The sequence below is a fragment of the Cryptomeria japonica genome, chromosome 5 (assembly GCF_030272615.1).
Source record: "Cryptomeria japonica chromosome 5, Sugi_1.0, whole genome shotgun sequence".
Classification (NCBI taxonomy): Eukaryota; Viridiplantae; Streptophyta; class Pinopsida; order Cupressales; family Cupressaceae; genus Cryptomeria; species Cryptomeria japonica.
In genome coordinates this window covers 115,296,610-115,428,719 of record NC_081409.1, presented here as the reverse complement: position 1 = coordinate 115,428,719, position 132,110 = coordinate 115,296,610, and the positions used below count along the sequence as shown (strand labels likewise).

Here is a 132,110-nt window from a genome sequence, read left to right as displayed (position 1 = left end):
GAATAATCACTTGGCCAAACTCCTCGCCCTTCACTTTTGTATTTTTCAAAAATATCAATCTACAGTAAAACAATAATAACTTTTGCTACAATAATCTTTTTTTTTTTAATTTTTTTTTACAAGCATTGAAAATATGGTTGTAAAATAGATGTTGTGGATTAGATAATTTATTTAGATCACACAACAATTTTTTTTTGTAAATTCTCTCTAAGTGTTTCCTTTTAAATCTTTAAACTAGCATATAACTTTCACATACTAATTTCATTTTTTGTATAAAAAAAAATTATTAGAATTTTGCTAGGAGTCTAATGGTCTAGTTATTTTTTTAGTCATTTTTTATGGATCATTGAATGTAGCTTCTTCTCATTGTCAAAGAGTAAAATTTACAAACAATCATTTTCACAAGCCCAAGAACAAAAACATAAAACTTCTTATGAATTAATTTTGTCAGACGACATTAAGAAGACGAGGTTATAAAAATTTTATTTTTCTTTATTCCTTGTTAGTGTTGTGTGATTCTAAAACCATTATTATGAGGGATTAAAATGAAAAAATACACATTTCCATTCGGTTAATCAAAGAATAATTTTCTTTTAATTCTAAAGAAATGCGTGTGTATGCTCTTCTCTCACATCTTTGTGTGACCTTGAGAATAAGAACTACCACTTTTTTATTGTTTTTTCTAAGAGGTTGATGTAAGAGCATCTTGAAGAACCGGATGGCATCATACTATATCAAGTGAATTTATCTTGTAGAATGGAATGAAAGTACAAGGAGAAATATACTACAACATATCATAAGGTTAGTAGTTGGAAACATACTGATCGAGAGATATCTTCACCAGAAAATCATCCTATCAGACAATAGGTCGAACCTAAAGGTGGTAGCGTGTGGAATCTTTGCAAAACTTGTAGAGTCTATGCAATATGTCACACAATAGATATGGAGCAAGAAAACCTCCAAATGGGTCTGCACCCATCTACATCAAGTTTTGATCCCTCTTCAACCATTTGGGGCTGACACACGTTACACTAGAAATGGGACCTGGAATCCAAGGAAGGTCAATGTGGATTGATCCTAGTGCTTGGATTTGATATATAAACACCTTCAAGGATCATTATAAAGCAACATTTTTGTAGTTAGGGAGTAGGAATTAGGGAAGAAAATCTGAAAGACTTCTTTTATTATATTTTTATGTAATAAACCTATGGCGACCTGTGCGCCAACATGTGGGGCCAATGGGTCGATTTTATTTGGCATGTGAGGGCCTGCATGTATGTAAGCATTTTATTATAATCAATAAAGTTCATGTTTCTGTTCACCTTCACTTTATGTTGCGTTTTGTGGAGTTTTGTTGTAAGGATGGATAGTCCATTCTAGACCCTCCATCCTTAACTATATTAGAGGCCTATCAAGGGATTTCATTGCCCTAAAGAATAACCTCAAATGCAATGTTCTATTAAATTATAAATAGAAAAGGGTGAATCAAAAGACATGCCTCTTAAAATTTGTACCTTTTTTATTTGAGCTAAGCTCCCAAGAACTTTATATATTGGGGAAGTGAAGGTGAAAGGTGGGTTACCCTCTTCTCCTAGCTATTTAATATTTTTTGTATTCTCAATTTATTCATAGATTAGGCCTCATGTACCCTTATTTTATATTGAGCATTTCCTTAGAGTACATGTATAGCCTTGTGTAAGACCATTTTGCCACCTTTCAGAGTGGTGCAAGCGAAGAGCATCACCTCCTATAGTTACTCATAATGTACTTTCATATGATAAGATAGAGCTAACCAAGTTAAAGTCTTTGGCCACCTTTGCTATGGGTTTCACATGTAAGCGACTATCCCTAACTATCCATTCACATGTAGACAACATTAACTATGGGTGCACACGGTGAGTAACTCTTATAAGGAAGTAAAGGTAGCAGAACAACTTCCTACACTAATCTTGAGAGGAGGGTGATGAAAAACTTTTACAAATCCTTACAACAGTTACAAAAACTTAATAAAAATAAACATAAATAACATGCATACCACTCCGCAATGATTTATGTGGGGAAAACCTTGTAAGGAGAAAATCCCTACACATCAAAAGTCGCCCAACATATTATTCATAAATCAACAACAAGTTATAATTAATATACTTGCTAAGGTAGTGACGTTGAGGAACACTTCATCACCCGGGAACCCTTAGAGGTGACTTGAGTTATCTCAAATGGAGAACTCCATGAGTTTAGTCTTTCACATGTCCATAGTTGGTAAACAATTGGTTGACCTTATCTTGAGGTTGAACGTTATACTTGTATATGCAATGCATGATGACGATGTGTGTGTGTGTGTAGACACCTAAAAGTTGCACAATAAATTAAGTGAATTTTATTCATTTAATTATCCCTAATTCTTCCAATTAATTATCCCTATTCTTCTAATTGACCTTTTAATAAAATTAAAGATTTGATTAAATCTCCTTCTTCTAGCCTAACCTATTAATTAAACTAAGGTTTGATTAAGTACCCTTGGCCATTTAATTAAATAAATCTGATTTATTTAATTAAAATCCCTTTTTCCCCTTTTGATTAAATTCACATTTAATTGAAAATCCCCTTTGCAAATAAATAAATAAATCATTATTTATTTGTGAATATTCCCCCCACTTGCAAATTCCTACATATGCAAGTTGCATCCCTTTTGATTAAATTAAATCATTTTGTTTTGCTAAAATACCTATTTTCCCTCACCCACTTGCAAAATCCTACATCTCCCACTTACATCCTAATTTCTTCTAGAAACCCTCTAATCCACCTTAATCGTGTCTAATCCCCTAATCATGTCCTTTCCCTAAATTTGGGGGAGTCACTTCTTCTAATTTGGAAGAAAGTCTTCCAAATGCATTTAAGACTTTATCTATTTCAACAAGTTAAACTTGTTGAGTCTTCCAAACATGTAAGGCTCTTACATAAACCACTAGTGGTTTTACTCTTGGAGCCAGTTAGCCTCCAAAGTCTTCAAAAGGCATTTAATGCCTCTTACAAGCCCACACACCTTAGCCATGATGGTTGTCCCTTTAGCATTTTCCCATGTTGCACAAGAGTTTACCTCTTTGGTAATAGCATGCCTCCCTAGTTAATGACATTATCCAATGATGTCACTCCTTGAGGTTATCCCTAATTGCTTGCTTAGCATCTAATGCTTGTTTAGCATCCTCTCAAGCCCTCTCAAGGTCACATTTGTCAACTTGGGATTGGATTGAGTCTCTCCCATAGATTGATAACTTTCAATCCTAGCCCTTTTTGAGATTACTTAATCTCAACCATCCATTTATCTATTTTGCCTATAAATAGATCTCATTCCTTCTTCAAATAATACAACAATCTTGTGCAGCCAAATTATAGTCATTTCGAAGGTTAAGGAGCTCATTTTGCCATCTTCAAGCATCCAAGTATCTTCAAGAATCCAATCATCCATCTCATAGCATTTAGATTAATTTTAGTTCATCTTTTAGCTTAATTTTGTATCTTTTCTAGCATTGCATACTCACATAATTTAATTCACTCATGTAGCATCATCTTAACTTTTAATTTGGAACTCATTTAGCGTCTTAATCATCTAATTTTGCATTTCATCTTCATCATATCATCTTAGCATTTCACTAGGATCTTAGTTGCACCCATTTTGATCCTAGAATCATTCTCATACATGAATCTCGTTCTCTAGGTTGTCATCTAAGAGATCAAGTGCTCTTCCAAGTGAGGGCTGATAAGTTGAGACTTTGTCATGTTTTTATCATCATAACTCTTAAGTTTTTGACATCTTTTGGTTTGCATAGTAGTAGTGATGTATTGTAAATTGACTATATGTATTCCATGTGTTAAACCTGAACTTATGAAATCATGTTTGAACTTTGCCATTTTACTCCTACAGCCATGCCATTTATTCCTGCAGCCTTGTGATTTGTTCTTGTTGCCATGTAGATTATTTAGGGTAATATCATATGTGAATTAATAGATGTGTTAATTAAATAAAATACGTGTGTATGTCCTTGTATGTTTTGATTAAGTAAAAGCAGTTATTTGAAAGGTACCTGAACCTTGTACAATCCAGGAGAACAAAGCAACGAGAAAGAAAAGTGCCTAGTCACTTCAAAAAGACAAAAAAGATCCCACCGGAACGGATCATCTTACAAAACATAACCTAAAAAACCAAAAACAGACAGCGAAAGGAAAGCATAGAGACGGCAAAAAGACAGGACCAAGGAACCCTGCAAAAACAAAGACATAGATCTAAATGCTCTTCATGATTTCCTTAGCATGAACAACCATTTGTTTCATGTTGTTCGGCGAGGTCTTTAATTCCTCTAGCTCATGACCTTTGATGTCACCCTTGTTCTTTGTGTTAGCTCTAGTCCTCATTTCATGACCCTTCTTGTCTAGCTGCTCTTTATCACCATCCTTCTCAGCATTGTTCTCAAACCTGTTGATTAGGATGTTCATGTTATCCACCGAAGCTTTGAGGATTTGAAAATTTTGGTCTGCAATCTTCTTAACATTGAGTTCCAGCCTGTCGATTCTGCTACCCATGTTGTTCATTTTATTTTCCATTTCCTTGGTATCTCCCATCTTATTGACCTTGTTTTCCATTGCTATGATTTTACCCACCATACATTCAATAGCTTCCGCATTGTGCAGAACAACAACCAGTTCTTTAACATGTCCTGCCAGGGGCTTATCACCAACCGTAACTCTTGCTATAGCCTTCGTATCAATCTTCAAACTGTTGATATCCTTCACCATGGTAGCGATGGTCTCACAAAAAGCTTTTACAGTATCATTGTCACCAATATCACTTTTATCCCCTTTATCCTCCTTCTGTAGACTTGTGGTATTCAAAACCTCAATGTTTCCCATCACTGGGTTAACCTCCCCTTCTTTATCCTTACCCTCATCCTTCTTATTTTCTTCAGCATCCTCTTCAGAATCAACCAAAATATGGCTGATGTCTTTGTTGTTACCCTTTTTAGTGTTCTTCTTCTGAGTCTTGTTTCCAGTAGCTTTCCCTTTCTTTGTTTTAACAATTTTTTTCTCAAAGGATTCAGTTTCAGACTCTGACATGTCTGAATCCACCACAATCCTTTTCCTCTTAGCCTTATTCCTCCCTTTTTTGCTAGTCTCTTCCGATTCTCCCTCAGTCTTCGATTTAAAGTTGAATCCGCTAGCTTCACTCTCCGTAGTCTCATATCTTGCATTTTTACCTTTGATAAGCTTTTCAATGCACTTTCCCTAAAGCATTTTATAAACCAGGACCATAAGCCCCTGATGGAGGGCATGGTTGCCTTTAGGATCCTTCTGAACATCCTTGATAGTGTGGTCCATAGAGCATGCAAGAAAATAAGGCAAGCTCACCTTTTCCCCATGGCAGAAATGGTTGAGCAAAACAAAGTGATGCCCATAGGCTCTGGTAAACCTACCGTCTAAAGTAATGTAGGCAATAGAAGCAAATAAAACAAACCTCCATGACCTGCAAATCCTCTTTGGAGCATGGTAGGAGTTGTCAATTTTAATCATCTTTCTCCTCTCTTCGTCTGTGACTGGAAACTTATCCGTTGCTTTATCTGATATGTTGTGATCCTTGTAAAATTTCATTCCCTCAGTAGTCATCCCCGTGGCTTCAACAATGACCTCTTCATCAACATTCATCATCTGGGACCCGACCAGGATTTTACCATTTTTCTAGTTCTTGATGAAATAGCTGGTAATTGTGGGATCTTTCCCATTTAGCTGCTCCAAGGAAACATTCAAACCCCCCTGTTGAAGGATATCCCAGACTTCGTTGTTCTTTTTCCAGTCAGAGCAAGAGGTGGGTTCGAATATTTTCTTGTTACCTCCCATTTTTTCAGCACTATCCTTGAAATTTCTTCTCTTAGCTTGATATCCTCTCCTCTGGTTTCTGTGGATGCCTTGTAAGAACACCTAGAATCCGTGCTAGATAATTATGATAAGACACCTATATAAATGCTCATTATCTTTGAAATAACCTTGCATCAAAAAAGGCGGAAGAGGCATTAGAAATAATGATTAAAAGTACCACGTTGCCTAGCCTGGCTTCAATCCAGATTAAGCAGGGATTTCATTTCACTTGCAATCTCACTTTCACCATGATTAGTAATGATGTCTTCCGATTGGCAAGCCAAGTTGGCAGCCCAATCAGCGCAGGAATTGACCTCCCTATACACGTGTAAAAACACACATTTCAAATTCTTCGCTGATTTTCTTAGTTGCTTTAATAGCATTACTAATTGACCATGAAGGTGGGAATTTCATATTTAAACAATTGATTATGTTCATTGAGTCTCCTTCACACCAAAATTTAGTGCATTTAGCTTCCTTAGCAAGGATCATCCCATGGTAAGCCGACATCGCTTCAGCAACACGATTTGTCTGATTTCCTATGGGAATACTTTTTATGATTTTGCAAATTCCCCATTCGTCCCTGAGTACCACTCCACATCCTGCAACACCTGGATTACCCTTTGAGGCACCATCAAAATTAATTTTCATCCATCCTTTCGGCGGACTGATCCATATCACACCCTCTCTAGGGTTGATCTGAGAGTGTTCTCGACCCTTTAATCTCCACTTTTTGTAAATAACTTGATCATCCTTATCTTGGGGATTATCAATGCCTCCTATGATATTCATATTTTCCACTATATTTCTTTTTATCTTCTCAAACACAATTTTTGCTTTAGAAACCTTTTCTTTGAAAATTCTGTCATTTCTCTCTTTCCATATACCCCAACACATATGAGGTAGGGCGATTTTCCATAATAAAGTCGTGGTTTTATTCCTTGAAGGATGATGTCAAGAGTTGAAAACCTCTTGAATCGACTTGGGGAAACCCCAATTGATTTTGAAGTGGTCCAGACAGCTTCCCCAGACATCAGTAGAGAAAGGGCAATGAAAGAGCATATGATTAATGGTCTCCTCCTTCTGATTACATAGAATACAAACACTAGGCATACTAATACCTCTTTTTCTGATATTCTCAATTGTTAGAATTTTATCTTATAGGGCAGTCCAGAAGAAAATGTTAATCTTAGGGGTGAGGCCTTTCACCCATGCCTTAGCCCAGCATGGGCTTTCCATGTTGGAGAACTGTTGATGATACAAAGAGGCCACAATGAAAGTACCACTAGCTGTGAGTTTCCAAATTAATAGCTATTCCTCTTCAACCCTTACCATAGAGTTCATAAGTCTATTCAATCTGCTCAAGGACTGATCCACCTAAGATAAATCCTTCCACTGTCCATGTTCCTAGTAATCATCCACCTTAGATCCAAATCTTTCCTTGCATTGGTTCTGAAATCTGCTCCACTCAGGGTCTTCATTCAAAGGGGAATCCAGAAGCCAAGAATCATCCTAGAAAATTGTATAAGATTCCCTTTCCCCAATTTCCATTTTGCACCTTTGACAATTAAGTTTCTAGTTCTAGAAACATTTTTCTAGATATTGGACCCAATTGAGATATTTTCTGCTTTAAGGAAGCTTTGAAGGGCCAGACATTGACTTTTATATATTTTATCCCATATCAGTTTCCACTCTCCTTCATTTTTATACACTCTCAAAATCTGCTTGGCCATAAGGAACTCATTTATGTCTCTTATTCTTCTAAGACCTAGTCCTCCCTTTCTTATAGGCTTGCAAACCTTCTCCCATGCAATCAAATTCATTCTCTTCTTCTCCTCAACCCTAGTCCATAAAAAAGTTCTCTGAATATTTTTAATGGCCTCTGCATACTTGGCAGGGATTCTAAAGAGACTAATGGCATAGAGAGGGATACTTTGTAGAGTAGATTTCAACAGTTGAACCTTACCTGCTTGGCTAAGAAGAGAACCCTTCTAGGTAACTGGCTTCTTGTGGAATTTGTCCACCAAGGCTCCCCAAAAAGTATCAGGTGGATCATGGCATAAGGGTAGCCCCAAGTAAGAAGCGAGAAGACTTCCAACTTGACAACCTAGGATATTACTAATTTTAATCCTCCTTCTCTCCGAGGTATTGATAAAATAAACAAAGCTTTTAGACCAATTAATAAGTTGTCCAGTAGCAACTCCATAGCTATCGAGATCCTTCTTTAAACTTCTAGAATCCTTCACTATAGCTTTCCCCATTATTATAGAATCATCAACAAACTACTAATGAGAACATATTTGATCCGCAAAAGAAGGATTCAAACCACAGATCTCCCTTTTCTCAACCAGCTTCCCAATACATCTCCCCAAAAATTCTGCCATAATAATAAAGATAACTGGGGATAGAGGATCCCCCTGCCTGAGGCCTCTAGAAGCTTTAAAGAAAGGAGAAGGAGATCCATTCATTAAAACTGAGAAAGAGGCTGAAGAGACTAATTGGCTGATAAGACTAATACTTCTAGAGCTGAAGCCAAAAGCAGAGAGAACATCCATCATAAAATCCCAATCTACTCTGTCGTAGGCTTTAGAGAGGTCTAGCTTCAGAAAAAAAAAAAACCTTCTTTTTAAGAGAAAGATAAAGAGTGGATATTTTCATGGATAGAGATGATCGAATCCAAGATTTGTCTACCCGAGACAAAACCACTTTGCTGAGGCGATATGATAGAGGGAAGCAACTTTAGGATTCTAGAAGTTAGAACCTTGGAAATTATCTGGTAAAAAGAGTTGCATAGACTTATAGGTCTAAAGATATTCATGGTATCAACCCCCATCTTTTTGGGGATAAGAGCAATAAAGGTACCATTAACTTCTTTCAAAAAAATTCTAGCACCAAAAACCTCTTTCACAACTCTGGACACATCATCTCCAATAATATGCCAATACTTTTGAAAGAAAAACATGGGAAAACCATTTGGGCCTGGGGCCTTGTTGCCTTCAAAGGAGTTGACAGCTATCAGAATTTCATCATGGGAAGGGATAGTTGTTAGGTGAGCTTTCTGCTCATCCCCTAAAATGGTAGGTATACTGTCTAGGAGATTCCTTTGGGCTTGCATATCCAAATTTTGGTCCTTAGCAAGTAAGTTGGAAAAAAGTCCATAGCAGCCCTGCTCATGGGTTCATCTTCTTCAACACATCTGCCATTCACTTTAATCTAAGCTATCCTATTAATGGCCTTATGTCTTAGGGTGGACATATGGAAGTATTTAGTATTCCTGTCCCCTTCCTTCAACTAGATATTTCTTGATCTTTGTTTCCAATAGGTTTCCTATTTAGCTATAATATCATGGTATCTCATAAGAATAGCATCCTCAACATCTCTAGATGTATTAATATGACCATTATTTTGTATCTCATCCTGGATATTCTTAAGCTCTAAGAGAATTGTGGCTTTCAAGGCAAAGATATTCCCAAAGCATTCCTTATTCCACTTCTTAACATTATCTTTAATAATCTTCAGCTTTTTAACCACTTTGTACATGGCATTTCCATCAATACTGACCTACCACCAATCCTTAATCTTACTCTCTAGATCCGGGTGCCTAGTCCACATTCTTTCAAATCTGAAAGGGAAATGCCTCCTTCTATTCTTTGCTTCAGCCATAAAGGTTATTGGATAATGGTCAGATCTTGCCATTATATGAGAAGATAAAAAGCAATCATGAAGGTTATACCAATCTAAGGATAGAAGAGCTCTATCAAGTCTAACCTGAATCAAGTCCTCGCCACTTCTTCTATTAGTCCAAGTGAATTTAACTCCTTGCAACTCCAGGTCATGGATGGCATTATTGTTAATAAAGTCCATCAAGTCCAATCTACTGTCCAGATTAGCTTGACTCCCTCCCTTTTTCTCATTTTCCTTCAAGGGGGTGTTGAAGTCTCCCATAATAATCTAGTTGTCCTCAACAAACCTGCTTCTTAACCCAGTAAGATATCTCCACATCTCACTTCTACCAGTCTTAGTGTTAGGAGCATATAAATTAGTTAAGACCCAAGTTGTGCAATTTTTAAGATGCTTAAATCTAGTACAAACCAAATTATTATCCTGAATCAACACCTCACCTACATTATTTTTGTTCTAGAAGGTAACAATTCCTCCCGAAGCACCTTCAGAACTCCCTCCATTGGCTCCTCCATTTTTGAACATCTTAAAGCTTTCTACTTTATCTTTTGTCATCTTAGTTTCTTGAATCAAAAAAATATCAGGGTTTTTATCTCTAATCATATTTTTAACTAAATCATGTTTGTGAGGGCTATTCAGTCCTCGAATATTCCAAGAGATGATCTTCATGGATTTTTAGAAATACTTGCCTCAAAGATGGTTCTTTGAGTTCCATCTGCAATATTCCTGCTTGTTTCCATTGATCTTTTTTTTTGCATTTGAATGTCTTCCTAGAGAAGTATGTTGCGCCCCCACATCCCCAAGCCTGCTTCTGGTATTTCTAGTCAGCGTACTATTGATAAAGTTATTGTTATTCTTTTTTTGGTTCTTGTTCTTTCTTTTGTCCTCTGCTACTTCTTCTTCCTCCTGCTTTGTTTCACTCTTCCCCAATGCCTTTTTGATGTCTTCCTCATCTCCCCATTTTGGTCTTTTTCCTCCGGAAAGGTCAACTTTACTTTTGCTGGGGAAGCTAATGAGATTTCCAATAGCCCTTGATCCAGAATGTTATCAGGTTGTGCCTCCTGGAACCAATTTGTTTCTTTGTCCAGATTCTGAGAATTTGATACAAGGTTGAAATTATCTCCTTCCTCTTTGTTATCTGTTGGTGTTTTATCCCCTTTACTTTCAAACTTATCTGAGACTAACTCTGTCTTATCCTCTTCTGATTCCTCATTCTATTTGTGACTTTTTCTCTGTGCTCTGGATCCTTACCGTTCTGCTCCATCTCCTGAGGATCTATTTTTTTGCTATCTACTTTCTTTAGATCATTTCCCATTTCACTGGTGAGTTCTTCCTCTGTCCTTCCAACCTGAGATGGTTTCTTCTGATCTGGGTCATTGGACTCCAAGGCTTTTAGAGAACTATCAACTTTTTTCCAAACCTTATCTTGGGGATAAGATTTACCCTCATTATTTCGGTATTTTTTAGCCCAGTGTCCTACTTTTTTAACAATCAGAGCAAGAAAAAGGGATTGATTCATAAACAATATTCTGCCTCCACTTCCCCAGTTTAGATTCTATCTCTATTTCCTCTGGCATGCTCGTATCAGGTCCAACTCCAACACAAATCCTAGCGTAAATAAGCCTTCTTCTGGATGTCGTGACCTAGTCAATAGCGATAAGCTCCCCGAAGGTATTGGCTATTCCTAGTAGCACATCTTCCTTCCAGAATTCCATTGGGATCCCAGGGAGTTTAATCTAGACCAGAACTTGAACCAATTTTTTTTTTCCTTTTCCCGCATTAGGGTACCACTTTTGGATGTACATGATGTATTTACCTATTGCCCATCAGCCACTATAGAGAATATTTCTTCTATCCTCATCACAGGAAAAAGAGAAGGATAGACAACCTTTGTTCATTGCAACCACATCAACCTGGCCTTTCAAGTTCCACTTTCTTTTGACAAATCCACGAACGATCTCTATATTCCATCTAGTCCCCAAAAAGTTACCAATCAAAGTATTTTCCATTCTAGCAATGTTTTGGTCTATGATTTGGTCTGGAACAGAGATAGCAAACTTGCCCTGAGACACATTCGAGGTATTTTTAACCGGGGGCAGTGAGGACTTACCTTTGGGTTTGACTCCGAATAGAGAGGACCACATACAAGTATGTCCATTCAAACTAGGACCCCCCTTAAGATCCTTTAGGGTCGACGGAAGATCCTTTTCAGGAGATACTTTACCTTCCACTGTGTTCTCTGAACCGCTAGCTGCTTGCTGTCCTAGAGATCCTTTCGAGTTATCGTCTTCTGATTTTGATGTTTGAGCCTGACCTTTCCCACTATCACCTGCTATTCGCTCTTCTCGTGATCTTGGTCCTCCCCCTGGGTCCCCCGAATCCAAGGGAGCATCGGGATCCTTACTACCTGAGCTCCCTTCATCTATAGGAATCTCTGAATCATCTGCACCAATCTGTCTCGACACTGATCCAGAACTCCCGCTCAAATTTGAATTCTGAACCTGGACCTGAGCTCCCTCCATCAAGTTCAGTTAGATGTTATCCTAGTGGGCTTCTTGCATTGTTCAAATTGTCTTCTAATCAATTTAGACATCTAAGCTCTCTAGGAGTGCTCACTTGTCGCTCAAGCATGGTTGAGATTCACCAGGGTAAATCCAACCTTACACTCTAAAACTCCTAACTATGTCCTTGTATGTAGTTTTTGTTGTAGTGCAGGTAATAAATGATGTCACGGTGGATATTCTCCTATCATGTCTGATGAAGGAAAGATTACATAAGAGATAATTAAAGATCAAACTGAAGAGGAGCTGAGCAAGTGCAAGGTACGGCATAGGCGGAGCAGTCAAGCGCCACTACCAATGTCTAACTTTAGTGGGCATTGAATTTGCAAACACCGCCATGACATGCAAAGACTGTGGTTTGGTTTAGATCCACGTTTCCTGCAGCCAAGCTCTAGTTATCTTCTTTATCGGTCAATCATCTGCCTCTTCTTTTGGGCATGATTTGTGTTGTCTATTGTAGTTGATCTTCTCTTTAATAATAAGCTCTTCTTTTTCTCAGAGGTTAGACAGAATAGAAAGGAATAGAGCAGAAGATCTTTGATAATCATTATTGAGTTTCTTTTCAAAATATGTAATCACTTTTAGGAAGCAATGAATAAAATTATGTTGTTCTGATCTATTAAAAGTAGTTTTATGGAAGCTTGGTATCACTCATCCAAGGGTGCCCACTTGGTGATTGATCCTATGTGTGTTCGTTAAAATTAGTTTTCTTTCTTTAGTCACAGTAGAAGTTCTTGCTTAGACAGTTCCTACAGCCACTAGAAATAGATCCACTGACTCTTCCTGCAGCCAAGCCAGAATAGAGTAATCTCTATTATCCATATTAGATCTTTCCAGCATTGCTTTTATGAATATTATGTAGAAGTTTTTCCTGTAGCCTTTCCATAATTTCCATTTTTGCCTTCCTTCTTCGCATAATGTTAGTTGTTGCAGTAATGCAGAATAGCTATTGAAGGAACTTAGTGCATATATAGTGCAGACCCATTTCAAGTATTACGTCCCTGGGTTGACAATCAAATGAGCACAAGCCATGAAAATAGTAACTTTACTAGATGAATGTCCAAACTTCGGGTTGAGTATTCAATTAGAATTATTATTCTTATTATTGGGGTAGACATTTTTGGCACCGTTGTCGGGGATGGTGTCAAACTAAGAACCTCCTACGGTTATTATTCTTTTCAGGTTTTAGTTAATTATTTTTTGGTATACCTGATTGTTTGAAAATTTTCATCAATCTACATGCATAGAAGAAGAAGAGACCCCAGAGGTAGATTTCTGCCCACTCATTCTAATCATGCAGAAGATAATTTCCCATATATAAATCCTTTTGCTGAGCTTTACCAAACCCCACAAAATTTGAACCACCATGAATCTGAATTTCCAGAAGGTAGTCTTCAGCTCCTCTTTGATCTTCAAGAAGAAGAATTTCCTATAGTAACAACCCCCACAAGTCCAATGCAAGGGAACCCACCTCCTGGTGGAAATAACCCACCACCACCACCAGGTCCAATGTTTTAGTTTCCCATATCTGATCAACATGATAATGCTAATCTCAAGAACATTCCAGCATCTTCACTCCCTAAATTCTATGGATTGGTGACAGAGGATCCAGACACATTTTTGTTTGAGTTTGATGTTCTCTGTAGGAGTTTTGACTATACTACAGATGCCCATAGACTCAAAAAAATTCCTGCCACCTTAAAGGAGTCATCCTTGAGATGGTTTATGAGCTTGGGTAGTAGCACAATCAATACATGGGATGAGATGAAATGGTTGTTTCTTGCAAAATACAAAGATTATTGTAGAGGTATTGATCGTCATGGGGGTGATATCTTTAGAATGACACAAACTGAAGATGAGAGTCTTGAAGATTATCTGGAAAGGTTCCTGTTTAGTGTCAAAAAGTCCAAGCATAGTACTCTCAATGAAGATTCCCTCAAGTTGATATTTTTGAGGGGAATCAGTGATGAATGCACTGATTCTTTGGATCTTATGGGAGGAGGTGACATTACATAGTCCACTTGGGCTGAAATAGGACAAATTTGCAAGAAGTATTCCAGATCTGCTTCTAAGAAGAATAGGCGTTTTAAACCAGGAGCACCATCATCAGCATCTGGAACTGGAGTTTCTAGATTGGAACTTAGTCATTTGTTAAATGACTTTAAGGAGGATATTATAAATAATATGGCTACCCAGTTGGATACACTTGCAGCTAAGAAGAAGCATGAAGAAGTTGATGCATTTCTTGCAGAATTCTGCCCTCATTGTAAACAACAAAAGAAGGATTGCAGATGTAAAATGGTTGCAAATGTGGAGGTACCTGAATTCAAGCCAATTCAAGGTGAGGGCAAGTAAGTCTTCTATGTTGCACAAAGAAGACCAAATTTCCAAAGACAAGGTATGCCTTCAGATCCACTTTCTTTTTCTTGTTATAGTGGAAATTCTTATGCACCAAATAACCAATGGCAATCACCATATTCTCAAAATTTTGGTAATTATCAAAATTGGTATGGTTCTCAAGGCCAAGGGCAGCATTTTGGTAATCAAATGCCATAGTGGCAGCAGCCACAAGGGAACTGGTACCCACCTCAGGGCCAAGGAAACTAGTTTCAAGGGAATTGGCAACCTACTTCTCAATGGAGAGGGAGTCAACCATGGAATGCCCAATCTTCTGGTTATCAGCTGCCTATCCAGCAACCACAACCTCCTTCACTAATGCTTCCTCCTGCAGCCATTGTTGTACCACCTAAACCAATGCAGTTGCCTACTCAACCGCTACCAAATCCTAATATTAAGTCTCAGCAACAACCACAGCTTATTCAGCTGATCTTAATCAATACCCACCCTATTCTTTATCTCTAAATGATATTCACCTCCGATCTGGGATGACTCTGCCTAATCCCTCTCATCCAGTTATTACTGAGGTACAAGAGGAGCAAGAAATCTCTAATCCAACAGATACAATACCTCAGAACCAAATATTGCCACCATTTCCCCACAGATTGCAAGAAAAGGAAGTTCCCACAGAACAATAGCAAGGCTTTGATATTATAGATCAATTGAAGCATATTTGTGTTAAAATTCCATTGTTGTAAGCAATAAAAGATGTTCCCATATATGGTAAGGCACTGAGAGAAGCATGTCTAAAAAAACCTGGTAGGAAGAAAAAGGATCCACAAACAGTGCATGTTATGGGTCAACTAGCAGATATTATGTTAGGCAAGATTGCCATTCCAAAATATTTTGATCTAGGTAGTCCTGTTGTGAATATAGTCATTAATGGCAGTCAAATAAAAAATATTTTGATTGATTTAGGGGCATCCATTAATGTGATGACAAGGGAAGTAATGAAACAACTTGAAATCACTAGTTTAAGGCCTACACCCAAAGTTCTACAGCTTGTTGATAGCTCTACAGTGAGACCTGATGGTATCATTGAGGATGTAGTAGTTATTTTGGATTCCTAGAAATACCCTACAGACTTAATGATTTTTTCTCCAAAAGCAACATTGGGAGGATATCCGATGATTTTGGGTAGACCTTGGCTTACCACAACTGATGCATATATTGGATGTAGTTTAGGGGATATGACTATTTCATATGGGAATTCTACAAAAACATTAGCCTTATATTCTCCAGCACAACCCCAGCTTGAACAACAACTCGTTTGACCTATTTTGGGAGAAGAATCCTAAGGGAGTTGACTCTATTAATCACCTTATGATGATTAATCGAGGGCCTTTCATGCAATTACATGATGAGGAATAAATTCTTTATAAAATCCTGATAAATGAATTAATAGAAGAGCAAGAATCACAGGAATTGGTTCCGAATATTGTAGGTTTGGACTTTCCTGCAGCCATTGATATATTGCATACTCTATTGCCGCAGGAAGTATCTTCTTCTCATTTTTCTGATATGAACCAGATTGATCTTACTATTAAGATAGAAGTGGAGTTGAATAAATGTTTGAATATCAATAGTGATCTATCAGATACTCAAAAAGAGGCCCTTGTGGACTTGCTGAAATTTCATAAAAATGCTTTTGCATGGGATTACAAGGATATGCATGGGATAGATCCAACAGTTTGCACCCACCGTATTTATATAAAGGAAGAGTGTTGCCCACTCAGATAGCCTCAAAGAAGAATCAATCCTGCCTTAAAAGAGATAGTTAAAGAAGAGTTGCAGAAGTTGTTAAAACCTGGGTTTATATATCCTATCTCTGACAGCCAATGGGTATCACCTCTGGTCATAGTCCCTAAGAAAGGAGGAAAATGGAGGGTATGTGTTGATTATAGAGCCCTGGACTTAGCAATAAGAAAATATCATTTTCCATTACCATTTGTGGATCAGGTATTGGATTCCTTGGCTGGTAAAAGATACTTTTCATTCCTTAATGGATTCAATGGTTACAATCAAATCCAGATAGCTCCGGAGGATCAAGAGAAGACAACATTTACTTGTCCATGGGGCACGTATGCATATTATGTTCTTCCTTTTGGGTTGTCTAATGCTCCAACCAATTTTCAAAGAGTAGTGATCAGTATCTTTTCTGATATTTCTCAAGACATTATGGAAATCTATATGGATGACTTTACAACTTATGGTTCTGAATTTGAGCAAGCATTGGGTAATCTGAAAAAAGTTTTGCAGCAATGTGAAGACTACAATTTGTCAGTAAATAGTGAGAAATGTTTCATTATGATGCAAGAAGGAATGGTCCTTGGTCATCATATCTCTGTAAAAGGCATTCAAGTGGATCCAACAAAAATTAAGGTCATTCAGCCTATTAATGACCCTATGAAGCAAAAAAATGTAAGAAGTTTTCTTGGTCATGTTGGATACTACAGATAGTTTATCAAAGATTTCAATAAAATTGCAAGTCCCTTATATTCACTGCTTACCAAAGATATGGAATTTAAATGGACCCCAGCATGCAATGAAGCTTTCTTAAAGCTTAAGCATGCTTTGACTCAAGCACTAGTTCTTAAAGGCCCAAATTGGTCTCTACCATTCCAAATCCATACAGATGCATCTGATTATGCAATAGGAGCAGTGTTAGGACAAAAAATTGACAAATTGGAAAATGCAATATATTATATTAGCAAGAACTTACAGGGACCTGAGTTGAATTACACAGTCATTGAAAAGGAAATGCTAGCTGTTATATATGCACTCAACAAATTTAGGCATTATATCACGAGATATCCCATATTTGTGCATACAGATCATACTGCAATAAGATATCTCATGAATAAGCCATCAATTACTGGTAGATTAGCTCGCTGGTTATTGTTGATGCAGGAATTTGATATCACAGTTGTTGATAAACCAGGGAAGTCTAATGTGGTTGCAGACTATCTTTCAAGACTTCAATTACAAGAAAATTCTACAGTGATAGATGATGCTTTTCCAGATGAACATTTATTTCTCATCCAAGCTCACACTCCTTGGTATGCTGATATTGCCAACTATTTAGCTGCTGCTAAGATGTGAATTTATTTCTCTCCTAAGGAAAGAAGGTTGCTAGTTGAAAAAAGTTTTAACTTCTCATGGATTGTTGATTGTCTGTTTTACACTGGACCTAACCAAGTCATGAGAAGATGTGTCAGAGAAGATGAAACGTATGCCATCCTGCATGCATGTCATGATGAGCCATGTGGAGGCCATTTTGCTGCCAAAAGAACAACACTGAAAATACTCAATACAAGATACTATTGGCCCACATTACATAAGGATGCAACATAGTACACACGGAATTGTGACAGATGCCAGCAAATGGGAAGACCTGCAAAATCTGGTGACATGCCACTATATCCACAAATATCAGTTGCACCATTTGATAAGTGGGGATTAGATTTTGTTGGCCCAATTGATCCACCTTCTAATGGCAGATCCTATATTTTGGTATGTACAGACTATGTAACAAAATGGGTGGAAGCTCATGCCATGACACATGCAAGAGATAATAAGGTGGTTGAGTTTCTTTATGAAGATATATTTACAAGATATGAAGTACCAAGGGAAATTGTCTCAGACCAAGGACCTCAATTTACTTCAACATTGATAACAACTTTGGTCAATGAATACAATAAAAGGCATAGAAATCTACTCCATATCATCCACAAGCAAATGGACAAGTAGAAGTTACAAATAGGGAGCTTGAGGCTATTCTTACAAAAATAGTATCTATTCATAAAAAAGACTGGTCTCATAGGCTTTCAGAAGCAATTTGGGCATACAGAACAACTTGGAAAACACCAATTGGTTTTACACCTTTCAAGATGGTTTATGGCAAAACAACAATGATGCCTATTGAATTTAAGCATAAAACTCTGAGGACAACTTTGCAATTAAATATGACATTATCTGAAGCACAAAAAGAACGTATTCAACAATTGAATGCTCTAGATGAATGGAGGAAAATAGTTGTTCAACAGACAGAGTTGATTCAAAATCAAAGAGCAAAGTGGCATGATAAATATATCAAAGAAAAGAAGTTCAAAGCTGGTGACTGGGCACTACTGTATGATTCCAGATATAAAGATGCTATGGGGAAACTGCAAACCAGGTGGTTAGGTCCATATGAGATAGAAGAAGTTTTCAATAATGGAGTTGCTCGTTTGTCCACAATTGATCCTGTTTGATTTAAACTCTTGGTGAATGGTCACCGACTACGTCTATATCATAAGCCCACCACTAAAGAGGAGTTCCTGCAACAATTTTCCCAATAGGATGAGACAAATGATCCTACAGCAACTCATTAGCTTCATGTTGCAGCTGAGCAAGGTAATAAAGGTTAAGTTCCTACAGCCTCTGCAGTGAACATGCTTGCCGCTTCACAATAAAATATTTCCATATCTTATGGGAATATTCTTCTCCGTAAATAAAATTCCATCCACGTCATTCCATCTCATGTTCTTACTTGTCATTTCACTTTATTTCGCCGTCATTTTTCGTACGACTATAGGTATGTATATATTGTGTTTTGTTTTAATTATGCATTTATTATTTCATTATGATTATACCCCTTTTTAAATCCACTCCACTCCCCGAAATCTCGTCAGCTTGTGTGGACATGTGCTAGGTTAAGTTGGGGGGGTGCTTTATGGTTCGATTTCCAAAAGTTATTGATTATCCATCCTTTTTGGTACTTCTAATTGATTTGTTGCCATCATTGTTTATCATGCTATTATTTCACGCAAGGGAATAATAAATTTTGTCACCAGAATTGAGTTATGTATGGAAATTTCAATTTAGCAAGTCTATCAGATATTTTGGTCTTCTGTTTCTCAGCTACAAAGTAAGAGATGGGTGGTGATCCAATTCGCCATGAGCCAACAGTTCATGAAGTGTTGCTGTAGGATGCTCTTTGTGAGCATTATTTTAGACACCACGGCTGGCTGTATTACTTCTTGAAAATCAGAGATTATAACAAAGAAATTGCTGCAAAATTTATGCATTCCTTCAATGAAGGAGAAGCTACAGTTAAAGGGTTAAGGGTTATTTCTATGGAGCAGCGAATAGCAGAAGTAATGGGGTTGCCACAGGAAGGGGAACTATTTATAGAATCAAAAGATGCAAGGAGTGCCAGGGTAGAGTTCACAATTTCCACCTAATGGTGGATAAACAAGGAACTAGAAGGGTTTCCTTGCCAGGAGAGTGGTCTCAGGTAGCTTTGTATGTTATGAAATACATTACATGTGAGGGGCGATATTCAAATATGCATTCACCTCATTTTAAATTACTTAGTCATTTACGACATGGTCAGAGAGTGAATGTCCCTAATTTTCTATACCACCTCATTTCTACAAGCGCTAAGGAGACACGAAAAAATGGAGATCACTCTGTTATCCATCATGGATTGGTTAAACTGCTTGTACAACGGTCCCTGAGAGACATTTCACAAATGGAATAGGGAGTATTTGAGGATATACTACAGTTGAGGGTTGAAGATGCCCCTATTACAGAGAATTCGTCGATTGAAGAAGAAAATGTTGCAGAACCCTCTTCCTCGTAGTTGTTGCAGACAATGATTTGCTTGTTGCTGAAGGAGCCGCAGTTATTGTGGAGGAAGAGACAGCTGAAGAAAATGTTGAACAACTCTCTACTTCTCTTCAAAGAGAGTCACCAATTCCTATAAGAAAATGGAAGGAGTTGGAAAGGGATGAAACAGATGAAGAACCCATGTCCCAGCTGCAGGCAACTCAAATTCCTCCTGCAGCCAAGAGGCGTAGGACAAAAAGAAAAACTCCTGCAACAACTGAAGCAACTCCTGCAGCCATTCCAAAGGTTTTTGTTAGAAGAACACGTAGAAGGACACAAAAGGCTCATCCTGCAGGTGATCTGACAGAGGTTATTACGATGGAAACTTCTGAAGAAGGAGGCCCTGCTTATATTGAAATGCAAGAAAAAGGAAGCCCTGCAGATATTGAAATGCAAGAAAAAGGAAGCCCTATAGATATTGAAATGCAAGAAAAAGGAAGCCCTGTAGATGATGAAATCCAAGTAGAAGTTGATGAGGATAGACTAGCAAATCTTGCTTTTGTGGCACGACAACTTGAAGAAACTATTGGAAATATTTCACAGCAGTCTGAAGAAATTGTTGGGGAGATTCCTAAGCAGTTTGAAGAGACTATTGGAGATATTTCACAGTAGCCTGAAGAGACTATTGGAGACACTTTACAACAGCTTGAGGAAAATGTTGGAGAGATGCCAGCACAAATTGAGGAGTTTATTGAGGAAATCCCATGGCCTAAGGTAACACCTATTAGACCTCCTTAATCCCTAAGCAGTTTATCTATTGCTTTAATATTTTATAAAAAATGGGAAATAGAGAGGGCTAGGTTGCAAGGGATTATTGATAAACAACAGAAAGAAATTGAAATGAGGGAAAACAAAATTCAGGAATTAGAGGCTAAGGTGGAAATAATTGTTGGTATGGTTCTCGAGTTGATGCAATGTAGGTCACCTCCAAGGGTTTATGCAGTGCACTTGAAGGAGCGGTATTTGAACTTCAAATTGAACCGCATTATTAGGGACCTTAGCCCCTCCTTAGAAACACCTGAAGAATTCTTTTATGCTTACCAAACCTCTCCACCAGCTGTGAAGAATTTGCTATGTGAATTGTATTTATATAGCTATGTTGTACCCTCAGACAGTGAGTGGAACCCTTTATTGTATATTGGGGATATCCATATCAAAGTTTTAATGTCATGGATCCAAAATGAGATCAGCATGGGGGCACAAGCCAAGGCATATGAAAAATTAGAGTTTGACTATCCATTGCCATTAAGGAAAGAATCAAAAGCACCAAGAGTTCTTTATTATGAGTAGCAGAAATTACTGGTAAGAGATGATGTTATTGTGTGCGGGAAAAGCGGGTCGATGAAACTTAAAATGTGAAAATGTGGTCTCAAAGAGCTTGTTCACACACCCACAGGACTTTTTGGTGCAAGTTATGGAGTCATGAAGAATGACTCCACTTCCCAAGGTTGGTTCCATGGTTCTCTATCTCACAAGGTCCCTCAAGCCAATGCCTTTGCTCTTAGATCACTAAGCAAAGTGGCTTAGGGATGACGAATGCAAGAATGAGGGATGCTTTATATTAATTTTAGCATGAAATGCATCCTATCTATGCATGATTTTACAAACGAAGTAAACTAGATTATAAGATGATAAGGTTAGTAGCAATACTATCCTAACATGATATACTAGTTAATGATTTAAGCTAATGATAAAGGAAATAGTCTAAAATGCTTATTAGATTAATTCCTATTATAAAGAGAAGCTAGATGTATTGATAAATTTGAGCATAAATGAGATACTAAAAGCTTGCATGGATATTTTTAAAATGGAGGAATGAGAGCTCTATTTATAGTGAAAATAGGGCAATGGAAGGTCAAGATTGAAGGAGTTAATCAAGGGTCAGGATTGAAAGTTATCAATCCATGTTTACAATTTCACCAATGAAATGGTGACAATTGTCAACATAAGACTACTTGAGAGGAGATGAAAGAAACATTAAATACTTGAGAAAACCTCATGGTTACCTTAGGAGGTAAGGGTTAAGGTTAGGTTAGGGTTATCCAATGGATAAAGCTTTTACCCAAAGGATAAACTCTTGTACAAAGGTTAAAGGAATAACCATGGTCAAAGCAATGAATGCTTGATGAGACCCCTGGTTTAGATGAGGGTTAAGTTAGGCAAAAAGTCTCTAACCATGCCACAAAGGGTTAGTTAACCATTAATGGTTTAGAAGACTTTGGGGACAAATTTGTAAGAGTCCTTCCAAATTTGGGGGTATTCAACAAGTTAGCTTGTTGAAGGCATAAAGGCTTTAATGCCTTTGGAAGACTTTAGTCCAAATTTGAGAAGTGACATCCTCAAATTTAGGGGAAAGGGATAATTGAAAGGTTTAGACTAATTGATTAGGATTAGATGGGTTCTAGAAGAAATTAGGAAGGGGGTTTAGGAGGCAAGTGGGAGATGTAGGATTTTGCAAGTGGATGAGGGATAATAGGATTAATTAAAATAAATTGCTTTATTTCAATTTGATTGCAAGTTGGGAAATTAAATAAATTAGATTTATTCAATTTGGGGTAAACTATCAATTAAATATAAATTTAATTAAAAGTGAGAATAAGGGATTTAATTGAATAAAATGATTTATTCAATTAAATGACATAAAGGGCTTAAGTGAATTTAGCTAAATAAATTGAATAATTTATTTAATTAAATAGAAGAATGTGGGTGATTTAATTAAATTAAATTTAACTAAATAGAGGAAAGAGAATAAAATGAACATTGAATATTCATTTAGGAATATGGTCATTTTTATACGTCTACATTTTGCCCCTCTTTGAAGTGACGTGTGTGCACATGTTGATTCAAAGAAAATGATGTGTCGTCATGATTTAGTTATGATCAATTTTTATGTCATTTTGAGATTTTCATGCCATGCCCCAGATTTGATAACCGATGCTCCAGATTTGATAAATGATGTTGATAATGCCCCCTCGGGAGATGAATCAAAAAATTTGAACATTTGATTTGATTTAGATAAATTTGATAAATTTCATTGCATTGTAAAGTTTTTGGCTATGTTGAATGCGGTTATTTGATTCATCTCTTGATATTGATATTTGGTAGGGTTGCATGAGACACCATGAGCAATTTATGTGTTCCTCCATGTAACCCTAATTTTGATTTACCCTATAAAAGGGAAAAAGTGATTTCTTTTTGTCTCATTTGTGCTTGTTGACCTTGGAGAAAGTGATATTTGGAGAAAAGTCAACGTATGCTTCTCATCGATTTGAGCACGTTTGGAGGTATCGGAGGCCTGTCACGTATGGACCACCGATAAGTCAGCCTTTTTGACCCCTTTTGGATTTTTTATTTTGTCATTTTTTATCATGTTTTCAATTTTGTCATGCGGATTTGGCGTTTTAGCACGTCGAGGTCAAAGCGTAGCGCATACGATAGGTTTCATAGCGTGTAGGGTTCAATAAAATAGGGTAGCATCTGAAAAGTTTAGGATTGTGCAACGGTAGGTTAGGGTAGCGCTTAGGATTAGGTTAGCGCATCGGGGGTATAGGGTAGCGCATAGGGAAAAATGGGTAGCGTGTAGGAGATACCTAGCGCATAGGGTTCCTAGGGGGTCACATGGGTAGGCCTAGGTAGCACGTAGGTATACCCTAGTGTATAGGGTTAGGTTTGCAGCGCAGGGCCAGGATAAGATAGTGCATGGGGTAGTTTAGCACTTCGGGTAGGTTAGGTGATGCAGAAATAGGATAGGGTAGCACGTAGATGCTGGATAGCGCATAGGGTGAATGGTGTAGCACGCTGAGAGGATAGGGTAGCACATAGGTAGCAGGCTAGTGCATAGACAAGATTGTTTAGCGCATGAGGGAAAAATTTGGGTAAAGTAGGATTTTGGATGAAGAAAGATAGGTAAGTGTTTGCCAGTTTTTCTGGGATAGGTGCAAATTGTCAGCCTGCGGGTCTGGTGTCACTATTTTGATAAGTTGTCCTATAGGAGTTCTGATATAACTTGATTTGATTTGCAATGTTTCAATTTGATATTGATTTGATGTTGATTTGATATGATGTGGTTTTTGATAGGGATGTTTTTGATATGAACTTGATTTGATTTGAATTGTTTCAAGTTGATATTGATGTGGAGCTTGAGTTGTTTTACAAGTTGATATGGTTGTGGAACTTGAGTTGTTTTACAAGCTGATATGAATGTGAAACTTGAGTTGTGTTACAAGCTGATTTGATTGTGGAACTTGAGTTGTTTTACAAGCTGATATGATTTGATATGATGTGGAACTTGATTAGATTTTCAAAGTTTCAAGTTGATATGAATTTGATTTTGATATGACTGTTTTGATGAGGAAACTGATATTGGATTTGTTTTGCTTTTTGATAGGAGCGCCTTGGAGTTGTTCAGTCGCGAGAGCGATTTCTAACACTGTGGTCATTGATACCATGATTGACACAGGTTGACAGGGATATCATTGAGAGGTGTGGCCTATCCTCTTTGTTAGAGATGCCTCGGTTTATTGTTAACCGGGGTTTGTTGACAACATTAGCTGAGAGGTGGCATAGTGATACAAACACCTTTCATTTGGTGATAGGAAAGATCACAGTGACGCCTGAGGATTGTTACCAGATTCTATGGATTCTCGTGGTAGGTGCATTGTTACTCGGGATAGAGGCACTTCACCAGATTCTGCAGGATGATACAGTTTGCGGATACGAGATCCCCTGGCAGGATTTCTTAGATTTGGATTACACTCCCCTACCATCAGTGCTGGCAGGTTTCATAGGTGGTTTCTTATGTCCTGACTGGAGGTCGAAGGGACTGGCTGTAGGATGGGGGTTGGTCCTGGAGGACATGGTGACACAGGGTCGCCGCTTTGCATGGGGGTCGGCTATGCTGGCCCACTTATACAAGGATCTACATCAGGTGGTGTACTTGGGTTATAGTAGTCTATCCACTGGAATTACACTGCTACAGGTATGGGCATGGGAGTATATTCCCGTAGCCAGGCCACTGGCGGATAGAGATAGGCCTGTTGGGTGTGCTTACGCATACGGATATCGAGGGATAGTTGTCCAGTGCAAGCTGGGCAAACTAGAGCACTGGAGGAGAGTTTTGGATGATATTGATACGGTCGTCTGGCGACCATACACAAGTTGTGAGGTATGGGCAGAGGATGGGATGGAGATGCCCTATGTATACATGTCCAAATATCTGATAGGGCAGACATCTTTTGTTATTGAGATATTTCTGCATAGCCGGGTGTTGCAGCAGTATGGCCGACAACAAGGGATACCACAGGGAGCATGTTTATATGCATGACAAAGACAGGATGTACCAGATTGGGGGCCTACTATTGATAGCGTGGCAATAGTTGAGGAGTTCTTTCATTTAGCCGACCAGATATGGGACTATACCCCTGAGATAGTGGATGCAGGAATGACTGATGACTTTGCAGCACTCTTCGCAGCGTAGGCAGTGGCTAGGATATTAGATCCAGCAGAGATGATTCCCGCTTTTGATGATGATGAGGATGATCAACTTGAGAGGCTAGGGAGACGGGGAGAGGCTGGTGAGGAGGTAGATGAGGGAGGTGGTGATGGTGGAGGAGGTGATGGCAGAGATGGTGGAGGAGGTGGCCGAGGTCAGTGAGGGGATAGGGGGAGATTGGATCGGAGGAGTAGAGGATATGGTGGTGACAGAGGGATACAGGTGGAGAGAGTAGTGCGGCGGGCTATGGTGGATAGAGGGAGAGGAGGTTTGGCTATCGGAGCTGGGGGTGAGGAGAGCATTGGAGAGGTGATAGCGACAGTGGGAGGGTATGATGATTTCATATGACTGACCTGGAGGAGGAGGTCAGATGTTTTACCTCCACCAACACCGAGGATAGGTAGAGGGATAGGGGTACCCCTTCACAGGTACCCCTGCAGATGCAGATTCTGACGTGATGCACATATTAGATCTCTGCAGTTGTCAGTGTAGCAGTTGCAAACATAGTTGTTGGCGCATCAACGTCAGATTATTCAGCTGACCACCGAGTGGGATACAGAGATAGAGCATCGGGGTCGAGCAGAGGAGCTCTCAGCGAGATTGCAGAGAGCGACAACAGGTGGCCCGTTGAGAGATACCTTGAAAGAGCTATCTTTGAGAGCTAAGGAGGTGGAGTACTACCAGAGACATTATGAGGATGCGGTGCCCAAGGAGCACCGAGTGCCAAGTTTCACAGCATCGAGATCCAGTCGATCTCGAGAGACTGGGTCGAGGACAGAGAGCAGAGGTGTGACAGGGCCTCCTAGACAAAATCCACCTGGAGATCTAGGTGCTGGGACATCTGCAGCAAGACTGTCTCCTTCAGGAGATAGTCATACCTGAGAGACGTTGTCTCCATTGTATTTTGATCATTTTGTTGTATTGGTACAGACATGACATATTTTGTACATTGATCATTTTTTTAGATATATACGACACCATTTTCCTTGAGCCTCATGTGATGTGTCATGGATGATGCTTTCTATATGATTTTGATTTTTCTATGATGATGATGCAATGCTTAGATGTATGTGATTTGATATGCGATGAATATGATGTGATAATGCATAATCTTTATGAGATGTATCTTGAAAATGAGATGTATGATAATGATATGCTGTGAGATGTATCTTGAAAATGAGATTTATGATATGATATGCTGTGAGATGTATCTTGAAAATGAGATGTATGATATGATATGTTGTGAGATGTATCTTGAAAATGAGATGTATGATATGATATGTTGTGAGATGTATCTTGAAAATGAGATGTGTCACCATTTTCCTTGAGCCTCATGTGATGTGTCATGGATGATGCTTTCTATATGATTTTGATTTTTCTATGATGATGATGCAATGCTTAGATGTATGTGATTTGATATGCGATGAATATGATGTGATAATGCATAATCTTTATGAGATGTATCTTGAAAATGAGATGTATGATAATGATATGCTGTGAGATGTATCTTGAAAATGAGATTTATGATATGATATGCTGTGAGATGTATCTTGAAAATGAGATGTATGATATGATATGTTGTGAGATGTATCTTGAAAATGAGATGTATGATATGATATGTTGTGAGATGTATCTTGAAAATGAGATGTATGATAATGATATGTTGTGACATGTATCTTGAAAATGAGATGTATGATAATGATATGCTGTGAGCTGTATCTTGAAAATGAGATGTATGATAATGATATGATGTGAGATGTATGATATGATATGTTGTGAGAGGTATCTTGAAAATGAGATGTATGATATGATATGCTGTGAGATGTATCTTGAAAATGAGATGTATGATAATGATATGCAACTAATTGTAAAATGATATGCAACTAATTGTAAAATGATATGCAACTAATTGATTTGAGCATCCTCATTCTGCATTGGTCATCCCTGTATAGCCACATTTTGTTTGATTTCTTTGTAGGTATCATCATCAAGCATTGATTTGTTTGGGATATGTTGAGAATTTATACAAGCATAATGGTATAATTGAACCATAATGACCGGAGAAAAATTTACATGATTTTTGATTTTGCAAGATAGCACAAGCGTCAAGGTATAATTGAACCAGGATGACCTGAGTGTGGATTGCGTATAAACAAATAAGATTAAACCATTTGTATGTGCAATGTGGGATCATGTCTTCAGTGATATGCTTGGAATCATGTCTCGAGACAAGTATCAACACAGTACAAATGATCGCCTCACAAACAGAAAACTAAAAAGTATTGGAGTCCCCACGACTTTCTCTAGCATGAAGCATTTGTTGAGAAAATGTAGATGGATCCAATAATTAAGAAAGTTCAAGTGCAAAAATAGTCAAAACTTTATGCAAGATGCAACATTTGATACCTCAGAAAATCATCCATCATATTTTGTGAATCTCGTTAAGTGATCAATGTGTGGTTTTTGAGTTTTGTTTGCTGGATATGATGTTCTGAGTTTACTACAAGTTTTGACATCTTGAACTTGCCGCAAGTTCTGATTAATACTACCCCTAGCTGAGTGTTCCTCTGAATGTGGATATGTACAGTGATCACCAAGCCATGGTGAGATGCGGTGAAATAATATGATGATAAACCAAGATAGTGACTACTCTAAGTATGTCCTGGATGGATATTGTGATAAAAATGTCAGGCGATGGCCAATAGTGTTTAACTGTGGATATAATGGTATGGTAGTAAAATATAGATAGAGGAGTTATTCTCTCACAATAGCGCTTGTTGCCAGGTTTTCACCAGTTGCTTTTATTGTACCTTTTTATTTGTTTTTCATTGATTTTTGATATTTTTATTTTTATTTTTATTTTTTGACTTTTTTGTGCATTAGACTGCTCAAGTGTAATATTTCTTCAGGTGGATGTTGTTAGTTGGTTCGTCGAGCACATCTCCTTCTGAAGTTGTTAGTTGATAAGCACCTGATCCATAGGCTGATATGATGACATAGGGACCTAACCAGTTAGGTTCAAATTTCCCTTTCTTTTGCCGATCTTGCTGATTTCTAGGATTTTCCTTGAGTACTAGGTCACCAATTTTAAAAATTTTGGGAATGACCTTGTGGTTGTAGCTTCGGCACATGAGTTGCTGATATGCTTTGAGATGAGTGTAGGCACATTGGTGTCTTTCATTTAGAAGTTCTAGCTCTTGCAGTTGGTTGACTTGATACTCTTCATCTGGAATTAGGCCTTTCAAAGAGACTCTGAGAGATGGAATTTCTACCTCCAATGGTAAAATTGCTTCTGATCCATATACCAATGAATAAGGTGTAGCTCTTGTAGGTGTGCAGATGCTAGTTCTGTATGCCCAAAGTGTTGGATTGAGTTGTACATGCCAATCTTTGCCTACATCATTCACTGTTTTCTTTAGGATTTTCAATATTGTCTTGTTGGATGCTTCTGCCTGACCATTTCCTTGTGGGTAGTAAGGTGTAGAAAAATGATGTTGGATTTTGAATTTTTCACATAGTTCTCGCACATCTTGGTTCTTAAAAGGTCGTCCATTATCTGTGATGATAGAACTTGGGATGCCATATCTGCAGATCAGATAATTAAGGATAAAAGAGGCTATCTGTTTTCCAGTCATGGGCACCGCTTCAATCCACTTGGTAAAGTATTCTGTTGCAGTTATAATGAACTTGTGTCCATTTGAAGATGAAGGATGAATTTTTCTGACTAAGTCCAGTCCCCACTGGAAAAAGGGCCAGGATGTTGTGAATGGCTGCAGTTCCTATGCTGGTGCATGTATAAGATTGCCATGGATTTGGCATTTAGGACACTTCTTTGCAAAGTGATAAGAGTCTTTTTCCATTGTCAGCCAGTAATATTCCATTCTTAGAAGATTTTTAGCAAGAGTAGGACCACTTGAATGTGTGCCACAGATACCTTCATGAAGCTCTTGTTAAGTGGAATCAGATTCATTACGATCAAGGCAACGAAGAAGAGTACCATCTAGACCTCGACAGTACAAAGTATCAGTAGTGAGAGTATAACGGGTGGCTTGCCAGATAAAGTTGCATTTTTGGTTTCGGGATAGGTCAATGGGTAGGATATTGTTCTTAAGATAGTCATATATCAGTCTATATAATGGAGAGTCCGAACTGGTCAAGGCATAGATAACATGGGAATCAGAATGGTCATAGGTTGGGGAGAACAGTTGCTCTACCAAAAACTCGTAACGATTCTGTTGCTCTGGAATTTGCAGTAGTGAAGTGATAGTAGCCATTGCATCGGCTGCTCTGTTGTCCAACCTTGGTATTTGCTCGAAGGTGATGTGTACAAAATATTGTCTAAAATCATCCACCATTCTCTTGTATGGTAGCAGTTTGTCGTCCTTCATTTAGTAGTCATTGTTGATTTGATTGATGACTAGTTGTGAATCTTCGTAGACTTTTAATTTTGTGATTCTCCATTCCACAACCATTTTGATACCTATAACCAGTGCCTCATATTCAACAATGTTATTTGTGCATGGAAACATAAGCCGATATGATCTTGGTATGGTGTGTCCTTCAGGAGTGATGAACAGAATGCCCACACCTGAGCCATGTTGAGTATAGGATCCATCAAAGTATAAAGTCCATTGTTTGGTGGAAATAGCAAGAATGTCTCTGTTTGGAAATTCGATCTCCATAGGTTGTTTTCCAGGTAGTGGTGCTTCAGCCAGTTGATCTGCAATTGCTTGTCCTTTGATAACTTGTCGCTCTGTGTAGTGGCTATCAAATTCACTACGAATCATGACCCATTTAGCCAATCTGCCTATAAGAGTTGCTTTGTTGAACAAATATTTGAGAGGATTAATTTTTGCAACTAGCTTAATTGTGTGAGCTAGCATGTAGTGTCAGAACTTTTGAGAAGCAAATACTACTATTAGACAAGCTTTCTCAATGAATGTATAGTTGAGTTCATATCTGTTCAATGTCCTATTGATGTAATATATAGCTCGTTCCTTGCCTTGTTGATCCTCTTGTGCTAATAATGCCCCCAGTGATATATATGTTGTTGAAATGTAGAGAATGAGTGGCTTCCCTGCTATTGGTGGTACTAGAACTGGTGGGTTCATTAGATATTGCTTGATTTGATAGAATGATTCTGCACATTTGGCTTCCCATCTGAATGGTACATTTTTATGTAGAAAATGATTGAATGGTAGACTTTTATTTGCTAGTTGAGTGATGAATCGTCTGATTGACTGGAGCCGTCCTTGTAGAGATCTGAGTTGGCTGATGTTCTTTAGTGGTGGCATCTCCATAATGGCTTACACCTTTGCTGGATCCACTTCAATACCCTTAGCTTAAACTATGTAGCCTAGTAACTTGCCTGATGTAACCCCGAAGACACACTTCTTAGGGTTGAGCCTAACTTGGAACTTTTCCAATCTGTCAAAAATCTTTTCTAAGATGCTTAAATGTTTTGCCCTGGTGAATGATTTAGCTAGTAAATCATCCACATAGTCCTCCATGAAGGTATGCATCATGTCATGAAAGATTGTTGTCATTGCTCGTTGATAAGTTGCTCCTACATTCTTTAAACCAAATGGCATGACATTCCAATAGTATGTTCCCCAGGGACAGGTAAACATTGTTCTATCTTGATCCTCTGGGGCTATCTTGATTTTATTATAGCCTAAAAAACTGTCCATTAGTGATAACATTGCATGGCCTGCTGCGAGGTCTACAATTATGTCGATACTGGGCAAAGGAAAGTCATCCTTTGGACAAGCTTTGTTGACATATCTAAAATCAGTGCATATTCTGATATTGCCATTTGGTTTTGATACAGGCACGATGTTGGAAATCCATTCAAAATAGTCGATAGGTCGAATGAATCCGACATCTAATAGTTTCTTCAGCTCCACTTTAACCATGAGTGCCACATGTGGATTCATCTTTCGCAGTTTTTGCTTGACTGGCTTAGCTCCTAGAGTAATGGATAAGTGATGCATGATTAATTGTGGATCAATCCTAGGCATATCTGCATATGATCAAGCAAAGCTGATTTGCTTTTCTTTAAAAAAATTGATAAACTCTGATCTTTTGTCCTCTGTCAAAGATTTTGCAAGGTGTATATTTTTGGTTGCTTCTATAGTACTAATGTTGATTGATTGAGTGGGCTCAATCAATATGGGTGATCGCTCATGATAATGCTCAGGAAGAGTGTCAAGTCTCCCATCTTTCGGTGCCTTAAAAAGGTTTTCACCTTCAGATGCGTCCTTTATTTTTACTTTTTTTTGTGATCTATTGCTGCCATTGACTGGTTTTCAGCAATAGATATTTCATGTTGTTTATTTTTGCGACTGAGAGACTTGGCACTCCCCTGATTGCAGATGTCGTTACTTTGTTTACTGGTAGAGTTTGTTTCTGGGTTAATGGTACACAAGTAATGGATAATGGATTCATCATTTGGGAAGATTGGTATATCATGAGTTTTAGGTTCGTCCCAGTCTATGAGGTCAGGAAAGACAAGTGGTAAGGAGTCGTTAGGTGGATCAAGTTCTGCTGCTGTAAGTGTCAGGATGGAGGTATCATCATGATTGGCCTGGGTGTTAAAGAAGTTAAGGATCTTTTCGAGGTATTCAATGGTATCATCTTCTATATAGACTTGCTTGTAATGTCGTTGCTCATTTTCCTTGGCATCATAAATATTTTTTGGACCAAATTCAAGTGGTCTAGATTCTATGTTATGTTCTTCTTGAGAGATGGGTGTATGACTGTCATTTGCACCAATATCTTCAGTAACATTAGAACAACTGCCCCATTCATATTCATTGGAATCAGTCTCAGAGGTATTATCCCAGATTTTGGTAGTGTTGTGGACTGGTATGTTGTAGGGTGAGAACAAGTCTTTGATAATTGGTACCAGTTTGATAGTTTTCTTTGATTATGTGTCAGATCCTGCTTCCACTCTTTGCATTTGTTCATATACTATCTCTCCTTGGGGAGGAATGATGTTATCAGGAGGTGATTCCTCTTTTTCAAATATTGGTTCTTGAATATGATATGCTTCTGCAGTAGATGTTTCCTTCTTTTGTTTGATGGGCTTCTCTTGATGTTGCTTTTGTTCTTGATTTTCACGTTCTTTGCGTATTGTCTCCGCTGAATCAAATAGTGCTTCCTACCAGGAGTCCTCCTTGTATTTCTTCTTTGCTTTCCACTGAGGTTTTTGGTATTTTCATGGTGTCTTCTTTGGCAATAGAGTGAGTTCATAGCCCAATCCTTTTTTGTCTTTACTGAATTGTGAAGGAGGATCTAATGGTTTTGTGATGCCTTCCTGACGCTTGTCGATAGGTCCTTTGCCATGGTATCCCATTTGTTGCATGATTAGGTAACCTTTGCCATACAGGTGTGTTGGTATAGCCACCTCCACAATAGCTACACTATCTTCTTCCTCATCCTTGTATAGCCAACTAAGGAGGTCTTTCTCCTCTGATTCATGTGTTAGAGTGCCTAGTTGGATAAATGTGCCATCAAACTTGGTGATGGGCTGGGTTGCTTGATGTGTTGATGCTGAAGGTAGTCCATGAGATTTAGGTGATACTGGTAAGTTGGCTAAACATAACAGCTCCAAAGAGTATTCTCCCATGCCCTGCTCTTTGATTTTCATCTTCTGTTTGAAATCCATAGATAGTGATGTAGACTTTTCTTGCTGAAGATCTGGTGCTGAGTTACTTTGTTCTTCTCTATTATGTGGAACCAAGCTGTCTTGGGTTGCCCCCATAGCATTACAATGTTGAAAAGGATTGTGATCTGCTGATATAGAAATGTCCTGCCCATTGTAGGGGAACTTAACACATTGATGATAAGTAGAAGGTACTGCTTGCATTTCATGTATCCAATGTCGACCCAATAAGATATTGAGGGCTATGTCTAAGACTTGGCACATAGTGTCCTTTTGTATTGGTCCCACTTGAATTGGCAACATTACTATTCCTTTAGATGATCTTTCTTCATCATCATATGCTTTGATAGTGATCTTTTTGCATGGATCAATAGATTGCTCAGAGAAGCCTAATGCACAGATAAGTTTTAAGGTACAAATATTGAGTCCAGCTCCTCCATCTATTAATACTCTTTTGACTCGATGCTTGTAGACCAAGACTTCAATGTGGAGTAGAGTATTATGCGGATGGCTCAATGAGATATTATCATGCTCAGAAAAAGTGAGGTTACGAGGCCCTATCATATGAGCTACCATGACTTGGAATTTATCAGCATTCAGATCTTGAGGTAAATTTGTTTCCAATAACACTTGTTCCAAGATGTCTTTGTGTTTTGGTGAAAGTTTCAACAACTCTAGTATGGATATTTGAGTAGGAGTTTTGCGTAGTTGACTGACTAGATCATATTGATTTTTGGGTATGGTATTTGTCATTGACATATGCCCTTTTAAGACATATTTTTGAGCTCTGGTTGTTACGTTGACAGATACATGTTCACGCTTGTCTCTGATTGTGATGACGTTAACTTGATTAACCTCCACCGATATATGATTGATGGTGTTATTATATATGTGATTGATACGAGCTCCCCGTGTATTGTTCGAGCTTGAGGCTCCATCCTTGTTGTAGTTTGGAAGAGGATTCTTAAAGGCTCCATGGTCACCATTTATTTTGAGACCATCAACTATCAAATCGCCTCTATCAATCATGTCTTGAACAATGTTTTTCAGTCTCATACAATCATTTGTTTGATGACCTTTGTTGCGATGAAAATCATAAAAGTGTGAGTCATTCCACCAGGGTGGTTTGATTTGTGGTTCAAAGTTGTTGATCGCTAGTAAGGAGATAATTTTGTTTGCCAGGAGTTCTCTGAATGCTGATTCCAGTAATTGTCCTAGTGGTGTGTAAATGCGTTTTGGAAAATTATTTGCATTACCTTGTGGGTTTGGATTAGGTCCTCGATTGGTATTATTGTTTTGGGTATTGTTGGTGTTGTCTGCGCTGAGTTGATCTTGATTATTATTTGGTGCATAAGTGTTAGTGCCTTGGTTAGCACCTTTGGGATTCTTTGTAGCTTGAGGATTACCTGATAACGTGAGCACGGGTTGCTTGGATTTTGGATTATTTGATTCATGCCTCCTTCATTTCCAATGTTTTTATTTCTGGTCCAGAATCTAGATTTGTCTAAGTTGTTGTTGTTTTGGTTGTTGTAATTGGATGAACTTGTTCCTTCTTTGAAGAATTTTAATGTTCCTTTCTTGACATATGCTTCTTCTACTTGGGTGCCATTCTCAATCAACTTGGCAAAAGATGCTATGCACTGAAGCTTGAGTATGTAACTCATCTCACTATTCAAGTTGTCGATGAAAATCTCCATCTTTCCCTTTTCAGGCACATCTCGAGGATATCTTCAAACCATACACCGCCAACGTTGAAGGAATACCATGAATGTTTCATTGTCTTTCTATTTGGTGTTACAGACATATAACATGGTGATAGCGTGCTGAATGGTATAGGAATATTGAGTTATGAATTTGTTGACTAATTCATCGAATGATCTGACAGGAGGTGTGATTTTGGATTACCATTCCATTGTTTGTCCTCCCAAGCTTCTTGGGAATAACCTCATCAAATATGTGTCATCATGAGCAAATTCAACACTCATGGTACAAAATTCCTGAACATGATCACGGGGATTGCTTTTCCCATCATATTTGTCAAATTTGGGAATGTCTGAGTTTGGGAGAAAAGGCACCATGTTCAATCGTCTGTCAAAAGGATAGGGACAAATTTTAGTTAGGGAGTATCGCATTGTTGTCCCTTGTTGCATGTCTTGCATTTGTCTTTGTAACATTTGCATTTGTTGAGTGAGAGTAATCAAAGGTATATTTTTTTGCTGAGGTAAGAATTCTTCCCTTGCATTAGTTATAGGCTGAAATGGTGTGTGGAACGGTATGTTTTGCTCAGGGATATATTGCTCGGGCAAGTTCTATTCTGGTAGATTTTGCTCATGTATGTTTTTTTTAGGGTCATGGGTTTCTTCCTCTCTTTGTCGTTCTTGATAATCATAATGTCAAGACCTCATTCTAAAAATATTGGTGTCAAAGTCTTTAGGAAGTTTAACTACTTTGCTTGTGAGCATGAGTAGATATTTTTCCTTGTCGTTTTCCATGAGTCTTTCCACAAGTTTTTGAAATGATGTGCTTTCTTGACATTCTTGGAGGAGTTCCTCAGAAATTTTGGTGTCCTCTAGATGTGGACCCTCGAAAGGATTTGATAATCTTTGATTCATGTTGGATTTTGGTTACCTTTCGCTTTGTTTGTTTCATTGAGAGTGAGTAACAACAGGCATCTAATAAAAGTTTTCTATGACAAAAGGAACGAACTCCTCTTCGATGTTTTGTTCAGGGGTTGGTGGTTCAAATTGGGGTATGTTGGAAGTGATGCACTCTTCGGGAAAGAAGGCCAGATTGATCTTTCCTCCTTGATTCAGGCGTTGACTGAATGCCAACTTTTGACATAATGCCCTACTCCTCAATGGTTCCTTGTCAAATTCATTGGTTTTGTCTTGAAGATACAAGCACATATGACGAAGGAATGTTCGATTAGATTTGAAGAGTTGGCGATTGATGTATAAAAACTTATTTCTTTTGGCAAGTTTCGAAGAAGTGGGTTGTTGTTTCCTCAACTTAGTGTTATGATAAATACTCTTTCTTCTCAGAATATGAGGATTAGTCATGCACAAGCGATCAATGGTTTCCTTTGATTTGTTTTGGATTTAGTTTAGCTTGTTTTGGATACTCAAGTTTTACTTTATCAAAATGAAGGTTTAGATGCCCCCTCATGACAAAGTGTGTCAAATGATATAGAATACAAGCTTTCCCGATATGGAAACTTGATTGGACAACTTAGAGTTTTAAAACAAGTGTGTTTTGGGATAGAAATCCGTTTGGTTGAAGGACCTGTTTGATACTTGTGATGAGGCTTCCTGATTTTGATAGGAGAGATGTGTTATCATGCGACTAGTTTTCAGATTTTGGACAACTTTGTTTGATGGAAAACTTGCTTTGAGAATAGTTTTGGATACTTTGTTTTGGTTTTCTGTTTGATGAAGTTCAGGCTAAGGAAGGAAAGCTTCTAAAATGTTTTCAAATTTTTCAAAAATGACCTCTGTTTTGCCCCCTATTTTCCTGGTTTTGGCTACGCACTAAGACAAAGATGTAATGCGCCATAGAAAGTTCTGAACGTGCTAGCGAAAAGACTCCACGTGCTACGCTGTCCCCTAGCACGCGCTAACTATTTTATTCTGATTTTGTCTTGGTTCAAAAGGTTATGCGCCAATATGGGCCGCCAATGCACTAACTGTTAAATCCTACACGCTAAAGTTTAGCCTCTACGCGCTAAGCTAATGTTTCAACGTGCCAAACTGTTTTCAAAATACGCTACTTGAAACTGCTAGTTTTGGATTCTGATGAAGCACTAACGTTAACACTTAATGCGCTAAGGTGAAGGTCTAATGCGCCAAAAGATGGTTTCTACGTACTAAACTGCCCTGATATTTTGACTTGGTTGTTTTTCTGTGATTTTTAGAATTTTGCTTTGAGTTTTCAGTGATGATAGATGATTTTTTGAAGTAACAAATGAAAGCACAACATCAAAGAGACAACCATTTTGCTTAATCTAAACAATAAGTGTATGTTTTGCGAGGATGTGTTCAAATCCTCAATGTTTTGATAGGTTTATATACAACATGCACTACAGTCAAACTCTTTATTCAAGGGTCATAATCAATATCATAGTCTACTAGTCTCGATACTCCGTCAGCTCAAACAGTTGTGTCACCCCCTAGGGGGCGCCTGTTTTTTTGCCTTTTGCCAGAAATTAACCCAAAGTGAATTGCTTCACTATTGAGTAGTTAGTTTGGGAGATATATGGTGAGCGATCTTGGGGGTGGATTCTTCCCCACCCTTGCACTATGATATTGCAAATGTCTGGATACTAACTCGGTTCAAAGTTTCTATGCTAAAGTTTGTAATCAGGCTTCCTATTCCACCGTCAGTGATAAACTCCCTCAGGAGGCTTCCCAACCTTTAGAACAAAGGTTTTATGTATCTCAAGGGTACTGGGGGAAGGCTAATCGCTGCAAAAACCATTGAAAAGGACTTTCGTCACTTTCCACTTTTGATTATAGTGGGTTGGAACACTTGGCTTCAAAGTTTTTTCCCACTTAGGTCGTTCCCTTCACACTGGCCAAAAATGGCTTTAAGAGTTTTTCAACCCCTCGGGAAGGAAGGCCTGCTAAAGGATTTAATGCAATATGACTGAAAGAGTAAGAGTGGTCTGGCGTTTTGATCACCCAGTTAAGGGGAGAGCATATTCCTTCCACTTCTGAGACAAGGCAAACAAGGTTCTTTTTATCTTTCAAGGCAATGATTTGCTAAATCTATATGGAGATGTTGCTCCACGAAAACATGGTGTTTATTTTATCTTTTCAAGGCAATGATTTTTTTTAATCTATTGAAAAGGAACATGGTCAACAAAATAAATGCGATGTTTGGTCAACAAAAGAAATCAATTGAAAGGGGAAGATCTTCACTCTTTAGTTGTAAATGACTTTTGGACATGTGTGATTCTTTACTTTGCAAAAACTTAAAGTGGATCCTTTTATGCACCAAAGGATGGTGAAGTTCTTTTTAAGCCCCTTTGTATGCAAAACTAAAAAATTGTCTTTGTTCTTTTTAAAACCCAATTGAATAATTTCTCTTAGAAAAGAAAGGAAAGATTGTTTTGTGGTTCTTTTTATAGTCCAAACAAGGTGAGTTCAATTTTATTTAACAAGAATAAAAAAAACTCCAAATTCTAACTAAAATAAGTTAGTAAAAATTTAAACTATTTATGATTCTAGAAATAAAACTAAGCTCCCATCTGCAAGAAACTATCAAAAACCCTGCAACATACCAAGTAAAACAGTTCAAAAATTCTTTGGATTTTGTGGACTTCAACAAGTCTAATTTCAAATTCGGTTACAATTTTTCATTTTGGCTCTGTCTGCGATGCGCTACAGAAAAGACTGTACGTGCTACAAAACAACTGGGATGCGCTATCGGACAAACCCGATGCGCTAAACTATTTTCGGAATGCGCTACTCTATTTTTCTCCCGCGTCGAGACCTACAGAAAAATGTTAGTAGAGATGATGCGCTAAGATATGGTCTACACGTGCTGGGGAATGAGTCCCACATGCTAAACAGTGAGCCAGATGTGCTGGAAGATTAACCAGATACGCTAAAGGTCGTTCCCTATGTGTTGATTCCTGTTTTCCGCGTACCTGCAAAAGTGATTATTTTAAAAAACTGATTTGATTAATGGGGTAGAGCCCCACGGTGGGCGCCAGAAATGTGTGCGGGAAAAGCGGGTCGATGAAACTTAAAATGTGAAAATGTGGTCTCAAAGAGCTTGTTCACACACCCACAGGACTTCTTCGTGAAAGTTATGGAGTCATGAAGAATGACTCAACTTCCCAAGGTTGGTTCCATGGTTCTCTATCTCACAAGGTCCCTCAAGCCAATGTCTTTGCTCTCATATCACTGAGCAAAGTGGCTTAGGGATGACAAATGCAAGAACGAGGGATGCTTTAGATTAATTTTAGCATGAAATGCATCCTATCTATGCATGATTTTACAAACGAAGTAAACTAGATTATAAGATGATAAGGTTAGTAGCAATACTTTCCTAACATGATATACTAGTTAATGATTTAAGCTAATGATAAAGGAAATAGTCTAAAATGCTTATTAGATTAATTCCTATTATAGAGAGAAGATAGATGTATTGATAAATTTGAGCATAAATGAGATACTAAAAGCTTGCATGGATCTTTTTAAAATGGAGGAATAAGAGCTCTATTTATAGTGAAAATAGGGCAATGGAAGGTCAAGATTGAAATAGTTAATCAAGGGTCAGGATTGAAAGTTATCAATCCATGTTTACAATTTTTACCAATGAAATGGTGACAATTGTCAACATAAGACTGTTTGAGAGGAGATGAAAGAAGCATTAAATTCTTGAGAAGACCTCATGGTTACCTTGGGAGGTAAGGGTTAAGGTTAGATTAGGGTTATCCAATGGATAAACTCTTCTGCAAAGGTTAAAGGGATAACCATGGTCAAAGCAATTAATGCTTGATGAGACCCCTGGTTTAGATGAGGGTTAAGTTAGGCAAAAAGTCTCTAACCATGCCACAAAGGGTTAGTTAACCATTAATGGTTTGGAAGACTTTGGGGACAAATTTGTAAGAGTCCTTCCAAATTTGGGGGTATTCAACAAGTTAGGCATAAAGGCTTTAATGCCTTTGGAAGACTTTACTCCAAATTTGAGAAGTGACATCCTCAAATTTAGGGGAAAGGGATAATTGAAAGGTTTAGACTAATTGATTAGGATTAGATGGGTTCTAGAAAAAATTAGGAAGGGGGTTTAGGAGGCAAGTGGGAGATGTAGGATTTTGCAAGTGGATGAGGGATAATAGGATTAATTAAAATAAATTGCTTTATTTCAATTTGATTGCAAGTTGGGAAATTAAATAAATAAGATTTATTCAATTTGGGGTAAACTATTAATTAAATGTAAATATAATTAAAAGTAAGAAGAAGGGATTTAATTAAATAAAATGATTTATTCAATTAAATGACATAAAGGGCTTAATTGAATTTAACTAAATAAATTGAATAATTTATTTAATTAAATAGAAGAATGTGGGTGATTTAATTAAATTAAATTTAACTAAATAGAGGAATGAGAATCAAATGAACATTGAATATTCATTTAGGAATATGGTCATTTTTATACGTCTACAATTAGAAAATTAGTGCTCCCAATGAGAGAAGAAATCTATCAGGCATATGAGCATTTTGTTCAGACTGATAGGACAGCTGTGATAGAAGGGTTAACTCAACGCTGGAACAATTTACCAGAACAGTTAAAGCATGGAGAACCTTATTCACTACAGAATTTTCAGGCAGCTATGCAAAGAGCCCCCAGATATATACAGTTAGGCAGAGAAAAAGCCAACAACTGGCTACCATTGATCTTTCAACCCCCAATCCTCATGTGGTCATTGTTGGCATGTCATCCTACAGATCAAAACTATGATGCAGTCATAGAAGAGTCAGCCAGATGGTCCAGGCTGGAAAAAAATGAAGGGATTTTATTGGAACTTGGCTTCAGGGGGGATAGGTCAGGGCACCATTGGTGATTTGAGAGTTACTACTAGAGTCATAAATTTTCCTTTTGCTGTAGGATCAACAAGCTCTTAAAGTTGGGGGGCGTGATAAGTTGAGACTTTGTCATGTTTTTATCATCAAAACTCTTAAGTTTTTGACATCTTTTGGTTTGCATAGTAGTAGTGATGTATTGTAAATTGACTATATGTATTTCATGTGTTAAACCTAAACTTATGAAATCATGTTTGAACTTTGCCAGTTTATTCCTACAGCCATGCCATTTATTCCCACAGCCATGTGATTTGTTCTTGTTGCCATGCAGATTATTTAGGGTAATGTCATATGTGAATTAATAGATGTGTTAATTAAATAAAATGTGTATGTATGTCCTTGTATGTTGTTTTTGTTGTAGTGCAGGTAATAAATGATGTCGCGGTGGATATTCTCCTATCGCACCTGATGAAGGAAAGATTATGTAAGAGATAACTGAAGATCAAACTGAAGAGGAGTTGAGCAAGCGCAAGGTACGACATAGGTAGAGCAATCAAGCGACAGTACCAATGTCTAACTTCAGTGGGCATTGAATTTGCAAACACCACCACAACATGCAAAGACTGTGGTTCGGTTTAGATCCACGTTTCTTGCAACCAAGCTCTAGTTATCTTCTTTATCGGTCAATTATCTGCCTCTTCTTCTGGGCTTGATTTGTGTTGTCTATTGTAGTTGATCTTCTCTTCTTTTTCTCAGAGGTTAGACAGAATAGAAAGGAATAGAGTAGAGGATCTTTGATAATCATTCTTGAGTTTCTTTTCAAAATATGTAATCACTTTTTAGGAAGCAATGAATAAAATTATGTTGTTCAGATTTGTTAAAAGTAGTTTTCTAGAAGCTTGGTATCACTCATCCAAGGGGGCCCACTTGGTGAGTGATCCTGTGTGTGTTCGCTAAAATTAGTTTTCTTTCTTTAGTCACAGTAGAAGTTCTTGCTTAGACTATTCCTACAACCAAGACAGAACAGAGTAATCTCTGTTATCCATATCAGATCTTTCTAGCATTGTTTTTATGAATATTATGCAGAATTTTTTCCTATAGCCTTTCCATAATTTCCATTCTTGCCTTCCTTTTTCGCATAATGTTAGTTGCTGCAGTAATGCAGCATAGCTATTGAAGGAACTTAGTGCACATATAGTGCAGACCCATTTGAAGTATTGTGTCCTTGGGTTGACAATCAAATGAGCACTAGCCATGAACATAATAACTTTACCAGATGAATGTCCAAACTTTGGGTTGAGACTTCAATTAGAGTTATTATTCTTATTGTTGGGGTAGTCATTTTTGGCACCGTTGTCGAGGATGGTGTCAAACTAAGAACCTCCTATGGTTATTATTCTTTTCAGTTTTCACTTAATTGTTTTTTCGTATACCTGATTGTTTGAAAAATTTCATGAATCTACATGCATAGAAGAAGAAGAGACCCCAGAGGTAGATTTCTGCCCACTCATTCTAATCATGGAGAAGATAATTTCCCAGATATAAATCCTTTTGTTGAACTTTACCAAACCCCATAGAATTTGAACCACCCTGAATCTGAATTTCCAGAAGGTAGTCTTCTGATTCCTCATTCTGTTTGTTGACTTTTTTTCCGTGCTCTGGATCCTTACCGTTCTACTCCATCTCCTGAGGATCTATTTTTTTGCTATCTACTTTCTTTAGATCATTTCCAATTTCACTGGTGAGTTCTTCCTCCATCCTTCCAACCTGAGACTGTTTCTTCTGATCTAGGTCATTGGGCTCCAAGGCTTTTAGAGAACTATCAACTTTTTTCCAAACCTTAGCTTGGGGATAAGATTTACCCTTGTTATTTGGGCATTTTTTAGCCCAGTGTCCTACTTTTTTACAATGAAAGCAGGCAAAAGGGATTGATTCATAAACAATATTCTGCCTCCACTTCCCCAGTTTAGATTCTATCTCTATTTCCTCTGGCATTCTCGTATCAGGTCCAACTCTAACACAAATCCTAATGTAAATAAGCCTTCTTCTGGATGTCATGACCTAGTCAATAGCGATAAGCTCCTCAAAGGTATTGGCTATTCCTGGTAGGACATCTTCCTCCCAGAATTCCATTGGGAGCCTAGGGAGTTTAATCTAGACCGGAACTTGAACCAATTTTTTTTTCCTTTTCCTGCATTAGGGTACCACTTCTGGATGTACATGATGCATTTACCTATTGCCCATGAGCCACTACAGGAAAAAGAGAAGGATAGATAGCCTTTGTTCATTGCAACCACATCAACCTAGCCTTTCAAGTTTTGCTTTCTTTTGACAAATCCACGAACGATCTCTATATTTCGTCTAGTCCCAAAAAAGTTACCAATCACAGTATTTTCTATTTTAGCAATGTTTTGGTCTATGATTTGGTCTGGAATAGAGATAACAAACTTACCCTGAGACACATTCAAGATATTTCTAACCGGGGGTAGTGAGGACTTACCTTTAGGTTTGACTCCGAACAAAGAGGACCACATACGAGTATGTCCATTCAAACTGGGACCCCCCTTAAGATCCTCTGGGGTCGATGGAAGATCCTTTTCAGGAGATAGTTTACCTTCCACTATGTTCTCTGAATTGCTAGCCACTTGCTATCCTCAAGCACCTTCTGAGTTGTCGTCTTCTGATTTTGAAGTTTGAGCCTGACCTTTCCCGCTATCACCTGTTATCTGCTCTTCTCGTGATCTTGGTCCTCCCCTTGGGTCCCCCGAATCCAAGGGAGCATCAGGATCCTTACTACCTGAGCTCCCTCCATCTGCAAGAATCTCTGAATCATCTGCACCAATATGTCCTGACACTGATCCAGAACTCCTACTCAAATTTGAATTTTGGACCTGGGCCTGAGCTCCCTTCATTAAGGGTAGTTAGATGTTATCCTAGTGGGCTTCATGCATTGTTCAAATTGTCTTCTAATAAATTTAGACATCTAAGCTCTCTATGAGTGCTCACTTGTCACTCAAGCATGGTTGAGATTCACCAAGGTAAATCCAACCTTACACTCTAAAACTCCTAACTATGTCCTTGTATGTTGTTTTTGTTGTAGTGCAGGTAATAAATGATGTCGCGGTGGATATTCTCCTATCACGCCTGATGAAGGAAATATTATGGAAGAGATAACTAAAGATCAAACTGAAGAGGAGCTGAGCAAGCACAAGGTACGACATAGGCAGAGCAGTCAAGCGACACTACCAATGTCTAACTTTAGTGGGCATTGAATTTGCAAACACCGCCATGGCATGCAAAGACTGTGGTTCGGTTTAGATCCATGTTTCCTGCAGCCAAGCTCTAGTTATCTTCTTTATCGATCAATCATCTGCCTCTTCTTCTGAGCGTGATTTGTGTTGTCTATTGTAGTTGATCTTCTCTTTAATAATAAGCTCTTCTTTTTCTCAGAGGTTAGACAAAATAGAAAGGAATAGAGCAGAGGATCTTTGATAACCATTCTTGAGTTTCTTTTCGAAATATATAATCACTTTCAGGAAGCAATGAATAAAATTATGTTGTTCTGATATGTTAAAAGTAGTTTTCTGGAAGCTTGGTATCACTCATCCAAGGGTGCCCACTTGGTGAGTGGTCCTGTGTGTGTTCATTAAAATTATTTTTCTTTCTTTAGTCGTAGTAGAAGTTCTTGCTTAGACTGTTCCTGTAGCCACTGGAAACAGATCAAATGACTGTTCCTGCAGCCAAGCCAGAATAGAGTAATCTCTGTTATCCATATTAGATCTTTCTAGTATTGCTTTTATGAATATTATGCATAAGCTTTTCCTGTAGCCTTTCCATAATTTCCATTTTTGCCTTCCTTTTTCGTATAATGTTAGTTGTTGCAGTAATGCAAAATAGCTATTGAAGGAACTTAGTGCGTATATAGTGCAGGCCCATTTCAAGTATTACGTCCCTAAGTTGACTATCAAATGAGCACTAGCCATGAAAATAGTAACTCTACCAGATGAATGTCCAAACTTCGGGTTGAGACTTCAATTAGAGTTATTATTCTTATTGTTGGGGTAGACAAGGGCCACCTTGAATCTTGAAGATCTTTAGAGATAGAGGAACATGGGACGTGCTTAGAGTTTAGTTTTTCAGACAAACTTATTGGTTTTGAATTTTGATTTATAACCTCTAACATAATTTTTCATGTGTATTTTTAAGATGTTTTCCCGTCTTGTAGGTTGATACCACATTTTTGGCATACATTAATTGGTGCCCACCATGGGGCCAGACCCCTGGAAATTCAAAAATTCTAATATTTTTCCATAGGTTCACGCTCAAAAAGTTTCACCATAGTCTCGTGCATCTGATAGTTTTTATCGTGCATCTGAGTGTTCTTTTCGTGCATTTGACAGTTATTTTAGCGTATTTGACAATTATTTTTGTGCCTTTGATAGTTATTTTAGCGCATTTGACAGTTGTTTTTGTGCATATGACAATTACTTTAGTGCATACGACTGTTCCTTTGGCGCATTTCACTTGTATTTTTGCCCAAATGAAATAGCGCATCTGATCTCTATTTTTGTGCATTTAAGAAAGAGGATGAATTTGCAACTGAAGTTTGAATTTAGGCTTGTGTAAGCCCACCTAAAGTTTTGATTTTTCACTAACTTCCTTTTCTTGCAGGCTGCTAATCATTTCTTACAGGTTGGAGGAGTTAGAATTAGGAATTTTGATTTCTTTTATAGCTTTTCAAGTTGGATTAAAAAGAACTCATTTTCGTTTGGTTTAAAAAGAACTTCATACCTTCATTTTGGGTTTAAAATAGATCAAACTTTCCTTTGGGCTTAAAAAGAACCTCATTGCAAGATAAAAGGAACAACAAAATCACTTTTTTTTTAATTTCTTGCAAGTTAGGGAAAAACACTTCAAATTTGGGCTTAAAAAGAACAAGACAAATTTCAAATTTTCTTGCAAAGGGATAAAAAGAACAATCCACCTTATTCTTGCAAGTTAAAAAGAACAAGCCACACTTTCCAATTTTGTAAAATGATTTACTTTCTAGCAACGTGCTTTACTTTATGTTGACTAGGATTCCCTTTTCCTAGTCTAGAGAATCATTGCTATGAAGGATTAAAAAGAGCACCATGTTTAGTTGGAGCAACATCTCCTATTAGGATTTAGCAAATCATTGCTTTGGAAAGATAAATAGAACATTGTTTGCCTTGTCTTGAGTGGTAGGTATATGCTCTCTCCTTAATTGGGTGACCAAAAATCCAAACCCATTCTTTTCATGCAATTAAATCCTTTAGAGGGCCTACCTTCCCGAAGCCTTGAGGGGGCTAGTGAGAAGGGTATGGCCCAAGTGGGCAATGACTTTATCGCCAAGTTTACCAACCCACTATAATCAAATGTGGAGGCTGATGAAAATACCCTCCAATGGAAGTTTGTATTTGATAGCCTCCCCCTAGTGTCCTTGCAATGTGAAAAGCCTTTGTTCTAAAGGTTTGGAAGCCTCTTAATTAAGTTTATCATTTGTCGTGCCGAACAAAATCCTTACTACGAACCATAGTGTTGGCAATTGACACTCTATTGGTTGGTTTCACTATGTTGTCATTGATGGCAACATGTTTTTGGGTTCCGACTTCATATGGTGTACCGACAGGCACTTCACAGATTCTACACCGACACCGGCACCGACACCGCCAGGTCAAAAAGATTTCTTTTGTCGCAGCCAATGCAAGCCGACATGGTATAGTAAAGTTTATCGGTATTGGAGGATGACTTATCTTGGATCCGGCATCGACAACTTGTTTTAATGTTTATTCATTTATGTTATATGGCCGACATGTAATATGATATTGTATATACCTTTGTAAGCCGACATATGGCATAAATTTGTATAGGGTATATAGGGCAAATTGATTAGATCATTTTGATGTAGTAGGGAGATAATGAGATAATGTAATAGATATGTAAAAGTGATATGATGCAAAATATGTCAGAAAGACTATGTATGTGAGGAATTTATTGTAAAGGTCATTCCGGTAAAGGGGTTTAAGGGTTTCAACCGGAACAAATAGAGATTAAACCGGAACTATATTCTAGCATAGAAGATGCTATCTTAGCAGTTCACACTTCTCCAGATTGTTGTTTGGAATTTTATGTAGTCAATGAGGCTCCTATTGTGATTGAGTAGTGTGCTATAGGCTGCAAGCCTTCCTGCAAGTGCAGGCCCCTCATATATTTCAATATCTCTTCATATGGCCAATGGTTTGATATTGTGGGTCACAAATCCCACCGTGGTTTTTCCTCATTGAGGGTTTCCACATATAAATTTGTGTGTTATGGTTCTCATTTATGTGTTTGGCTTATTGGTTGCTTTACTTCTTTCAATTCTATTTATACCGGTTGGTGCATGAATGTTTTGTTAAGACTAAAATCTACTATTCTGGTATAACACTGATTCCCCCCCCCTCTCAGTGTTTGGTTTCCAACACATAGAAGTAGAAATTTTGAGCCGAGTCAGTTGCCATACATTGGCAATATCATAGTGCAATGGTGGGAAAGAATTCACCCCCAAGATTACTCACCGTATATCTCCCAAGATAACTACCCAATTTTGGAGCAATTCACTTTGGGTTAATTTTTGGAAAAAGGCAAAAAAAAATGGGCGCCCTCTAGGGGGTAGCAAGGTTGTTTGAGCTGACGGAGTATTGAGACTAGTGGGCTATGATATTGTCAATGACCTTTGAATAAAGAGTCTATATGATGTGTATTTATTGTGATTCAAACCAGTGAAAACATCGGGGATTTGAACACATCCTCAAAAATAACATACACTCAATGTTTAGCATTAGGATGGCCATTGTTTTCATGTGTGCTATGTATTCTTGTCATAAATGCTAAAATATCTTGCAAAAACATCCAAAATCAAACTCAAAAAATTAGTTCAAAAATAAGGAGAAGTCATAGGTGAGAGAAAGTTTTGAATCCAACCAAGCACCTTTGGAGGTGGTTATCAATATTTTAACTATCTTTAGGCAATATTTTCATCCAACCAATATAGAGGAGTATCAAAACCAAGTGATCAAGAGTTTATCATCCAACTATCTCAACAACAATATCTAGCTAGGTATTCAAGTTAGTCTAATCAAGTTTCTATATTGGGAGACTTTATCCATATCATTTGACGCACTTTTTAATAGGGGCCTATCAAACAAACCCTCTATTTGACTTAATAAGCTTGAGTATTCGAAACAAAGTATCCATATAAACCATCAACATCAACACTCTTGAACCATTTGTATGACCACTCCCCATATTTTGAGAAGAAGAAGTCTTCATCAAAAGACTACGTTGAAGAAGAGACAACCTAGTCCTAAGGCACTCATCAAGAGGATAAATTTTCTCTACATCAATCATCAACTCTTTGCATCACATCGCATTTTCTTGCATCATATGCGATTGTACCTTCAAGGAAAATCTAACGAGTTTGACAAAGAACCTTTGAGAAGTAGGGCTTACATTCAGAAAGCAACATTCAATCAACGCCTTAACAACAGGGTAAAGATCAATCCCACCTTATTTTCAAGAAATTGCATGACTTACAATGAGGCTCGGCTTGAGCCACCAATTCCACCAAGAACCACATTAGAAGAGGAGGAATTCACTACTATAGAAATATATTGATGCCCACTAGCACTCGATCTTGAAAAGGTAAAGAATTGGATCCACAACCGAAATCTAGCATGAGTCATAGGGAATCTAATCCTTTTGACAAATACACAAATATGGAAGAAGAGGAGATCACTGAGGAACTCGTCCAACAATGCCAACAAAGCGTTGCCTTCCAAAAGCTCATGGAAAGGCTTATAGAAGAAGACAAACAAAAATACCTCCTCATGTTAAATAGCAAAGGAGTCAAGATGGCTGAGGATTTTGACATAGAAAATTCAAGGAATGAAAGAATCCCAAGAACAAGGTCAAGGACCTACACATATAATACTCAAAATCAAGAGCATTTGAGAGGAGAGGACACACATGATCAAGACAACACCCGCAACCAAGATGATACTTTTAATTATAAAAATGCTAGTGAACAAGGAGATGCGCGTCATCGAAGGTCCAATGAAGAAAATATTCCCTTAGCTAACATTACGAAACAACTTCAAGCACTCCAACGACAAATGCAAGATATGCAACAAGGGTCTACGACGAGGTATTATTTGGAGGACATTTGTCCTTAACCTTTTGATAGGAGGCTAAACATGATACCTTTCCCACCAAATTCAGATATAACAAAGTATGATAAATATAATGGTAAGAGTGATCCTCATGATCACGTCAAGGAATTCTATACTATGAGCTTGGAGTTTTCTCATAATGATACATACATGATGAGGCTATTCCCAAAAAGTTTGGGAGGGCAAACAATGGAGTGGTTGTCAAAACTCACACCTCCCATCAAATCATTCGATGAGTTGGTGAATAAATTCATCACATGATACTCCTACAATATCCAACATGACATTACCATGCTTGACATATGCAATACGAAGCAAAAGAACAATGAAAAATTCATGGCATTCTTACAATGATGGAGACGTATGGTCTCAAGGTACCCACGAGATGTACCTGAAAAAAAAAAAGATGGAAATCTTCATAGACAATTTAAATGATGAAATGAGTTATCAACTCAAACTATAGTGTCCACCTACTTTTACAAAATTGATAGAGAATGGTATCCAAGTAGAGGAAGCCTCGATAAAAAATGAGACCTTAAAATTCTCTAAGGAAGGTGTTAGTTCATCAAGAAATAACACCTATAGGAATCAATATAATAACATCAACTCAGACAAGTCCATATTTTGGACTAGAAACAAAAATGTTGTTAATGATGGTGTAGTTGATGCCAACAATGTAAAGTCTAAGCAACCATTGTTGACTTTCTCAAGTAACACTTCATCCAACAATGATCAAAGAAGTGCCAATCAAGGCATCGACAATTATTACCGCACTCCCAACCAAGGAAACAATAACTAGCGACATAATAACAATAACAATCAGGGGAACAACAATAACCAAGGGGGTAACCCTAACACTCCACCTCCCTCATATTGAAGAACATATACACCATTGGGACAAACCCTGGAATCTTCATTTTGAGAACTATTGGCAAACAAGATTATCACATTTCTAGTCATAAGCAACTTTGAACCCCAAGTCAAACCACCATGGTGGAATGATTCACATTATTGTGATTATCATCGAAACAAGGGGCATAGAACAAACTCTGGCATGAGATTGAAAAACCTAGTTCAAGATATGATAGACAAGGGAGACCTAACGGTCGATGGTCATAAAACCAATGGTGATAATGAGGCTTTCAAAAATCCTCTTCCTAATTATGAAAAGGGAGGAGCCTCAATGTAAAACAACAACAAAGGAGCCCGCATCAATCACATATACGAAAACGTCATAAATCACATATCGACATGCGACAATCAAGTAAATGTCATAAAGATCAAAGATAAACAAGAGAATGCACCGGTAAACGTGACAACGAGGGCTCGAAAATATGTCTTGAAGGGGAAGACATCTAAAGCAACAACTATCCTCAAGACTCAATATAACTTGGTCGATTGACTACAAAGGACACCCGCTTAGATATCAATACTTGAATTGCTTAAACTCTCACCAAAGCATAAGGATATCTTCGAGCAAGCTATTATAGAAACAACAATTCCAAACAATCGGGATATCAATGTGTTCCAAGCCATGGTGGCACATATGACGGTGCCACATAACATATCTTTTCAGAACATGATGACGTCTCCTAGAGTCATCCGAACAACACCCCGCTCCATATCGAAGTCCTAGTCTACAAACATCGGGTGGAAAGAGTGTTAATAGATGGAGGAGTTGGTCTCAACATATGTACCTTAAAGATTATCCATGCATTGGGATTCTTCGAGCAAGCTATTGACCCTAAAAAGATCACTATAAAAGCTTATGATGATGAAGAAAGGTCATTTGAAGGAATAGTGGTACTACCCATTCAGGTAGGACCTGTGCAAAGAGACACATTGTGCCAAGTCTTGGACATAGAATTGACATACAACATACTATTGGTTAGTCCTTGGATCCATTAAATGCAAGCGGTACCTTCCACGTACCATCAATGTCTCAAATTCCCCTACAACGGACAAGAGATTTCAATATCAACAGACACTAACCCCTTTCAGTACTACAATGCTATGGGGGCAACTCAAAATGTTTTGGTTCCACACAACAGGGAGGCCCAAGCTTCCTTATCATCCAATAAACAAGAAAAACTCAAGTTGTTGTCCATAGACTTTGAGAAAAAGATGAAGATAAAGGACAAAGGCATGGGGGAGTACTCTTTTGAACCCCTATGTCTATGAAAATTGCCAACCTCACCAAAATCTCACAGGCAACCTTCCACATCAAGACACCAAGCAACACAAACCATCAAGAAATTTGATGGTAAATTTATCCAAATCGACACACTTGCAGAAGAATTAGAAGATAAGGACATCCTCAACTAGCTATACAAGGATGAGGAAGAAATAAGAGTTGTTGCCCTAGAAGTGGTCATTCCCACATAACATTATGGCAATGGGCTCAGAATCACGCAACATGTGGGATACAAAGGAAAATGACTTATTGGCAAGCATGAAGAGGGCATCTTAGAACCCATACAACCCCATTCACAACTTGCAAAAGACAAAATAGGACTTGGGTATGGTCATCATAATCAACCTATGCCAAAGCGAGATCACCATCAGAAACCCCAATGGAGAGAAAAGATAACACATAACGATGATTCATGGCAAGAGGTGCTACATCAAGCAACAAAAAAGACAAGAAAAGAACAAGATCATGGAGAAATTAAGAAGCGACAATAATAACTTGCTATCCAAAGAGAGGAGACCTCTTATAAAAAAGTACATCATGTACAAGCACCTGATCAAACCAAATGCGAGCCACAACTTGAGGAAATCTCTACTCAAAGAAGGGAGATTGTGTATGAGAAAATCCAAAGATACAAATAAGCACAAATCCTGAATCAACACAAGCCACCCAACTTGTATCGATTATTAGTGAGCTCTTTTCACCAAACAACATTCCTATCCGATTCAGTGGGGTAACCTTGGATAGCGATTCTGAAATAGATTCCAATGAGTATGAATGAGACACTTGCTCTGATATTACTAAGGATATTGAGGTGGATACAATCCACACATGCACACCCATTCCTTATGAGGGACAAGGCTCAAGATCTAGATCATTTGAATTTAGACCACAACATATCTACGAGGCTAGCAAGAACGAACAAGTTCAATATGAAAGAGGAAATATCGACGAGAGTACCATTGAAAACCTTGAGACTGATATAGACCTCACCCATGCTACGGACAACTATGACAATATCTCTATCATGACTCTTACAATGACAGATCTTAATCTACCAAATGACTCCCTACCTCTCATATATCTTGACCTTATAGATTGGGAAGAACCTGAGCATAATGACATACCAATATTCCAAAATGATGAGGCCATTATTCAATACCTTTGCTCATTCAACCCTGAGACATGCTCCACCAATGAACCACATAACAATATCTGCAATCAAGGGAGTGCCAAGTCTCTCGGTCGCAAAATGAACAAAATAAAAAATTGATCTAATGGTGAAAACCATCTAATGGTAGTATTAGATCACAAAAAAGTAAAAACAAAGGACGTATCTGATGGTGAAAACCTTTTTCAGGCACCTGAAGATGAGAGACTTGACACTCTTCCTGAACATTACCAAGAGAGATCACCCATCTTGATTGAGCCAACTCAATCAATAAATATCAGCACTGAAGCAGCAACAAGAACCCTACATCTGGTAGAATCACTAACAGAAAAAGAAAAACCTGACTTCGTCAAATTCTTCAAGGAGAAGCAAATCAACTTTGCTTGGTCTTATGCAAACATGTCAAGGATAGATCCAAATCTCATCATGCATCACTTGTCGATTGCTCCTGGAGCTAAACCTATCAAACAAAAATTAAGGAAGATGAACCCACATGTTGTCATATTGGTCAAAGCAGAGCTAAAGAAGTTACTTGATGTAGGATTCATCTGACCCATTGATTATGCAGGATGGATCTCTAACATTGTGCCAATATCTAAACCAAATAAAAGCTTTAGGATTTGTACAACCTTCAGGGATCTCAACAAGGCTTATATGAAGGATGACTTTCCTTTACCAAGCATCGACACCATTGTTGATCTAATGGCAAGGCACACAATACTATCCCTCATGGATAGTTTTTTCGGCTACAACTAAATCAAGATAGCTCCAGAAGATCAAGATAAATCTGCATTCAGATGTCCAAGGGGTACAAACTGCTACAATGTCATGCCTTTTGGCTTGAAAAATGCTAGTGCAACCTATCAAAGAGCAATGACAATTATTGTCCACAACATGCTACATACTTTTAGGGAGGATTATGTAGATGACTTGCTAGCTAAATAATTCACAAGAGCAGAACACTTGGACATTCTTGATAGAGTCTTTCAATGACTAGAGCAATTCAATGTTAGATTGAATCCTAAAAAGTGTGTTTTTCGGGGTCACATCCGGAAAAAGCTTGGGCTACATTGTCTCAAAAAAAGGCATCAAGGTGGATCCAGCAAAGGTTCATGCTATCATGGAAATGCCACCTTCAAGGAACATTAGTCAGCTATGATCTCTTCAAGGCAGGCTACAATCTATTTGAAGGTTCATTGCTTAATTAGAGGACAAATGTCTCCCATTCAACCATCTACTTCATAAAAATGTACCTTTCAGATGGGAGGACAAGTGTACAGAATCATTCCATCAGTTGAAGAAATATCTCATGAATCCACCTATTTTAGTACCACCAATAGCAGGAAAGCCACTCATCCTCTACATATCAACAACAAAAGTGTTAGTATGGGCGTTACTAGCACAAGAGGACTCAACAGGACGGGAAAGAGCCATCTATTACATTAGCAGGATGTTGAATGGCTACAAACTCAATTACACTTTCATCAAAAAAATCTTGCTTAGCTGTAGTGTTCACTTCCCAAAAGTTGTGACACTATATGTTAGCTCATACTATCAAGCTAGTGGTAAAGATCGACCCACTAAAATATCTACTCAGCAAAGCCGCTCTCACAACGAGGTTAGAAAAATGGGTCATGCTCCTAAGTGAGTTTGACATTCAATATACAGAATGGAGGGCTATCAAAGGACAAGAAATAGCAGATCAACTCGCGGAAGCACCTCTACTAGACAAACACCCACTACAGGTGGAATTTCCAGATACCAATGTGCTCACTGTTACACCAAAGCAATGGACCCTATACTTTGATGGATCCTATACACAGCATGGATCAGGTGTCAGCATCTTGTTTGTCACTCTAGAAGGACACACAATTCCGAGATCCTACAGATTAATGTTCCCATGCACCAATAATGAATCAGTCACCAGTAAGGAGGGACCTCAAAGAGATCAATCCAGACTGGTTAGCAAGAGTAAACACAATAGAAGCACAAATATATGATGGAGGCAATGAAGAACAAATTGTTTTATTGCATAAAAATTGATTACAACCAACCGGTAACAACCGGTTTATAGCATAACCGGCTCACAAGCCTAGTAGAACATACAAAATCCCAACAGAGACCTTGAATCTTAGGATCTATCTTCTACAAATAGTCTCGCTACTTGATTCTTCGATTTATTACATTCTAATGTACAATTACAGTTATATATATATATATATATTGATCCAAAGGATCCAATCGACCGAAAAAGGGATAAAAAACCAAAGAACAAGACCTACCATGTAAAATGAACAAGGTCGGCCTCTGCCAAGAGATTCCTCTGGAAAATCCAAAGGATGAAACTTAGATCATGGGAAAAGGTCGGACACACGTCAAGGAACATCGGAATCAACACCCAAGGCTTTGCAAGCTTAGGAAGGGGTTCCGATAGATCGCCAAAATAGGTCCAGGCAACCGGTAATAAGAACTATCAACTAATAATAGGAAACTATCAAGGAAATCGATAGTGATATCTTGCCGAAAAATGATCCAAATGTGATGCGATCTAGAAACAAGAAAGATGATCAAGTCTTCCAGTAGAATCCAACTCCACAGGATCCGGTGAGCCAAAATCGGGACACACAGAAAGAAAAGCTAAACTGCAAACATAAAGAAAATATTTTTGGTTGATAGAAGATTGCTATGAACCAGAGATGCTCCTAAATCAAATAATATCGTTGAGTATGAAGCTCTAGTGACAAGTATCAAAGTAGTGGTGGAACGGAAAATCACAAAATTGAAAGTCTACGGGAACTCTCAATTAGTTATCAATCAAATAGGGGATGATTATCATACGAAAGATAATTAGTTGATGTCATACAAATGCATGGTGGAGGATTTTAAGAAATACTTTGTACACATCACATTTGAACAGATTCCAAGGCTAAACAACAAAGTTGTTGACGTAATGGCCACTATTGCCTCACTTGTACAAATTCCAGATAAACATAATCGCTATGAATTCCTAGTGGAGAAATTGTTTTCCCCCGCCTATGACAATACAGAATCCTAAGTCATTTGTACCCTAAACAGTTCTGATTCACCCCTATACAGGAAGATCTATGTCTACTTGAAAGAAAATACCCTCCCACTAGACCTATCTCATAACCAAAAACAAATTTTTATCTGACAAGCATCCCACTATACCTTAACCGCTGATACACTTTATCGCCGAGGTCTTGATTGTACTCTTCTTCAATGCCTCAATCGTAACGAATCTGACTCCACCTTACATGAGCTTCACGAAGGTATTTGTGGTACACATTCAAGTGGTCCTACTCTTGCCAAGAAACTACTAATGATGGGATATTATTGGCCAACAATGGAGAAAGAGTCCTATCAGTTTGCTCAGAAATTCCCTAAGTGCCAAATTCATGGCAATCTCACACATGCACCGACACAAGAGTTGCAACCATTCACTACATCTTGGCCTTTTTGTCAATGGGGACTCAACCTAGTGGGAAAGATTCATCCTTCCTCGTCGAATGGACACAAGTTCATCATCATGGCCATCAAATACTTCACCAAAGGGATTGAGGCAGTTCCATTGACTACAATGATCGACAAAGAGATAGCTTCCTTCATTTTGAATTACCTCATATGTTGATATGACATCCCTAGTTCCATTATCACACATAATGGAAAACCTTTCAAAAATCAAGATGTCCAAGAGCTTTGTGAGCGATTCCATATCCAACATCGCTTTTCAACACCTTATTATCCCAAAGGGAATGGCCAAGCAGAGGCCTCAAACAAGACAATCTTGAAAATCCTCAAAAAGACAGTGAATGATGTTGGTAAAGACTGACATGTCCAGCTCAATCCTACACTTTGGGCCTATATAATGAGTATCTACACACCTACAGGAGCTACACCATATTCATTGGTGTATGGATCAAAAGCTATCCTACCTATTGAGGTAGAGATATTCCATCACTTCGCGTGTCATTGAAAGGCCTCATTCCAGATGAGGAATATCGAGTCAAAAGGTTACAAGAGCTCAAGTTGCTAGATGAATATCCAATGTGCCTTTGATCATCTCAAGGCATATCAACAAAGAATGTGCAAAGCTACAACCACAAGGTCATCCCAAGGGCCTTCAAAATTGGTGACCTAGTCCTAAAGGAAAATCCTTGAAATCAGCAAGATTGAGAAAAGAAAGGGAAATTTGAACCCAACTGGTTGGGACCCTTTGTTATCATATCAACTTATGCATCAAGAGCATATTAGTTATCAACTTCAGAAGGGGACGTGCTTGATGAGCCAACCAACAACATCCATCTTAAGAAAGTATACACTTGAGTCCTCCAATGCACAGATCAAGCAAAAAATCAAAAAAATCAAAAAGTATCAAAAATCATCACTAGGGTGAAAACCTAGCAAACAAGCACCCTGTGACACAAAAAATATCAAAAAATCAAGAAAAATACAAAAAAATGAAAAACAATAAAAAAGTGCAATAAAAACAAGTGGTGAAAACTTGGCAATAGGCGCCATTTGTGAGAGAGAAACTCCTCTATCTATCAGTAATTGTATCATATCTTTGGCTCCATCTGATCTAAGCCAATAGCCATCATAGAACACTTATACACGCAACATTGTCCCAGACATACTTAGCATAGTCACTATCCTTGCTTGATGAGCCAACCAACAACATCCATCTTAAGAAAGTATACACTTGAGTCCTCCAATGCACAGATCAAGCAAAAAATCAAAAAAATCAAAAAGTATCAAAAATCATCACTAGGGTGAAAACCTAGCAAACAAGCACCCTGTGACACAAAAAATATCAAAAAATCAAGAAAAATACAAAAAAATGAAAAACAATAAAAAAGTGCAATAAAAACAAGTGGTGAAAACTTGGCAATAGGCGCCATTTGTGAGAGAGAAACTCCTCTATCTATCAGTAATTGTATCATATCTTTGGCTCCATCTGATCTAAGCCAATAGCCATCATAGAACACTTATACACGCAACATTGTCCCAGACATACTTAGCATAGTCACTATCCTTGATTATCTGAATCAGTTATCCAAATCATATCCCACCGTGGCTTGGTGATCAGTGTACATATCCATATCAAAGTAGTATCGACAACAAGGGGCAAAATCCTAACCTCGCTGGGGGCATTTCGCCTTGAGGGTTTTGGACATCAGACCAAACACGTAGCAAAACAACAAAGATCAGAACAACCAACAGTGACCACAACAATTCAAAGAGGCTAGACATCAAGGAATTGAACTAATTTGAACTTAACAAAAGATCTATTTGCAAGATGTTTTACTTGACAAGAATACATTTCAAGTAGCATGCATTCTTACTTATGGTTTTTAATTTTTGCTTATCATATCTCCTAAGTGACTCAAGGATGCCTCAATGACTAGAGAAACAAGGACAGAATGTGATGTTTTCTTTGTCTACTGTTTGGGAGTGAAACTTTGTACTATGAAAATTTGTCTTACAATGTGATCGAGTAATATATCGTTGAAGACATTTCGGATTTGTATGGTACAAGGGTTAACTCTTGCCTGTTTTATGCAAGCAACACTCAGGTTATCTTGGTTCAATTATGCCTCGACGGTTGTGTCGTCTTGCAATATCAAAATCCATGTAAGTTATTCTCAGGTCATTATAGTTCAATTACACCATGGTGCTTGTATCAACTTTCAACAAATCAAGGCCGGATGATGAAAACAAAGGAAGCCCTGGCACTTTGATCAAAACAGATGGAAAGATTTGGGAATGAGAATGCATTAGTATCATTATCATCTTAATCTTGCATTAGGCTGCATATCATTTTAATCTTGTATTAGTATCATTTCATTATCATTATCATCTTAATCTTGCATTAGGTTGCATATCATTTTTATCTTGCATTAGTATCATTTCATTATCATTATCATCCTAATCTTGCATTAGGTTGCATAGCATTTTAATCTTGCATTAGTATCCTTTCATTATCATTATCATCTTAATCTTGCATTAGGTTGCATATCATTAAAATATGCATTTAGTTGCATTATCATATCATGTCATTTAGTTGCACATCATTATCATCATCATCTAGTCACATTCATCATTGCATCCCTCACATGCATATCTATCACATCATCATGGAATTTGTCTTCACTTTCATATCTTCATCGTTTATCCAATCCTCATCTATCATGTCTTATACAGGATGTATCTTTCCTAAAACCAGAGTTTTGATCAGGTCTTATACAGGATATATCATTCCTGAAACCAGATGTTTTGATCATCTTTGTCTTATATAGGGTGTATCTTTCCTAAAACTAGATGTTTTGATCATATTTATCTTATACAAGATGTATCTTTCCAGAAACCATACGTTTTGATTAGGTCTTATACATGATATATCGTTCCTGAAACCAGACATTTTTATCGTCTTTGTCTTACATAGGAGGTGTCATTCCTGAAACCAGACTTGACCTCATTCTTATCAATCGAATCAATCTGATCAATCTTATCAAACCCATGCATGTCAACAGCTATCCACTCTTCTATTTTTCAAATAACATTCTTCTTCTTTCAAGAGATCATTCATGCCTTTAGTTCATGAACGATCTCCCGAGGGGGCATTATCATATCAATTTCATATCAGTCTCATATCGACTTTTCATATCGAATCAATTCTTCATATCTGGGGCATCATATCGACAATTTTGATGACATCATTATCATATGTCTCATATTAGCTTCATATCGACTTCTCATATCAAATCAATTTTTCATATCCAAGGAATCATATTGACAATTTTGACTACAACATCGTATCGAAAAAAAATTGACGTCAAATTGAGCGTTTTTCTTTGAATCAACATGTGGTCACACATCACTTCAAAGAGGTGCAAAATGTAGACACCTAAAAGTTGCACAATGAATTAAGTGAACTTTATTCATTTCATTATCCCTAATTCTTCCAATTAATTAAATTAAGATTTAATTAATATCCCTATTCTTCTAATTGACCTTTTAATCAAATTAAATATTTGATTAAATCTCCTTCTTTTAGCCTAACCTATTAATTCTAAGGTTTGATTAAGTACCCTTAGCCATTTAATTAAATAAATCTTATTTATTTGATTAAAATCCCCTTTTCCCCTTTTGATTAAATTCACATTTAATTGAAAATCCCCTTTGCAAATAAATAAATCATTATTTATTTGTGAATAGTCCCCCCACTTGCAAAATCCTACAAATGCAAGTTGCATCCCTTTTGGCTAAATTAAATCATTTTATTTTGCTAAAATACCTATTCTCCCTCACCCACTTGCAAAATCCTACATCTCCCACTTGCATCTTAATTTCTTCCAGAAACCCTCTAATCCACCTTAATCATGTATAATCCCCTATTCATGTCATTTCCCTAAATTTGGGGGAGTCACTTCTCCAAATTTGGAAGAAACTCTTCCAAATGCATTTAAGACTTTATCTATTTCAACAAGTTAACTTGTTGAGTCTTCCAAACATGTAAGGCTCTTACATAAACCACTAGTGGTTTTCCTCTTGGAGAAAGTTAGCCTCCAAAGTCTTTAAAAGGCATTTAATGCCTCATACAAGCTCACACCCCTTAGCCATGATGGTTGTCCCTTTAACCATTTTCCCATGTTGCACAAGAGTTTACCTCTTGGGTAATAGCATGCCTCCCTAGTTAATAGCATTATCCAATGATGTCACTACTTAAGGTTATCCCTAATTTCTTGCTTAGCATCTCATGCTTGTTAAGCATCCTCTCAAGCCCTCTCAAGGTGACATTTGTCAACATGGGATTGGATTGAGTCTCTCCCATGGATTGATAACATTCAATCCTAGCCCTTGTTGAGATTACTGAATCTCAACCATCCATTTCTCTATTTTACCTATAAATAGAGCCCATTCCTTCTTCAAATAATATAACAATCTTGTCCATCCAAATTATAGTCTATTTGGAGGTTAAGGAGCTCATTTTGCCATTGTCAAGCATCCAAGTCATCTTAAAGCATCCAAACATTAGCATCAAGCATCCATATCATAGAATTTAGATTCATTTTAGTTCATATTTTAGCTTAATTTCATATCTTTTCTAGCATTTCATACTCACATAATTTAATTTACTCATCTAGCATCATCTTAACTTTCAATTTGGAACTCATCTAGCATCTTAATCATCTAGTTTTGCATTTCATCTTGATCATCTCATCATAGCATTTTACTAGGATCTTAGTTGCATCCATTTTGATCCAAGAATCATTCTCATACATGAATCTCATTTTCTAGGTTGTCATCCAAGAGATCAAGTGTTCTTCCAAGTGAGGGCCACCTTGAATCTTGAAGATATTTAGAGATAGAGGAACATGGGACATGCTTAGACTTTATTTTTTCAAGTTAACTTCTTAGTTTTGAATTTTGATTTCTAACCTCCAACAAAATGTTTCATCTGTTTGTTTGAGATGTTTTCCACTCTTGCACGTTGATACCACATTTCTGGATATATATATATATATATATATATATATATATATATATATATATATATATATATATATATATATATATATATATATATATATATATATATATATATATATATATATATATATATATATATATATATATATATATATATATATATATATATATATATATATATATATATATATATATATATATATATATATACTTTATGAGGGTGGCTCCCAACCTTTCAAATGGAAAAAAAATGATGTTTTGGATGCCATTTACAAGGAGTTGTTTTTAATGTTAAAATGGTGAAGCCAAAATAGATAAAATACATCAAACCATTATTCTACAGTGATAATATTGAAATTGATATTCAAATGATTCAATTAGATTTTACATTGTTGCACATTGGTTGTTATCAAGCCATTATTTGTCCATAAAACTAATCTACGAGAATATAACTTCCCCAACTAACCAAACTAATAACAATATTTACTAACTATACTAAACTAAAACTAAAACTAATGTAATATTCTCCAACATTCCCCCCTTATTACATTAATTTGAACAAGGATGGAACATTGCAAGGGTTCATCACAACAACCCTTCTAGTGACTTTGATGAAGTACCTTCACCAATCCTCCTCACCCTTTCAAGAACCACCAAATTGACTACATCAGTGGATCTCCTAACTGTGAAACCTACAACCATTTATACATTATGAGAGAGCATAAAGTGTTCCCAACCTCCTTGCATAATGAGACACCTTTCTTTTGAAAGTCCACATCTCCTTTCAATATGTTTAATGCCTCCTCTAGTGCTACACATGAGACACCTTTCCTTTAAAGTCCATATCTCTTTCGAGTGTGTCTAATGCCTCCTCCATTGTTGTGGAAATAATCCCTCCCCTATTGTACAAATCACCAACCAAACATGAATACACCAAGTGCACCCACCATAAATCTAGCCTTCTCTTTCCCCTTCAAGGGATGCACATCATATCAAGCCCCCTATTTTCTTCAAGGACACAAATGTGAATGGATTCACTTCTCAAGCATGGATCACCCTTGAGTTAGAAGCTAGCTCGGACATAGATGTCGTCTTGCCTCTATTTCCCCAAGCCTCTGGTTGGACCCTTGGACTTTAATCATCAATATTTATATATTTGAATGCAACATTAGTAAATGCATAAAAGTGTATGTACGAGGACTATTAGATTCAATTGATAACTCATCCATTACAATAAAAAGTCTCAATGTATTTAGAATGATGATTTCTATTTGTCTCATAATAATATATAAGAAACTCTTGTTAGACAGTTCAAATAACTGGAAGACAACTGAGAGGGGGGGCGAATCAGTTGTCTCAGATTATAGGAACCATTATCAATTTAAACTTTAATACCAGAACCCAAACCAGTAATACCGAAATAGCAGTTAATTCAATTAAGCATAAACATTAATCATAGAATAAAAGCCATCCACACAACACCAAGATTTGTATGTGGTAAACCCGGTAAAGGGAAAAACCATGGTGGGAAGCCTACCCATAGTCAGATAATACTTTTGCAGTAAGTATGTAAATTACAATGAAGGGGCCTGCACTTGCAGGAAGGCCAACAACCTAGAGCGCACTGCTCATCACAAAAGGAGCCTCACTGACTACATATAAATCCAGACTACAATCCGAAGAAGTGTTGAACTACAAAAGATAGCATCTCCTATGCCTAAGTACAGTTCCGGTTAAGCTCAATACCGAAGGACTAAATCCTCTTACATAAACCCAATTTGATCTCCAATGATCAACCAACTCCTTTGCCTAAATGATATTATATTATTCGCACATTATAGTCCTCGACCATGACCTCTTACACAATGATGATCTACAATGAGATCTTACATCTATTTATACAAAACTCTAGACCATAAACAATCAGGTCATCCACCAGATAAGAAATTGATTATATAATTACAAACCATGTCAGGCTTAGACCAAACAAATAATATCAACACACAATACATCCCGAAAATACATCCATAGGTCTTATCCACATGTTATATTAAAGTCGGTCCATAACCTAGGTCAACCAGGACCAAGTATAGGTCCATACGCTACAACAATGATCTCCAATCACCAATTATTGAACATGCTCACCAACAACATCCTGAAACTCCACCAGAAGCTGTACCAACACCACTTATGCAATTCATCAAAGATCTTCATCAAAAGATCTATCGGCGAAACCCTCACCAGAACCAAAAACCAATCTTCTAAGCAAGCAGGATAAGATCTGATCTCTAGACCAAAAACCAACTAACCAAATATGTGTATAATTAAGCTAATTCCATCATCAGACTATACCGAAGTCTACTAGATCATGTCGGATCCAAGTTAATCATAAATAACTCATCCTACCGGGACCAGAAGAGTACTGGTAATGCATCCAAACAACTAGTGTTGGCATCAATGACAAAACATCAATACAACACATAATCAATTCCACCAAATGGCCAACAACTCTTACATAAGCCTTAAACACTAATTCCCATTTTCACACCTTGTAGAAACCAACTTACAATAGTTTCTCATAAAAAATATCTCTCTATAAATTAGTCTCGATAAATCCCTCCTTAAATTCCCAATCTTCACATTAATAACCCATCTTAATAAACTTCATCAACACATTTTAAGAAGGAGAATCGAATATGATCTCATCTACCCTAAAATTCATGCCTACATCGTTTGCCTTTACAAAAATTGCTTGTTATAGTGATATCATTAAAAAATTGATATCGCTTGGAATGTTGTTTATAGGGACTGTTAAAACCTCAAGCTCTACTTTGGATGAATTTGCACCTTATGTTACTTGCCACTTGCCACACATACAACCAACAATCAATTTCACTTCATCAGGAAAAAGAGGTATTGTACAAAAAATTTGTATGAGAAAGTATTACAGAATATCTAACAATATTATAATGCCCACCAAAACCAAATGAAGGCGACTAACAAACTGAATTCCTTCAACTATAGTTACCAGTAATAGAAACGTGATATTTATTAGATTTTCTCTGCAAAATCGATTGCCACACCTTTTTCTCACACCGGTCTTCTTATTCGTGTCTTTTTCTCACATTGATCTTCTTCAAGATTGAATGCACAAGTTGACAAACAATAAACTCATTATAAACATTTTTCCTTCAAGTATACACCGCTTGACAGGCACTGGGATGATTATGCTCTCATAGCCAAAATAGATAAAATGCGTCAAACCATTGTTCCATATTGACAATATCAAAATTGATATTCAATGGTTTCAATTAGATTTTACATTGCTACACATTGGTTGTTATAAAGCTATTATTTGTCCATAAAATTAACTTATAAGAATATAACTTCTCCAAATTAACTAAACTAATAACAATATTTATTAACTATACTAAACTAAAATTAAAACTAATGTAATTGTTGAGGTTAAAGTTGAACTCCAAAGAAATGTCCTAAAACTTATTAGTCCATCATAAAACATAAAAAGAAAAACTACATGAAACTTAACTTCAACCAATGAAGTAACATGAAGTAAATAAAATAAACAAGATTATACCTTCCATGATTTACACCTCATTGTGTCCTAACTCCATTGTTCTTGGTTGCACTGGTAGCTTCCAAGATGACATATGAAGAATGGATTGATAGTTAACTGATACTATGATATGAATATGCAAATGATTTAAGCTAACATGATATTAAGCTATGATAAGAATTCTAAAATTCCTAATTGCTTCAAACTCAAACTCACAAATGCAAGATGAAGACTCCTAGAACGACTATATGATTATCTATTAGTCTATTAGTTTCAAAATGGCTTAAGAGACCTATTTTTATAGATTTTTGAGTGCATGAGCTTAGGTGGCAGAGATCAATGGTCATGATCGAATCTTGCAAATTGGATGGCTATGAGAAAGAAGTTGAAGGTTGAGAGAAAGGGGGAAGGAGAAGACAAGTGTCACTCATCTCACCTTGACTAAATTGAAGACTTGAGAGGATATAGGATAGTTGGAGAAGATGTAGGAATGAGAGGACAAGTGGACTCAAGTTCTCCTAAGATACAAGGATGTTGGAGAGAATATAGAAGAAGGTTAGGAAATATGTATACGTACACAATATTTCATTTATTTTGGAAGTTGGAGATAAGTGGCTAATAAATGATTTAATTTAATTTAATTTTGTTGATTTAATTTAGCCACATGATGGATGAGTTGGCAAAGAAGAAGTGACGTGGAGAATGAAAGGTGAGTTGGAAAAGGGATTAAATAATTAAGAAATTATTTAATTAATGAGACTATAGGATAGTAGATAGAAGAATAATTAAATATTAGATATTTAATTAATTGATTAGAAGAAAATGATATAACAAATTAATTAATAAAATGTTTCAATTAATTAATTAATAGAATGACATGAAATGAATTAAATAGATTAATCTTTTCAAATTAACTATTAAATAGAAGAATAATTATTAAATAAATATAAAATATTTATTTAATTGCTCATAGCCAATTTTATGTGTATACATTTTGCCCCTCTTTGAAATGATGTTGAGACAACATTGTTTCAAAGATTAAATCAAGTCTCGATAATGCGCCTGATGGAGATAAAAATCTTGATTGTGTACCCCCTTGTGAGATTGATCGTGAAATTATTGGAAAATTTGGATTGCATGATTGATCTCACGATAAGTGATTGAAAAGATCCCTCAATTAAATTCATTTTTTTAAAATAAAATTGCCCCACTCCAAACAAACATTAATTAACCCTTCAAAAGGTAAATAAAAAATTAACCTAAGTTAATTTTATTCTCATTTGCATTCTTGTCAGCATTTGGAGTGAAAAGATATTGGTGTGCTAAGCTGGCAAAATGGTTATCCCATTTGAGAATCATCGATTTGAGCGCGTGCGACATTTCAAGAGACATCCTGAGTATGGACCACTAGTGAGTAACTTATCCCGAGCTTGTATGAACTTTTCGTACGAATTTTCATGGTTTTCGGCACGTTTTAGGCTATTTTTTTTTAAAAAATGATTTTTCGGCATTGTGATTTAGCGCATTTGCTTTGTATGTTAGCGCCTTTGCATCATATGTTTTCGCATTTGATAGTTTAGTGCTTCTATTGTGTATGTTATCGCTTTTGATTAGTGTAGACAACTAAAACTTGCACAACTAATTAAATGAATTTATATTTGTTTAATTACCCTAATTCACCTATTGACTAAACTAAGGTTTAATCAATATCCCTTTTCTTCTAATCAACCATTAATCAAATTAAAAATTTAATTAATTCCCCCTTTCTTCTATCTAAGCCATTTTAATTAAATTCAACATTTAATTAAATATCCCCTTTTAGTCATTTTAATTAAATTCAACATTTAATTAAATATCCCCTTCTAGCCATTTTAATTAAATTCAACAGTTAATTAAATATCCCCTTCTACCCATTTTAATTAAATTCAACATTTAATTAAATATCCCCTTCTACCCATTTTAATTAAATTCAACAGTTAATTAAATATCCCCTTCTAGCTATTTTAATCAAATTGAACATTTAATTAAAATCCCCTTTCCCATTTAATTAAATTTACGTTTAATTAAAAATCCCTATTTCCCTCACCCCACTTGCATTTTACAACATATGCAAGTTGCATCTTCTTTTGGCCAAAATAAATCTTTATTGTATCTAAAAAATCCTATTTTCCTCCACCCACTTGCATTTTCCTACAAATGCAAGTTGCACCGCTATTTTAAATAAATAAATTATTTATTAAAAATCCTATTTATCCTCACCCACTTGAAATCTTTAATGGCTTCCCTTGAAGTCTTCAAACCTTTAATGGCTTCCTTCTAAGAATCTTCTCAAGCCTTTAATGGTTTCCTTTAAAGTCTTCAAACTTAATGGCTTCCCTTAAAGTCTTCAAACCTTTAATGGCTTCTTTCTAGAGTCTTCTCAAGCCTTTAATGGTTTCCCTCAAAGTCTTCAAGCATTTAATGTTTTATCCTCCTTTTTCTCATTTAAATAAATTAAGATTTATTTAAATAAAAACCAAAATTCACATTCACATTTAAATAAATTAATATTTATATAAATATCTATCCAAATGCAAGTTGCATTCATTTTAGTTGAAATAAATCTTTTTATTTTAATTAAAAATTCCTATTTCTCCTACATTTTCCATTAACTTCCTAAGCATTCTTCTAGAACCTCTCAAAACCCACTTAATTATTCTAATTCTTCTATCATGGTCACATCCCTAAAGTTTGGGGAAGTCGCTTCTAAATGCATTTAAAGTTTTATCTTTTCAACAAGCTAACTTTGTTGAGTTCCCCAAATTTGTAGGACTCTCACAAAAGTCTTGAAGGTTATCTAACTTCCAACAAGATAACCTCCAAGGTCTTCAAAGAGCTTTTAATGCTCTTACAAAACTTCACATTTTCAACACATTGAGCTTTGCACAAGATTTTGTCCATTGGACAATATCTTTATTCATTGGATAAAAGCTTTATTCCATGAATTTGCCCACATGGGATTAACCATTAAGTCTTCTAAAGCATTTAATGCCTCCTCCCTCTCCTCTCAAGCAATCTCATGGTGACACTTGTCAACATGGGATTGGGTTGAAAAATCTCACATGGATTGATAACTTTCAATCTTGGCCATCCAATTTTCCAATTATTCAATAAATAGAGCTCATTTCTCCTTCAATTGATATCTCAATCTTGTGCATCTAAATTATAGTCATTTTGTAGGTTAAGGGGCTCATCTTGTCATCTTCAAGCATTCAAGTCATCTTCAAGCATCCAAGCCATTTAGCATTAGCATTAACGTTTTAGCTTCATTTTAGCATATCATCTCATAGTATTTTATACTCATCTAGTTTAATTAATTCATCTAGCATAATCTAATCTTCGGTTTGGAATATATTTAACATCTTAATCATCTAGTCTTGCATCTTGCATCATATCTTCATCCATCATCCATCATCTCATCTTAGCTAAGATCTTAGTTGCACCCATTTTGATGTTAGCACATCACTAAAATCTTGTTCTCTAGGTTGTCATCTAAGAGATCAAGTGCTCTTCCAAGTGAGGTCCACCTTGAATCTTGAAGATCTTTAGAGATAGAGGACAATGAGGCAATTTTAGGAGTTTTAAATCCACTAACTTGTTTATGATTTCAAATTGTAATGCAATGCTTCATTGGTGTGTTTGAAGTGTTTTTCTTCTTGCAGGTTGAAGACCATATTTTTGGCATACATTAATTGGCCCCCACCGTGGGGCAACCCACAAATTTCTAACAAATTTTCTGCAGGTTCACACCCAGATATTCTAGTGCATATGTGGACCTTTCTAATCTATTATGTCTTACTTTCTCTTAGCACATGGAATCATCAGAATAATGCATACCTGCTCCAGAGTAGCACTTTTGTAATAGGAAGAGAGCTAATTTTTGTAACACGAGGAAATTTTAGGCTTGTAAAGCCCACCATATGAACTAACTTTTTGAGAGGTTTTTGCAGGTCTAATATTTTGTTGCAGGTTCCAAGGAGTTAAAGTAGATTTTGATTTCTTTTCTCAAAATTTTCTTTAACAAAGAGATTTTAAAAAATAGAACTGACTTTATTTTGCAAGGACCTAAAAAGAACCTCATCATTTCTTTGGTGTTTAAAACAAGACCTCATTTTCTATTTTGCAAAAGGTTAAAAATAACTACAAACAAACCTTTATTTTTGCAAAGTTAAAAAGGATCTCACTTTCATTTTGGTATAAACTAAAAAGAATATCATCATTTCTTTGGTGTTTAAAACAAGACCTCACTTTCTATTTTACAAAAGGTTAAAAAGAACTACAAACAAATCTTTATTTTTTGCAAAGTTAAAAAGGATCTCACTTTGATTTTGGTGCAAACTAAAAACAACCTCATTTTCTTTGGTACAAAATAAAAAGAAACTCATTGATGATTGGTTACACGATTTTCATTTTGTTGACCAATACACGATTTTATTTTGTTGACCAATACATGATTTTATTTTGTTGACCAGGTTTATTTTCCAAAGTTTTGAAACACACATTTTGCTATGAAGGGCTAAAAAGAACACCATGCTTGTTGGAGCAACATCTCCAAAATAGGACTTAGCAAATCATTTCTTTGAAAAGTTAAAAAGAAATTTATTTACTTTGTCTTAAAGTGGTAGGTATATGCTCTCCCCTTAATTAGGTGATCAAAAAGCCAAATCCACTTTTTCATTGCTTTATTTACTTTCAAAGCATTAAAACCTTTAGAGGGTCTACATTCCTGAAGCCTCAAAAGGGCTAGTGTGAAGGGTACGACCCAAGTGGGGAACAAATTTATCACCAAGTTTACCAACCCACTATAATCAAATGTGGAGGTTGATGAAAATCCCCTCCAACGGAAGTGTGTATTTGATAGCCTTCCCCTAGTATCCTTGTGATGCAAAAAGCATTTGTTCTAAAGGTTGGGAAGCCTCTTAATTGAGTTTATCATTTGTTGCGCCAAACGAAATACTTACTACAAACCTTAGCATTAGAAGATTTGAACCGAGTCAGTTGTCATACATTGGCAATATCATAGTGCAAGGGTGGGGAAGAATCCGCCCCCAAGATCACTCACCATATATCTCCCAAGATGACTACTCAACTGTGAAGCAATTCACTTTGGGTTAATTTCTGGCAAAGGGCAAAACAATAGGCGCCCTCTATGGGGTGACAAGATTGTTTGAGCTGACAGAGTATCAAGACTAGTGGGATATGATATTGTCAATGACCTTTGAATAAAGAGTCTATCTGATGTGTATTTATTGTGATCCAAACCTGTGAAAACATCGGGGATTTGAACACATCCTCAAAAGGACATACACTCAATGTTTAGGATTAGGATGGCCATTGTTTTTATGTGTGCTATGTATTCTTGTCATAAATGCTAAAATATATTGCAAAGTATCAATCAACAAATCAACTCAAAGATCAATTCAAACAAGGAGGAATCATAAAGTGAAGAAATTTTCAAATCCAACAAAGCACCTTCGGAGGTGGTTATCAACATTTCAACTATCTTTAGGAAAGACTTTCACCACCAAGATTAGGGGAGTATCAAACCAAGTGATCAAGAGTTTATCATCCAACTATCTCAAGGATAACAATACTTAGCTAGGTGTTCAAGTTAGTCAAATCAAGTTTCCTTATCGGGAGACTTTATCCATATCATTTGACGTGCTTTGTCATAGGGGCCTATCGAACAAACCCTCTATTTGACTTAGTAAGCTTGGGTATCTAAAATGAATTATCATCAAGTCAACAACATCAACCTATCCAAACTGAAACTTTGATCACTCATGTGACCATCCCTTATCGCTTGAAAAAGAAGAAGCTTATTCAAAGGAAATGAGTCTTAGCCTAAATCAAGATCAAGATATCATGGTTCTCAAACCTAATCCTATTTTTTTATCAAGATCCCACCTATAAAGTATCTTATGATGATCCCCTAAAATTTTGGTATTCCATCCATGATGATCCCCTTTTATCTCAAGAGCATAGTCCCATTCAACATCCACCTCCTAAGAAAGAGCATGATATCCCTTCCATCTCCTTCACTAATCTAATTCATAATCAAGAGAAAATAAAAAACTCAAATGATCCTAGTCCAATTCAAGATCAAGATCAAGGAATCTCTTCATCCTCCAAATCCATTTTAGTTCCTTTCATTCCAAAGTTAAATTCTTCATCCTCCAATTCCATTTTAGGTCCTTTCATTCCAAATTCAAACTCGCCATCCCTTCCATCCATCTTGGGTCCTTACCTCCCTCCATCCACCAGTCCATCACCTCAAATGATCCATAAGAAAGATAAAGAAAGGCACATATCTTTGAACTTCTTTCAACCATCTATCTAAACATCTTTTCAAAACTATTCTTCCATAATTTCCTTTATCTATTTTGGGTCCTTATGTCCCAAAATTTGATTTTCCTCCATCTCTTCATCACTTCTCGAGTTGTGTACCAACACTCATCTTGAATACATTTCCATCTATCTGTGCACAAATCTTCAAACATTCTATCTATTATCCAACACCTCTTTTATGTCCTTCCATCCCTTTCATTCAATCCTTGCATAAATTCATCATTAGTGAAATAGGCATTTGTGTCATTTTGTCACATGCTCGAATCTCATGTTTAGTCCTTTTCCTAGATATCTATTCATGAAACGCTTTAGAATTCGAGGTTGTTCCTCTTTAACATTTTCTTTTGGTTGGGATACACACTCAATCCAGAAAAGAACCACTTATCATATCTTGGTACCGACATCTTTTGATTACTATATCTAATACACTTAATCAATTGTTCTAAATCATTGTGATCTCTTAGTTGAAGACATGGCTAGTGAAAAATCTAAAATCTTGCTTCAGCGCCACTGTAATTATCAAAGCCACATAATTATCATCACTTGCAAGCCAATGCAAGAAAAAAAAGAAGAGAAAAAGGCAATATCAAAAGCTCAAAAGCACGAGCAATAAAAGAAATATAAAGAAAAGAATAAAATGCAATGAAATGCAATATCAAAATGCTTGGCTATGGGAACATGCAAGTAACTCTATCGGGGCTATGAACGCCTAGCTGGCAATGGAGCAATATTTGTGAGATTACATCAATAACCTCATCGGGGCTATGGATGTTCGCTGGCAGCGAAGCTCTATCCAGGATGCTTTTGAAGTTAGGGTAACTCATGTAGCTAGCCATGCTGGATTCTAAATATTACAATGATCATATGAGCCAGAATGAACCCACTTGCACACACATGGGTAATCAAAGACTAAATACCTTGATCCAGTTTGGGATTCTTCTTCCCTTTTGAGTATGCTTCCTAGTCGCTAGATATGTTCAGTTGAATTTTTGTGAAGGTTCTAAGTGTGGGTTGGGTCTCTATCTTTGAAAATTTCATGTTCACGCATTTGATAGTTTAGCGCTTTTTCTTTGTTTGTTAGCGCATTTATCAAAAAGGTTAGCGCATTCGAGATTTTTCTCGCTTTTGCTTTATGTGTTAGCACTTATGTCAAAAAAATTAGCGCATATGTTCGATTTAGCGCCTGTGCTCAATAGAATAGTGCATTTGGCTTAAAGAATAGCGCATTTGGTAAAAAATGAATTTGTTAGATTTTGACTATGTTAAAATTCATTTAGATGATTTGATTTTATATTCTGATGCGCGAATGTGATAGATAGGTATGCGGATTGATGTTTGATTGATAGAGAATTTGATAAATTTGATTGATAGGATAAATGATTGATTGGTTTGATTGATAGATAGCTCTAAGAGGCTGATTCAGTCTATGATGAAGAGCGTGATAGAGTTTGTTTGAACCCATTGATTGATGGAAAACCATGATTGATGATTTTAGGTTTGTTTTGATAGCCTGATTTACTTGGTAGAAAATATTTGATCGATTGTTAATGTGATTGATCATTTGATTGATAGATTGATAGATTAGTGATCTCTTAGATTTGATAGATAGATGTTTGATAGAGATCAAATTCTCTTGTTAAACAAGAGAAGCTCGATATTCTCCAGTGTCGGGAGAAATTCTCGACCATACACCATCTAGTACCAGAGTTGACACAGGCTGAGATTAGACACATAGATGCATGTGGGTTGCATCATTTGTTGTATATGCCTTTTATCACACATAATGGGGGTTTGTTGACTGCATTATCTGAGAGATGGCATAGTGAGCACAACACTTTTCACCATCCCATTGGTGAAATTAGTGTTACACTCGAGGATGTCTACAAGATGTTGTACATCCTCGTTACTGGTGAGGTAGTCCAGTATGACTATCAGGATCTTGGAGGGACAAAGACTTGCAGATCCGTGTGTCACGAACCCTATTTATCTGAATTATTTTCAAAAAAATAATGCTTAAATTTTATTTCCATTTCATAAATGAAAAATAAGCATTATTTTCCAAAAAAAATTATAGATAAATAGGGTTCGTGACATCCTTCCCCACTTGAAAAATAAATAAAAAATAAGCATTATTTTCCTTTGTAAGCAAACAAGTCACTAATTTTCTCTCTCTATTTTTGTGGCCCTTGGTCACACTTGACTTATTGTTTCATTATGTGCATTTTATAATTTACTGTTGAAATTAATTATGTTTTTCTCTTAATCGTTTGGTGGCTAATCTAATGTTTAAAACTTTTAGTGTTTTTCGATTTGCATATTGCATTGATTCCCTATCATGTTCATAGTGAACCCTTGATAGAATGTACAAGGGAATAGAACTCAGAGAGTATGTCAAGCATAGTTGTCTGTATTAGTCAGGACAAAAATACCATGTATGTGTATAATTTTTAGTGTGAGTGACTTCTATATGAGAAACAAGTGTGTAGGTCTCGCAAAGGTATATATATATTTAGAAGATAGACAAATTTGTGTTCTTACTATCCTTGAGATCATGTGATCATGTACGATGTCTTTTGTTAATTAAAAGTTGGTGATGGAGTCTTGGACATCCAAGTACAAGTGGCCTTTGACGAAAAACATATTCTGAGTTACTTGAGTATGGGTTGCGTTAGTAAATGCTCAACATATGCTATTACATTAAGATTTTCTATTATAATGATTGCCTTATTAATTGTCAGTTAAAGGTATACATAGTAGTTTCAAAATGTTTTTGGGTTGTTTATAGTTAGAGGAGTGAAACAGAGTTAGTTGGTTGGAATATTTGGAATTAGAAGAGAGTCAAATGACGGATTCTCTTAGACCAAGAAAATCTTTATCTACCATAGTTAATCTAAAGTCAAACTTGAGATAGTAATTGTTATGGAATCCCTTGGAAGAGAAACATTACCTAAGGGTTAAGTAAGCCTTGGAGTTATATTTTTCAGATCATTGGAACTTGATGGTATTTTGAGATACCACTGGAGGATCTGCATTCCGAAGGCAAAAATTTGAGGAAGTTAAAATTGCTTAAGGTATACAATACACCTTATACAAAACTTTCGAGAGTGACAAAGATGGTAGTTGAATTAAGGACTTTGTATTTTTAACCTAAACTCGGGAAAAGAGATTTATTGAGTATGTGGCACGGTGTATGGAATGCCAACGAGTGAAAGTTGAGCATGTTCATCCAACAAAACTTTTATTTCAACATGTCATACCTGAGTTTAAGTGACAAGTAATCAGTATGGATTTTATCCAAGGGTTACCTATGAGCAATAAAAAGTGTAGTCACACAAATCTATCCATTTTAATTAAATGAATATTTCGTATTTATTTGATTAAAAATCCACTAGCCATCAATTAATTAAATTAATATTTAATTAATTCATCCCCAAACACTCTTCTATTAATTAAATAAATTATTCAATTTATTTTAATTAATTCATTAAACCAAATTCCAATCAAATAAATAAATAAAATCTATTTATTTAATCAAAATCCCCCTATTCCTCTTTTAAATAAATTAAATAAAACATTTATTTAAATCATTATCCCCACCCCACTTGCATTTTCCTACAAATGCAACTTGCACACATTTATTGGAATAAATGAATATTTATTTTAATAAAATCCTATTTTCCCTCACCCACCAAATCCAATTGCATTCATAAATCCCCTTCTAGATTCTTCTAACCCCTTCCTAATTAGCCTAATCCATCCCCTAATTATTGTCACATTCCTAAGCAAAATGGAGTCACTTCTCAAAGACTCCAAAGTCTTTGAAAAGCATTTAATGCTTTGTGTGTTCAACAAATTAACCCCCAAAGTCTTCCAAGACCACTAATGGTTCTTCCATGACCATTTATGGCTCTTACATAACCATTTATGGTTATTTCAAACTTGTCCCCCCAAACATTTATTGTTTTGACCATATTCATCCATTTCACATTTGCACAAGAGTTTATCCATTGGATAAAAGCTTTATTTCTTGAATAAAGATTTTATTCATTCAACCAACCTTGACTCTAAAATCCCAAGGTCATATCAGGCATTTAATGTTTATTCCCTCTCCTCTCAACCTATCTCACATTGACACTTGTCATCCTAGGATTGGGTTGAAAGCCCTCACATGGATTTGAAATCATTCAATCCTGACCCTTGTTGAGATTACTCAATCTCAACCATCCATTGCTCCATTTTCCCTATAAATAGAGCCATTTCTTCATAATCCAGATCCTGAAAAACTTGTATGCATTTAGGCTATAGACATTTTTAGAGAGCATTTTAGCATAAGCAATCTAATATCTTGTTATTTTGGTTAAAATATATCATTTTAGCATCAATAGCATAGCATTAGCTTTTCATTTCATATTTGGAGCTATACTACAATCTCAATCCTCCATAAGCATCCATAGTGCAAAAAGTTGCTGAGAGCTACACTATTTTGGAACTTGGAGAAGAGAGGAACAAGGGAGAAAGAAACTAAGAGCATGTTAGGAGGTATTTGGAGATGTCTCATCATGTTTGCTTTGATAGTTAAATATGCTTGCATGTTTTTAGTGTCTCTCTTGGTATGCCTTTTTAGATTAGTTTTTGATTGACTAACGCTAATGGTTTCGTGTCTTTTGTGTTGTTTATCATTTGCTAACCTTGTGCCATTTAGGAGGGCATCATTTGGTGAACCCGACGTGAATCAAACCACCAAAAAACATATCATTTTTTAACTAACATGTTTGATTGTTGAAAGTGTCACACAGGTCGCGCTTTAGCGCTATTGAACACGTTCTGGCGCTACTGACACTTTTTCTTTTAGCGCTATTGTTCTTACAATAGCGCTATTGTTCTTACAATAGCGCTATTGTAAAAGTTTCAGCGCTTTTGCCACTATTCTAGCGCTTTGATTCTTCTTCTAGCGCTATTGAAGATCTTTTAGCGCTTTTGCCTCTCTGGCTTTGCCCCTTCTTTCAGCGCTTCTGTGTAAAATAGCGCTTCTGTTTAAAATGCAGACTAGCGCTATTGCAATAGAGTGTCATCCAAATCGCCTTGTAATCACAAAAATGGAAATTCTTAGGCTTGTGGAAGCCCCCCTTGAACATCGATTTTACTAACATGTTTTTGTTTGTGCAGGTTAAAAGCTCACCATAAAAATCACAAATTTGTCCTTTGGTGCTTAAAAACTTGAAAAACACAAAATTGTATTGCTTTCTAGTTAGGATTCATCTTTATTTTGGTGCTTAAAATCAACACACAAAGTTTCTTTCCTTGCATCAAACTAAAAAATCACAAGCCACACTTCAATTTTGGGCAAATAAAAAGAACAAACCACTTGTTTTTTATTTTTGCAAACGAATTTTACTTCAAGCAAAAACGTGTTTTTTTTTTCATTAAGTTGACCAGGATTTTCGAATTCTAGATTACAAAACACATTGCCTTTGAAGTTAAAAAGAACACCATGGCTGTTGGAGCAACATCTCCAAATAGTTAGACCACATTTTGAAAAGATGGATTAAAAAGAACAAGTGAATTTCGTGTTTGGCACGCTTGTGCACAAAGTTGGTCGAGTGGTCCTACCTCTAACACACACTATCCTCTCCCTTGGCTTTCGTGGTCCTAGGTGCAAGAGAAAAGTGTTAGTAACACTCAAAATTTTATCTTTTTAAGAGAGGCCTGATAAGGGATCGATACTCTTGGGAACGACCTCGAGCGGTAAATCCTTCGAGCCGCTATAGAAATTAGGTGAGAGCGAAAGTTGTAGCCTTGGGTATAGCTGTTCCTACAGTGTAACTGGCTGAAAGGACAAATGGGCCCCACCACCAGTTACAAGGCTGTTAAGTGAGTCACTACAGAATGAACTTATGTCCAAAAACATCGAACATGACTAAACACCTTTAAGTAGTAGCCCACCCATTCTATTGATTGAAAATATTTGCAATATAATTTAGTGCAAGAACATAGATGGTTTTGCTCCCAAGATACTCACCATACATATTTCCTTGAGTAGAAACATAGCTTTTTGAAGTCACTTGTGGCTTGATAAAAGTGGTGACTCCCCCATCATAGGGATCATCTATTTGTTATGCTCGTGCAAGACTTAGTATATCACATCCTTACCTGTCACAGCGGGATTCATAAGGTATGTAGTACCAAAGTCAAAGAAATATCAAGATGTGGGCTAAATTTATCACAACTGGCCATTTGACCTTAGGGATAAAAAGTGTTTGAAGTGTGTTCATTTTAAAGACCAAGTGCAAATTGAGCCGACTTCAGGCTTTGGAAATACACCTTAAAATACATCTAAAGGAAGGGTCATATATAAGTCCAAGGATTGGGTTGATCTAGACCCATACTCATTTGTGCCTTTGAGGCAACATTCTTGTGTTTGTGTGCTTGCTTTGTTTTCCTGTCAAAGAAACATCAAATCAGAAAATCAATCCCAAAAACAAAGTATTCATCCAACATCTTACCAAAAACAACCAAAAACATCAAAAACAAAGTGCAAACAAAGAGTCAAAAACTTTATGACCATTCTTCACATCTTGCGAAAGAAGAAGTGTCATCAGAATATCAACTTGAAAAGAAGACCATTAAGCTCAAAGGCTTTGATCAAAAGAAGGAAGTTCTATATCAATCGACAAATCTTTGTCTCACATAGAGTCTTTCTACATCGCATGCGTCTCTATCTTCAAGGCAAAACAAATGAATTTGATTCAGAATCGTTGAACCGCAGAGCTTTTATGCAATATAGAGCTTTGAGTTATCACAAAAACCAAGGAGGAAAGATTAATCCCAACTTCTTCCCAAACATCTGTATCACATACAACACAGCTCAAGAAATACCACCAACACCCGAAAGGGAAGAGATAGAGTTTGTCCCATTTGTAACACAAAGTTTTTATTGAAGTTGAAAACATTTTCATCCATCATCTTGCTCATACATCATCACTTCATCATCAATCCATCCCAACTCTCAAAACATTAAGAGGTTCTTGTCCCAAGTTCTCTTTTAGATGTTGCTTGAAATCAAACACATCACCGCACTTTTTAGATTGTTTCTACATCTAGGATAAGCTCATCCTAAGAGACATATCTACGCAAGTTAAAACTAGTTCATGAGTGAATCCTCTCATTACTAGGTAGTTAAATCTGTAACACATCTCAGATTTCTCTACACCTAATCACATCAAAATCTTATCAAAACAAGCAAGCAATTCAAAGAAGGAATTTCGGTTACATCTACCTTCAAGGTGCTAGAGATACACGTGCAACACAATCCACCAATCATCAATTCCTCATTTCATCAAAAACTCATCATCATCTTTACTCAAACTTCAACAAAAACTCATAAACCAAAATGGCTCAAACCCGATCATAGTCCAGGCAACGAGAAATACAAAGGGAAGAAGAAGAAGAGGAAAATCTCAATGAATTTCAAGAAGCACTTGGAGGAAATGCAGATGACGAAAACCCAAGTACTCCCACTCCTGCAACAATTGAAAGGGCTCAGCATAACCCTCTCTTTAACAAACTTTTTGACGAAATACTCAGGAGCAATGCGGATGCTCACTTCTTAAGACTCGCTCAAGAAGGAGCAAAACTCCCCTCTGACTTTGATCTTGCCCAATTAAGACAAGCATCAGAAAGACAAAGTCACCATGAAGAGGAAAGAGGTAGAGATCCCATCAGATATAACATTCCTCGAGGTAACCCACCACCTCCTCCTCCAAATGAAATGGAGATGTTGCAGCAACAAGTCGAGAATCTAGCCCAACAACTTCATAGTGGTATCAAGACTAACCAATTCTCACTCAATGACATCTGTCCCTATCCTTTTGATAGGAATATTTACATGCCACCATTTCCACAAGGATTCGAAACACCCAAATTCAAAAAATATAGGGGAAAGGGAGATCCTCGTGACCATGTCAGAGAATTTCATTCCGCTTGTCTTGAAGTAGCATATGAAGACACCTACTTAATGCGCCTTTTTCCCCAAAGCTTGGGAGGACCAACCACATCATGGTTTTCTCGACTAACAGGGGGCATTCAAACATTTGAGGAACTCATCCAGAAGTTCCTGGCTCATTACTCTCATAACATTGAACGCGACATCACCATGGCTGATCTGTGCAACACCAAACAAAAACCAAGTGAACTATTCTCAGTATTCCTGCAACGATGGCGTCAAATGTCTAGCAGACGTTCTCTTCAGTTACCTGAACGAGAACTAGTGGAAATATTCATTTCCAACTTAAACGAAGAAATGGAATTTCACCTGGATGTCAAAGACACAGACTCTTTTAATGATATGATCACCAAGGGTTTGAAATGTGAAAGGGCACTCATCAAGAAAGGACTCATAAAAATCTTTAATGAACCAAAAGATGGTCCTCGCCCACGCTTCAATAGTGATAAACCAAACTTCTGGAATAAAAACAAGAATATCATCAATGATGGGGTTGTGGATGCCCGGACTATCCAAAATGCACAACCTGTGGTTCGGTTTGCAAGACAAAATCCTCCACCTCAGAATAACACAAATGTTCCTTCCAATCAAGGTCGCATCACATCTCATGATGAACCTAGACCTCGTCAGCAAAAATAGAAACGCACATACACTCCCTTAGGGGAACCCATTGAAATAGTATTGCGACAACTCATTTCTCAAAATTTGGTCACTCTACCTAAACTATCAAACTATGAGCCTCAGGTCAAACCGGCATGGTGGAGAGATACTGAACACTGTGAATTCCATCAAGGAAGAGGACACAAGACAAGTAATTGTCACCAATTGAAAGATCTCATTCAAGATCTTATTGACCGAGGAGAAATTGAAATTGAAGGACATGACCCAAAAACAACCAATAATGATCATCTGATGTTCAAAAATCCACTTCCATCACAAGATCAAAGGGGTCCTTCCACTTCTAGGCAAGGCACTGATACTACTGATTATACGCAGGCTGCGTATAATTACACTGTAAATCACCTGTATGATGCCAATGAACAAGTTGCAACAATAACCTTCAAAAATCCCAACTCAAATTGCAATGTTGTTACACGTCACGACAAAGTTACCATAAAGGCAACTCCATAAGGCACCACCTCCATCCCAAAGCAGTACAATCTTGTGGAACAATTAGATAAAACTCCTGCGCTTATATCCATTTTAGAGCTATTGCGCCTATCGCCCTCTCATAAAACTATCTTGGATCAAGCACTCCAAGAGGCGTCAATCCCTGCAAATCTAAATATAGACCAATTTCAAGCCATGGTTGGAAGTCTAAAGTCATCACCTTGTCTCACTTTTTCCGAAAGTGAAAACTCTTCCTTCCATCAACCTCATAACGCCTCACTCCACATCAAAGGATTTATTAACCAGCATAGGATCAAGCGAGTATTGATTGATAATGGAGTAGGCCTGAACATTTGTACACTACAGTTGGTCACAGCATTGGGCTATGCGGTAGAATCAGTGGATCCTCGTCAGAAGATCACAATCAAAGCCTATGACGATGCGGAGCGTTCATCCAAAGGAGTTGTGGTACTACCAATCCGAGTGGGCCCTATGGTAAAGCACATCATTTGTCAGGTTTTGGACCTTCCTCTGCCCTACAATCTATTGTTAGGAAGACCTTGGATACATGCCATGAAAGCCGTTCCATCTACCTACCATCAATGTATCAAGTTCCCACACAACGGTGTAGAGATCACAATCCTGGGCGATGCAAATCCCTTTGCATACTGTCATAATATCAGCCATCAACCAAAGATTACCGTTCCTAATAATAGAGAAGCCATTTCCTCCACATCATATATAAGTCTAGCCTCTCTTGCCAGTTCGAACACCACTATACCAAAGCAAGAAAAGCTTAAGATGAAGATAGTAGAGGAAGGTCCCGGGGAATACAACTTGAGTCAACTCTTTTGTGTGGGACAAATGCCCACTTCTCCTAGAACACATGGTAAACCACAGCAGGTACTCCAACAACCATTAAACATGCCAGCGTGTGCTTTGATGCCTTTCCTTCTTGGAAAGAGTCAAGAAGAAGAAACCCAAGATGAGGACTTAGCGGAATGGATTTATAAAGATCCCATCACCACTGATATACCACGAGTTACACTTCCTACGGATCAGTATGGCAAAGGTCTCCTCATTATGCAACTAATGGGGTATGATGGTCAGAGTGCTTTGGGATATTGCAAACAAGGACGACATGAACCCCTGCTACCAGAATTCAACCCCAAAGGTAATACAGGCCTAGGCTTTGAAAAAGAGATCTTGCCTAAACTCAAGTTCAAAGGAAAACCTAGCAAACCACTTTGTCCACCTACGGCACAAAGGACACCTTTCATAATCAAAGCAACGTCAAACACCATCACACCAGCCCCATCGAGGCTCACAAACCCAACGCACTCATCACCAATGCCATTTATTCCACCAAATGAACCCGTAATCCCACCAGCAGCACCATTAGCAGCAGTAGCTATATTAGAACCCACAGCAGCATCTATGGCACCAGCAGTTCCAGCAGAAGCCACTGAGTCAACACTACCGATACTTCCCATATCAAATTCTTTTATCCCCATCAATCTTCCTGCAGCACCGATCACTACAAAGGTACATCAACCAATCACACCTGCAGTATTTAACTCAAAGGACATCCCAGTATGGTATAGCAATTGGATGCTAGAAAGTGACTCAGAGACCGACTCACATGAGTGGGAATTTGATTCGGTACAGCTTAATACTTCAGATGAGGAAGACACATCACCACCTCCGCCACGCAAAGACATCCCTGTCTATGGAGAAGCACAGATAAAGACCACTTGGGTTCCTGAGCTCGAAACATCTTCCACAGACCCTATGTCTCATCCTACGCCTGATTCTGACAGGGAGAGTACCATCAATGACCTTCACCATAACATATTAACCCTCACCGATACATCTAACGCACTTAACCTAATCGATGAAGTAATGCCCATTATCCACCCTGAACTCATCGAATGGAACCAACCAAATCCCCCATGCCTTGACTTTTTCCAAAATGATGAGGCCATCATTGACTTTTTGGAATTAAGGGATAACCTACCAAGCGGGGATCACAAAGCTGGATTCGCCATTGAACTTAATAGCGCAACATACTTTGGGGCGGATGCCAAACCTTTCAGCTACAAAAATATAACAATAAAACATGGATCTTTCAGTGAAAACCACACTGTGGCCCTGTTTGATCCAACAAAAGTAAAAAGAAAGAGCGTATCCAATGGTGAAAACCTCTCTGAGGTGCCTAAGGATGAAGGGTTTGACATTCTCCTTGATAGTACACAAAAGGAATGATCAACGATTCTCATCGAGGAAACCAAAGAGTACAATGTGGGGACTCCTGAAAATCCTCATATCATACATCTGGCATCTCTTCTCACTCCAGAGGAACAACCTAAGTTTATAGAGTTCTTCCAAAAGCGTCAGATCAACTTTGCATGGTCATATGCAGACATGCCTGGGCTTGATCCTGATTTAGTCATGCATCACCTTACCATAGCAGAAGGAGCCAAACCTATCAAGCAAAAGCTTCGTAAGATGCATCCACAAATTGCAGTACTAGTCAAAACAGAACTCAAGAAACTCCTAGATGTTGGTTTCATTAGACCAATTGATTATGCAGAGTGGATCTCCAACATTGTTCCTGTTGGCAAACCAAAAGGGGGCATCTGTATTTGTACTGACTTCAGAGATCTAAATAAGGTCTGTCCTAAGGATGACTTCCCCCTTCCCAATATTGACATTATAGTGGATTTGACAGCCGGATATGCCATGCTTTCACTCATGGATGGCTTTTCAGGATACAATCAGATAAAGATCACACCAGAAGATCAACATAAGACAACCTTCACATGTCCATGGGGCACATACTGCTGGAATGTAATGCCTTTCGGTCTCAAGAATGCAGGAGCGACCTATCAAAGAGCAATGACCACCATCTTCCATGACATGATGCATACTATGATGGAAGATTATGTGGATGACTTACTAGCAAAATCACTCACCAGAGAAGGGCATCTCCACATCTTAGATAAAATCTTTGATAGACTAGAACAATACCATGTTCGACTCAACCCAAAGAAATGTGTCTTTGGAGTAACCTCCGGGAAGCTTCTAGGATACATTGTCTCAAGCAAAGGTATTGAGGTCGACCCAGCAAAGGTAAAAGCAATCATGGACATGCCACCTCCAAAGAATATCAGTCAGCTAAGGACATTACAAGGACGGCTTCAATCCATCCAAAGATTCATTGCACAATTGGCTGATAAGTGTCACCCATTTACACATCTGCTACACAAGAACATCCGCTTTCAGTGGGATGCTCGATGCCAATAAGCATTTTAGGCGCTTAAAGACTATCTCATGAATCCACCATTGCTGATGCCACCAGATCCAAGTAGACGATTGTTACTCTATATCTCGGCAACAAGTACAACATTAGGTGTATTACTGGCACAACATAATGCAGAAGGCAAAGAGTGTGTTGTATACTACATCTCTCGCACACTGGTTGGCTATGAACTCAATTACACACATATTGAGCGAGCTTGCTTAGCCGTGATCTTAGCAGCTACAAAATTGAGGCACTATCTGTTGACACACAAGGTACAGCTCATTGCAAAGATTGATCCACTCAAGTATTTACTCAGCAAAGTAGCATTGACAGGTCGCTTGGCCAAATGGGTGATGATTCTAAGTGAATTTGACATTGAGTATGTGGACCGAAAGGCTATCAAAGGTCAAGTTATTGTAGATCAGTTGGTCGATGCACCCCTCATAGGTGATCAACTTCTCATTTCCAATTTTCCAGACGAAGAGATATTCATGATCACAACAACACAACCATGGAAACTCTACTTTGATGGCTCGTACACTAGGCACGGCTCGGGGGCAGGCATTCTGTTTATCACACCTCAAGGTGATAGCATCCCAAAGTCTTACAGGCTCACATTTCCATGCACAAACAACATAGCAGAGTATGAGGCCTTGATCACAGGACTCAGGTTAGTCGTACAATGGAAATTACAAGAACTACAAGTATATGGCGATTCCCAACTAGTCATTCGACAAGCAACTAATGAATATCAGACCAAGGATGATAAACTCATGCCATATAAGCAAATGGTGGACACCCTAAAGACATCATTTACTACTATCACTTTTGAGCAGATACCAAGAGATCAGAATCGAGCTACTGACGCTATGGCTACCATCGCATCTCTACTAGATCTTCCACAGAATTCAACATGCTACGAGTTCTTGGTAGAACAACTTTGGATCCCCGCTTATGATATCCCTGAATCCGAGATGATATGTCACCTTGTCGGTTCTGAATCCCCATGGTATGGTGAGTTCTACACCTATCTCTGTGATCATACCCTTCCTCCAAACCAATCGAATAACCAACGTAAAACCTTCATTCGCCAAATTGCTTGATATACCATTATTGCCGAAACCCTATACCGTCGCAGTCTTGATGGTACTCTCCTTCGATGTCTTGAACAAGATGAGATAACAAAGGCTTTGGAAGAGGTACATGAAGGAATTTGCGGGACTCACTCAAGTGGTCCATCACTAGCTAAGAAACTTCTGCGCAATGGCTACTATTGGCCATCTATGGAAAAGGATTCCTACTACTTTGTCAGGAAATACAAGAAATGCCAAGTTCATGGTGACCTAATACATGCACCAGCTCAGGAACTGCAACCAATCACAACACCATGGCCTTTTTGTCAATGGGGTCTTGACCTTGTGGGTAAAATCCATCCATCTTCATCCAACGGCCATAAATTCATTATTACCGCCACTGAATATTTCACAAAGTGGATCGAAGCTGTTCCACTTACCCAAGTCACCGGCAAGCAGATCGCCTCATTCATCCTCAATTACATCATCTGCCAGTATGGTGTGCCCATGTCCATCATCACAGACAACGATCTTCCTTTCAAAAATCAGGATGTCCGCGAACTTTGTGAGAAATTTCACATCCAACACCGCTTTTCCACTCCCTACTACCCACAAGGCAATGGTCAGCCCGAAGCATCCAATAAAAAGATATTGACGATCCTAAAGAAGACAGTTAATGATGCCGGTCGTGATTGGCATGTTCAACTAAATCCAGCGCTCTGGGCATATCGAACTAGCATTTGAACCCCTACAGGTGCAACTCCTTATTCATTGGTCTATGGTGCAGAAGCTATCTTACCTATTGAGGTCGAGATACCATCATTACGGGTTTCCTTGCATAATCTGATAGATGATGAAGCATACAGAGTATCCCATCTTCAAGACTTAGAGTTGCTAGATGAGAAGCGACAAGCTGCATACAACCATCTCAAAGCCTATCAGCAACGCATGAGCAGAAGTTACAATCACCGAGTTAGACCTCGTACATTTGAGGTAGGTGATCTTGTTCTTCGAGAGAATCCTCGCAACCAACCAAACAGAGAACATCAGGGCAAGTTTGAATCAAACTGGCTAGGCCCATATGTTGTCACTGTTGTATTCGGGTCCGGGGCATATCAGTTGGCTACATTAGAAGGAGAACCGCTTGCAGATCCAATCAACAACATGCACCTAAAATGGTTTTATACCTAAGCTGTATAGAGCATCAGGCTCCCCTGCATACCAGAAAATACCAAAAACATTCAGAAAAATGTCCTGAAGAAAATACAAAAACACCAAAAAAGAGTAAGCGAAAAATCATGCATCCAAACGGTGAACAACCACTTCGGTGGCACCTTGGATAAGTACGATGGTGAAAACCTGGCAAACAGGTGCCACTCGTAAAGGCTATGGCTCCATTGTCTTTCAGACTTGTTGCAATCACATCTACTTCATACATACTTCCATCCATCCAAAAAACATGGCTTGTTATTCGTCTGCAATTAAGATAGTACTCCATACATCTTGCATCCCGCTTTTTCATAGTCATGTCTAAAACTGGGGGCAATGCCTTTAACCCATTGATGGAAGTGGATTTTACATTGTCTTATGATTCATTAAGTTCTTCATTCAAACAATTCAAAATACCAAAAACATTCAAAACAATTCAAAATCCAAAAAAAATTCAAAACAATTCAAAATCCAAAAAAACATTCAAAACGATTCAAAAATCCAAAAAACATTGACAAACCATTGAAAAAACCACACAAAAAACATGGCAACACTTTGTACATACTCATCCATGCAGATACCAAAACAAACATTGACAAAATACTCACAAAAGACCATTTACCAATCAAACCACACAATCAACAAACACTCAAAACTGTCTTCAACAAGGATGCATCCTTCCTTACCAGAACAAAGACAAAAGTGACGTTTTCTTTGACAAGAAAATTATGTTAAGCTATCAAATACTTGATTGATTTGTGAGTACAATCATTCGTTTATCTGTATCGGGATCTTTTAGCATTGTTTGTGTATCTTCGGTGCATTTTTCTGATGAAGTTCTGGGGCATGTACTAATGGTGTCTACGTGGGAAGTTCACCAAGCTATGTGATCATAGGCAAAAATGCAGTCATAGATCACTACGGCTTGCTGACTACAGCGTATACCTCGACCATATGGGCATGAACCATTACCAAGGATCCTTATTCTTTATTCTTTGTGTATATATTGTTTGTTTGCAGGTACAATGCTCTTCCTTTGGTTCCTCCTACCTCATCCAAACTAGATAAAAGTTTTTATCTCTTATTATGGTATGCACTTGTCTCAGGATATGATCAGCCTAAGATCAAGGAGGACGATCCAAGTCATGCATGAACGGAGATAATCCTTGTCTGTTCTGCAAGCAATACTCTGGTCGACTTGACCCTTATATCAAGTCGTTTGTATTAACTTGCTATATTAAAATCCATGAAAGGAATACTCAGGTCATCTTGAATCATTATGTCAAGATGCTTGTATTTTCTTCCAACATTTTAAAGCTCAATGATGAAAATAGAGCACTATGGATTGTCATTTCATCTCATCTGTTTATATATTGCATTCTGTTGCATATCACCCATCCGTTCGCTCATTCATACATAGGCTTTTATATGCAAAATGTGAAAATTAAGCTGGTCTGGGATACAATCACGATCGAGTACTCTGATACATCATCAATGCATCATGCAAAGTCTTACAAACCTTGCATTCCTCATATCATCCTCACCTTTAGTTGCATCTTGCATTAAACATTTCGTTGCATCTTGCATTAAACATTTAGTTACATCTTGCATTCAGTACATTCACGTCATTTTAACTTAACATTGCATATAGTTCATTTTGGCATTAGTTTTCATTAAATCATTTGCATCATTGCATCAATCATCAATAATTCGATTCATTCATGGGATCAAATTGTCTTTGGTTGTTTTAAATCATTTATTAGGCATTCATTTAGTGTCAATTATCCATTATCCTCTTCTCATCTTTTATCATTTATTATTGCATGCATTCATTTATCCATTTAGTGAAAAAGTGCATTCATTCATCCATTAACTAAGTATCCTATTATGCTCATTTTAAGGTTCATTCGCATTGCATTCATTATATTCTTTTTAATTGCATTAAGGTGCAGTTATTAAAACATTAGTTATAGTATCATCCCATTATCATTTGTACTTAAATCATATTTAAGCATTTAGAATCATAAAATCCATTTGTTTACAAAACATTGGTTCTTAACATTTTATATCCATTATGCATATGCATTCATTTAACACATTATCATATAAACATTTGTACTTTACATTTTGTTTATCCATATTGCATTCATTTAACACATTATCATATAAACATTTGTACTTTACATTTTGTTTATCCATATTACATTCATCTAAACACATATAGATGCATATTCATGCATAACATCATTCATTTGACCATTGCATTAACACCATCACATAAATCATCTCATCATTATATTGCAATAGGAAACACCAAAATCCTGTTCATAAATCATCATAAGCATACATCATCATCATGGCATTACATACATAAAAGCATTGCATCCAAAATCAAACAAATCATATGTATATAAACCTGCATTCATATGTTAGTATCATCATCAAAACATGCATATAAGAAACATCTCATCACAATGCATACATGTACACACATCCATCTAAGCAATCACTCATCATCCTGCATAAACATCCATACATAATCACCTACATATCATCAAAATATGGGATCTCCTCATATATATCATCTCATATATCAGAGTACAATGAAGTCTACAAAATCGGCTACCAAGAGCCATCCAAGATACAGTCCAAATAAACAAATGATACAATACATATATGCATGCAAAAATGCTCTCTCAAATGCCACTCTGGCAAGATGCTGTCCCAACACCTCCCCTTGCTCCACCACTGGTGCCTGCACCACCTGATCCATCTCTCCGTGGAGGCCTCATCGAACCACCACTCCCTCCTGCATCCCCTGATCTCTCCCTCCTCAAAGGACCCATCACACCCCCACTGCTCTACACCCTCTGCGATTGCTCTGATCTGGCCTGCTGCATCTGCGAATAGCTAAGAGCTCGCTGACTCACTGGTACCACCTGCTCATATAACCCCCGCCAGTACTCTATCTCCGCCTGAGCTCACTGCATCTCCCTCATCACCTCCCCTGTAGGCCCCTATGCTCCTACTCCAACCCGGACTCTCTCTTGCAGCTCCGCCAATCTCTCCACTGCAGTATCTCTCTCCCGCAACACCACCGTCCACTCTGACTCCCATGCAAATAGCTGCACATCCCTAGCTGCCACCTCTGCCTCCAAATCCTCTATCCGCATCTGCAAGTGCACTATAATGTGATCCCGCAGATCTCCAGTGGCTCCCTCCCCGGTGTCCATAGCTGCCTCCCCTACACATCCCTCTCCAGTACTCCCCTCCCCTCAATCCATCGGGATCTCCCTCTCCATCCCCCTGCTACTCAACTGACCTCCTCTCGGTATCAGTGGTCCCTGTGATATCTGTAAAGGAAGTCCACCTCTCCCTCTCCACTAGCTCTGCATCCCCAATCCTCCACCTCCAACACCTACATCTCCACCTCCACCTCGTCCACCTCCTCCTCCATCTCCTCCATCTCCTCCACCTCCACCTCCTCCTCCTCCATCTCCTCGACCTCCTACCCTCCTCCGTCTCCGTCCCCTCTCATCCTCAAAAGCTGGGATCGGCTCTGCTGGATCCGATATCCGTAGGATCGGGTGCGCCGCCCGATACTGTGTGTACTCATTTGTCACCCCTACATCAACGACCCTCGGTCGTAGGTCCCATGGCCTCGCCTACAGTGTTTGAAACTCTGCCAGTGCCTGATCATAAGGTAGCACTGGACCCCATGCATACCTCTCTCGAATCACCCGTGCATACTCCCCTGATCTACTAGGTAGTCCCTGCTGCTGTCCGAACTGCCTCATCACTCTCCCAGGCACCTATCTCTCCACATGATACACAGTCCTCCCAATGAGGAATCGAGTCAAAAACACATACGGCAGTGCCTCTGCGTCATCATCCCATGGCTCACACTCCAAGTATGGCCGCCATATCACTGCATCTAGGTCATCCAATGCCCGTCGCCACCACTCTAACTTCCCCAAGTGGGGCTGACTCATCATACCACTGAACATAAACATGTACGGCTGATCCACCGCACGGAATCTAAGACTCACTGGTCGAGTCACTGGTAGGTGCTCCCACGCCCAAATATGTAGCATCGTCATGCCCACTGCTAAGGAACCCCTCCCTCGGTACACTACCTCATGCAGCTCCTGATACATGTGCGCCAACACGCACGGCCCCCATGCAAATCGGGTCCCCTCGATCATCATCATCTCAATAACCTGTCCCCATCCCACCGCCAACCCATGTGACCGCCTGTCTGGACACAGAAGTCCTCCCACAATCCCTGACAAAACTGCTGGAAGAGGCTCATACAGTGTCGCTATATCCTCCCACGCGATCGAGCCATCATCAATGAACACATCCTCCTAAAAAATCCTCTGCACCGAAAGCGTCCCCCAGGATCTGTCATATGTGACCAGCTCCCCTCGAATCGAAATCTGAAGGATGCGCCACACATCCTCCAAGGTCACGGTCATCTCCCCCTAAGCCAAATGGAAGGTGCACGTCTCACTGTGCCACCGCTCTGCTAGTGCTGTGATCAAACCGTGATTCATACGAATCACGAGCATGTGCATCACCTCGTATAACCCAATCGTGGCAATGCAGTCTATCTCCGCCTGAGTCAATCGGTCCCGCAACCCCTGTGTCGCAGGATGGCACTCGCGTAACTACAACACGCGCAGATCCTCTTGCACATAGACCTTCATCAATCACTATCAGTTGTTTTATTTTCAAACTTTCTTAAGTTTAAACCTAGACTATCAACAGATACTTTGATCAAGTATCTTCGGGTCTCAACAGGTAAGCAATCATGGCCACCTAGACTTCAACGGGCATTTATCCTAACAAATGACCTAAGTCTCATCAGGCTACTATGGTTCAAAACAACTCTCACTTCACCTCGCCCTTCGTCATTCATTGACATCAGGAGATTGGTCTTCATCCAAACTAGGGCATCTTTTTATCCTAATACAAAAGCGCTATTTAAACAACAACAGCGCTAGTTTTTCAACAATAGCACTACAACCCTAACAAAAGTGCTCAATCAACTATACAACAGCGCTACAACTACAAAAATGCTAAACCAACTATACAATAGTGCTACTTTAACTCAATAGCGCTCAATTAAGCCCACAATAGCGCTACTTAATCAATAGCGCTAAAACTTGTACACAATAGTGCTAATCCCAACCAAAAGCGCTCAAACAAAGGCACAATAGCGCCATTGCGGCACAATAGCGCTAGTTAATGGAGCAAAAGCGCCAAAACAGCAGTTCCAGCGCTCTTGCTCCGACTTGAATTGGATTCAGCTAAAAACCTATAAAAAATGCACAAAAATTAAGTTTTCGAATTTGCGTACTGCTGGTCCATAGTCCTCTGGCCGCTGGAATCGTCAGACTCGCTCGAATCTGTGCTCGATGATTGGAATCGGCATCGTCGCTGCTACTTGCTCCTCCAAACGTCACTATCAGAGCTCTGGTTTTTCAACTGGTCGTGGTCACAAATGATCATGTTTTCCCCCCTTTCACCCCATTTATACCTTTCGTCGTCACCGTAACTTCTCTCCGCTCATCGCCGTGGTCCCCGTAAACTTCCCGAGCCCCCCATTTCTCCATGTTTCCCCCATTTTCTTCTATTTTTCACCCGTATGGCTAACTTTTTCTCTTCTCCCACCCTGCCAATTTTCATCCTTTTTCGAGAGATCGCCCGATTTTTTGAAATTTTTCGGCCCATCTCTCGAGGGGGCATACCACCCATTAAATTTATATTTTATGGGGCATTTTCTTCACACCTATTTTTCTTTTTTTGAAATGATGCGATAAACCGCACCGTCTCAAAGAGGGGCAAATGTAGTCACACAAATCTGTCCATTTTAATTAAATGAATATTTCGTATTTATTTGATTAAAAATCCACTAGCCATCAATTAATTAAATTAATATTTAATTAATTCATCCCCAAACACTCTTCTATTAATTAAATAAATTATTCAATTTATTTTAATTAATTCATTAAACCAAATTCCAATCAAATAAATAAATAAAATCTATTTATTTAATCAAAATCCCCCTATTCCTCTTTTAAATAAATTAAATAAAACATTTATTTAAATCATTATCCCCACCCCACTTGCATTTTCCTACAAATGCAACTTGCACACATTTATTGGAATAAATGAATATTTATTTTAATAAAATCCTATTTTCCCTCACCCACCAAATCCAATTGCATTCATAAATCCCCTTCTAGATTCTTCTAACCCCTTCTTAATTAGCCTAATCCATCCCCTAATTATTGTCACATTCCTAAGCAAAATGGAGTCACTTCTCAAAGACTCCAAAGTCTTTGAAAAGCATTTAATGCTTTGTGTGTTCAACAAATTAACCCCCAAAGTCTTCCAAGACCACTAATGGCTCTTCCATGACCATTTATGGCTCTTACATAACCATTTATGGTTATTTCAAACTTGTCCCCCCAAACATTTATTGTTTTGACCATATTCATCCATTTAACATTTGCACAAGAGTTTATCCATTGGATAAAAGTTTTATTTCTTGAATAAAGATTTTATTCATTCAACCAACCTTGACTCTAAAATCCCAAGGTCATATCAGGCATTTAATGTTTATTCCCTCTCCTCTCAACCTATCTCAAATTGACACTTGTCATCCTGGGATTGGGTTGAAATCCCTCACATGGATTTGAAATCATTCAATCCTGACCCTTGTTGAGATTACTCAATCTCAACCATCCATTGCTCCATTTTCCCTATAAATAGAGCCCATTTCTTCATAATCCAGATCCTGAAAAACTTGTATGCATTTAGGCTATAGACATTTTTAGAGAGTATTTTAGCATAAGCAATCTAATATCTTGTTATTTTGGTTAAAATATATCATTTTAGCATCAATAGCATAGCATTAGCTTTTCATTTCATATTTGGAGCTATACTACAATCTCAATCCTCCATAAGCATCCATAGTGCAAAAAGCTGCTGAGAGCTACACTATTTTGGAACTTGGAGAAGAGAGGAACAAGGGAGAAAGAAACTAAGAGCATGTTAGGAGGTATTTGGAGATGCCTCATCATGTTTGCTTTGATAGTTAAATATGCTTGCATGTTTTTAGTGTCTCTCTTGGTATGCCTTTTTAGATTAGTTTTTTATTGACTAACGCTAACGGTTTCGTGTCTTTTGTGTTGTTTATCATTTGTTAACCTTGTGCCATTTAGGAGGGCATCAAAAAGCATGGTACCATTCTGGTTATTATCAGTAGATTGACAAATTTTGCACATTTTGTACCTAGAAATCTTAAGGACGGATCATTGAATCTTGTGAAGAAATTTGTGCAAGAGATATTATGATTGCATGGTGTACTAGAAACCATTATTTCAAATAAGAATACCAGGATGACATCTAGATTTTGGACAATATTGAATGTAGCTTTGGGAACCAGATTGAACTTTAGTTTAGCATATCATCCTCAGATTGATAGCTAAATGGAAAGGGTTAATCAGGTTGTGGAAGATATTTTACGGATGTATTTCATGGATCAGTAGTACAAGTGGAAGGAGTATTTGCCTTTGGTTGAGTTTGCGTATAATAACTCCCTTCATGCATCTTTAGGGATGGGACCTTTTTAGGCACTCTATGGATGAAAGTGTCGCACACCCATTAGTTGGGATAGAATGGGAGATAGGATCATTATTGGTCCTGATTTTATGAAAGAAGTGGATGAGTAGATGAAGCTGACCAGGACAAGATTGAAAGAGGCAGCCGATAGATAGAAAAGCTATGCTCATAGAAATAGGACTTTCAGACAGTTTGTTGCAGGAGATAAAGTCTTTTTGAGGTTCAATCCTCATAAGAGCTCTATCTCATTTGGGAAATCATCAAATTTGGCACCAATATATGTGGGACCCTTTGATGTGTTGGAAGTTATAAATCCAGTTACAGGATCCAGGGGTGGTGCTAGTGAAGCCCATCTGAATCCTAGATCAACGTAGCGTAAAGCTACGTAGCAGAGATTTCATTTAGTATAAGGTCTTGTGGGACCAATATTCTGAGGATAGTGCTACATGGGAGGATGCTGAGACGATTGACCGTCGATTTTTCTCATTTTCTTTCTTAGAGTAGTATTTGCTTAATGCATGAGATACCTTGATACTCTGACTTGATTTACATGTTGTGAACTTGGAAAGCATGGATTCTATTGTTATTGTTTATGTTTTGATTTGAGACTATGATGTATGGTTAATATTTTATGATGATGGAGTACTATGTGCTGGTTGATAGAATAATAAGACATCGAGATGATGTCTCTTTCAAGTGGGGAAGGATGTCACGAACCTTATTTATTTATAATTATTTTAAGAAAATAATGTTTATTTTTCATTTATGGAATGCAAATGGAATTTTTAGTGAAATAGATGGTAATGAAATAAGAGTTCAAATGCAATGAAATTATTTACATGCAATTGAATGATCAGTATTATTTTTATTATGAAATTGGCATCGTCATTGCTAATGAGCAATTGAGTGCAAGTGAATGTAGGAATAGGTGAACCTGAATGAAGGCGAGAACATGATTCAGGTAGAGTTGTTTTAGCTCTTAGACTTCGTTAGAATGGATGGGAATCTCAGACACCACTAAAGAATGTGTATTTTCATTTTGCAAAGATTGAATATTTATATAGCTTTAATTGGGTGTTTGTTCAAATTCGAATGATGAATTTCATATGACTAATATTAAATGATATTCTTTATTTTAAAAGTACAATTTATTCTGACATTGTTAAAAGGAGATTAACTATGGATATTGATCGTAGATTTATACGTTCTTTGTATGCCATCTGAACACGTGATTTACTTGGCAGTGGATGGAGGGAAGTCTTTCTGTCTTTTTCTCTTCTTCTGCAGGTATTTGTCATTGGCTTTTTGTTTGTTTACGTTAGCTCTGATACCAAAATGTAAAGACGTAAAACGTTCTAAATTCAATAATAAAATGAAATACTCTTTATTCTTAAATAAACTCATAATTCCTTTAATAAGTCTATTTACTTTCACTATTTCATCCTTAGATCTAAATGATCGTTTCTATTGATATCGTTATAAACAAAAGATTTCTATAAGGAGATAAAGATTCTTTATTCAATGAGAAAATGTAGTAGTATTTCAATCATATCTACATACAATACTTAGGCCTTTCTAATGCCTTAAGTTCAAATATAAATAAAAATATAAAGTAAAGGATGAGATGCGTCCTTTGATCTGCAATCCAAGCCATCTTCAATGCAATCTTTAGAATGAAGACGAGAACAAGATTCAGGTGCTTTCTCTACAATATTCCATCTTGTCTATTGAATTCTTTTTGCTAAGAAATTCGTGTAGGGTCGGGTATTCTTGATTGACCAAGAATTGTGTAAGCTTCAAGGTTGGGTATAAAAAGCACCTTGATCTTGTTCTTGTCTTCATTCTTAAGATTGCATTGAAGATAGCTTGGATTTTAGATCAAAGGACGCATCTCATCCTTTACTTTATTTTTTTCTTTATATTTGAACTTAAGGTATTAGAAAGTCCTAAGTATTGTATGTAGATATGATTGAAATACTACTACATTTTCTCATTGAATAAAGGATCTTTATCTCCTTATAGAAATCTCATTTTTATAACGATATCATTGGAAATGATCATTTAGATCTAAGGATGAAATAGTGGAAGTAAATAGACTTATTAAAGGAATTGAGTTTATTTAAGAAAAAAGAGAATTTCGTTTTATTATTGAATTTAGAATGTTTTACGTCTTTACACCATGTTTGGTGACGAGAGCATTGATAGAGGGGAGATTCGATGGGAGGATATGATTATGTATTATGAGAATCTCCCAGTGATTCTTGTAGGTTTAAGTGGTGGATTTATCTGTCCAGATAGGAGATCTCAAGGTTTTGTTGTTGGTTGGGGTGGGATTTTATAGAGCATGATGCAACATCGAACTCGCTATGCTTGGGGTGTTTGTATGCTTGCACATTTGTACCATGATCTTCATCAGATTGTCTATGATGATAGTGCTAGTCTATCTACTGGATGCGCACTTTTACAGGTCTAGTGTTGGGAGCACATTGTTGTTACCCAACCTATTCATCATAGAGTTTGTGGTGATGGACAACCATATGTTTATTTATATAGAGGTATCCTTACTCAGCCGAAGCTGGGTAAGATGGAGTATTGGCGTTGGGTTCTGGATTTGATGGATACCGTCATTTGGAGACCTTATATTGACTGTGAGCCTTGGATGGAGGATGCACAAACTTTACCATTGGTTTTGCATAGTAGGTACTTGATTGGTCGCACTCCCTATATTGTTGAGCGACAATTATTTGGTCGCATTTTGAGACAGTTCGAGATTATTCAGCACATACCTTTTGGTGTCGCCAAGTATGCACGATGACACAAGGATAGGCAAGATTGGGGACCTACCTTATCTTTTGAGATAGCATGTGTAGAGTTTTTGGCTACTCTGATGGTAGCTTATGATTTGAGATTACACATTTTGGATGCTGGGATCACAACGGATTTCGCTCAGTACATGCTTGCACACCCTTTTCCTCGCATCACTGATCCAACAGACCCTCCTCCCAGCTCAGGAGATGAGGAGGATGATTCAGATGATCCTATTGTTAGGCGATAGAGACAGAGACGAGAGCTTAGATATTCTCGAGAGGCTGGAGGGGATGATGGGGATGAGGGAGGAGATGGAGGTGGTAGGAGACTTGGGTGGAGGGGAGGTTGATTGAGAGTCTGAGGAGGACCTTTTGGACCGGTTGGCAGGATTGGGAGACCACTTCCCATGGCAGGGAGAGATGCAGGGAGGGTTGGGAGATTAGGAGGAATACTTTCTCCAGCAGGCAGGGATGCATGGGAGATTGGTCAGGATACCGGTAGAGGAGGGAAGAGGGCAGCGAGAGGATTACCCTCTCTAGGATTAGGCAGGAACACAGGATTGGACAAGGGTCGAGGTAAAGGCATTGCCTTTGGTTAGATTCACAGCTCAGGGTGGTTGCGATGAGGGGGGGGAGGACTCAGAGGATCATGTTCCCCTCATTAGGCGACGGATCTTGAGAGCTACCTGGGTGGAGATTCCAGCAGGTGGAGAGGTAGGTGGGGTTGAGGACATACAAGATGTTCCTCAACAGGATGTGCCATAGCAGGAGAGCTTGGATGATCTCAAAGAATAGATAGAGTAGCTCAAGGCACAGGTCCAGACACTCATGAATGAGAGAGACGAAGCTATGAGGAGACAACAGGATACCTAGGCTTTTCTTGATCATATTCAATAGGTTGGATCTGGTACTCTCTCAGCTGATACTGTTAGAGCACTATATTGGGCTGGAGAGGAGACATCATACTGGTGTCGATGATATGATGATTTACTCTCAGAGAGCCAAAGAGTAGGGAGTTATCAGATTACTCATGTTTTCGACAGGATGGATACCAATAGCGATGGGGTTATGGGACCTCCTCAGAGGAGTAGTGGTGCAGGGCACCTATCACTCCAAGCATGAAATTTTTATTTTCTTTAAATTTTTGTGTGTTGTCTTTGTGATGTAATATGGACCAACCATTTGGGACTCAGTAGAGCCATGGTTGAGTTGTCCAAGTTTTGGTTTGAGTTATTTGTGTTCAGGATGCTAACAACCTGAGAAGTGAGATGCTTAGGTAGTTCACAGGAGAAGTGCTCCAGATGAATGTATTCATGTAATAGGGGTCAATTGTGTTGTTTTTAGGTCTTCTAGGGTGTTTGAGGACCTTTAGGAGTCTTGAAATGCATTAGAATGCAAAGTTGCATCTTAGGAGTAAAAATATGTAAAAGTTGTTGAGTAATATTTTGCAATTTTTGCAAAAGTTGCATTTTTGGGAGATGGCGTTGAAAATTTGGTTGAACCAGCTGATCTAAGAGCATAAAATCCAAAATTCACTTCATTGCACGAGTCAGAGGATAGGAAATGCAAGAACAAGTTTTTGAATTTTGAAACAAACTTGCCTTTCACTATTTTTGACAGTTTTCTCTTGTTTTCATTGCTTGGTACAGTCCAGTACGGACTTGGTTGTACAAAATCATTGTAGGGCATGAGTGTTCATTTAAATTTTTTTTTATTAAGTTTGATTTACAGGTTTGATTGTCTATAGTTGCAGAGATATCATCCATTCTTTGCAACTTGGTGTAAAACCCTTGCAAGTAGGGTTTAAGAGCAAAAATGGCTATAACCTAAGCACTCTTTGATGGCACCTATTGGAATCAATAGGAATGATAGGTTAGGGTTTGTATATAGTTTTAGGATAGGATTTTTGGTTTTTCAGGTCCTTGAGGAGGAGATAAAATTAAGCCCTAGGCTCACCGCTGGGAGTAGGTGAGTTAAGACAACAGGAAAAGTGTGTTTTAAGAGCACATGGGGATTGGTGTAGGAAAAAAGTGTCATATGGATAGAAATCCCTCTGACTGCCCTTGGAGAATCCTAAATTTAATGGAGCAAAAGATTTGACTGCCGAAGGGTTTTGAAACCATCTTTCCAAGTCACCCGGTGAGGCCTAAACCCTCAAAAATAGTGTAGCATTGGAAACCCTACTTGTATGGATAACCCAGATGCAATTTTTTGTTAGGTTTCCCAAAGATACTAAGAGGGGGGGGTGAATTGGTATCTAACTGGTTAATAAATTTACTTGACTTAAAACATGAAAAGCATATTAAAACTGTCTACCGGTAAACAAGAAATAATGTAGTAAACAAGAATAACAACAACCACATGAGAAGCACACCATAACAAAGTATTTTAATGAGGAAACCCAGTGTGGGAAAAACCTCAATGGGATTTGTGACCCACAATATTCACTTACTGGCCAATAAGGGAATATTACTCTTACAATAGGGGCCTGCACATGCAGGAAGGCCAAGTGCCTAGAGCTCACTGCTCAATTACAAAAGAAGTCACACTGACTTACAAAAATGGATTATATTAATCCAATGTCTTGTACTGCTTCAGATTAGCATCTGCTATGCTAGATCTAGTACCGGTTTAAGCTCTGCTACATACATAAACCCTTAACCTATAATTCGCACAGTAGGTCTACTTATCTCGCATCCTATCACACATATTTCCTATTAAAAAATGATCTCATACATATATGAGTCATATTACAACTCGCCATGTCGACTTACAATGATTTTACAGTTAATTACAAAATACATTTCAAACAAAATTCTTGTTGGCCAGGGTGCCGGTATCCTTCCTTTCACTGTCGGTGTTCTGTGTGTCAGTGTAGAGTTTGTCATTGCCGATGTCGGTATCCTGTCTTGTCGGTATCATATGATTGCAAGGTTGCCATCAATGACAAAACCTTCAATCACCTACAATTTCTCATTGGAGTGTGCATTTGCCAACAATCTCCCCCTTTGGCATTGATGGCAACACTCATGAGAAAAAACAAAAGTGTCCAAAATGATATCCAAAAATAGTCTGCCAAAATTGTCTTACCAAAACTGTATGTTCCCCCTGAGCAGATGAAGTCCCTTCCTTCTGACCATTTTTCTCATCCCACTACTCCCCCTTTGACATCAATGACAAAGGTTGTCATTCGTTGTCAGTGGAGTCATGCCTGGATTCTTGTAACCGATGGGTTACAATCTAAAAGATATCTGTCAAAACTAAATATATGCCATTGTTGAATGTTTTGCAGTCTTTTATTGCCTCTTGTGTTCTCTGCACTGTACCAGTGAGTATGTGCATTTTCTCTTCCGGTGTCTTCAGTCCAGGAACCAGAGCCTCGAATATTTCTTTTCTCAAGGAAATAAGATACTCTAGTCTTGGACTAAGTCTGCACTTTAAGTCCTTTGCCTTATCCTTTATTCCATGTTTGTCTTTCTCCAATTTCTTGATTTTCTCTTCCTGCTCTGCAATTTTATTTTCTAATTCCAAAAATGAATCTGATGTTCCAATCAAATTTTCAACAATATTATTTATCTTCTCTTGAGCTTTGTTGGTCTCCTTGTCAAGATCCTTTGTTAAGACATTTGTTTTGCAAGTATCCCTGTACAGTTTCTTGAAGTCATAGATTATTTCTCCAAGTTCTGGTAAGAGGGTATCCATTTCTTCCTTGTTTTTCTTTACAATATCCTCAAATAATTTCCCTTTTTCTTTTATCATTCTCTCCTTAAATGTATCCTCATTTATTTGATCAACAGTTACTAGGTTGTCGGTGATAAACTTAGACAATGTGTCTAGTTGACCTAAAGAATCTTTATTCTCAACACTGCACTTTGGTGCTATCAATTTAAGAATTGGTATAGTATCATTAATAGCATTATAGGCTTGTGCATTGCATTCTGTGATCTTCTTTATTGAATCTAATAAGACCTCTGTTACATTAGTAGGTCTGAATTCTGTCATAGTTGTACCAGATGTTTGTCCAACAATTTTTACAATAGCCATGCTACCGGTTGTAGTTATTTCCTTTGTTTGACCTCTGGTAGGTCTGTCTGAGTTTGCATTTCCACAAACAAAGTTTTAGGCTTTTCAGTTTGGTCGGGAGGCACTATCTCTGTCTGTACCCGTGCTTCAACCTGTACCGGTTTGGGTTTCTCCAAATGTGTCTCAAACAGTTTCTCTAAGCTTTTAGTTGCCGGATCCTCAAATTGTGCCTCTAAAATTTGCTTAGCCAGTTCTTCAGATGGTTTGTTTGTTATATCTACCGGTTTCTTAGTGGTATCCTCTGTCGGTTGCTTTGCCTGTGAAGGTTTTTCTGTGTTTAACTCAACCTCTGCAGTCGATGACTCTGTGGTCACATCTTTCTCCTTGTCCTCAGTGGTCTCTTTGTCAACCACGACATTAACTTCCCGAGTATCTACATTTACAGTATATAAAATTTATGATTCAAGGTTTGTATCTTCTACTGGAGTCTCCATACTCTTAGTGGCCGGTTGATTTGCAGTAGTGTCTACCGGTGGAGTATCTGAAGGAGGTGGGGACATATTGTCAGTTATTTTTAAACTTGGTGGTCCACCTACCTTGCCTTTACCCTTTTCTCTGTCCTTTTGATATACTCTGATAGTTTTAGGTCTGAGTAATTCTTCCTCTTTTTCTTTCTCCACAAAGAAAATATCCCATCCATCAGTTGTTTCCTCTGATACTTTAGTTACTCTGCTAGCCATTAATGCTACATGTTGGTGAGCAGTAGAGAATACTGTCCAGTTAGCCTCACTGATTAATTTGTCTATTTCATCAGGTGAGTTAACTAGATGCACTACCAGTAATTTTTCAATTTTAATCTTTTTATCTACTTCAACAATAGATAATCTTCTAGCTTCTAATCTCCTATACAATTCATTTGGAATTTCATCAATAATTTGCATCAAAAATTTCTTGTATATATCTAAGTGTATAATTACACTGTTCTCTATACTTTCCTTATCATCAGCTGATAGTGTATTGTACATTTTATTAATGTTCTTTAGCTTACCATCCTCTGTAATTTCGCTAAGAAGTTTGTCAATGGGGGCAATAGTTTGTTTCACCTTCTTCTTAGGATTCATCTTCTTTGCCGAAGGCCTTACTGCATGTTGCTTCTGTCTTGTCCTTTTTGGTGTAGGAGAAGGTGTCGGTGAAGGTTTTCTTTTCCTCTCAACTCTCTTGAATACAATAGGTATGTCACTTTCTGAAGAAGTTCCAACCTGGGAAAGGTGAGTTTTCGATTGAAGTGCTTCCAACTTACTTTCAGTTATACTCGTTTGTTTTAGCACATCTTCCTTGATTTTCTTTGCCTGTCAGGTTCCTTTTCTAATGATTGCTTCTACCTTCTTAACTCTTTTCCTTGATTGTATAGTGCTCTCAATTGTTTCTGCACTACCAAATACTTTCTCTTTCGGTTCCTTAGGAGCTTCAAGGAGGGATTTTGCATAAGTTTCTATGATGTTGTCATCTGTCTCATAGCCCATTTCAGTTACCCAAATGGTTCCAGGGATAACGCCTCCATCCAAATTTCATCTTTCTTGATCACAAAATAGATTATCTTTTGATACTTATCCACAATAGCTTGTGATAATCTTACTCTATTCTTCATTCGAGCCTTAAATGCTTGAAAATGCTCATTTATGTTTTTCTCCCTGTTCTCTCCCATATTGTTTAATAGTTCTGATAGTTGTTTTCCTACCGGTATATCAAATCCAAAATCTCTAGCACTAATACCGGGTACTTGTTTGGTTATGTATAGCATCAAACAAACAAGTAAGTTTCCAAATCTGAATGTCCCCTTTTTGTCTCTTTTGATCTTACCCAAATTTTCTATCAACTCATCTTCGAGCCATTCACATATGTCTATTCTTGCATTATCATTTACCATATCATAGGCACTCTTAATACATAGGCTAGAAACTGAGTTTAACCTATTTGCATGTGTAGCCTTATAACCTAAGATCATACTGATAAATCTGATATTTGTATCCTTCACATCGTTTACCCTTAGAGATCTCTTATTAAATGTTGCACTGGTTAGGTTTGTCACTAAGTCATTTGAGACCTTCTTAGTTTTGTCAGGTCTGTTGCCAGTGGAGGGTAACCCTGTTACAACTTTTACTGCTTCTTTTGTGATTTTATGAATAGAGTCTAACCAAAAGAATTCACCATGTACTCTACTTCACACAATCCTTATGATATCCTTGGGGAAATCTGGGATACTAAGTATTTCAGTGAAACCTAGGGTTTCTACTATCTTATGTTCAGGTTTGACATTTCAGAATTCATCACAAATTATAGTCTCATACATATTTTTAATTTCATCATCACCTAGTTCATTAATATGACAATGTATATACATTCTAGGGTCTTCAACATATACTACTCCTTTAGGGATTTGAGAGAATGCACCTATGCTATCATCTTTCTTAGCAATTTCGGGAACTAGCTGAAAACGGGTCTAGGTCGCTTAACAACTTCAACAATAGTAGGGTTTGCAATAAATTCAGGAGTGGATGAAGATGCCATAGCTATAAATACCTCAATCTGCCTTAAGGATGAATGCTTTGATGGATTGCTTCACTTCTTTGCTTGGAGTACCTTTGCTCGGGAAATTTCGCGCTCTTGAAGATTTGAATGCTCGGTGAATGAAAAATGAGCCAAAACACTTGCTTTATAATGTTATTTTCTCCAACTACCATATTTAATGCTTGCCATTTAAGTCACAATTTAAGTCATCTGCCGGTATAGAAGTAATTTCAACTTCTCACCATCAACCGAGGGAATAATAGCATGTTTTTCATTTTGTTGCTAAACCCCCAAAAGAATTTTCTTCAGTTAGATGAAGAGTTTCCTGCCAGTGGAGTGTTACTCTGTTCTTCCGATGGAGGAGTAATCACATCAACCTTCTAATCTAATTTTCTGATCCATTGTTTTGAGAATTCTTTCTTTACCTCTTCAACGTTTTCTTTACCTTTCAAACTAGGACCTTTGTTATTTGTTGGTGATGCCTTACTTCTACAAAATTTAGCAATATGTCCAATCTTGTTACAAGCATAACAAGTCACATTGTTCTTCTGAAAAGCTTTCCCACATCCTATGTCGGTATGTGTTATGTATTGATTAGATAAGTGCCCAAATCTTCCACAAACATAACATCTCACATTCATTCTGCAATTTTCTGAATTATGACCAACTTTGTTGCATTTAGAACATTGACCGGTGGGTGTATTAGTGTTCTGATAATTTCTAGATCTACATTGATTTTCTCTATGACCATACTTGTTATAGTTAAAGAATTTGCCATTAAACTTGTAAGCAGTAGGCTGTCTTACCAGTTTGCTATGATCATGATTGTTTGTAGTACCAGAGCTTTCACCAACTTCAAAGCCAAGGCCATTTGTATCACCATTAGGTTTCTGATTTTTCAGCATGTCACCAAGTTCTTCTGAACTTTTCTTGAATTTTTCCTTGTGATGATTTGTAGCAGTTAGTTCACTTTCTAAGATTCCTTTCTGTTTTATGAGTTCAATTCTGTCATTTTGTGTGTGCATTAGATCCATCTTCAACAGATCATTTTCATGACTAAGCCTTGTGTTTTCATTTCCAGCATCATTTAGTCTTCTGACCAAGTCTTCTTCATTCATCTTTCTATCTTCAATTTCTTTACAAAATCTCATAGTCATATCCTACATCTCATTCTGTGTTGTACTGATCTCTTGTCTTAGCTTGTTTACCAGATCATTAAGAGTTTCCTTTTCATCATTCTCATTCTGCATCTTTTCACAAAGTTCTCTTCTCTTATTTCTTGAAATGGTAATGTAGACACCTAAAAATGGTCAACGCTTGCAGAGTCATACTTTAACATTTGCGCATTGCCTCATTTTAGGTTTTTGCGTCACATTAACATTTCTCCTATGATACGCACTTGGTCTTTATCATTTGTGAGCATCGAGTCATTCTTCTACATTCTTCCTTCATCTCGCCTTCGAATTTGGTCTTGTCGACAACAATCTTCAATCATGATTTTGATCGATTTTATCCTGTCGCATCAATGTGCGTGCTAATTTGTCATCATTTTGGACATCGTCAATCCTAATTAGGGTTTTGTCCTCTTATCAATCTTGTCATCTGGCGATCGATTTATCATCAATTCTTATCATTTTCAATCTTGTCATCTGGCGATCGATTTATCATCAATTCTTATCATTTTCAATCTTGTCGTTTAACAATCGATTTGTCATCGGTCGTTGTCATGTTCGATTTTGTCATTTTGCGATCAATTTGTCATCGATCGTGATCATTTTTCAATATTGTCATTTTGCAATCTATTTTGTCATCAACCCTTGTCTTCTTGTCAATTTTGTCATTTTGCGATCGATTTGTCATCGATCGTCGTCTTTCTCAATCGTGTCAATTTGGATCAATTTGTCATTGTTCCTCGTCAATTGGCGCATTTTATCAATTAAATCATTTATCACATTGGTCATTTATCAACTCAAAATCATGATCGAGTCAATTATCTTTCATCAAGACCTAATTCATCTTCTAGGGTTTCGTGATTTAATCATTTAACCTTGTTTGTCATTTCTCCCTTTAGGATTAATAATTTATTTATTTTATCCTAAGTCTTCTTGTCACAATTAAATGTTCATTTAATTGGCTAATTATTCCTCTTTGTGAATTAATTAATAAATGACAAATTGTTAATTAATTTACCTAATTCCTAATTTCCTAATTTTCATCAATTTCTTAATTCCTAATTTTCTTCTTTTTCTAATTTTCCTAATTTTCTAAATCCTAATTTCAATTTTCCTCCTATTTCTCTCCTAAATTCATGGAAATGACATGTCAATTTGTCATAAATTTGTCATAATTGACAATCAATCAATTTTGACATAGAAGTTGTCATAATTTGTCATAAATTATCAATCAACAAATTTTGCATAGAAGGTGCATAATTTGTCATAAATTTGTCATAATTGACATAATTGATTTGCAATTTCCATTTGAATTGAATCATACTAATCTTGTCATCTCTCCAATTCTTCTATAAATTGGATGATCTTCTTCAATCAAACCCCTTAATCCCGAATCCTTGATCAGACTATCGAATTTATGCTTCTAGTACTCTTGATCAAAAATCTCGTCTACTTGCTTTCAATTGTGTGTGCACTTGTAGGTGAGATCCACAACTATTTGGAGAGGAAAGAAGAACAATGGAGCCGCATGGAAGGAGCATTCAAATCGTCATCCGGTTTGCATAATTTCTAGTTTTGTATGCTTTGTTTCATGTCTCTATTGAATGTGTCTTAGGATAGATTCATTGCAATGAATGCATTTATGATTGAGCTATTATGTTTATTCTTGTCTTGTGATGATTTCCTATTTCCTAACGTACAGGTAAGATTTTATTGAAGTTCTTGAATGATATCCTGAGCAGCCTTTAGATCATCTTCAAGTTTGATATTCTTCACCTTTTCTGCATCATAGTCTGAAAGAGTTGTTTTCAATTTTCTCTCAAGTTTTCCATCTCTACCGGTGACAAGATCTTCCTCAAGCTATTAGGCTTCTGAAAATAGAGGACCAGACTCTGATACCAATTGTTAGGATTCCCAAAGATACTGAGAGGGGGGGGGTGAATCAGTATCTAACTGGTTAATAAATCTACTTGATTTAAAACATGAAAAGCATATTAAAACTATGTACCGGTAAACAAGAAATAATGTAGTAAACAAGAATAACAACAACCACATGAGAAGCACACCATAACACAGTATTTTAATGAGGAAACTCGGTGTGGGAAAAACCTCGATGGGATTTGTGACCCACAATATTCGCTTACTGGCCAATAAGGGAATATTACTCTTACAATAGGGGCCTGCACATGCAAGAAGGCCAAGTGCCTAAAGCTCACTACTCAATTACAAAAGAAGTCACACTGACTTACAAAAATGGATTATATTAATCCAATGTCTTGTACTGCTTCAGATTAACATTTGCTATGCCAGATCCAGTACTAGTTTAAGCTCTGCTACATACATAAACCCTTAACCTCTAATTCGTATAGTAGGTCTGCTTATCTCGCATCCTATCACACATATTTCCTATTACAAAATGATCTCATACATATATGAGTCATATTACAACTCGCCATGTCGACTTACAATGATTTTCCAGTTAATTACAAAATACATTTCAAACAAAATTCTTGTCGGCCAGGGTGTCAGTATCCTTCCTTTCACTGTCAGTGTTCTCTGTGCCGGTGTAGAGTTTGTCGTTGCTGGTGCCAGTATCCTGTCTTGTCGGTATCATATGATTGCAAGGTTGCCATCAATGACAAAACCTTCAATCACCTACAATTTCTCATTGGAGTGTGCATTTGCCAACAATTTTCAGTATTGTGTGTAACTCTGAAAAGGGTACTCGAATCCATAATTTATTTCTAGCTTTGTTTGGAAAATTTTCAAACTAAGTCCCTAAAACCGCCAAGGGAGGGCTAATTCAATGAGGCCTATTTGAGCTCGGTAGAGGCCTAGAAAGGTTAGACAGAAAAAGCGATGGGTTTGGTGATCTTAAAAGACTCAAAATACTTCAAAGACACTTGGTAGATGCATCTTGAGTACATTGGAAGTAGTTGGGTGTTATGATCCTTGCAAGAGTGGTTGGAGCCTTGGAGTGGTACGTGTGTGATTGAGGTGGCAACCTCACGAGGTGGAGTTGATTGTCCAAAACCATTGGCTATACCTAAGAGACAAGCCAAAGAGGTTCATACCTTGGAGGTCTCATTAGCATAAACCCCTGCTAGTGCTCATCAAAAGGGTTTGAGTAGTTGAAGGGTTGAGTAAGACAAGTCACTCAAGAAGGTGTATTTGATCAAGCTCCAAGACTCTCTGCATCAAGTAGGGATCGAGGTACACAACCGTCTGGGGGATCATCTCGTCCACAGCCACAAAGATGGACAGAGTCAAGTGGTAGCGGCACAAAAAATCCTTGATTTGTAGACTTGATTTATATTGATGGGGCAATGTATTTTATTATTAATTTGATATCATTGTAAACTTGGACTTTTTATTATTTTATGATGATCTCTATATGCATACATGGACTCTATATTATGTTGATGATTCATGATTTATTATGCATGTTACTCTATATGACGATGATCTATATGCATTGATTACATAGATTATATATATGCAGTGATGGATGATGTTATGATGATCTTTTCTTTCCTTTATTTTCATGATGATGATGTTCTATATGATGTAATAATGATGAAATGAAATTAGTTCTATAATGCTTTATTTAAATGATGCAAATGCAATTATCTATATGAGAATGCTTCTAAATGATTACTTATGCAAATGAATGTTGATTTTTGTTACTTTTAATGTGTATGTTTAATATGGTTTGAAATGTAAATAATCTACATGAAATGTATTTGATTTCAAGTTTGATGTTTTAAATGCAAATTTAGATTATGAATGCTATGCTTGATCAAACTCATATGATGGATGCTTATATGTAATGCTTATGATTATAATGAAATGCTTATAATGATAAATGAATCTAAGTGCAAAGATGCAACTAAATAACCTTAAAAAAAATAACTACAATGATAATGATCTTAATGCAAATAATAATGATGATATACTGGATGATTAATGAAATACACTTAATGAAATACAAACTAATGTAATGCAAATGATTATGATCAAAATGCAAACCTAATGAAATGAATGAACCTAAATGCAAATTGTTTTAGTTTGTCCAAGTATACTCAATCTTTATTTATAACCGTTGATATCTGAATGGAATGAAATGCTTATAATGCAACTGACAATGAATGCTTATAATGCAGATGAATAATGAGCTAATCTAAAATGATCTAACTAAAATGATACTTCCATTCTTCATATGTTGTCTTATAACAATTCTTGATTTCATCATTGAGCTTTAAAAATGTTGTAAGAAAATACAAGCATCTTGACATAATAATTGAAGTTGACCCGAGTATTTCTTACATGGATTTTGATATAGCAAGTTAATACAAGCAACTTGATATAATGAATCAAGTTGACTTGAGTATTTCTTGCAGAACAGACAAGGATTATCCCTTTTCATGCATGACTTGTAATGTCCTCCTTGATCTTTTATTGAACATATCCTTAGACAAGTACATACCTTAATAAGAGATAAACCACATACGACAAACAAAGAAAATAATCATGCCCCATCATAGCTTCTCTAGTCATGGACATCCTTGAGTCGCATAGAGTACATAATTAGCAATAAAATCAAGATACAAACACTAAATCTTGTATGTCATTCACATGTTCTCATGGTCATTAACTGATATAATCATCTTGATGAATAATCCTTGATAATGTTTTATTACTTGTTGGTAGAATCTTTGTTTTTTGAGTTTCACGATTTAGTTTTTACAAAATGTCTTGATCTTCATTGCTTTGTTGCTCATTATCTATTTCAAAACCCTAGGTGTTTTGGTTTTTCTAAGTTTTCCTAATGTTTTGGATTTTCAAAGATTTAATAGATCACCTTAGAAAAAGGAATTAGGATTTTGCCCCAATAGAAACAAAACTTTATTATGGATGTACGAAAAATGATCAAGATCTAAACCATGGCAGGATATAATGCAGATATGATTGATAAAATCCAAGACAATGAATACATTAAGTATGTCAAAGATTGATAACTATTGGTAAACTACATACTTCCTGCAAAGCAATGAATCTGGAAGATGAAATGGATAGGCTTGGATAGATGGAAGCGATAGATGCAAATATGATGGAGTGGATAGGTGTGTGAAGCGATCTCATAGATGGAAGAACTCACTTTTAGATAGCACCTATTTACCTAGTTTTCACTATCTAAATTTATTGTATTTTTTCCATATTTGATTTTTTTTGTTTTCGCTTTCTTTGTTTTATGCTTTTTAGGGATTTTATGCTTTTCTAATTTTTACTGATTTCTTCAGGACTTCATATGCTTTTTTAACTAATTTTTTTTCCAAGACTTTATATATCAAGCATATAACTTCTTGAGATGAATAGAATTGATGGGCTCATCAAACCAATCACCTTCTGGTGTAGATAATGTGTATGCTCCTGAGCCATATGCTGCTACTATAACAAAAGGACCTAACATGTTCGGTTCAAATTTTTCCTTCTTTTCTCAGTCTTGCTGATTCCTTGGATTCTCCCTTCGAACTAGAACTCTAATCTGAAAAATATGTGGCATAACTCTGTGATTATAACTTCTTGCCATTCTTTGTTGATATGCCTTTAATTGATCTGTAGCATTTTGGTGATGTTCTTGAATCAGCTCAAGCTCTTGAAGTCTAGAGACTTGTTCTTCTTCTTCTTCTGATATAAGACCTTTCAAGGATACTTATAGAGAAGGTATCTCTACTTCTACTTGTAATATAGCTTCTGATCCATAGACTAAGCAATATGGGGTTACCCTCGTTGGTGTAAGAATGTTGGTCCAATATGCCCTGGAAAGAGTAGGATTTAGCTGAATATGCCAGTCTTTAACAACTTCATTAACTATTTTCTTCAGGATCTTCAAGATTGTTTTATTTGATGGCTCAAATTGACCATTTCCCTGTGGATAATATGGTGTAGAAAATCTATGCTGAATATGAAATTGCTCACATAGTTCCTTCACATCTTGATTCTTAAATGGTCTTCCATTATTAGTGATAATGGTCATAGGGACTCCATAGCGACAGATTATATAATTCAGGATGAATGATGATATTCGCTTTCCTACCACTTTTGTCAAAGGCACTTCTTCAATCCATTTAGTGAAATACTCCGTAGCAATCAGAATGAACTTATGTCCATTAGAAGATGAAGGGTTTATCTTACCTACCAAGTCAAGACCCCATTGGGAGAATGACCATGAACCTTCCATAGGATGCAGTTCTTGTGCTGGTGCGTGGATGAGATTCTCATGGATCTGACATTTTTTGCATCTCCTAGCATATGTAAATAAATCTCTCTCCATGGTAGGCCAATAGTAACCCAAGTGAATAAGTTTCTTAGCCAGTGTTAAACCACTTGAGTGCATGCCACAAATACCTATGTGGACTTCGTTAAGAACTTTCTCAGATTCTTCTTGTTTGAGACATCTCACTAGAGTGCTATCTAGACCTCGTCTATATAAGGTATCAACAATGATAGTATAGTGGGATGACTGATGGATAAAATTTCTTCTCTGACTGCGGGATAGGTCAGGAGGAAGGATATTCTCCTTTAGGTATCGATAAGTTTGGTTGTATAAGGATTGATTAGTTCCAAATATATGGAAAATCATGCGGGTATTTTGGGATTCAATGGTAGGATTCAAGATATCTTCCACCAGGAATTTGTAATATTGTTGATTTTCTTGATTCTGCAAAAGAGATGCTATTGTAGCCATTGCATCTACTGTTTTGTTCTCATTTCTTGGGATCCGAGTAAATGTTATTTCTTCAAAATTTTCTTTAAAATTTTCAACCAGCTATTTGTAAGGCATAATCTTGTCCTCCTTAGTTTGATAATCATTATTTATTTGGTTGATTATAAGCTGTGAATCACCACAAACATGCAATTCCTTGATGTTCCATTCAATAGCCATTTTGAGCCCAATAACCAATGCTTCATATTCTGCAGTATTGTTTGTGCATGGAAACCACAGTCTATATGATTTTGGAATTGTGTGTCCCTGAGGTGTGATGAACAAAATTCTAGCACCTGATCCATATTGTGTATAGGAGCCATCAAAGTACAACTCCCAAAATTTTGTGCTTATTGTCAGAATATTTGCAACAGGAAATTCGATGTGCAACGATGTGTCATCTTACAAGGGTGCTTCAGCCAATTGATCAGCAATGACCTATCCTTTGATAGCTTTTCGATCAACATATTCTATATCAAATTCACTTAGTACCATAACCCATTTTCCCAGTCTGCCTGTCAAAGTTGACTTGCTCAACAAATACTTTAGTGGTTCTATTTTTGCTATTAGTTTCACAGAATGAGTCAACATATAATGTCGTAATTTTTGAGTTGCGAATACAACTTCTAGGCATGTCTTCTCAACTGATGTATAGCTCAATTCATAGCCTACAAGTGTTCTACTGATGTAATACACTGCTCTTTCTTTCCCTTCTTCATCATGTTGTGCTAAGAGAGCTCCTAGTGATACATTTGTTGCTGAGATGTAAAGAAACAATGGTTTCCCTTTGATTGGTGATACAAGTACTGGAGGATTCATCAAATATTTTTTAATTTGCACAAATCTTCTTCACACTTCTAATCCCATTTGAATGGAACATTCTTGTGTAAAAGATGAATGCATGGATAACATCTATTTGCTAATTGAGAGACAAATCTTCTGATTGATTGCAATCTTCCTTGTAGAGAACGCAATTGACTTATGTTCCTGGGTGACTCCATTTCCATGATAGCTTTGACCTTTTCTGGATCAACTTCAATTCCACGAGATGATATAATGTACCCAAGAAGTTTTCCAGAGGTTACTCCAAATGAACATTTCTTTGGATTCAATCTTAACTGATATTATTCAAGCCTGTCAAAGATCTTGCCCAAGATGTTCAAATGTTCTTTCCTTGTATGAGATTTTGCAAGTATGTCATCTACATAATCTTCCATAAATGTATGCACCATATCGTGGAAAATTATTGTCATAACTCTCTGATAAGTTGCTCCTGTATTCTTAATCCCAAATGGAATAACATCCCAGCAGTAAGTACCCCATGCATAGGTGAATGTTGTATTTTCTTGACCTTCAGGGGAAATTTTATTTGATTGTAGCCCAAGAATCCATCCATTAATGAAAACATCTCATGTCCTGCTGATAAGTCTAGAATTATATCAATGATGGGCAATGGGAAATCATCTATAGGACATGCCTTGTTCAAATCTCTGAAATCGGTGCAGACTCTTATGTTGTTATCTGGCTTTGATACTGACACAATGCTTGAGACCCATTCTAGATAGGCAACAGGTCTTATAAAACCCACATCCAATAGTTTCTTTAGCTCCACTTTTACAAGGAGAGTGATGTGTAGATGCATCTTCCTTAGCTTTTGTTTAACCGGTTTTGCTTTTGGATCCACATTGAGATGATCCATGATAAGATCTGAATCAAGTCCTTGCATGTCTGCATAGGACCAAGAAAAATTTATCTGTCTTTGTTTGAAGAATTCTATGTATTCTTTCCTCTCTTCATCTGATATTGATGCAGTAGGATGAAGGAATTTGGGGTCCTTTGATGTACCAATATTTATTGCTTTCGTTGGCTCTATTAAAATAGCAGATCTCTCCTGAAAATATGCAGGGAGGATGTCAAACTTTCCATCTTCTAGTGCCTCAAGGAGGTTTTCACCATCAGATACATCCTTTATTTTTCCTCTTGATTGATCTAGTGTTGCCATGAAATGGTTTTCAACACTTGGTCTTTTTCCTTGTTTTATTTCAATTTTGCGACTAGAAATTTTGGCAGTCTCCCAACTACAGGAAGTGTTACTCGATTCTGCGGTGGAAGATATCTTAGGTGTTATTGGTTCTACAAAATTTTTAAGGTATCTGGATAAATCATGATCATTAGAAAAAACATCCAATTCAAGGTTTTCTAAGTTATCCCAATCAATCAGTTATGGATGAAGCAGCGGTAAGTCATAGTCATCGTCATTGTTGGGTGTTTCAAGGTTCATGATGTAATAGTCATAATTTGGTGTAGAGTAGGTAATGTCATAGATAGAACTCTCTTGAGGATAGTCTCTCCCAAGTGCTCTCCAATCAGCTCTAATGAAATCAGGATTGGTATTTTGTGATTCGCAATCAAGTGACTCATCATCTGACGTTTGTCCCTCAAACGAATGGATTATATCAACACATACATCTTTAATACTATAGGTTCCCTCTTGATCAATTTCAATAAATTCATTTGTATCTTGAAGTAGGCATACTTGTGCACATGACATAGAGGATTCTTTTGCTATCTTTTTTCTTCTTTTGAACTCAACTTCTTTTGGACTAATAGTCAATCCTGCTTGACTATCTATTAATTCTTCCATGGTTCTTCCATACCTTAATATTGTTGACTCAATATTTGATACATGTCTGATATTTTGTTGATCTTTTGATGATTGATCAATAATTGCTTGTGTTTCCTGTGGTGTTACTTCTTGTTCTTTTTCATCCTCTTTCTTTTGTTGTCTTTCATATGCCTCTTTCCTTTGAATTATGATCTCTTCTTGTCTTCTTTCCAACTCTATTCTTTGTTTTGTGAAAGATGAGTCTTCATTTGTAAAAACCACTTGTTCTTCATCCTTTTCTTCACTTGATACATCAGATGATAGATTTGGACCCCATTCATATTCGTTTGAATATGTCTCTGAACCATTGTCTAGAATCACACCACTATATCTAATAGGAATGTTATATGGTGAGAAAAGTTCTTTGATTTTGGTCATATGTTCTTTCACTGCTTCTCGAATATCTTGATCAGGTTCCATGCTTGTTTGTATTCCTTGAACTTGTTTGCAAGATTCTTCTTCTCTTTTGATTGCAAGTTCTTCTTGTTGTTTCTCATATTCTTCTTGTTTATGTTTGTTAGCTACTATTTTTGCTGCTTGATGTAGCCTTTCTAGCCTGGTTCTTCTTTAGGGACTATTTTCTTTCTCCACCTTGGATGTTGATAATTATGTTGTTTTTTATTTGATTTGGGATATCCAAGTCCTAATTTATCTTCTTTAGATTGTGTGTGAGGACAAATAGGTTTTGAAATACCTTCTTGTCGCTTACCAATTGGTCATTTTCCTTCATATCCCATTTTTGCATGATCTTATAACCATTGCCATATTGTTCTATGAGAATATTAACTTCTGCAGTTGTTGCTATAGTTTCATTTCCATCTCTATACAACCAACTAGGAATGTCTTTGTTTTTCAGTTTCTAGTGCAAGTGTTCCAACTTTAACAAATGGTCCATCAAACATTTCAACTGATTTCTCTGAGATCCGTGGTTGAACATTTGTAGGTTTTCCATATGATTTAGGTGAAAGCGGCAAGCTATGCAAAGAATACTTTCCTATTCCTTCATCATTTAGTTTGAATTTTTTCTCAAAAGTTTCCCACAACTTTTCTTGAATTTCTTTGGTAGGATAGGTTGATTCTCTGTTATGCGGAACTCTTGCATCTTGTGTTGGTTTCAGATTATTGCAATATTGATTGGAATCTATGACTATAGTGACTTCTTGTCCATTATAAGGAAACTTAACACACAGATGGTCTGTAGAAGGAACCGCTTGCATGTTATGAATCCATGGTCTTCCTAGAAGAAAATTATAAGATAAATTCAAGTCTAGAACTTGGCACAATGTATCTCTTTCCATAGGTCCTATTTTGATTGGTAATACCATAGTCCCTTTAGAAGAACGTTATTCCTCATCATATGCTTTGATAGTTATTTTATTCTTTGGATCTATTGTATTTTCTAAATATCCCAAAGCCTTTATTAAACTTAACACACAAATGTTTAAGCCAACTCCACCATCTATGAGTACACATTCGACACGGGTTTTATGAATGGTGACTTCAACATGTAAGGGAGCATTGTGAGGGTGTTGCAAGGACGCATCGTCATTTTCAGAAAAAGATAAACAATGAGGGTCTATGAGGTGTCCCACCATGTTTTGGAATTGATCCACATCTAGGTCATTTGAAACTATTGTTTTTGTTAGAGCTTTATCCAATATTTCTTTATGCATAGGTGAAACTTGAAGAGCTCCAAAATTGATATTTGAGTGGGTATCTTTTGCAATTGTTCCACTAAGTTGTATTGTCTTGAAGTGTATGTTGATTCATTTGTTATACCCAAAAACGGAACCTTCACTTTGCTTCTTGTAATGAAGTTGATTGGTTCTGAAGGTGTGTTATCTTTAACGATGATGACATTTACCACATCATCATGTGTAAGTGTAGTTTACTTTAGCTTTTCTTTTTTCATATTTTGATTTAGATTGTTCACCCTTTTCATAGTTTGGAAGTGGAATTTTGAATGCTAGATGTGATTCGTTCATCTTATGACCATCCACTGTAATAGTTCCATTATTGATTACATCTTGAATAAGGTGCTTCAATCTTGACAATCATTAGTTTGGTGTCCTTTGTTTCAATGGTAATTGCAAAAATGATTGTCATTCCACCAATTAGGTTTGACTTGAGGTTCATAATTTATTTCTTCTGGTAAAGTAATCAATTTATTTACAAGAAGAGTTTTCAAAGTTGACTCCAAGGGTTCCCCAATGTTTGTGAATTTCCTACAAGGATTGGAGAAGAAAGACTTGGATTTACTATTCTCTTGATTGTTATTGTTTGGTACTTGACTTGATAAGTTGAAGATTGGTTGTTGTTTGGTAGCATTGCTGTCATCATTTACTCCATTGGTAACATTCCTATTCTTTGACCAAAATTTAGGTTTGTCATTGTTATTGTTGTCATTGTGGGAATTGTTGTAAAATTTTAACTCTCCTTTCTTTACCATTGCATCTTCTATCTTCAAACCATTTTCAATCATCTTAGAAAAAGAAGGAGGACATTGCATTTTAAGACGGTAACTCATTTCACTGATAAGGTTGTCAATGAATATGTCCATTTTCTCTTGATCGGGTACATCTCTTGGATATCTATTGAACATTTGTTTCTATTGTTGTAAAAAGACCATGAAAGGTTCACCATTCTTTTGCTTGACATAACATAAATCTAGCATTGTTATCTCATTTCTTACGTTGTAGGAGTATTGCGAGATAAATTTGTTCACAAGTTCTTCAAAAGATTTGATTCCAGATGGTAGTCTTGAGAACCATTCCATTGATTGTCCATTTAAGCTTCTAGGGAATAGACGCATTGGGTAAGTTTCATCATGTGCAAATTCCATAATCATTGTGCAAAATTCCCTAATGTGATCTTGAGGATCATATTTCTCATCGTATTTATCATATTTAGGGATTTCACAATGTTGTGGGAATGGTATCATGTTTAAACTTTTGTCAAAAGGATATGGGCAGATATCCTCTAAAGAATATTTCTTGGAACTCGTTTCATTATGCATATCTTGTATTTGTTGTTGTAAGGTTTGTATTTGTTGAGCGAGAGTTAACAAATGATTATCCACATGGGTTTTCCTTGTATTCTCATAAGTTCTTCTATCACCATGCTCTCTCCTTGTATCATCATGGTATTTTCTTGTTTTATCTCCTCTTGTTTCCTCATGATTTACTCAATTTACATCCTCGTTATTTGGATCATCTATGTTTTGATTGTTACTCGTCTCTACATCTTGTTTCAAACTTTCTATGTTAAAGTCTTCTAGCAATTTAGCTCCTGATTTTGCCAATATTATAAGGTATTTTTCCTTTTGTTTCTTCAATAACTTTTCCATTAGTTTGTCAAATTTAAAATCTTGTTCAACGTCTCTAATGGTGTTATTGATCGCTTCTTCATCAACATATGTGGATCCAAAAATTTGAAACATTGAATTTTCTTCTTCCATTTGTTTTTGTTGTTTTTTGAATTGCTCGTACTGAGCTCTAGTCCAAACTAGCATGTGATCGATTCAAAAACTTCTCAAGTTTTGACCTTCTAAATACAACTCAATAAGTGATTATTGGTTTAGGAAGATAAGCTTTGTTGATTTTACCACTGTTATTGGTGCGTTGTGATAAACCGTCTTGTTGTTGAAAGGCACATGCTTGCAAAAGTTCTTCGTCAAATTCTGTCTCGTAACCATGTAAATAGTGATGAAAATGGTGTAGGAATGTGCTATGTTTTAACAAGATCTTGCAATTGATATACAAGAATCCTATCCTCTTCAGAGTAGCCTTATAACTAGGTTTTTTTGTTTTTTTTTCTTAAGGAGATATTTAAAAGTCATATAAGCATATGATGGTTTACAAGTTTGTTTGATTCCAATGTGAGCGCAATCTTTATTTTGATATAACCTAGGTTCAAATAGGAACGATATATCCAAGATAATGAAGAAAGATTGATATGATCAAGTTTCGTGATAAAAGATTTGATATATCCAAATGAGAAACTGATAATGATGTTGATTTTTGCACTTGAGATGGTTGAATCATTAACTTTTAAATGTTTTATGCTGATGAAAACCTTTAGAAATAGCTTGTTGGATAGGTAACCTGATTATCTAACTATGTGATAGTTTTTTTATGCTTAATTCAGATTGATGATTTTTTTCTTCAGTTTTTAATCATTTTTTAGAACGTTTTTTGTGGACACAAAAGACATAATGTTTTGAAAAACAAAATGCACAAGCAAACACGAATCCTATGGTAGGTCGAGACATGAATTGTTCAATCTCACATGGAGTTTCCCCCGAGGCTGCGCTATTCAAAGTAGATATTTAGGTACTTGACCCCATTGGCTCCAACCTCAACACTCACTTCTCCTAGGCAGCCAAGCACCAGTTTCCATGAAAACTCCTCATGAAAAACTTCTTATCTCTAGTAAGAACCATATGTGTGTGAGTTTCTTTAGAGGTCCGACCTCCTGCGCTAACAATTAGAAGGATTTTGGCAGCTTGATACAAATGGTTTTTAGTAAGGGTTTTCGGTCATGTGGCCATACATACGACACTTTACACTCTGTAAATATAGAAGGTTCCCAGCATATAGAGGTTACGCTCCATAGGGTTTATGGGGAAACATAGTGTTGGTATGAACTAATCAACACATGTTGTCTATGACTTTTGTCACATACACGATTTATTTAGAGTGGATCAGAAGGACTTGGTATTAGCCCGTTTCCACTTGGGTCATTCCCCTCTCACTGGCCCCCTCAAGGCAACTTGGGAAGGCAGACCCTCTAAATATTACACATAAAAGAAAGTAGGTCTAGTTTTCTGATCACCGTATGAGGGTGAGAGCATACTTGTCTACTACTTCAACAAACATGGAAGACAAAAGGTTTATTTTAAGCCTTTTAAGAATCTATGTGCAACTACTTTAAGGAAAACACTCAAATGCAAGTTGCATGTTGTTGATTTTCCTCCTAATTAATCTAGATGAACAAGATATGATGTTTTACTTGAAAAACCCTTAATCTAGCTAAGTGAGGAAATGCATGAAGTTTTTCTCAAAATGAACCTTGCACCCACAAATGTCAGTAGTTTTCAAAATTTCAAGTCTTGAACATTCAGACCTGCAAAGTTGTTAGCTTTTAAATTATAAAAATTCCAATTTTAACCACTGATAGAACATAAGCGCTAAAACTACAAAAGCGTTATCCCAACGAGCAAAAGCGCTATCCTAATCAACAAAAGTGCTAACCTGGAAGGCAAAAGTGTTGTATTAAGCAACAAAAGTGCTAACCTGTGCGACAAAGGCGCTATTCTATTGCTTGAATGCGTGTATTCATGATTAAAAGCGCTATTCTATTGACAACATGCACTAACCTAAGTGATAAAAGGGCTAACTTACTCAACAAATGCGCTGTCAAATTTCACAGATGTGTGAATTGACTTACAAAAATGTTAAATTGATTTCGCAAGAATAAGACATGATATTAGAAAAGGTAAGTTTGAGGCCTGAGCCCCACGGTGGGCACAAAAAATGTTGAGGTTAAAGTTGAACTCCAAATAAATGTCCTGAAACTTGTTAGTCCATCATAAAATATAAAAAGACAAACTACAAGAAACTAAACTTCAACCAATGAAGTAACATAAATTAAATGAAATAAACAAGATTACACCTTCCATGCTTTACACCTCATTGTGTCCTAACTCCACTGTTCTTAGTTCCAGATGATTTGCTCTCAAACAAGCACTAGTAGCTTCCAAGGCGGCATATGAAAAATGGACTAATAGTTAACTGATACTATGATATGCATATGCAAATGATTTAAGCTAACATGATATTAAGATATGATAAGAATTCTAAGATTGCTAATTGCTTCAAACTCAAACTCACGAATGCAAGATGAAGACTCCTAGAATGATTATATGATTAGCTATTAGTCTATTAGTTTCAAAATGGCTTAGGAGACCTCTTTTTATAGATTTTTGAGTGCATGAGCTTAGGTGGCAAAGATCAACGGTCATGATCGAATCTTGCAAATTGGATGGCTATGAGCAAGAAGTTGAAGGTTGAGAGAAAGGAGGAAGGAGAAGACAAGTGTTACTCATCTCACCTTGGCTGAGTTGAAGACTTGAGAGGATATAGAATAGTTGGAGAAGATGTAGGAATGAGAGGACAAGTGGAATTAAGTCCTCCTAAGATATAGGGATGTTCGAGAGAATATAGAAGAAGGTTAGGAAATATGTGTACCTACACAATATTTCATTTATTTTGGAAGTTGGAGATAAGTGGCTAATCAATGATTTAATTTAATTTAATTTTGTTGAATTAATTTAGCCACATGATGGATGAGTTGGCAAAGAAGAAGTGATGTGGAGAATGAAAGGTGAGTTGGAAAAGGGATTAAATAATTAAAAAAATATTTAATTAATGAGACTATAGGATAGCGGATAGAAGAATAATTAAATATTTAATATTTAATTAATTGATTAGAAGAAAAGGATATAGCGAATTAATTAATAAAATGTTTCAATTAATTAATTAATAGAAGGACATGAAATGAATTAAATAGATTAATCTTTTCAAATTAACTATTAAATAGAAGAATAATTATTAAATAAATATAAAATATTTATTTAATTGGTCATAGCCAATTTTATGTGTATACAGTAATATTCTTCAAAAGTTAAAAGAGTTGACACTTTCTAATTTCTAATGAAAATGATGATATCATTTTTGTATGACCAAATTTGACTCCTACTCTACTATGAAGAAGTTGAGAAATATAACTTCAGAGATCCAAAGAACATCTAGAAGCAAAATACCTGTCACAAGAGAAGAATGGAGACAAAAAATAATAATGGCTCTGAATAATAAGATTATCATTCAGAGAGGGAATCAGTTATGAAAAAATACAATACAATCCTTATAAAAGGATATTAGTAATCGTAAAGGGATAATGTGTATTTAATACCTACCATATTATTAAATGCGTAAGTTTAGTTTAAGCGTAGAGTATAATAGACTAATAATTAAATAAATAATTATTAGCTAATACAAGATAACTCAAATAGCCCCCCTTAAATAGAACTTAGGAAGTAGCTAAAAAACTAAATGCATGAAGCAAAAAATGCAACTACATGATGAATGCAAATTTGGGTCCCAACAACAAACCTGATGAGGTACCCAAGTACAAAAGATCTATGTAAAGCGGAGAGATAGAGAAAACCTCATGGGAAAAAACTCTACTGCAAAAAGAGATGAAAAACAAGTGAAGGACTGAAGAAGCCTCCAAACAAGAATGTTCAAAAAGATAGGAACAAAAGAAGAACAGAAGAATCATTGAAGCATGAAGAACCTGCAAACATCGTCGAAGAATAATTGTCAATTTGAAGAACCTCCACTGAAATAGAAGATGATCAGGTAGAGAAGATTGTAATCTGCATGAGTGCTTTCAAATAACACTACTTGAATTAGATGGCAAACAAAGGCAAACAACTGAACTCAAAGATATAGATGGCAAAAAACACCAAAGTCTAAAGAGTTGATCAATCGAAGATGGAAGGTTGCCTCAAAAAATAGGAATGAAAGACTGTACTCCAACGAACCAAGAAAGCATTAGAACCAACAACCAACAAGAGAAACCCCCCCATAATGCTGACAAGGGAAAGGTGACAGGTACAGTAAAACTGAATGCCAAGAAAAACTACATAACGAAGAACTAGGATCATCCATAGTGCAATAGAAAGTACAAACACATATAAAGGCTGGTATCGTGGAAGGAACACTCACTTGACACACATCACGAGGCTAATATCATGGAAGGAACACTTACATGACAAAAGTAGATGGCAAATTAGGAAAACACCAAACCCCCATGGCACTTTATAATGGAGTGCATTTGCAAGAAATAAAACACTTACAAAATGACGTATACAATGCTCAAAAAAGACAAAAGGTTGGAAATACATAAATAATAGCCAAAGATGAGTCATCCCACACAAAGAAAAGGATCCTAGGAGCTGAAACATCCAAGATATTCACTAGGGTGCATATATGAAAAACAATGAGTAAAATATGCTTGGAGAAAAATTTGGAAAAAAGACCCATACCACTGGAAAGTGCACCGAACCAACTTTCCAATGATATCTTGTGTGCCAAAAATAGAGCCTGGATGCTCAAGATATGCCTCCCGGAGTGCAAAAAGAACTTCTGGCTTTAACATCATAAAAATACATCAAAATAACAAAAAAAGAAGATCAAACCTCCATATTTGAAGAGATCTCAGAAAGAGCTTTCCAACGCCTATTCGTTTGCTAAAAACAGGGTCTGTTTGCCCAAGTTATGGCTCCTAGAGTGTAGAAAAGAGCTCAGACTTTGACGACAAAAAACAGGTACAAAATTAAAAAATCAGCAAATCTCACCTTTGGATCTAAATAGATCTCGAAAAGAGATTTCCGACGATATAATATTTTTCAAAAATTGACTTCATTTGCCCAAGTTATGACAAAACAACCTCCCCGTGTCAAAAGGTTGTCAAAGAAAAAAATACCCTCCCTGTTGGTGGCAGGGAGGTGGTGTTTGGGTTGAGTGGCGGTGGTCTAGCGATGGCCAAGTGACGCAAGTTTCCGGGCGGCGATGGCAGAGGTGCTCTAGGCCACGACGATTGTGCTACGGGCGGCGGGGCCATTGTTGGCCAGTGGGTTACAAATCGCTGGTTTGGTAACCGCCTAGGAGGCCGCAGTAACCAAAAGGCTGGCCCGCCGGCGATCGGTGCTAAGGGTTCCGGCCTTGGCAAGCCATTAAACTGCCCAAAAATATTTTTTGGATTTTTTTCGAAAAACGTGCCCTAGAAGGGCCAAAATAAAAAAATGTCAAAGCCAAAGTTGTTCAAATTGGACAAATTTTATATGAAAATTGGGGTTTTTGGGTGTTATAATCTCAATGGTGAGCTCCGTTTGAGCCCAAAATGCCCAGAAACAAAGAGGCACCCTACATCCAAAAGAAAACTCTGAAATAAAATTGAAACCCTGGCCTCCAAAAAATATTTTGAAAAATCAAGAACAAGTAGCAATAGATGTAGGCTTTGATACCATGAAGAAGTTGAGAAATGCAACTTCAAAGATCCCAAGAACACCTGCAAGCAAAATACCTGTCACAAGAGAAGAATGGAGACAAAAAACAATATGGCTCTAAAGAAGAAGATTATCATTCAGAGAGGGAATCGATTATGAAAAAATACAATACAATCCTTATAAAAGGATATTAGCAACCCTAAAGAAACCCAAAAGGGATAATGTGTATTTAATAATTAAATGCCTAAGTTTAGCTTAAGCGTAGAGTAGAATAGACTAATAATTAAATAAATAATTATTAGCTAATACAAGATAACTCTAACAGTTTGGTTATGAGGTTATTAATCATAAAATCAAGGTTTTCGCATGGCCTTTAGAGTTGTGCTATGACTCAAACATTCTCGGGAGCTTTCATCTGGACTACCTTTTATAAGTGCATCTTGATGGGGATAAATTGCAAAAGATTAGCATCTTGGGCCCTCACTAGTGTACTTTATTCAAGGAAAATGAAGAGACTATGAACTACCTCTTGGTCCAATGCAAAAGTGGCATAGATTTTTCGGTCCCATTTTTGCTGCAAACTCAAGTGGTCAAGCCCACTCCCAAATGGTGTTTGCAAGGTCTTTTCATTTTGGCCTCAATTATCCAAAGGTTCTCGTTGGGTGGGTTTCTGATGAAAACTCCAACAATGATAATTTGACACCTTTGGAAAGAATATAACCCACAAATCTTTAAGGAGAAAGAATCGGCTTTGGCCATATTGTTGAACAAATTGAAGTGAGCATTAGTGAACATCAAAATATGAAGGTTATGCAAAGATAGTGCGGATTTTTCTCTTCATGAAATGGTAAAATGTAATAAGAGTGGTCCCACCTTTTTTTATCCAAAAGAAAATAGCTTTAATCCCAGGTCCAATTGTGACACGACTTAATGGATGCTTACTACATCTAGTCGACTCAAACTCAACTTTGATGGGACCTCCAAAGTGATGCTGGTGACTTAGTCTAGACTAGATCTATGAAACTCCCTATCAATTCTAATAATGATGCTAAGTTCGTGACGCTCTATGAGGGACTTCAACTTTGTAGAAACAAAAATTTGCATCAAATCGATGAGGAGGGTGACTTGACTAAGGTAATCAATGCCATTTCAACTTGTAGAACTCAAAGTTGAAAGACCAATATGCGGATCAAAGGAATTTGTGCCTATCTTGATGGTTTTTCCCTTCAACATGAGTTTAGGGAGGCAACTGCTTCCGCAGACTGCCTCTCAAACTGCACCATTAACCAAAATGCAGATGTATTGGTATCTAACAGGTGTGCAGATTGGAGAAGCATTCAAGATATTATCGATAAATAGAAAATGAATGAAATGACTCCTTATTGACTCATCATATTTTGGACTATTTGTATTTGTTGTCTGTGGATTGTCTCTTAGTAATGCTATGACTTGTCCAAGGATATGAGGACACTGTGAGTCTAGTATGAACTGGGGCATTCTTTGTTTGTGACTGTCTTATCTCCATGTAAATAGGTACAATGACTTTCTGGGTCAAACATATGTCTCGATTGTCATAATCTACTTGCCATAATAAAGCTCAATGATGATAATGCACAAGAAGCTCTTTCACTTTCATATCTTCTATCTTTCATCCCCCTTTCTTGATTGACTTCCATCGTCCTTCTCGAGTCCGCGTAGCCTGCTATCACATGACTGAGTATAATGACACACCAAAAACATTTGCATTTCATGTAGTTGCACCTGCATTACCACATGTTAGCATTTCATACATACATATAGATATCACAACTGCATCACATCCCGCACACAACACCTGTTAGCGCAATTTACATTTGCATTATCATATTCATCTGCATTACATACATTCACATTTGCATCATGCATACACATATAAAACATAAAAGAACAAAAATATTGCATTGCATCATGTACATATTTGCATCCATATCATAAGCATCACATAAAACAAACATCACATAAGAATATCTCATCACATAGGTACACATGCATATAGCTGCCGCAAAGATGAATCATGTCATATATATATATATATATATATATATATATATATATATAAAGTATCATGATACAATGATGTCAAATTCATATGGCTACAATCACCCAAAGGTGTCTACATCATCATACAAAAATGGTACAATACTGATACATAGGGAGCCCTCTATGGATATGATGAACTCCCTCCCTCGGAGCCGCCTAGCCTCGATGGAATCTGAGCCCCTGAAGGACCCGCCCCAGGATCATCCCTCCTGTCCCCTCTATCTGGTGGTGGTGGAGGACCCATAACCCCACCACTAGATGCATGTCTCCTCCGGTTCCCTCCCATAGCTATCGCTATCCGCGATGGTCTATGGAAGCTCCTCGCCCGCTGATCCGCTAGCACTGCACCATAATAGAGATCCTGCCAGTAGGCAATCTCCTCCCCTACCCACAAGACGTAGGCATATCCGGCCCCTGTGTCCTCTACTGCTTGTCTCCCAGCCCTTAGTGTTGTCTCAGCCTCTGTGTAGAGCTGAATGGCTTGGTCTCGCTCTCGCTCAGTATCTTTGAGCTACCTCTTGAGCCTATCCCTCTCCCTCTCCAACTCCTGGATCTCATTTGCCTGTCCCTGGTAGATCTCCCTCAGCTCCATCAGCTCATCCTCCTCGGCCTCAGCCCCCTGTGGCTCCCCCTATATGGGTGCCTGCCCCTGTGCTTGTGCTTATACTGATACTTGTACTAGTGCCTGTACTGGTACCTGTCCCTGTATCTGTCCCTGTACCTGCACCTGTCTGGGACCCTGTGTTGCTGGCACCTGTAGCGGCAATCCACCGTGACCCCTCACCACCCGAGCTTCCCTATCCTCTCCACCCTCCCTCTGCGGTGCAACCCTCCTCTCTCCAACAGCCCCCCTCCTCCTCCGTCAACCTCTACCCCCATCAGCTCCATCATCATCACCATCCCCACCACCATCTCCATCTAATAGCTCTCCTGGATCCGTCAGGCGTGGGAATGGATGCTCGACCCAGTATGTTGTGTACTCGACATCCATGTCGGCATCCTCAATCTTTAGCCACATGTCCCAGGGTAGGGGCATCATCTCTACCAGCTGCATAATAGCCTGATCATATGATAATAGGGGCCCAAACTGCGCCTGATCTCTGACAGTCCGTGCATACATGCCTGAGCCCCGTGGCATTCGCTGAATCCTACCAAACTGCCTGCCCACCCTGTCCACTAGCTGCCTCTCCAGCACATAGGGCGTCCGCCCAGTCAGGTACCTGCTCCGGAAGGTGTAGGGAAGCTCTACCGCATCGTCCTCCCACTGCTCGCATCCCATGTATGGCCTTCATATGACTGTCAATATCATCAATCACCCGCCGCCAGTGCTCTAACCTGCTAATCCATGGCTGCGATGTGATCATGTCGTATAAGTGAACAAAACTACGTCCGTAACCTCTGCCTCTGAAGTGTATCGGTCTTGTCACTAGCAGATGCTCATGAGCCCACACCTGCAACAATGTCATCCCGCAGCCCAATCCCACTGATCTGTGGTATACAAACTGATGCAGCTCATAGTAGAGGTGTGCCAGCACACACGGTCCCCAGGCATATCTAGTGTGCTGTGTCACCAGTGTCTCCAGTGCACCTCCCCAGCCCACAGCCAACCTCCGTGTCACCCTATCCGGACATAGGAACCCATTGATTGCTCCTGCTATCACTGCTAGCAGTGCTAGCCCTGTAGCTGTCATAGTATCCCAAGCCACATGGCCAGCCCTCATCTCCAGTCCTGGGTCCTAGAACACTCGACTCAAGGCCTCCCTGTCTCCGTCTCGATCATAGGGAATCAACTCCCCATCGATTGGTATCCTCAAGATCCTGTATACATCCTCTAGGGTGACTGTCATCTCACCCATCGACAAATGAAATGTACATGTCTCGGAGTGCCATCTCTCCGCCAGCGCAGTCAACAGTCCCATGTTCGCCCGAAACTCAGGCACATACAGAACATGTCTCAGACCCATAGCCTAGATCGCAACTCGGTCCTCAGCTGTCAACTCAGGTCGCAACCTCTGAGTCGATGGGAATCTTTCCCGTGACTCCAGCATAGGCAAATACTCCTGCAATCAAGCAAATCAATCATGTCAGTCATCGTGGCATTCCTTGTTTATCACAAAATGCTACTTTTTATCTAAATGCATATGACATTCTACCCTAGTGACACTCATTGTTCATCACAAAGTGTTGCTTCTATCTTAGTGGTACTCCCTGTTCATCACAAAGTACTACATGTGTTGCACTCACTGTTCATCACAAAGTGCTGCTCACATTTGCACTCACTGTTCATCACAAAGTGCTGCTCATATTTTAGTACTCCTTGTTCATCACAAAGTACTATATCTTGGTACTCATTGTTCATCACAAAGTGCCTTGATTTATCCTAGTCTTCCCTAGAGGACCCGCTTGAGTGTATCCTCTCAGTAGCTTATCCAATCGACAGCGTATGTTCATCACAGAACTGTCGATTTAACCTAGAAGACACAAATTCACATTTTTTGGACACAAACGCGCTTACCTAACATAAACACGCCTAAAAAACACAGACGTGCCTATGCTCTGCACAGATGCGCCTGGGCGACATAGACGTGCCTTCTTGGCACAGACGCGCCTACACATCACAAACGCGGCCACATTTGGCACAGACGTTGTTTCCATCACAGACGCGCCTGGCACAAACACAGATGCGCCTCTCGAGCATAGACGCGCCTGGCACCAACGCAGACGCGCCTGGACATTTTTTGACATTTTTGGACCCTGACCTAAAGCGCATTTATTTCCCTATCTACCATGCATTGATGACAACAATAAATGCATCAAAGTACGAGGAGGTTTGGTGGTACTTATCGGCTCTCCTACCTCTGCTGGCCTCTGGAATTGGCGAACGCGATCGAATCTGTGAATGAAGGCCATTGCTGCTGACTGCTGCTGCTCTATTTTCGCTCTGCACTCTGCTCTCGTGGATGTGTAGATGACAATGAGGATGTATTTTCCCCCGTGGTCTATCTTATAGACTACCTTTAGCCCTCGTTTCCCGAGTCAGTCTTCATTATCTCGTGACTTTGTCATTTTATCCGGTCAGTCCATTCTAGCCTTTCTTTCTTATCGAGAGATTGTCTACAATCTTTTTAGACATTTTCATCCAATCTCGAGGGGGCATATCATTCCCATCTTGGGGCAACTCTGTATCAGTTCATATTATCTTCTTTGAAACAACGCGACAAGCCGCATTGTCTCAAAGAGGGGTAAAATGTAGACACCCAAAATTGTCCAGTCTAATTAAATAAATATTTTATTTATTTAATTATCTAAGCTTAATTCTTCTATTAATTAAATAAATCCTTATTTATTTAATTAATTCATTTATCCTCTTCTAGCCTTATTTCTCATTTAAATAAATACATTTATTTATTTAAATTATCCTTTTCCTAAATTAAATAAATATCTTATTTATTTAATTGATCCCACTTCTTCTATTAATTAAATAAATCTCTATTTATTTAATTAATTCATTAACCTTTTCTACCTATGACACGTCATTCATCTCTTAATTTATACACTACCTACCCCTTTCATTATTTTATTATTTATTTTACCTACCCTCTAATCATAGCCGACCTCCTTTTACACCTCTCAATCTTATCCCTCCATTTCATAGTGTCTTCTATATAAGGAGATGCTTCCTTCATTATCAAACCCTAACGAATCATCTTAAGGACTTGACTACACTACGATCTTACTTGCAACCACATTCCATTCTTTGTTGAGCTCTTGTGCACATAAAATCTGAGAGCAAATATATCAAGCAAGATCAATGGAGATAGGAAGAATGGAGATCAAAACCCTATTGGACATGTGATGGTATAATCTTTGTGATTTCATTTGATTTGCACTGTCTTAGGTAATCTTCATATGTTATGGTGGATCTTTGTTGTTGTTAGGCTAGGGTTTTGTGGTTGAATTCATTTAGCCTTTCAATATCATTATTATTGTTATCCATTTTCACCATATACAAGTTTTAAAATAGCTTAGGAGACCTCTTTTTATAGATTTTTGAGTGCATGAGCTTAGGTGGCAAAGATCAACGGTCATGATCGAATCTTGCAAATTGAATGGCTATGAGCAAGAAGTTGAAGGTTGAGAGAAAGGGGGAAGGAGAAGACAATTGTTACTCATCTCACCTTGACTGAGTTGAAGACTTGAGAGGATATAGAATAGTTGGAGAAGATGTAGGAATGAAAGGACAAGTGGAATCAAGTCCTCCTAAGATATAGGGATGTTCGAGAGAATATAGAAGAAGGTTAGGAAATATGTGTACCTACACAATATTTCATTTATTTTGGAAGTTGGAGATAAGTGGCTAATAAATGATTTAATTTAATTTAATTTTGTTGAATTAATTTAGCCACGTGATGGATGAGTTGGCAAAGAAGAAGTGATGTGGAGAATGAAAGGTGAGTTGGAAAAGGGATAAAATAATTTAAAAAAATATTTAATTAAAGAGACTATAGGATAGTAGATAGAAGAATAATTAAATATTTAATATTTAATTAATTGATTAGAAGAAAAGGATATAGCGAATTAATTAATAAAATGTTTCAATTAATTAATTAATAGAAGGACATAAAATGAATTAAATAGATTAATCTTTTCAAATTAACTATTAAATAGAAGAATAATTATTAAATAAATATAAAATATTTATTTAATTGGTCATAGCCAATTTTATGTGTATACAGTAATATTCTTCAACAGTTAAAAGAGTTGACACTTTCTAATTTCTAATGAAAATGATGAAATCATTTTTGTATGACCAAATTTGGCTCCTACTCTACTATGAAGAAGTTGAGAAATATAACTTCAGAGATCCAAAGAACATCTAGAAGCAAAATACCCATCACAAAAGAAGAATGGAGACAAAAAATAATAATGGCTCTGAATAATAAGATTATCATTCAAAGAGGGAATCAGTTATGAAAAAATACAATACAATCCTTATAAAAGGATATTAGTAACCCTAAAGGGATAATGTGTATTTAATACCCACCATATTATTAAATGCGTAAGTTTAGTTTAAGCGTAGAGTATAATAGACTAATAATTAAATAAATAATTATTAGCTAATACAAGATAACTCAAACAACCCCCCTTAAATAGAATTTAGGGAGTAGCTAAAAAACTAAATGCATGAAGCAAAAAATGCAACTACATGATGAAGGCAAATTTGGGTCCCAACAACAAGCTTGATGAGGTACCCAAGTACAAAAGATCTATGTAAAGCGGAGAGATAGAGAAAACCTCATGGGAAAAAACTCTAATGCAAAACGAGATGAAAAACAAGTGAAGGATTGAAGAAACCTCCAAACAAGAATGTTCCAAAAAATAGGAAGAAAAGAAGAGCAGAAGAATCACTGAAGCATGAAGAACCTGCAAACATCGTCGAAGAATAATTATCAATCTGAAGAACCTCCACTGAAATAGAAGATGATCAGGTAGAGAAGATTGTAATCTGCATGAGTGCTTCCAAATAACACTACTTGAATTAGATGGCAAACAAAGGCAAACAACCGAACTCAAAGATACAGATGGCAAAAAACACCAAAGTCTAAAGAGTTGATCAATCAAAGATGGAAGGTTGTTTCCAAAAATAGGAATGAAAGACTGTACTCCAATGAACCAACTTAGCATTAGAACCAACAACCAACAAGAGAAACTCCCCCATAATGCTAACAAGGGAGAGGTAACAGGTACACTAAAACTGAATGCCAAGAAAAACTACATAACGAAGAACTAGGATCATCCATAGTGCAACAGAAAGTACAAACACATATAAAGGCTAGTATCGTGGAAGGAACACTCACTTGACACACATCACGAGGCTAATATCATGGAAGGAACACTCACGTGACAAAAGTAGATGGCAAATTAGGCAAACATCAAACCCCCATGGCACTTTATAATGGAGTGCATTTGCAAAAAAGAAAACACTTACAAAATGACGTATACAAGGCTCAAAAAAGATAAAAGGTTGGAAATACATAAATAATAGCCAAAAATGAGTCATCCCACACAAAGAAAAGGATCCTAGGAGCTGAAACATCCAAGATATTCACTAGGGTGCATAAATGAAAAACACTGAGTAAAATGCACTTGGAGAAAAATTTGGAAAAAAGACCCATACCACTGGAAAGTGCACAGAACCAACTTTCCAATGATATCTTGTGTGCCAAAAACAAAGTCTGGATGCTCAAGATATGCCTCCCGGAGTGCAAAAAGAACTTCTGGCTTTGACATCAGAAAAATACATCAAAACAACAAAAACAGAAGATCGAACCTCCATATTTGAAGAGATCTCATAAAGAGCTTTCCAACGCCTATTCGTTTGCTGAAAACAGGGTCTGTTTGCCCAAGTTATGGCTCCTAGAGTGCAGAAAAGAGCTCAGACTTTGACGAAAGAGCTTTCCAACGCCTATTCGTTTGCTGAAAACAGGGTCTGTTTGCCCAAGTTATGGCTCCTAGAGTGTAGAAAAGAGCTCGGACTTTGACGACAAAAAACAGGTACAAAATTAAAAAATCAGCAAATCTCACCTTTGGATCTAAATAGATCTCGAAAAGAGATTTCCGACGATATAATATTTTTCAAAAATCGACTTCATTTGCCCAAGTTATGACAAAACAACCTCCCTGTGTCAAAAGGTTGTCAAAGAAAAAAATACCCTCCCTGTTGGTGGCGGGGAGGTGGTGTTTGGGTTGAGTGGCGGTGGTTTGGTGATGGCCAGGCAACGCAGGTTTCCGGGCAGCGGTGGCAGAGGTGCTCTGGGCCGCAGCGACTGTGCTCCGAGAGGTGGGGCCGTTGTTGGCCGGTGGGTTACAAATCGCTGGTTTGGTAATCGCCTAGGAGGCCGGCAGTAACCAAAAGGCTGGCCCGCCGGCGATCGACGCTGAGGGTTCCGGCCTTGGCAAGCCATTAAACTGCCCAAAAATATTTTTTGGATTTTTTTTCGAAAAACGTGCCCTAGAAGGGCCAAAATAAAAAAAATGTCGAAGCCAAAGTTGTTCAAATTGTACAAATTTTATATGAAAATAGGGGTTTTTGGGTGTTCTAATCTCAATGGTGAGCTCCGCTTGAGCCCAAAATGCCCAGAAAGAAAGAGGCACCCTACATCCAAAAGAAAACTCTGAAATAAAATTGAAAACCTGGCCTCCAAAAAATATTCTGAAAAATCAAGAACAAGTAGCAATAGATGTAGGCTTTGATACCATGAAGAAGTTGAGAAATGCAACTTCAAAGATCCCAAGAACACCTGCAAGCAAAATACCTGTCACAAGAGAAGAATGGAGACAAAAAACAATATGACTCTAAAGAAGAAGATTATCATTTAGAGAGGGAATCGATTATGAAAAAATACAATACAATCCTTATAAAAGGATATTAGCAACCCTAAAGAAACCCTAAAGGGATAATGCGTATTTAATAATTAAATGCCTAAGTTTAGCTTAAGCGTAGAGTAGAATAGACTAATAATTAAATAAATAATTATTAGCTAATACAAGATAACTCTAACAGTTTGGTTATGAGGTTATTAATCATAAAATCAAGGTTTTCCCATGGCCTTTAGAGTTGTGCTACGACTCAAACATTCTCGGGAGCTTTCATCTGGACTACCCTTTATAAGTGCATCTT

At 37.3% G+C, this 132,110-nt stretch overlaps 1 protein-coding gene across 1 annotated transcript; it reads right to left on the bottom strand.

Annotated features, from left to right (window-relative positions):
• Positions 1–43,535: 43,535 nt before the first annotated feature.
• LOC131875740 (formin-like protein 13) lies at positions 43,536–131,394 on the bottom strand. Its single transcript, XM_059220381.1, has 5 exons — positions 131,143–131,394; positions 121,828–122,124; positions 121,388–121,487; positions 100,247–100,539; positions 43,536–43,787 (listed from the first exon to the last, which is right to left on the bottom strand). The coding sequence occupies exons 1-5, from the start codon at positions 131,392–131,394 to the stop codon at positions 43,536–43,538; spliced, it is 1,194 nt and encodes a 397-aa protein (XP_059076364.1).
• Between the last annotated feature and the right edge of the window lie 716 nt (positions 131,395–132,110).

Coding starts and splice junctions, on each gene's coding strand:
- LOC131875740 (XM_059220381.1), bottom strand. CDS start 131,394: ATGGCTTGCCAAGGCCGGAACCCTCAGCGTCGATCGCCGGCGGGCCAG. Junction 122,125..131,142: donor CCCCGCCACCAACAGGGAGG/GTATTTTTTTCT, acceptor TGGCCCTTCTAG/GGCACGTTTTTCGAAAAAAA. Junction 43,788..100,246: donor CGGTACAGGTTGAAGCACGG/GTACAGACAGAG, acceptor CCCTTAATGAAG/GGAGCTCAGGCCCAGGTCCA.